The following is a 143,759-nucleotide window of genomic DNA, read 5'->3' as shown; positions in this document are numbered from 1 at the left end:
CACTGTACATAATCGTGGCCACCTGCACCAGAACCGCATTCCTTGCTTGGGAAGCTCGGTCCCATCTGTCTCTCCATGATTGCCCTGGCTTCTGCAAAGTGGAGCTGTGGAGTGTTACACAGTATCACTAAATCAAAGCAGGACTAATGACTACAGCAGAGCTGAAGCTACACAGAACCGAGGCTCAGAGTGTTCCTGCTCAGAAAGCAGAGCTGAAGTTAACCACAAGTTGACTACAGATGGTGTAAATCAGACGGGAAGGTTGCACTCATGCTAACTACAATCCACATGCATTATTATCCCATGAGTTTAACAACCTAATGATCAAGCAATACATTCTCGTCTTTAATGTTTTTCATGACATAAAAATGTATTTTTAAGAATAAAAATATTCATATTTCTCCAGTTCTTTCCAGCTGTGCCTTGTAGCTGGATGAACCACAAGTTCAATTTAAGAAATCTTCAACAATTTTTTTTCACAATAGCATCTTTTATTCCACCTTCTTTTTGTCTCCTCCTCTCTCTATCTCATTCTCTAATAAAAACCGCTATTAATAGAACACCCTGCTCTTTCTTTTAAACTGCAGGGAGCGTATAGCGTGCACTTAAAGGGAGGAAGAAGCTGAAGATACCAGGAGGCATTTGAAAATGTCCTCTACAATGCCTGTGGCTACAAAGACGCTAGCTACCCTAAAAATAACAACAATTGGGGCTTTGATAGATTCGTGGCATTTTGTATCAGCAATGATGCTCTTGGGCTAATTTTAGATAGTCAAATCATTTGCAGACCAAATACCTCACAGACATTGGGATGTGAAGGAAGGAAGGCTGGTGAAACATTTGAAAAACACCTCTCTATCTGTCTATGCATGCTGTAAAAACTGACACACAATAAACACACCAAACACAGTTTCAGTTGAATGATTATTGGCTTCATTATTGATATTACTTTTTCAGGGTTATGAGCATTTGGAAGTATATGTATTTCTTATTTTACATGTTTTCTTGTCCATAGATTGTCCTTGTTGTTGTAAAGTGCAGGTAATACTACTTTTGAATCCAAACATTACATACAATATGTAGTACATGTGTTCCTTCTCCATTCTTCCTTATCATTATTTACAATATTGTTCCACATTTCATTTCACAGAAAGAAAAATCATTATCCACTGTATCAGCATTGTCGGATGTTTTAGGCTTCTATACAGCAGAGCAGAGGTGAAGTGAATAGCTGTACAAGTTGTTTTAATGGATGCCACACTATCAGGCTCTGGGTGTAAAAGAGAAAGAAAAGACACTGATTCTTAAACACACACTTGCACACAGTTTGCATATTGATCATTTTGTGTCTTATATGGTTGAGTTATCTGGGGGCTTGCTGCAGAGGGCTGACATGGCAGTTCAAACAAACCCAAAACTCAGGCAGTTAATATTTATCCTTTAGCTAACAAGCCTAGGGTTTTCTTACAGTTTCTTTCAACAGCTTTTTAAACCATCGTGAAACTACTGGCAGATAAAACATTAAAGGAAATCTGAAATCAAACGTTCTATTTTCTTAAAAGTGGCCAGATAAAAATCAACCTCTGCATAGATCTCTCAACATATTCACTGTGGGACACTCTGCTCATGGAGTGGGATTTGCTGGTGGGTCCCTCTGTGGGTGAGAACTAATATTCTTAAAGTCAGCTCTATTTGTGCTTTAAGAAGAAACAGTAGTGGATGTTCAGTTGCCATGTTGTGGTCTCCAGTTCATGAGTTGCTACAGTGAGTTAGGCTAAAACACAGTAACACACCTATTACATTGCAGATAAATGTTAAGTTGCTAACATTTATCATACGTGCCAAACACAAAACAAATGAAGATGTAAAAATATGATGCATTTTCATGCATAGACAAATATTTTTGGTCAGACTGTGAGTTTTCCACAAATACAAAGATATGCGATTGCATAAATGCAGCTGTAGAACCAGACTATAATGCTGACATTCAGAGGTTCTTCTCTCCCTGTGACATGTGTACATTACTGCTAGCTGTGCATTAGCACATCCAAATTGGTACCCAGGAGAAAAAATCTTAACTGGATGGAAAAGCTTTATGAAAATAAGTAGTTAAACAATCATGCATATTTTCACAAAGAGTGGTCTACATATGTAGAATGGGTGTATTGCTAAGAAAAAGCTACTTATTATTATTCTACCTTGAGATAGTAGTAATTTAATATCTCAATTTACCTTAGATTAACCAGGAAATTACTTAAGTAAAAAAAAGTCTCTAAAAACCCACAGTTTGGACAGAGAGACGACTTAGGAAGTCTCATGTCGGGCAGTTGGACGATGCATTCTGAGCACAAACTGGCAGAGATGACACTGGAACATTTTGCCACCCTAGGTTGAGACTGTAGTATCAAAAAGGAAACCCTGGCATTCATAAAATTCATCAACACAATTCTTGCTACACACCTTCTCTTAAGCAACAACCTTTTGTAACTGCGTTGGACACCTGTGAGAAAAAGCAGAGGCAAGAGACACAGGGGCATAGTCAGACCATATGTAGGTCAGACGATGTCTGCTACACTGCTGCTAATTACCACCTTCCATATTAATGTTACTGCCTTTGACTGTTACCTTGGCAGTGTTGAGCAAACTGTGGAAAGTTTTAGCTGTATGCAATCCGAGAACTTAATTCACGTCTGATGACAACTTTTAAAGATATATTGAGCATCTGGCATCAGAGTTTTCTGAGGAGACAGTGGGACTTCACTGTTATTATATCAATCCAATATTCATAAAATGCTTAGGGTTAAAAAGTAAGCTTATTGTTTACAGCTGAAAGATCAACCTACTGGTAAACACCTACTTTATTGAGGGCAGTTTAAAAACAAAGCATTCTAAAATTCTGGTTAAGATACAGGTCATATGTCAATTTTCCTAAGAACTACTTTGACTAGAAATCTTGCTAAGACGCCTAGTGAGAGTGTATCTTTGGCACTCTGAAAGGAACAATTATTAATATTGTTAGAAATAGCCAAGATGAAAAAGCTCATGCTTATTTTCGAGGGCTTAAGATCTCTGATAAAAGCGTATGTATGCTGTATTATGTGATCTGTCTATAAAGATATATTGTTTTATATTTAAGAAATAAATATATCTATTGCAATATTTTATTTTAGTCTCTTCGATGCTTCTTGTTTTCGCTTACATGCATGCTAGAAATGTTTTAGTCATGCAACACTACGTGAAAAGCGTAAACCCAGACAAAAGGCAGTTAAAGCATTTTTCCAACACACATTTCCCTACAAGTTGCTATTTTGATAACAAGGACACAATTAGATGAATCTGTGAAACAGACACAATTGCAAGACTTTGATCACTGATTAACATCCAAAAGCAGGGTATGAGTTTACGTTTACCCAATCACAGCTCAGATTACAGCAACCTGGCAAAATGGCAATGACTTCTGGGTGGAATGTAAATATTGATACACATCTTTTTACGTGTAGAAAATTACCTTATTATTAATAAGTCAAACGTTCTCAAACTTACAGTTTTAGGTTAATAGCTATCTGCAGGCATCCTTTTAAAAGTGTGGATTTCTACAGAAGGCAGTGTACAGACAAATATACAGTGACCAGGTGAAGCAAGTGGCAGTTTGAAAACCAAGTGGAACTTCTCATTGAGATAAAAATGTCATGCAGTAATCTACTGACTATGTTTTCTTCCTACCTACCTATTGGATATCAGCTAAGTCACAGTTAAGCTACCTATCTATATGGATAAGCTCTGTAAAAGTGAAACAGTGAAATACTAAACAAGAAGAAACATTCAAGATGTCTCAAAGCTCTGCAGTAAGACAGGTTTGGGTGAATGGAGGTGGGAAAGCTTGCATTGCAATACATAGAGTACATGTAAGACCAAAGCAGTGAAAATTCAAGGCCATTGTCAGTCATTCATCAGATACTGATGTCTACTAGGGGAAAGGGTGTCAAACCATAAGCTAAGAGCTGATGGCTATCATACATCCTTCAAATAACATGGTGTACTTAACCGCCAGCATCGTTACAAGTCATCCACAGGCCATTTGGAGTGGGCTTGGTTAATGCTCACACATCCGTTTTTTCTAAATGTTAAAGCATATGACAGTTTTATTTCTTTTGCTCCAAGAAGCAGCATATGTAAAACACACCAGGCTCTTTAGGCAGCCCGTCGGAGCTGTGTGCCATGTGAAATGACAGATAAAGGGGCAGCAGTCAAAAGCGGGGAGTTTGCTTTTTTCAGTTTCTTTTCATTGTGTGCAACTGTTGGCTACAGTGGTGAGAAGGACAGTTTTAGGTTTTGTCAATTTTTGTAGCAGCTGATCACACAAAGACAACTCCATGCAGAAATTCAAATCTTAGAACTGCAGAAACTGTTTTAGGAGTTTTAAAGGGAACATTATGAAAAGTGAAGACTTGATTGGTGCAAAGGGAAGATATGACATTTGGAATATTTTCTGCTCAATTGTCATTGACATTCTGTTTTCTATTGCCTTGATTTTTCTATCACATGTGTTGTAGTAGGGTGCATTTCTGTCCCATCTGGCAGTACAGTTTTATTTTTCCCATTGTGACGGGGAGAAACATATGCAGATTACACATCTGTGAGCATCTTGGTGATGTTTACATAGTTTGTGTTGGCGAGTGTGCAGTTGGCTGTTTTAAGGTTCTCCTCCTGAAAGTCTTCATTGCTGTTGTTCACAGCCTCCTGAATCTCCATGTAGTCCGATTTGCTGATGGTGGAGCCACTTCGGCTCTTCTTTAGCTCCTCACCTGAATCCGCTTTGGGTACATTAACCTGCAGATACTGAGCCTGCTCTTCGCCTTCAGTCTCACGGTGATAAAAGTAGTTGAAGTTAGACACAATGACAGGCACTGGCAAGGCAATGGTCAGCACACCTGCAATGGCACAGAGGGAGCCCACTATCTTGCCTCCAATTGTAGTCGGGACCATGTCGCCATAGCCGACTGTTGTCATTGACACCACAGCCCACCAAAATGCATCAGGGATGCTCTCAAACTGTGACTCAGGCTCATCTGCTTCAGCAAAATAAACTGCACTGGAAAACAGGATTACTCCTATGAAGAGGAAGAAAATGAGGAGGCCGAGCTCTCTCATACTGGCTTTAAGGGTTTGACCTAAAATCTGAAGCCCCTTGGAGTGACGGGACAACTTGAAGATCCTGAAGACTCGTACCAAGCGGATAACCCTGAGAATGGCTAAAGACATGGCTTGCTGACCTGGCTGACCATCCTCTGCTCTATCTGCCAACTCGGTGCCAAGAGTGATAAAGTAAGGAATGATGGCAACAATATCAATAATGTTCATTATGTTACCAAAAAAGCCTGCTTTGCTTGGGCAGGCAAAGAAGCGCACTAAAAACTCAAAGGAGAACCATATAATGCAGAGAGTTTCTAGAACAAAGAAGGGGTCAGTGAAGTAGGTGGATGTGTAGCTGATTATTGTAGAATTGGTCTCAGGTGAAAAAACTTGAGCATGGGACTTATGCATGTCCTCCTCATCATTGCGGAATATTGGAAGAGTCTCCAAACAAAAACTGACAATAGATATCAGGATGACCATGACAGAAATTATGGCAATAATCCTAGCAGGACCTGAGCTTTCTGGGTACTCAAAGAGAAGCCACACCTGTCTTTGGAACTCGTTGTCAGGAAGAGGACGTTCCTCCTCCTTGATGAAACCTTCATCTTCTCTGAACATCTCAATGGCCTCCTCCCCAAGCTCATAAAAGCGAATCTCTTCTGAAAAAATATCAAGAGTGACATTGACCGGCCTTCTCAATCGGCCTCCTGATTGATAATAATACAATATAGCATCAAAGCTCGGTCTGTTTCTGTCAAAAAAATATTCGTTCCTTAGTGGGTCAAAGTAGCGCATCCTCTTTTTGGGATCCCCCAGCAAAGTTTCGGGGAACTGAGAGAGGGTTTTGAGTTGTGTCTCAAAGCGCAGCCCTGAGATGTTAATGACCACCCTCTCACAGCATTCATGGTCAGCCTCTGGGTCGTAGTCCAGGGGGTGCCCCGGGTGTGCAGCTGCCTCATCAGAGGGGTCGCCTGTGGCAACAGTCATTCTGCAGGGCGAGGTGGCCTGCACCTTTCAGGATGTCTGGGTCCTGCAGCCTGGAGAACTGCAGGTGGGGGCCAGGAGAGGGTGGGGACTCAACAGAGTGGAGACCTGAAGGCCACAGGATGTCACCTAGGATCTGACTGGCGGTAGGACAAACAGAGAAAAGTAGCAAGGTCAGAGAAACCTGAGAAGTGACTCAGCACTTAATAAATCCTTCTGCTTAGCTCAGAGAAATCAAAAACTTTCTTTCATCTTGAAGATCAAATAGAAAATAGAAAACATTTCAACACTATCACTAATTAACATTCAAAAAAGCAGCCCGCTTTGCATGTAAATAACATCAATGCAGATAAAACCACGGGCTAAAATAATAATAAAAAAACTTGCAAAGCTCCCAAATCAGGACACATTTGCTGCAACATTTATATCTGTTGAACTGAATTGCAATACATGTAACGGTAATGCAGCAGACACTAAATCCAGACTTCACCCTTCCTCAGACATCTTCCGTTTAAACATAAAAAATATGTTTAAATGTATTGTGCCATCAGAAAACAAAAAGAGATTAAAGGAAAAGATTTACAGCTGGTTATACAATCTGACTTTAGTTTTTGGTGGAGCATTTTTGTCTTGAAATGGTGCCTGTTACTGAAATATTCAAAAACATCTATAAATAATTTACCCACAAAAGGAAATTGGCTCTCAGAGAAAAAAAAATGCATCTCTATCTGCATTCCTACCTCTCTAAGTGAAGGCATGGTTTTGCAAAATAATATGCCATGCAACAAAAATTGCAGGTGTGGTAATCATGCCTTGAGAGGTGCAAATCCAAACATGAACTACAGTGCGATAAGATTCATACTCAGAATCGAGGAGACGGATGAAAGCCGCTTTATCTTGATCTCATACATACCTACAGACATCTTTTTCGTCTCTGGGTGAGGCTGGATGCTCCCGCTAGTGTCAGGGAGGTGGATATCTATAATCAGCTGCGGCAAACGGGTCTTCAGTCTCCAGTACAGGTGGGGGGGGGGACATGAATTTCCGATTCAGGACAGTCGATGATATTCACCTCATGTTGTCTGCAGCATCCTTGCCGTGTACACCGCGTACAGTATGCGCGGGTGTGTCCTCGGTTTCTCCTCCCCGACTCTTCTCCTCCGGGTAAGGAGCCGCGGGTGGCGATTGGCAAAAAAAAAAAAAGGGCGGAGGGAGACGTCCAAGGAGGTGTCGGTGCTTCCCTTATTAACCGAAGGTGCTGGGATCAGCAGAATTATTTTTCTTCCACTGCTTTCCTCCGCACCGGAGCGACTCTGTGACGAGCCGGTGACTGCGGAGGTAGCGTCTGTCTCTAGTAGACACCTAGAGATAACGTCCCCAGAAAATAGGTGGATGTGTGTTCTAAGTGATGATCTCCTTCTTCAAATGGGAAGCATCAGTAACAAGTCTTTTTTTTTTTTTTTTTTTTTCTTGCGTCATCCAGATAAATATGTTGTTTTCTTTTTGGGGCAGTTTTGCGCCACATATACCATCATTTCCATAAGATTCTCTGTAGCTGAAGCTCCAATTCTGGGTGAAAGGAGACGCTGCTGATAGCCTCCTTTTAGTCTACGTGGTGGGCAGAACGGCGTCTTCAGACACTGACTTGAAACGACATGCATGAAAGTCATAGTGGGTTTGAAGATTATGCAATTTCACTAAGCCAGCGCCCCATGCGCACACAGCAACACAGACACGCGCACACACGAAGCGACCCCTAACGTTTAAGCACATGTCAGCACGGTGGGAGGTGAAATTTTCATTAAGTGATGAAAACAGTTGTGGGTGAAATATCCCTATAGGCAGGCTGAGTTATTTACTGGTTACTGTATGAAGCTCCGTCCAACCTGCAGTCGGGCACTGCTCTGCATACCAAAATAGGTGCTGGTGATGGAGCAGGGAAGAGTCGCACTATAGCAACATCACCTTTTCTGCAGTAGACATAAGGCGCTTATGTTGGTCACTGAAACCTAAAAAAAAAGCATCATTTTAAACACTACTTTCTTGAACCAAGACTATTAACACAGATATGTTCTGATTGGAAGATAGACCCAAATGTAAATTTGAAACTTTTTATGCATGAAAGGGACCCTCCTTTTTTCGTGAGATAATAAAGTTATCTCACGTTTCCTTGTGTGACCTGAGGTAACAACTTCCAATTCTTTTTCACTATAACAGTGAATGTTGTAATCTTTCCCGGCAACAAACTCCATGAATAATGAATGGGAGGAGGGACAAAAATAGAGCAAATCCTCCATCAGTGCGTCTGGCTATATTCCAAAAGAAGAAACGAACTTAATAAACTGCGAATGCGTCCATTACAGTTGATGCTTGCATCTAGAATGTATACACACTGTCCTGAAATGACCACAGAGGTCAATGGGAATCCCTCAGAGAAGAAGAATGGGGGATAGGGGAGACAGCAGGATGATTTGTGCAATCCTTTCCAATGTTACACTTGGCAGACTTGAGACCATCCTGGGTGCCAACCTTGCCACAGTGTCCATCTGGTCTGCTGCTACCACAGAAGCAGATTCTTTTTAGTATCTCTTAATCACTTTTCTTGGTTCTTGATGACAGGACAATCATTATTTATGGGGCCTGTTACAAAGGGCTCTAACCCAGATTGTGCTGCACTAGGTGGCTGTCTGGAATTAAAATCAAATCCTTGCTGCATTCAAAATCTTTTAGATACTTAACCACACATAGATGTGAAAACATCTGGCAATGTAAGATAGACATGAAAACTACTTCTCTGTGATATATTTTTTCAATTAAAGAACTAGGTGAAAATGTTTTATGCAATGTTGCTTACAAGCAGAAAAGGTAAGAATTATGTGGAACAAAACAATAGTCTGAAATGGGTGTGCTGTACTATCTGCACAATTTAACCTGTTTATCAAAAATGTGGCTCTGATTATGATGTTCATGTCTTTGTATTTGAATATTTTAATACTAGAACAGATTATTCTAACAGAATGTTGGCACTATCTCTTTTTTAGTACCTGATTTGTATACCAGTTGGCAATGCTAAGTTCTTTATTTCAGACTTAAGATATATATATTTTTTTGGTTTTTAATAAGATGCAATCAAATATCTTTATTGAAGTTGTGGTTCATTATTTTGTGCTGCCTGAACGGATTTTACTGTGGCTATTAAACTTTCTCAACTGACATAATTCAGCAGGTCTTGGAGAAAGAGCAGATGTCCTGCAGTCTCAATTTAAGTACCAGCTTTCCCTGCTGTTCACTTTGCTTTTTAACATATTAGCTGTGAGATATTCCAAGAGAGAAGCAGTGGCTTCACCTTGTTTGTCAGTTGGTGCAATGGCAACTGTCTCAACCTTAATAATGTTACAGAAGCTAAAGAAATAATCATCAGTTTTAGAAAAAAAACTATTATATATGGTCAAGAGGTCCAAATTGTGGAAACTTATCATGACATTATTTGGAGTAGCAGCAAGCAGAGTTAAAGAAAAGATAAAAGGAGTTTAATACCGAGCAATCCTGAAAGAAACCCTGGAACTGGGGCAGAGATTTACCTTGTGTAAGGACAATGAACCTAAACATAGAATGAAACCATAGATAGAATGAAATGGTTTAGATCAAAATGTATTTGTGTTTAGAATAATTCACTAAAAAGTCCAGACTCAAATCTAACTGAGAATGTATTACAATACCTGAAAACAAATTTTCCATTGACTTAGATTGTATGGAAATCTCAGAATATTGCTAGAATAGTATTCTACAACTATGAGTAAAGCTGACCAGGAACATCTAGTGATTCCACAAATATCAGCAACTTTGTGTTGGCCTCACATCAAGTCTAAAAATATTGTTGTTACTGTTCATGAAAAAGATTGAAAGACCTAAAGCACCATATACAGTAGTAACTCTAATTTGGAACCATGTCTTGAGGTAACAAAAGAGAAATAAATTAATAGTGTTTTTTTACATGCTGCATTCATAATTCCTGGATGTCATGTGTTCTCATGAATGGAGAATGCCCTGTTTTTTTTGTTTGCTTTTTCTTCCCATTCAGTCCCTTGAGTGTTGTGGTCATTTTCTGGCATCGATGCCTCCCTCCTTCTTGATACTGCATTGCAGCAGCTACAGGTTTTCAACAATCACTCACCCTTATACGCACACATGCTACCCCCCAACAGTCACTCACACACACACACACACACGCAAACCAGGCGTAAAAGACTTCATAAGATCTTATAGTGCTTGATAATAGCTCACATAAAGCCTTGTGGTAACATCGATATGGTCTGTATGTTAAGTTAATAGAAAAAATATAATTCTTCCAAATATTGCTCCTCTCTCACTTGTGCATTAATTTTGATATGCAAATGTATAATAAAGAGTTATTATCACACTAAACCAAAGATTCTATGTAAAACACAGGCTACCTATACACTATACACATTTGCTTTTCTAAAAATGTCTGCTGTTTTTTTTTTTTCTACAAATGTCCTTGGGTCATTTACTAATCTTTCAACCTTGATGCTTTTCTGTTTCTTTCCAAAAACTACTGAGACTCTGTATATTTATCCCTCCAGGAGATGAGTCATTCCCAAAACACTTCTCAGGACACAGAAACTGAAGAAGTCCTGCAGATTAGAAATAGACTAGAAGAGTGGTTCCAATAATTAAGTTGCAAAAGGTGTACTGATAGGAAGCCCTGCACCTCATTTTGTCCTCTATTTGCTCTGGAGGTAACAGTACATTTCAGGATGAGCTGAGGAGAGTAGAGATCATAATGCAGAGAGAGAGAGAGAGGAAGGAGAAGACAAAAAGGGAGGGATAGGTCTGCTCGTCAGACTGAAGCCCAGCAGGACAAGGTTAGATCCTGGAAACGAGCCAGACGCCAGGAGAACCACAAGGACACTGGCCCACTGCAGTGTGCACCCAAGCTGGAGTCATAAACACCAACTGCTGCTCTGAGTTCCTCCTCTGAACTAGCTGTAGATGTTTCATACTTCATATGATAGATTATATAACCTGAGCTGAATTAAACCATAAAGACATATACAGAAATATATATTCTGGCTCCGTTCAGTTCAGAAAGCTATGCTGACGCTGAGGGGAAGGACTGTGAGTCAGTCTGTGAGTCAATGTCATTGTTACAGAGAGATTCTTATGCTGCATTGTATCATGGATCTATAGAAGTGAGGGAAATTCAAGTCAAGGTAAGAGCCTGATATAGAAACAATCTGCTACATTACACCAAAGGTCGTATTAGGAATAAGACACCTAAGAGGAACAATCAAATTGGGACTCTGATCGTTTTAGAAACAGAGCAGGAGAGCAGGAATCTGTAAGAAAATACTTTGTGTTTAATGAATTATACTCCTCACCCTTTAATATTTTTAGCCAAACCAAGCACTATGTTCTTTACATTTCTTGCTTTACTACATACAATACCTTCTCATAATTGCATTGTAAAAGTACTATGACCTTTTAAAGACGTATTCTCACACATACATGTTTCACCAAATGATTCAGAAAAGAATGCTGTGACAAAGCACAGAAATTGTTAGTTTAACTTCATTTACTGTGAATGAAATGATTATTTGATTATTTACTTCAGTTGTCTTTGTCAAATATTAAATAAGTGTCATGACTTGAAGCATAAACAAAATAAAAGACACACACATACACCTAACAGTTGACCTGACTTTTGGGATTTACTGTGTCATAAAACAATCCTCCAGTTTATGTTTGTCAGTGACTAAAGGAACCAGAAAATGTGCCTCAGCTAAATGAAACAGTCTAATATCAGCCTAAAGCTAACTGGATATCAGACTGGATATCCCATGAGTCAGACCGCTCTGACTCACAGGACACCTGGGGGTAAAGCAAGGACAGCACGTTTCTCAGAGTCATACTACCTGACAACTGAAACCCTAACACCCATCTGACTTTTCCCCTTATTTCATACCAATAACTCATCAAATTACGCTGTTCTAAGTCAGCCTTGTTGCTTCAATGAACAACTCTGTTGCTCATCCTCACTCAGTTGTAGTGGAGACAACAGTTTGGAACAGGTATGAGAGGAAGCTGGGCAGTGACATCACGGCCACTCCATGCTGCATTTCTGTTGCCACTGAGATATTTCAGGTGCAGCCTGATGGCACAGCAGTCTACATTACTATGTCTGCACAGCTAAACATAGATTGTCTTCAAATAAACTGTAAGATATGGATTGTTACACCTGGAGCACATTTGTAAACACACGTAACAGCTGGGTGCATGAAAGGTATTTTGAGCTGGACCCATAAGGGAGAGGAGAAACTTATGCATTCTCAGACCTGCTTCCTTACAGAGAGTCACTCCTGTGTCTGACTGAAAGACCTCAACAAAGAGGCATAATGCAGAAGAGTGAACTTTATGAAATCCCCCTGAGTGCCATTACATGCCCTGCAAAGAGCAGATGGATGCATGGCACCCAGAGAAATAAAGGCAATATATTTTATTTTCGGCAACACAGAGGTACAGTTTTAGGGCAAAAACTGTACTACTTGAAATATCATCGGGAGAAGAAGGGAAAGTGACCAGTGCTCTATTTAACTGCAACAGACACCGCCGCAGTCATTCATTTTCCCTTTAGTGATTTATAATTATCATCCCTCAGTAAAGTTCAGCAATGACAGGAGGCATCTCTCGTGGCAGACACACCCCATTCTGACTTTTTGGGCGTCATTAGAGACGGCATACTGCTGCGATGCAGGAATCTTTTCGTGGTCAATGTTAGCGTGAAGTGAAGCACACAAGGGGAGTGAGTTGTGAGGGGAAGCCTGGGGTCTTCACTACATCTTTCCAATGAACCCTGACTGAAAAAAAACCTAAATGTCCATCCTCACATCTGCCTGCAGCATCAGCAGCAACAAAAAGGACAAACTGTAGAGTTTGTGTGCTTTTCTTTACCAATGCGTTTTTCTGCACCATGCCAGTCTGTGTCTATACTTCCTTATACGTTGCTCTTTGTTTCACAGGAACCCACAGTAGTGTGCAATGAGGCATAGGAAGAAGTGGCTGTCTTACAGCTGTGTTGCACTAGAGCATGTAGGCTCAGGCACATACAAAAGCATGCAGACACAGTTGCATATGTTCCCACATTCTAAAACTGTAAGCTTTGTATCAAAAACACAAGTGGCCATAAAGCGTTTAATTTGACTTTCTTTATACTGCATTTAACTGGTGGAATTACACTTTTATTTGAACATCTGTAGTGACAAGTTAGTCTCATTACATAACTAAGGCAAGATGTATATTAAAACCAATCAGTGCTCATGTTAAAGCAATATGCTCCTTTTGTGTGCTTGTGTGTGTGTGTGAACACAAATATTTCTGGATTTATTGAAATGTTCCGATTTTCAGTCTTATTTTTCAAAAACCTAACTTTCAACCAGAATTTGAAATATTTGAATAAACTTGAATTTGACCATGTTCTTGAAAGAACATATACAGCTCTGGAAAAAATTAAGGGAACGCTTAAAAAGATCAGTTTCTCTGATTTTACTCTTTATAGGTATATGACTGAGTAAAAAGAACATTGTTCTTTCATTCTATGAACTACTGACAGCATGTTTCTGAAATTCCAAGCAAATATTTTATATTTATTTGCAGAAAATTAGAAATGGTCAAAATAACGGAAAAGATGCAGTACTTTCAGACCTCAAATAATGCAAAGAAAACAAGTTCATATTTATTGAGAAACAACAATACAAATGTTTTAACTCAGGATGAGTTCAGAAGTCAATATTTGGTGGTATAGCCATAAGGTTTTCAATGGGGTCCAGTGCAATGGTCTCTTATTGCATTACAGAGTTCTTTCTCTCTTTTTCTCTCTATCTCTCTCTCTCTCTACGAACTATATATATATATATACAGATTATATATTATTTATATATAAATAAATCACAAAATATTTAATATTTCTCTTATACAATTAACATTGTCTCAGTTTAGCTTGCTGTACTTACCTAATGAACATGATGAGCATCTTTGCACAAAATAAAATAACAGCTACCATAACAACTGAGAGCAAAACAGCATTAATCTAAAATGATAGGCCCATTATATCCCGGCATATTAAGCGTAATAAGTTTACTGCTAATGAAATTTTTGCTTCTCCACAAACCCCAACAGAGTAAGATGGTCAAACTTGCTGTCCCTCGCCAGCACTACTGTTGAGCAATGCAGAAGATGACTAACGACTATGGGCAGTTAGCTGACCCTTTTCCATTTCTGCTGTTAAAAATACATTGAAGAAGGAGTTGAACTCCAGAAAGGTAGACAGAAAGAACAATTCAGCAATTCAGCAGTTCTGATGTAGAGCATCTGCAGCTGTGGGACAAATGTAATGTGGTTTGGAGTAGGGAGATCCTTTCAGCTCTGCAAAAAACAAACAAAAACAATAGAAAAAAAGGAAAAATATATACTATCAAATCAGTGAAGTGTAAAAACTGCTTAATACAGTCATCATCATGTGCAATGATAGCACATGTTTAAAATATTGTAAAACTAACTACTCTCTCACAGTGCTCCATTTACCATGTTTTAGTCGAGTATCAAACCATCATTAAAACAAGCCAGATATTTATAGTTTGTTGTTTATTTGCCCAAGTACCTTTTTATCATTCTGGAGATGACATGAATTTTCAAACTTAATTTTTCAACCCTGGATTATGCAAAGTCACCTTCATTAGCACTTCTGGGCTTTCTCAAAGTAATGCAAAGTGTAAGTAATGAGTTTTTACCATGCACTCTGGCTCACACACTGTAATTCCCTTTTTCTCAAGGGAAAGAAAAATAATGGGTCAAACTAAAACCCTCAAGTAAGATTTTCGGTGCTTTCCAGGTCTACTTCAGTTATTGACACATGAATTGTTCCTGCATATAGCATGAGAAAAGAAAATCACCATGTAAACTGCTGACCTAACATTTTTTGTTTTCTTTTTGCTCTTAGTTGTGTGCATGTACTGTAAACATTTAATTGATAGATACCCCTCTTGTCTCAACTGTATGTAAATTACATCATGAACTGGATAAATTAGTAATACTTTAATATGATCTTATTATTAGAGATTTGGTTGCAATTTGTTGATTTTCTTGTAAAGTCCAGTTAAGACAGGTGCAGCTGCTTTCCAGTAAGGAAAACACAGTATTATTATCTCAATTAAAAATTAATTTGTCTATTAGTCACACTTCCCAACTTTCATAAATTCAAAATAGTATCTATAAGGAAAGCTAACCTGTATTGCCATCTCCGAATGGTGTTTTCTCTCTCCTAATATTAATACTTTCTTTGATCCACCAGAGGGCAGAAGTGAGCTATTATTCAGAACTGTAAATGCACAGAGCTTAAAATTAAGTATGACTAATCCTATGGTGTTACAAACAAGACTTACTCCAGTAAAAAAATAAATACAAAATTAAGAGGATCTGTCCTTACCAACAGATTAGGTTTTTGACGCCTTACACCTGATAATACACCTGATTTATTTCAGAAAGGCACATACAGTACATCTGAAATAAAAAAAATACACTAGTTCTCTCATTTTGGTAAAGACAAAATATTTGTTCCCCCTTTAAGCACTGAAACAAAAGATAAATCTGCAACAGAACATTCAACTGTAGCTCAAGCATCTATGAAATATAATCTTTCCATGCATACCACAAGCCATTATGACTCATGACAGAACATATAGAGAAATTGTTACTTTTCAGACGGCTTTAAGTTGTACTGTTTGCTTGTGTTCAGCTCTCAGTTTTAAAGCCTGTGCCTGTATGTCTTCTGATGTAGATGAAAAGGTGGGTGACGTCAAATCAAGTTGGCATGCCAACTCAGAGATCTGAGGAGCAGAAATGAAGAAAAAGAGGGTTGATCCTCTTTTCCTATTCCCATACATGCCATAGAATTATTTATCCTAAATATGAGCAATAAATGGATTAATAACAGACAGACCTTTAATCTTCTTAAAATATCCTTTTAACAGGGAACCATTTTGAACAAATTTATGTCTAATTTCCAAAGCAGAGATTTTACATCCTATACTTATTGCAAACAAGAAAAAAAGAGAAATTTGGCAAAAAAGTTAATGAAATTTGCACATTATTGGGTTAAGTAGTAGTGTGGTAATAATATTAACCATCATCATCATCATCATCATCATCATTACTGTTGTGAGATCAATGCAATGCAACTGGTATTGGAGTAAATATTATAAACTGTTTCCTAAACTTCTAAAGTAAAGCTTATCTCTAAGCATGACAGGAAGTTAATTAACTTTTGAGTTACAAAATTTAATTGCTGGTCCACTTCCACACTATTTACATTCTGGTCACAATTTCCCTCTTGTTTAAATGGTGCTTTTCTTCACTTATGGAAATATATTTATGATTCTTCTTTCATGAGACTAGAGCAATTGTATTTGGAAAAGCGTGACCACAGATAATGGACTGCTCTGCCATTATCTGGCCAGTTTTTTAAATTTATTTTTAATTTTTTTAAATGTCCCTAAACCAATAATATAAGCATGTAATTGCACATATCGCTATCCACATATTTTTTTCCTCAATGGTGCAATTAAGTAAAAACAAAATAATGTAAGTTTATTGATGATGAATTTCCCAAAAGAATTTAAAATACAAAAATAGATAAACAAGGAAAAGGACTCAAGAATGTACTTAAAATAGATCCCAGCTTTACACCTACTATGGCAAAAATGGGAAATTATTTGGGGAAACTCACATAATACCATAAATACATTAGACGGGGGTTGCCCAGGAAACCACCGTCGTCATGGAGACTGCATCACAAGGTGGAACTTGCTGAACGTTCTGCCTCCTTTCATCGACGCTGCATGTCATCACTGAGCACATGACCACAAACACATTAGTCTGTGCTTATTTATTTATTTATTTTAACCCAATCTTCTTTTACGCGCGATTTAAAGTGCTATTAACAGGCAGAACCACGATCTCTTAATTTCTGTTTTTATTCAATATAGATTATATAAGTATTTCTGAATGAAAATACAGCTTTTAATTCATGATAAGCATTTTCCCTCTCCACCTCTAAACAAGACGGCAGAGTCCAACACGTGGACAGCTTCTGATATTAGATATAACCTAAACAGACATTCGGCTACATATATTACCATAATATATTAACATTTCTGGACAACGGAACTGGTCTTTCCACGAAGCACAACACGCTGTTTGATTTATGGGCTGGCAGGAGTAAATGCTACACGTGTTTCCCAACACGGACAACACTGCAATTATAACACCAAGATATGTAGGCATCGTGTGGTGTTGTACACTAAAATATATCTGTTTTAACAATACACTTGTTACTTTGCCAGCGGCTTATAAAGAGATTGTACAGTCAGTTAGATCTCTTAGGCCCATTAAGGTTTGTTAAAACGGACATCTAGAGCGTTCAGCCACAGATATGGACTGACACATCACGACTGGCTATACATCGACTTTACAAGAATAGATCTAACATTTCTTTATGCTTCATAAATGATCCATTACGGGGGCCTTTTACACGTCTGTGAAGATCTTTTTTATGTTCACGCAGTTCTGATTGGTCTCTGTTGTAAAGTTGGGCTGCTTGAACGCACTGTTGAAGCCTTCTACAATAACCATGTACTCCGATTTGCTGAGGGAAGAGGAGCTGCACGACTTTCTCTGCTCGTCGGAGGGGAGGTGCTCGCAGCTGCCCTTGTTAAGGTACTGCTGGTGCTCCTCTCCGTCCGTCTCCCTGTGGTAAAAGTAGTTGAAATTCGATACAATCACTGGCACGGGTAAGGCAATAGTCAACACGCCCGCTATTGCGCAAAGCGACCCCACTATTTTGCCACCAATAGTGACCGGATGCATGTCCCCGTATCCGACTGTGGTCATTGTGACAACTGCCCACCAGAACGCGTCTGGAATGCTGGTGAAGCTCGACGTGGGGTCGTCTGCTTCTGCAAAGTAAACAGCGCTGGAGAAGAGGATGACTCCGATGAAGAGAAAAAAGATGAGCAAGCCCAGCTCCCTCATGCTGGCCTTGAGCGTCTGTCCCAAAATCTGGAGTCCCTTAGAGTGTCGCGAGAGCTTAAAAATGCGAAAGACTCTTACCAGTCTGATCACCCTCAGGATTGCGAGGGACATCGCCTGCTGACCGCCGTTTGTTTGGCTCTCGGCCATCTCTGTCCCCAGAGTGATAAAGTAAGGAATTATGGCGACAATGTCAATGATATTCATGATGTTTTTGGAGAAAGTGGTTTTGCTGGGGCAGGCGAAAAACCTGACCAGTAACTCAAAAGAGAACCATATAATACACAGTGTTTCTATGACAAAGAATGGGTCTGTGAAGGGGTTTGGCACATTTGGAGCAGTGCCATTCACTGTGGGTGCCACTGTGGATATGTCTTTTTCATCCCGAAATTCAGGCAGAGTTTCCATGCAAAAAATAACGATTGAAATTAGGATCACAAGCACTGAAACGATGGCTATTCCCCTTGCAGGTCCAGAGCTTTCAGGATACTCAAACAAAAGCCAAACCTGCTTTTGGAAATCGTTTTTGGGCAGTACGCGCTCCTCCTCCTTAATAAACCCTTCATCCTCACGGAATTTCTCCATGGCCTCCTCCCCAAGTTGGTAAAACCGAATCTCCTCTGAGAAAATATCAATGGGGACGTTAACAGGTCTTCGAATGCGCCCGCCTGACTGGTAGTAATACAAGATAGCATCAAAGCTGGGTCTGTTTCTATCGAAGAAGTACTCATTCCTGAGTGGGTCAAAGTAGCGCATCCTTTTCCTCGGGTCCCCGAGCAGCGTGTTTGGAAACTGGTTGAAAGTTTTGAGTTGCGTCTCGAAGCGTAAACCCGAGATGTTGATGACCACCCTCTCGCAACATCCCTGGCGGCTGCGCTCATATCGATCCACAGCCAGGTGAGGCGCCGAGAGCACGGCCGACTCCTCCAGCATGTTTTCCGCAGTCATGACGTCCCTCTGCACCTCTCCATAACCCCCCTTCTCAACCGCGATCCTGCCGTTGTGTTCGGCTGAAGAAGGCGACTGGAGAGCGCTGGGAGTATGCTCGTCCATACAGGTGGAGGGGGGGGGGGGGGGGGTTCCTGTTTGGAAAGGCAGAGTGCGCCGCGTCACTCCCAGCCAAAGCTCACAGCTTTGGAGAGCTGCTTACGCCACTTACATGCCTCCTAACCATCAACAGTCTCTGCGAATTCACAGGGTGAAGCGCAGCACTCCCTTCTGCTTTCCCCCTCTTTTCCAACACACCAACACCCGCCCACGGCGCGCATATGTCTGACATACGTCCACCACCCGCTCAATCGGAAATTAACTTGACACTTAATGCTGAGCAGTAACCCTTCTGTCTTATTCACACTGGGCTCATAAAAGTTCGTTTTTAAATAGCCCACATGGTGTCTTTGTCACTTTGCGTGGGAATGACAGGTTAAAACAAGCTGAGTTTTTTTTTGTTTGTTTTTGTTTTTGTTTTGATTGTTTTCTGTCAAAAACTCAAACGCCTGCTGTTTCATGACAAAGAAACATAGCAACACGAATGTATTGTCATGTGTTACAATAAAATCTAAAGTCTGTTTTGACAAACTGATGTCGTGTTTGTGTTTGAAAACCAAGGAAATGTGATCAGATTTTTTTTGTGATTCAAATGAAAACAAAGTTTCCACAAAGCCAAAGTGTTTGTCTTTCAGCATGTATAATACCCTCCCAGCATTTCTTTTGTTTCGCTTGTTGTTGAGGGGGTGTTGCTCTCCATGGTGCTGAAAACAAACCCACACCCGCCTGTAAATCAATTCGCGCTCCTCTAAGTGGAACTGTGGGCTCCGCGCATGCCTGTGTTGGTCTAAACGTGACACCCGCTATATTTCCAAAGCAAAGGCAAACAAGAAAATAAGTCACATCATTTCAACTCACAAAGAAAACAAAAGAGAAAAAACACTCAACAGTCATGTGTTCTGCTCCAAAGAAGCATAGATTGAAAATGAACGCTTCAATGAAAATGTATGATTTACAGAGACCACCATCATCAAGAGAGTTTCTCAGTAGTTTCATGTACTCAAGAATGCAGATTGCGCTGTATTGTGATTTGATTGTGACACATTTAATAACCTCTGCCTCTCTTCTCTCCTAATTTAACCATATCCAGTACTTGATGAACATACTAATAAATTTGCCTGTCTGTGGACTGTTAATATGAATACATGGCATGTAAAATCTTTGGCTTCCATCATAACAAAACATTGTGGCTCTAAATAATCCAAAACAATTTTATTCCAGTGTATAAAAGCAAGTGTCATCTTGACCTGAAAAATTAAAAGATCAATGCATAGAATTGCATAGAATGCTAACACGCCTGGGGCCTTTTTTTGTCAAATTTCTACAACAAACCTCAGTGTATTTTATCTAGATTTTATATGGAAGACGAACAAAATTAGGACAAATTCATGAAGTGCAAGGAACTTGATTCATGATTTTCAAAATTGTTCATAAATAAAAATATGAAAAACTGTGCTTCGATTAGGTATTCAGCTTTCAGTAAATGAAACCTATCACCTTCAGAATTTGCTCAACTGGTATACTAGACACCACCTGTTTGTAATTTAATCCCACTGAATAAGGAGAGAAGTAATGTAAGATGCATCCAGCACACCCGTGGTACTTCTTGAGAAGTATAAGAGCACAACTCAAGTGGGAAAATCCATTGACAAACAGTAATTCATAAGTGGCCTTTATAGAAGAGTGAAAAGAAGATATGCTACGATATGCTAGGGAAAGCCACAGTCATTAGTTTAGCTTTTTTTTTTTACTTTTGCCCTAAATCAAAAGTAATGCTCAAAGAGAATCTGTAAGAGGCTGCAAAATATGTGAAACTGGGATAAAAGTTTATCTTCCAGCAGGACAACTAGCTCAAACATAGAGCTACAACTTCAATGGAGATGTGTCAGTAAAAGCACATTAATTTTTTAATGCCCAAAGTCAAGATCTAAATCAAATTAAAGACTTGACTGTTGCTGTTTACAAATGCACTTCAATCAATTTGATTGATCATGAGCTAGGTCATCTGGGAAAAATATTTCCCAGATGCACAAAGCCAGTTGAGATTTTGCTTCTGTAAAAGCAGAAAACAGCTGGTTCTACAAAGTACTGACTCATGGGGTTATAATGTACGTCCATACATCAGGTTCCTTCCAATTCACAAGGTTGGGCTGCTTTGTTTTGACACACCACATAAAATACCACTAAAATATAATGATGTTTGTGGCTGTAATGTAACAAAAACATTCAGTGAATGCCAGTACTTTATGATAGTTTCACAACTTTCAACAACTTTGAACTTATCTGTGCAAATAGTGGAATATAATCAGAATAAAAGATATACAACACAAAGTTGTCGCAAATATTAAACGGAGTTATAGATGTAGAATAAATGTGGGATAATGAAAAGCATGAACCAATATATGACCAACTTGAAAGAGAAAAAAAAAACACGCAGCGATTGATGAAGGTCGTTATCACTGCATTTTCATTGCATTTAAGAACCATTGTTATCAGGAGCAGACGGTGCAAAAATAGACTTTTGCACCACTTTACACTGTAATAACTTTTCACCACTGTGTCTGTGTATTATCATGAAAGTGACAAACAGAACCGCCTTTTTCTGAGCCTGTTTTTAAATAGTGATTCCCCCTCCATCTCTCTTCATGATAAACTGTGTTTGCACTCCAGTTTTGTCTCTGTCTTGTCTCAGCATTGCGACCCAACAGTGAGGTGACCTTTCTGTGCTCAGTTAGGTCTTCTAGGTCTTTTGCTATTAGCCACGCAGACCTAAACTCTGCCTCTTCCCAATTCATCCTCACTAATGATACTGCGACATCTAAAGGGCATTTTGTACCACAGAATCTTGATGCAGTCCCCCCAAACAGTTGAATTAGGTAACAGAGTAAAGCTGGTATTTTTTTCCATTATCGTAAATACATTGACATATACTGTAGATAAGTATAGTGTAGATTAAAGTCATTGAATTTGTTTCCCAAGGATTTGGTGATGATTAATTTGATCCCTGTCAAGACAAATTCACTCACAGCTGAGTGATGATGGCAAATAAATCAAATTCAGTTATTTAGAAATAACACTTGCAGTGAGGGAATAGTGCCGCTACAAACAACCTCTGCGTGGTTGCAAATCAGTGTGCATGGAAAGTTTTGTCTGGGCTCTCATCACCATGGCAACAAAACATCAAGTGTTTTGTAAAAAGAAAAGGAGTTCAATTGAAGAAGTTATATAATATCCAGACCAACTCGTGCAGCAGTAAGAAGACTGGAAACAATTTTTCACGTTCCTGCTCAGACATGAACATGTTACACATCAAGAATAAAAAGATGATTTGTGAGTGTGTGTCTATGTGTATTTGTGTTTGCGTGTTTTGGCTCCAAGGTCTCTAATCAAAACCAGAAGAATTGGCTCGACAAGAAAGAGCAGATATTAAAGCGAAGACCTTGGACAAGGCAGACACTTTTATTTTATAACAACTCACATTTAAGTGTGTCTGGCTGTGCACTCTTTCTCTTTTATTCCCATGTTCTTTAGCTTTTTAAACACAATAGTTGAGGTAACGGAGTTTCAAACAACCTTACATCATATAAGAAGTGTGCTTTAACCTGTAGGAAGAATCCAATCTGAATGTCTGAAAAGATATTTGGAGAAAATTGTGTTTTGATTTCTCTGTAAGATGAACCTGAAAATGACAGGTCAAAGTAAGACAAGTAAGTAAGTAAGTAAGACAAAGAGAATAAACAAAAAAGGACAACATAAAAAAGATGTCATTGAACCTTCTGACCTTGTGGAAACATAGTTATGTCTAGTCTCACATGCATTTGTTAATTCTTAATAGCATTTCGATTACACCAGGTCATTTATTCTGTTTTCCCATCACTTTGCAGATTATCCAACAGTAGATAAAACAGGGCCAAATACTTGTCCAAACCTCTGGAGCCAAATGTTGCAAAAGATTGACTTTTTATCAGTCTGGGAATTTAAAGAAAGACCTATTAAATATGTGAAGCTGTAATTTTTACTACCATTACAAATGGCATTGTGTCTCTGGTCTGAAAGAGGGTGAGATCTTTTGAAAAAATAATTCCCTGCAAATGATCTGAACTGTAAGTTTCATTCTTCAGCCATGTGTCAAAGAAAAGGAGGACGGTTTCCATCTGCAGTGACAGAGTCCGGACTTCTTTTTAACTAATGAGCCACTGTTTTTTGCTTTGTTTTGTTTTTTTTTTCTTTTCTGACTTCTGGGTCTGGCTTGCAGGCAAATACTGGTGGATCAATAAAGCTGGATAGAGAAACCAGCACCTATCGATCAGCTGTGCATTGCTGTGTTTCCTGCCAATGCAGAATCATTACACTCTCACACTGTCCATTCTCTCCGCTGTCAGTGGTCAAAAGGAAAGCCAAGGTTATAAATAATGCAGCAACACTTCTCTGGAAGCCCAGATCCACCTTTTAAAAAGTGGGATTAAAGGAACGTTTTAAACTCTCATCTCTGCACCAGAAAGAAATTGTAATTTAAAGCATTTAAAAACTTTATGTTATAATCAGTTCTATGAAAAAAAGGAAATAAAAATGTTACATGATAGGTTATTTCTCCAACATTTTTTCTTTACCAAAATTACAACCATTGCATAAGATTTATTGTAAAAACGTTCTTTTACCCCTAGTTTCAGAGTGAATAAAAGAAATATGACATTTCATATGTATGCCTCAGAGAACAAGAAGGTATAAATTACTAGAAAAGTGGCAATAAATATATGATCAACCTTAAAAACTAAATCATATCAGAATAGTCCATTATTCTAGGCATTTTAAGTCACTGTTTAAATTGTTTAATTTCCACAAATCAATTTGTTTGAAGGGATCCATGCATTTTTCCCACAGGTGGTTATTACATACAGGGTGCAGGTGATAACTACAGTAAATCAATAAGAAGGTCATTCCAAATTCATCATAACTAAGCTTTACCACTGACTTTGTCATGTGTGTTGCATAATATTGGTATTTTTTATTGCTTTAAAAGATTTGGGCTGCTGAAAAAGAAATGCATCATTATAAATAAACAATGCAAAAATTGAGCATGCACCAAATCATCACTTACTTCAGCACTTATTCTCAGAACAAAATATAATTGCATCCATTTCTTAAAATATCACTTTTATGTTTTTCAATAAATCTACACCATATGGAGAAACATGGATCATAAATTACAGATAGAATCATTATCATTAGGTTCAGTGTTCTTAATACGTATAACTTTTGTGATGTAAGGGATATTTCAATTTTGTTGGGTTTTTGTATTTATTTTTTTATTATCCAGATATCAGGGTCAATCAGATTCTCCCAACATATTTTGTCCAAACCGCCTGGTTCTGTTTGAGAAAAATCCATCCTTCCATTTTCTGCATACCCTTGTCCATAACTGGGTTAGGAGGGGTGCTGGTGCCTATCTCCAGCTAACGTTCCTGGCGAGAGTTGGGGTCACCCTGGACAGGTCGCCAGTCTGTCGCAGGGCAACAGACTGCCGTGTATGGTGTTTTATTAGCACAGAGACAGACATAACAACCATACACATATACAACATACACACTACACCAAGGGAGAATTTACCTGACAGTCATGTTTTTGGACTGTAGGAAGAAGCCGGAGTACCCAGAGAGAACCCATGCATGCACAGGGAGAAAATGCAAACTCCGTGCAGAAAGACCCCGGGCCAGGAATCAAACCCAGGACCTTCTTGCTGCAAGGCAACAGTGCTACCAACTGTGCCACTGTGCAGCCCTTGTGAGGAAAATATTAAACATCATAAGTAGTTGTGCCATCCTTGTACACTACAACTATTCTCTACCCTGTGAAGAGTTGTTTTTGAGTTAGTGACACAGTAGCTTTTTAGTCTGTTTAAGGTCACAACAAGGTAATCGAATTTAAGTTAAATCACTTTTCCAATGAATAACCTAAGTATGATTGAGCTTATGGAAACAAATGGACAGCGAGACACTCTTTTTTAACGATTTTTAGACAAAGAGCTGAATTTATGACTCCAGCATTTTCAGACTGTCATCCAAGTCCAAAGATATGATGTTCATTTTTTAAAATGTACGGCAACTACGACCAGACACTATCCTTCCAAAGAGTTTCACTTTTGAAATATTTTTTTGAAATCACATTGCTTACAATCAAATTGTGTTTTTGTGAAATGTCAATATTTTGTGATACCTGGTTTATTAACTTATGCTGATTAAAGCAAGGATATTTCAAGTTGCTAAATGAACACTTAAGGAAGAGACATTTTATGTAAATTATCTGAAACATTTTAATTTGATGTCAGACTGGCTGAATTCGTTTTGGTGAAAGAACATGTTATAAAATAGTTCATTGTGATAAATGGTGGAAATGTTCCGTGCACTGAGGCTAAGATTTTACATCTGACATGCTGTTTGCTTTAGTAAGTTTGTCTTATCACCAAGGAAAGGCAAGAAGCTGCTGTGAAAGTGATGAATGAAACAAGTTTGACTTTTATAAAAGACAGTAAGGAAATATAACTCTGCTTTTCATCACCATTGAAATGTATTTCACACCAGGTATTTATGTCTGCGTCTTCATCCCATGCAAGTGAAATGTTTGTGCTGAATTTAAATCCCTTGCATGCCGAATAATAAGTAACTCTGATTAGCATGATGTGACCTTTAACATTGACTGTGTCAAATATGATTTTTTATCAAGATGCAACCCAATGTTTACACTGGATTCAGAGTTCTTAGTAAAAAAAACACACATGCCATCCAGACTGGGACAGAATGTCATACAAGTATAAAGAATTATTGCACTAGATGTGGCATGAGACATGATCAATGTGCTATTACTATACCATACAGCATCTTTGTAATGAAATGTGAAGATCATAAGCATGGAGGAGCCCATATGTTGGTGAATAGGTCCAGGGTTCTGGATTAGAGATCCCTGGAGAGAACACACTCCCTGGCCTTGGCATGACATGCTGGCTAATGCCTTTGCATTAGAGGTTTATTTTTCCCACAGCTATTCACAGATCACAGGTAAAGTGGCTCTCAAAAGTGTGCACAATATTGTTGTTAGTAAGATTTTTCTGAGCTACAAAAAAGGAGGCTTTGATAAATCAGTTGATTTTTTTCCATATATAATGTGACATGCAATCAAAGTAAATGCTTTGTTGAAACACAGTTGAAACCTGAGAAAATGTTTAGCTGTCTCATTAGGACTTGCTTTAGCTTGCAAGCCAATTACAAAAAATGTAAAAAGGTATCAGTCAGGAGAAGACCACAAAAAACAGAAATTTATGTACACCATGGCCCAATGAAGTTAATCATCTATAACTGGAAATAATTAAGAAAATGGGGAAAAAACTACAGATTTCCATAAAAATGATGAAAATGTGAGACTGAAACTGAAACTGGTATGAGAAGTCGACATCAACAATGAAAGAGCTGCAAGAATTTCTGCTAAGTTGGTTGTGAATGTGATCTACATGTGACAAGAATCTCCAGTGTTCTTGAAAGCCTTGAGAGAGACAGTTAACAGGCAAAGTGAAGAGAAAACTGCAGCCTTATAGAAAATTTTACCTCTGGCTTTTCTGTCCATACCTATCTCAAACTTCTTGTGTTAAGAACTAACAACTTAAAATATATATAAACAACTTAATAGGATCAAATACTTGCATGCAAATGGAAAATTATATAGATAACTGTCAGAACAATGCATTCCCCATAAGAACAAAGTATCACTTCACATTTGACAAAAATGTCAGCTGAGCTATGATAAAAACATTTTTACTTTTCATTAATTACCATTTTTATGACCTTTTACATAAAACATCTTGCTGACTTTATTTCTCCTGCAAATTATCAAGCTTGCACCTCCATGCAGATGCCAGTGTGAGAGACGTCTTTGAAGTGTGAGCCACAGTTTGCAAGGAGCAGATGGGCTGATGAATCTAACTCTTGACTGATCCTGTATGTGCATCAGGCTGCCAAATCACAGCAAGCGATGGCAGAAAGGCTCGTGTGGGAATGTGGCACGCAGCAGCAGAAGTCACCAGAATCGAGACAAGTGAGATATTGGTTGATATACCGAATCACAACAAAACAAAACCAGACATATGCTTTTTAAACTTTTGTCTAAGCTAAATATAAAAAGAAATTACATTTGTTAGAACAATGCAATCTCTGAGAGGCACAACGACTATTTCTGGAAACTCACATGTTTAGCTGTGAAGCAAATGCATAAGGATTTGCTTAGCTATGATTATTAATAATGACATTATTTTAATCTACACAATGCATCTCATTAAAGCGGATTTTGCATATTTCTCAAAGCTGATTCCATCAAACTTGATAACTCACAATACTAACAGCTACTTTGAAGAAGCCTCATAGCATCTTTGCTACTTTGTCATGAATCGGTGTGTTGAAGGGGTGGTGAGGCAGACGCAGCAGACCCAGGTAAGATGAATAACGAAATTTAATGAAGAAAAAGCTCAGTCCAAACAACTGGCAGCACGCACATGGACACATTGACAACGACAAGGACCCGACGAGGAACAAGGAACACAGGTGGAGTTAAATACACGGGAGGGTAATCACAGAATGAGACACACCTGGGAACAATCAAGGGGAAGACAGGACAACGAAGAGACTCAAGGACACAGAAAACTCTAAATTAACACACAGAAAACACAGAACACGACATACTTGCCACAGAAATCAAGTTTTTCTATTTTAATTATGTTAAATCTTTATTTTAACAATTGTTGCATTGGTAAAAAAAAACATTATGGAAGCTGAGAATCTGCCTAACTACAATTATTCATGCTGATGTGAATTTCCCAAGGTCCTGCTTTTACATTTTATGATAACAACAAAAAACTATGGACACTGTCACTGAATTTTTAGGACTCACTGAAAAATTTGCTGCATGATTCACTTCTGCCAAAAGCATTACTCAATTTATTGCTATACTATGTTGATGTTCAGTCTGTGCCCATGAAGTTTTACTCACCTCAGCTTGCTGAATGCTTAGAAGGGTTTCAACTGACTTTTATCCCATTTACATGTTCTTTACAACAATGTTGCATTCTGAACATATGTAAAAGGTATTTTTGACAAAAGCAGGAGCTTATAGGGTGAAATTATTTTATCATTCAATACTTCCAGTAACAATTTAACTACTTAGTCATGCATATGTTTCCTATATATTATGTGTTTCTTGATGTGAAATGCTTATCTTAGCATCACTGTACTGATTCAAGAACAGGAGAACACTTTTTAGCCGAAGTGCTCTGGAGGCTTTACAGTGATTGCAAAGAAACTTATCATTTTTAAGTCTAATTAATTAATCTAAATAATTAATCATATAAATTACAAAGGTTCTATGCATTTTTAGACAAATGGAACTTTGTGATCTAGACACAGAGCCATGCATAAATCTACAATATAAAAGTCATTATGGTCTTGAAAGATAATTAAGCATGGCATCTATATTATTAGATGTTATTTGAACATCTGCACCTTCAACATAACAATTGATACTAGAGGGAAAGATAAAACAGTGTAAGAGAGGAAAGCATGTCAATATACATTTATATTTGTAGAGATGTTTTCTTACTTCTTTTATAATTTTTAATTAATATGTTGTAGATTACAAAAATTTTACCTAGTTTTTAGAAACCATCTTTGTTAGAATTTGCTATGTTAATATCTTAACACTTGTACACCTTGCAGTACTTGACTATGCGCTGTACACAGCATATAGTCAAGTCTAACTAATTTCAATAAGCTGACAGATGGTGACATTGCTTTGATGGTATTTAGACACGCCTTGTAGTAACCATGGCAACTCCTGTAAAAAAAAAAAAAAAAGGAGGGGATTCCTACTCTTCTGTGATGCAATGGGAATTTAGTCACCCTGTACATTACTGAGAAACACTGAGATTAAATCTCACTGTTAGCAGCTCGACACATATGGATTAAGAATTCTTCAACATGTAATTTACATACAGGAACAATAAAGTAAGGCTTTTTAATGTGCAAAGGTAAGAAGATATGCAAAGCATGACTACTTTCTTAGTTTGAGCATTTGCTGTGGGAAATAACGGCACCCCTGTATGTTTTCTGGCATAAGTAGGTCACTCAGAAGCGATACAGAAAAGTAACAACAGATTTGTCACCATATCTAAGTTAAACACAAATAACCTCCCCTTCATTAATGTGGATGAACTGTCTGCTATAAATGTTTTCCAATCAAATACTCGTTCAGAGACCCCAGAAGACGAGACTCTTGTTATTTTCCTGCTGCTTGATTTACTGCCTCTGAATCAAGACATTGACAGAAACATCAATTATTCCAACCTGAGAGAGGGGTGGATACATTTTATTTCTCCCAGGGAAAAGGACATTTACTAACGGACATTTTATCACCTCCTGAGATTCACAGAAACTAACTGTTGCACAGATTGACAGCTGAATCCTAGAGTCATGGATCATACATCAATGTGCACTACTTCTGTGAACATTGTTTTTCTTCACTTTCATGTTTTACAACAAAATGTCAGTAAGAAAAGCACTTTCAAATGCCTTCTTACTGAAAGGTGCTATACAAATAAAATTTGATTGATTGACTGATTGATTGAAAACGGAAATGCAAACAACAGGAGTGCTAAATTAGAAAATCCAGCCCATTAGACAAATCTATCTATCCATCTACCTTTCCTCATTCTCTCCTAAGCATCAGTTAACATTTCATTCTATGGATTTTACAATCAATCAATTTCTACAAATATTCAAAAAATACTGCTTGAACATTTTATTGGATGGCTTGTCCAATGAATTGGTACCATATTCTCCACAAAACTTAGATACTGTATATCACTATAGTTCTATCAGTTTTCTCACTGTTGGATAAATTGTATTTTTAGTAATTATCAAATATTCGTTGTATCATGTAGCCTTGTAGTTACATTTAGATAATGTTAAATTATATGCTTTTACTCTTTTCCTTTTATTTTAAGTGATGTTTCTGTGTGTTAAATAAGTTTGATTCTTTCCTAAAGGCCTCCTTTGTGAGAGAGAGGTGTCAGCTATTCTTAGCATTTGTTACCCTGCAGGAATCTCTGGGAGATAGAGGTGTTAGTAGTTCCCAGCTGAGTTTTATAGTCCTGCAAAGAACTCTGCTTTGTTCTTCGTTGCTTTGAAGCTATACAACGTGTCCCATTCGACGCCGTGCCAGGAGCAAGAAGGATTTAGATTGTAGATAACATGCGTTTAGTTAGTGATTATCATTTAGCGCTGCAACTATGTGAATTGTTTTCCCCTCCACCATTTGAGTTGCAGCGCCCCGTGTGGCAGGGTTCCTAAAATCAATAAAACAGAGGAGTGGGAGATGTGTTTTTCAGAGCGGTTGGAGATTTGTAACTGAAAGCATATCTCTGTCTGCTCTCCTCGCGAGAAACAAAGAATCTAACTCTCTTGTCTTTCCTGTGTTTGTTTAAATTGTCTCTAATAGGTATTTAGACCTGACACTCACACCACAAAAATTCATTTTCATTGTGATTTTTAACTTCACTTTTAACTTTTGTCATATGCGATGACAACACAGTCATCCCGTATGAGTGGTGTGATAATTTGGGAACCTAACCATTTAATTATCTGGATATTATATCAACCAGTTAATCAAAGGAAAGACACAAGTACACAGGATAGAACATCCACTGTTCTCTGGTGAAATGGAGGAGTATTGGAGTGGCTCAGTGTTAGTTCGGTCTTTTGCTTGAAGAAAGCAATGTTCCTCTAACATCCATTACTGCTGACTTGGAAGAATATCAGAAATGTGAAGGGTGTACATTTCTTTTATTCATCATTAGTTAGAGCTCTTAGCTGCAATAAAAAGAAACATTGAAACAGGTTTAAGACACGTTAAACTTTTTCTTATCGGGAGATCGAAATTAAAGTAACATAACCATGAACATCCAAAGGGCAACATTACACCTGGGAGTCATTAAAAAACCTGAACTTACTTTTTTGTTTCCTGGAAATTTTTGGTTTGCCTCACAGAAAAGTGTTCTGGATTTAATTGCTTTTTTGTATGAGTTTTGTACTTTTTTTACTACCGTTCAGACACTCTGGCTTCCTTCCACCATTCAAAAACACAGATGTAACTCTAAATTGCCTTAAGGTATGTCAACCAGCAGCCCCCATTATACAGCATTAAACTGTTTCTGACCAGTTTTGCCACCAAAGATTCAGGGAGCAATTACTTTCTCACACTGTGTCTTGTTTCATAAATAAAACCATCACTCTGGTTGTTTAGTTATACAATGCATTGCTGGAATGGTTTGCATGCCAACTTTCAGACATACATGGATTTTATTTTAACATACATACTTGAATGTCTCCTCATACTAATGTTTTAACATATACATGCCTGCATGCACATTCACAAGCCTCCCCACACACACACAGGTGCACCCACGCATACATACATGCATGAAAACTCCTGCAACAAATCAAGGACAGCAGTGACAGCATTCTCACGTGGTTCTGTGTTTCAGGACCATTGCCTGGCATTGGTTTGCATTCACATATTTACCGATAACACTGTGACAGGCTAACTGGGGTAATGATTCAGGTCAGTAAAGATGACAGAGACTGGGCACAGCTGTGGGAAAATACCCAATGAAAAGCACATCCAGTGTCCACTCACAGACAGAAGCGATTATAAAACCGTGCCACAGTACAAGAAAATAAAAAAGTACATAATGTGTTCAGGATATTTAAGATATTATGTTATCTGCTTGACAACAGAGGTGTTTACAATGTTTTTCACAAGAAGAAAAATAAAACAGTTGTCCCATATCTAATATGTGTCATTACTAAAGTGCCTTTTATCTTATTTTCATCAATATACAGAGGCTGATATTCTCTGTGAATCCCACCATGTAATTTACTGTCCTAAAAATTAAAAAACATTACAATCATATCCAATCATCCAACACAGAGATAAGATTCCCCTTGATTTATTTTTAATGCTAATGGACAAGCAATTCATCTTTTCTGAGACCCAAACAAAAGCAAACAAAGCAGAAAGCTGTATGAGCGCAGACTTCAAAGCATGAGTCCTCATTAGACAAGTCACGCCTTTGAAGAGCGAGCTCTCCTTGGTGTAAAATAACAGATGGATTGGTGTGAAAGCTCTGTTTGTCTCCCACTGGGGTTCGTGCAATATGAACACATTAACAGAAAACTCTGTTTTTAGCTTTGAACGAGACATACATATACGTACATCTGGAGCTAGCGACGAGCAAAGCAGTGTAGTGAGCATTACGCTATTTCTGACCAGTAAAATCAATTCTACCAGTTGGCGCATTGCCATAAATCTTGTGAAAGTCCGTTTACTGGCTCTCTCAAAAGGGTTTGCCACACACAAACACACAAACAACAAAAACTAAATCTTCACTTCTTTTTGCTGCTTACATTGAAGCAGGCATTAGCACAGGTTAACAGGTGACTATTGGAAGAAGTTAGAAAAGCATTAGATGAAAACTCCTGTGAGGACTGCTTCTTATAAGGAAAGGTTCCTAGACTTATAGGTTGTTTATGGTTCATTTTCTGTCATATCGTTCAACATGGCAACCCTTTTGACAGAAAACTGTTGTTTCAAATAAATTAATTAATTTCTAGTAAATCTAATGCAATGTAAACAATCTTACAAAAGACAGGCCTATGTTTTAGAATTTAACCTATAAATCATTGTTTAAAGTTATCACAAATCATTAGAGTTTAGTTTTTCAGGTCTATTTGACTTTTTAAATTTAAAAAAATATTTTTATATATATTCAGAGGCAATCAGACGACATCTGAACCAGTGTGGAAAAAGTGACTGTTCTGGCTTATAATAGGGGTACCAGAACAGTATTTTCAAGTTGGATGAAACAGCTTCATAATGTAAGTGCTAAAGGTCAAATCCAGGTGTTTCTGTTCACTACATTATACTCTGTGTTAGTAAAACTTTTTCTGGATTATTAGTGTCATAGTTTAGGTAGATATTGCAAAATAATCTCACTCAGGCCCACAGCGCTGAGTGCAATTAAACACCTGTAGGAAAAGATTGATGGATGGATTTATTTTACAAAAATAACATGTCACAATATAACATAGGATGTCTTGTCAGTGAATGGTACAAATATAACAGGATGTGTCAGAGTGGGTGGGTGAGTTCATATCTGTAATAGTCTGCGTTATGAGATTGTGACAGAAAGAGAGCAGTGATGGACAGAGAAGTAACCCCTAAATCATCATAATAGATGTAAAACATAAAAAGGAAGCTGCCTTCTGTCTCACCTTAATCACCAAGTAAAGCAGTGCAGCCCTTTAAAAGAAAACAAACCCATCTGCTTATCTACATAGTGCAGGAGGGAACACGTCAAACATGACATAGAGGAAGCTTCCCACTGAGTCTTTATACTGCTCCTAAGCCACATGGTTCAATCTTCCTGAGACTCCATAATGATGCTCACTCTCCCGGGTAAAGAGAAATCTTACACTTAGAGAGTTTTAATGGTTCCTTTTGAACCCTAAAAATTGTCTTTTGGCAACTGGATACTGTACATTTAATTTTATGCTTAAATTCAATTTAGTGTTATAGCAAAGATAATAATTAAATTTCATTTAAAAAAATCTTGGATTAAATATCTATTTTATAAAAGTATTGTTAAATTTTTTTTAAAATTACAACCAAAAATAAGAATTTTTTTGAGACAAAACATCTAGAATGAACATTTATCTATCAGATGGATGTAGTGAACCAATCACTCAGACACATAAATGGATGGATACAAGTTTAACACTGACTATGTTTGTTATCTAGAGCAAACACTGAGTGTGTTTGCCTGTGTCAGGCAATAATAGATTCATTTACAGGAGAGAGACGAGTCTGTGGAGCACTCGGGTACAGATACAGTAATTCATGCACTGGGTGAAGACGGCTTAAAGTGACACATTTACACCAAAACATCCGCTCCGACTTTAAATGTGTCACGTTAGATTCTGCTCACATTTGTTCCCTCCGCACATCTCACTAAACAAACAAGTAGGAGATATTGGACACAGTTCATTCCACACCAGAGGGAGGTCTCAATCCTTCCTGTCGGTGCAATTGCCTTAGCTCAATGATTTATGAAAAGCAGAACAATCTGTGCACAGATGGGGCAGAGATATAAATATTCTGACCAGTCAGAAGGAAAACCTCTGCTCCTATCTGGCTAGGTGTTCTAAAATAGACAGATGAAGAGAACTGGGGTGTGAGAGGATAATTAATGTGCGGATAAACCTAAAAGCAAACTTGCAATTGTGTTTATTTTCTCAGTTTAAACCTTAAAGCTTATTCATCTTAACAAACTTCAATGCCTTAAAAGAAATTGTTTTTCTTGAGGTTAATCTTTATTTAGTTTTATTATTTATTAATGTACTGTGTTATTTTTGCTCTAAATGTGATTCAGTTGTATGTGTAGCAACACAGGAACAGCCGTCGATGTTTACTACCAACACCTGATCCAGAAAGCAAATTGCTTTGCTAACACGTCAGTGCATCTTTTTTTCTTCTTCAGAGGTTCCCCAGGAGGACTGAAGGCAATTTTCTGTGATGAAAATCCCTTCAGAAGAAAACTGTTCATTACATGGCTCCATTGATTTAGACACCAAACCTGAGTCTGCATAGATTACAAATCAGACCAAAAGACTTGATTTGATGATGTTATCAGAAAGCGATGGACACAATGCATGGCGACAAGGCTGTCTTTGATCTCTCCAGTCTTAATAAAACACAGAGAAGCGGCTTGTCAAGAGAAGCAGCATCAGAGGCTTTCTCGTTTTAATTTGCAAATAAGTCTGGGGAAAATGCATCAGCTGCAAATGAGTGTTTGGGTAAAATAAAACATAAATAATGTGCAGAATATTGAGAAGCATTCAAATAATAAAAAGCATGTTACAAAAAGGGTTTGTGGAAATATTCTCTGCTCTGACTTGATCCAAATTTATTGCAGGTTGCCCCCTTTGGACTACAGGAAATGGTTTTCAAGGCTGGTATTTGTGTGTCTCTAATCCAACATTATTATAGTCCTAGTTGCCCCCACTCAGCTTCACAGAGGCAACACAGCAGAAAACGGAAAAAATCGATCGAAGCTTGAGTCACAAGAGGTCACTGGGACCGTAAATGGTACAACAATAAAATTACAACCATTTCACTTTAAAATGTTGGTACCTATAGCTTCAACAGAAAATATATCATACCGCTGATGCAACAGCGCTCTAGCTCTAGCGCTCTCTGCAGCCTCCCTATCTATAGTCTAAAAACTATACAAGACTATCTATTACATGAGAATCAGTAGTCTGTAAAGCTTTTTCCAGTCATAACTGTGACAATGTGATGCAGACCTACACTTTTTTTCTTGTCACTATCATACTCCAGTATTCCAGTCTTAAACTGTCATGAAGATGAAGTCTCTGGAGCCTTCAGGGCTTTCACTCTGTCTGCTCTGCTGCTTCAGCTTCTGCTGCCATTTTGTCTGCCGCCTGCCTCACGATCTGATCTGGGCAATGTACTGAGATAGCTTAATTAACAAATAACTGTGAGTTTTCCTGTAGCCGACCTGTGCATCTGTTGTTGTTGTTGTGTTTGTACAGTGCAAAGATCCCTGGGAGAACTAATTTGCCCTTTCTTCTAATGAGCAGTTGGACAGGCGTACCTGCCCTGCTGCTGCTCCTCTGGGGATACAGGCATCAAAAAACAGGGTGTGATATGTTAGAAATATTCTTTCAATGGTACAAGAAGGAAGAAGATTTTGCACATTAATTAGAGTAAATTAGCATTCAAATGAAAACATTTCAACATGGACTTTTATGGCACAAAACATAGCTGTCAGTCATTTTAGTTATCACCAAATAAAACCTAAATGCTTTCTTTAATTTATAAAAGAGGGATTTTTTATTTTGCTTGCTTGTTGTTTTATTATGTTAGAAATCAGGTATTTTAATAAATACATGCTTTTGTAAATCTCTGTGCTTCAATACAAACAGAAACAGTGTCAGTGAGAATCCACCAGAGGGCAGCAGATGGATTTTTGCTCGATTTATATCACTGACACTGTGGACTCCCCAGTGCGGTATGTTTAACCATCTTGTTTCAATCAGCTGTAGCAAAGCTGGACTTAGACACCAGACTGATTGAAAATTATATTAAAAGCTTATAAATTGCGTTTCTTAACTCTTTGATGTGTAAAACCGCCCTCTTATCCCACATCCCCATGCACCGCCCCATCAACCCTCCAATCCTGAGATAGTATACTTGCAAAAAAAGTTGTTTTTTTTCTTGTTGAAGTAGCCTAAGAGTACAAGAGTATATTTTTTATAGAAAAAGATGTGTGTTTAAGGTAGCTGTAGAAGTCTTACAGCTTGCATAACATTCAGTTTTTCAGTATTGGACAGTAATTAGCATCTATTCTGTCTTGAAAATATTTGCAAGGACTTGATGCATGAAAATACTGATTTCACAATTATGCATCATTTTGCACATTGCTGTAAAGTGGAAGAAAAATGATAAAGGGTTTCAATTTTGATTTAAAACGTACATTTTAAAAGTGTGGCACTCATTTCTATTCAGCATAAGACGTGAAGATGTGTTCATTATTCATGAATACACTCTTCTTATGGTGAGATAGTGATGGTAGCACGGTGTTGTTGGAATGATTTTCTTTATTAGGAACAGTGAACCTAATCAGAGTTGATGAAGCTAAATGCAAGGCAATCCTGGAAGAAAACATTTTAGAGATTAAAAAATCTTGGAACTGTTGTTGAGATTCAGTTTCTTGCAGAATAAAAACCCCAAACATTAAGCTGGAGCTACGATGGAGTGGTATTTAATCAAAGCATGTCCAAATGCTACAATGGCACGGTCAAAATCTACACCAAAAGCAAACTGAGAATCTGTGACTTGATGCTCTGGCTGAACGAGAGCGATTCTGCAAACAAAAATCTGCAGATTGCAAAGAGGATTTACACAAAATATTGTCCAAATCTAAATGATCCTCACAATTTTGTTTATATTTTGGTGTATATATACATTTTTTAAATTAAATTGAATGCTTCATTTACCTTCCACTTCACAGTATCACTACTTTCTGTTAGACAATCACATTAAATCCACACACTGAAGTTTGTTGTTGTTGCTATGTGACAAAAAATTCCAATATTTACATAGTTTTGCAAATCACAGTACATGGAACATGTATGCATAATTAACTTGCCTAATTTGCTGCCACTGGGAAGCTACACATAAAACATACATAAAACATCTACTCTTCAAATTCTTGAGAGCATATTCAGGCTGCTCTGATGGAAATTATGTGATACATACTGGACACATCTGGTATCCAGACTGCTAAATATTTGGGATTCAACTTGCATGTTTAGTTTCCATGTCTTAAATAGGCCTAATTTTGCTTAGATTAATGTAATCAGGTTAGGAGACTGGGAAAACATTATAGGCATTGATTTGCTTCTTTGTGAAAAAATAAAGTAAATTAGATTGTAAAACTAGCATTAGTTGTACTCTACAAAAATCCTGCTAAATGTCTTATTTTCTTCTGTGTCCTTTGAAATCTGCTTAGAAATCTTTGTGTACAATAAAGCAATTGTTTGGATTCAGAGATTGCACAGAAAATACTACAATTTATTTTGACAAAGTCGATTGTGGAGTGTTTTCAGTGGTTTTTACTGCCGTTTCAATGATTCAGCGGGGAATCCTATGTATTTCTCTGGTTATAATTATGGGCCTCTCAGTGTGCAGTGTTAGTGAGGAGAAAAAGTGTTTGCTGAAAAATTGAGGTCATGGCAAGAGAGGGAGTCACTGCATGACTGAAAAAGACCACAAAAGCCACATCTGAGAAGAAAGTGTCAATATAGAAGTAAGGAGACAAATAAAATCCAGAACAGCAGAGCACAATTAAAGGCTCGTGATTATGCCTAACATGTCCTATAGTGCATTCATGATCACAGGAATGTCCTGCCGCAGATTACCAACAGGGTAATGACCACCGGGCAACTACGTGATATAAAATCAAACTTTGTTTCTAAAAACCATAAAATATTTAAAACCAAATGAGTCAAACTTATGCAAAAATAGAGATTCTAAAATCTAGAGATTACAAAATCTCTTCAGAGATTTTATTACTTCAGAGGAACCTCCACCTGTTCTTTGCTTAGCAAAGGAAAGGTTTGATCACAAACCAAGTTTCACAAGGTAGAGGGTCACATGATCCTTTCAGAGTGTGTGTGAACTTTTCTATGTGGTAGTTAGAGGGAAATAGGGGTGTGAGGATCATTAGTGTTTTGTAGCATTAGTATAATAGGCATCAACCATTCAATTTATGGGTAACACTTCTACAGGCTGAGGACAATGTATTCTGCCTCAACCTTATTGGATTTCAAGGGACGATACTTGAACCAGTTGTGGTATTTGTCTTTATTTTTTTTTCTGTTCCAATTACATAAAATCAGCTTTTACTGCTTTGGGTTCTAAGTTACAAGTCAATTGGGGAACATTGATGACACATTCAACCGTTAAAATTTAAAGACAAACATCTGTAAATGGGTGGAGAAATGTCACTGAACAAAGGCCACACTTAACCAAAAAGTGGAGAATTAAAGGGGAACATTCCAAGTGGATGACAGCCAAAAACCAATGGAAAAAAATTTTAGTGAGTGTCGCAGCAGTGCCTTTTGTTAAACAGTGCTTTCCACTTTCTGTGTGCCACCCTGTTGCACACAACTGCTGGACAGAGGCAATTAATCAACGCCATGAAACATAAGTGGAGGGCACTGAGCCAGCCCAGTAAAATAAGGCCTAATAAAGAACAGCAGGCTATATTACAAAGTCTTATTGTTGAAGAATGCAAATCTCTGTGATGTAAATCCTCAACCATCAGAAATTAGTATTATGATGTTTTTACAGTTTGTCAGTTTTTTGATCATTTTAATTTATAATATAAATCGAAAAAAAGGTTAACTTTTTTTTCAACAAAAAATCTAAAATCTTTCAATAACAGGAAGTGTTATTGAAAGATTTTAGATTTTAAAAATTATAGAGGATTAGACAGGCTGTCAGTTCAGATGTTTTATGTTAACAGAAACCTGGGATAATTGTTGCTGCTAGGCTGTACAAAGTCATCAAGATAAAATCACACAATGAACCTATAAAATTTGAGGAGAAAAACACATAGTTATTTTAATGAGGCAGATGACATTTATACATAATTATGTGGTATATTCTAGTTATTCTGTCATTGCAATAAAAATCACTTAAGAAGATTTTTTGGTGTTGAGATGGACTGATCAGTACATCTACTTCGCACAAACCAGACACACACACCCCCACATGCCCCCACATGCATGCGCATGAAACACACGCACATCCTTGTTCTTCTATACAAACTGAGGACTTTGTATTGACTTCCATTAATACTAGAAACTGTATTTATGTCAAACCTGGCCTTTCTGGGTTAGGCAGCAGAATGCCGTAGAACTTCAAAAAAAAGTGGGGGCTGGGAAAAGGTGCTTACTTTCCACAAATGACCTTCCTTTGTTTGTCTGTATTTTGAAAGTGGTCCTCTATATGTAGCATCCATCCAACCATCCATCCATCCATTTTCTTACACCCTTGTCCCTAGTGGGGTCGGGAGGTGCTGGTGCCTATCTCCAGCTGACGTTCCGGGCGAGAGGCGGGGTTCACCCTGGACAGGTCGCCAGTCTGTTGCAGGGCAACACAGAGACACACAGGACAACCATTCACACACACACCTAGGGAGAATTTAGAGAGACCAATTAACCTGACAGTCATGTTTCTGGACTGTGGGAAGAAGCCGGAGAACCCACGCATGCACAGAGAGAACATCAAACTCCATGCAGAAAGACCCGGGGCCGGGAATCGAACCCAGGACATTCTTGCTGCAAGGCAACAGTGCTACAAACTGTGCCACTGTGCAGCCCTATATGTAGCATACACCCACAAATATCGTATGTCTTTTTATCTTCACAGAGACTTTGCATGAACTTCTGTTCATTTTTCATTCATTTATATAGCCTAACCATGACCTTTACCCTAAATCTAACCTAAACTCAATTCATACCTTAGTCCTAAACCTAACCCCTGACCCAAAAGCAGTACTTCTCTTTATAAGGCCTGGGCTTTGCGCCACATAAGGAGCAGTCGGTCCTCATAACTTAGTATTTGTTGGAAAAATGGTCCTTACATTGTCTCAAATACAAGGCCACACAACACACACATACTAAACTCTCTATCAACAAACAATAGCAAGACAGAAAATATCCCTCGATCATCTTCTCACAGCTGTAAACACAGATGTGCTGAGAATCAAATCATGTAACAGAAACAGACAAAGCTGCAGAGGAAGTACATGACAAACACACACATATGAGGAATTGTGAAGCCTATAAAAAGATATGAAATCATAAATTTCTAAACAACAGGAAACTACTGAGATCTGCAGTTTACAAAACCACTGCTGGACATAATAAATCAGTAGTAAGACGTTAACAGTGTTAGGTTGTAAAATTTTTGGTATGGATTCAGTAACTATTAAGCTGCCAAAACCTTAAAGACTCGACCAGCTTGACATGAAATTAAATAGAGGAGGAATTTTTTAAATTCTTTTCCTTTGTGAGAAATTTAATCTGATGCAGAAATGGTTCCTTCTGTCACAGACAACATGGCCATTGTCCTCTGAGGTTAGCGAGCCTCTTCTGAAAGGCTATCTCCCTGGTGGCCCCAGGCTAATCTGGACCTAGGCTGAGTGGGGTCACAGACCACATGCTTAGACTAGCTCGGTTTGATTTCTTAGCAGAGATAGCTCTGGCCACCAGTTAACTCAGGTGCACAAACTCCCCATCTTTTTCTGTTAGGAACTCTGCGAATAGACTGTAAATAATCAGGTAATCATTTTTTCCCATGCATAACCGCTTTTTAAACATGATCCCTGCCGACTACAGAGAGTACAAGGAAACTGTCAACCAAGACAGCCAACGGCAACTGACAAAGATGACCTGTGCTACAATGTGCTCTGCTGTGCCTTAGTGGTAATCAAATGTGAATGTTTCACAGAATGAAGAATAAGCCCTCACTTCCTGCTCTCTTCCACGAAGTCAGCTGTCTTTTCAAAGACTGGGCCTAAGCTGATGTGGCTGATGAAGGCCAGATGTGGATTGCCAAAGTACACATATTTTCTTTTCTTTTGAAAGTTCAGAGTTACTGTGTAGCTTTTCAAAAGGACATTCTAATTTGCAGTTTGCCCAAAAATGCCATTAATGCCACTCAGATGCCTTCTAAGCAGAGTAATTTTTACAGAATAATTCATTCTGCAGTTGCTGGGGAAAAAAATCAGTTCAAGCAGTCTGAATTTTAATTTCAACCACAATCTTTGCACCGCTTTCTTCAAGTTTTCTAATTTAAACAGAAAATAACTGGTGGCAACTTGCCACAAGTTTGGGGCAATTCGCCCGCTAACTGGTTAATGTGTGGTTCGGTTCTACCCCAGGTAGTGTTCTTTTCCATTATATGGTCTATTCCTCCATATTGTGGGCAGACAGTGAGCACCCAGCAGTTCAACTTAACTCTCCAATGTTGTTTGCAGCAACACTCAGCAATGGAGAACCTCGAGGTTCTGGTTCTGATGGACTTGAATAAATCCAGACATTTCATTTTGTCTTACAGAAATCCATTGTTGGCCCAAGCATAATTATAAAGATCAGCAGATTATTTCGCTATGCACATAAATGTAATTACATTCAGGCACTTTATTTTTTAAAATGTGAAACCATTTGGATTTAGGTAATGCAATCAAAATGTAAACCAATAGCCACTCATGAACTTTATGTATTTATTTTTAATCTAGAGGCAAAATAAGATTCATATCACAAGGTAATTTGCAAAACTATAGCTCCAACAGAAGGCTAGCACCGTTTCCCTCTTCTATTGCTGTCCGTTCTTAAGAGTGACAAGCTGCTAGCAGCAAACAGCTAAATCACGGTCATTCCGGTTAGTACTACCCTGAAATAGGTACGAAAATCTGAGCACAGCCAGGCAGAGCTGCCCCAGATTTGCTAATAAAAAACAAATCTGGCCGGGGCAGACCAGGACCAAACCAGTTAGAGGCGGTGTAGTGGAAAAGTGCCTATAGTGTCGTGCCCACATTGGCACTTGACAAGAGGAAGTTGGAATCATACCTGCAACCTTCTGCTTCAGTTTAGGTCAGTCTTGTGATTCATCAATGACAAAGACATTGGGCAATAAATCCACTGATGAGCAAAAAGTGAAAAAAGGTCCATTTCACATTTCCCAGAAAAAATATGTTGCTTACCTTCAATTTTTTTGTGAAAAATATTGTGCCAACACAAGAGATGAAACCAGAACATTTGACTCATTTTGCATGTGATGGTTGTTCATGTGACAGAGTGCTATTTAACTTCATAGGAAATGTGATGACTTTCTGGAATTGATCGAACTGGCTGCCTTATGCTCAAGCAATCCTGGGTTATATTTGTCATGATGTGTATTGGTGTTGGGCCGAAACGCAGCAGGTCGAGATTTTGAGTTGAGTTTGAAGATTTTAGAAAGAAATTAAACAACAAAAAAATGATAACAAAAATCTATGGAGAACGCAGGGAGCCGGGGCAGAACAAAAACCAAACAAAAAGAATAAAAAATCACAGGAACCAGGAAAGCAACAGGCTTTAGCAGGAAGAACTAGTAAGGAAGAATGAGAGAGAGAGATGATTCAATACAAGAGGGTGAAGCTGGAACAGTAAACCTGGCTAATTGACTAACAGGTTACAGGCGTGAGGGGAGAAAGCGGACTGAGGAGGAGGGGGTGGGGGAGGGAGAGAGAGAGAGAGAGAATGGCACTGGGGTGATGTAGGTCCAGGAAAGACATTTTGAATGGATCTGGAGAAAACAGCTTGTAAATTTAAGTATCTTACAAACATAATATATGCCTCATCTTTCAACTGTACAAACTAAAAAGTCAAATTTAAAACTCTGCAAATGTAAACCTTTTCCCTTCAGTGCAGGGTCATGATATTTTCTATAAATCTCTACGTTTTTTCAATCTCAGAAAAAATTTGTATCTACTTTCAATCAATTGGTGCGAAATGAAGCATTTTATGCACAAACTGTCACTTTCTCCCTATTTTTCATCTTCCTGTAATTCACTTTGAAGGAATATTTGAATGTATCCCAAATCTTTGATAACAGAACCGTCTCCGCTGGCCAGTGACTAAAAAGGTTCTTGCAAATGAGCCTCACAGCCCATCAGTGAGAGATCAGCTTTTAATCCCAAAAACCCTAAAGCACCAAAGCAGCAAAATCCCCCCCACTGTCTAATTAGTTTCTAAGTGATGGTAAATCCTTCTGATTACTTACAATCCCTTATTGTTCCCATATTAATTTGGATAGCAACGCTAACCTAAAGCAGACAAAGAGTAGCTTTTCAACATCTGATCAGATGTTGAAAAACGTCAGCCCTGACGCAGTGAGCTTAAAATGATAATCAAAGCCAGGGTTTGATCCCGGGTGTAATCTGGTAAGCTGATCTTGTTTCCACATGTTGTTATTGGAATCCAGATGTGTAAAGCTGGTAGTTACTTAAATGCGAACACACTGAAACACTTATATAAAGAAAAAAAAATCTCAGCCATTATTCAATTATGAGTAAAATGGCGAAAAGCATAAAAATCAGATTTTCCAATGACCTTGACTTAAACCTAACCTAACAGGCAGGGATGAGAAAGGAAAGTCTCAGAGTTTCAAAGGAAGTCTCACATCCACACATGTACTTTTATTACACCTGGGTTAGTTTATGCTTCCTCACGTCCGGGCTCAGGTCTCTCCTTAAACGCTAGGACTGTTCACACACACTCACTTGCAGCTTCAAACACATTCACGCTGTAATCCTATCCTCTGCTGCAACATGTCGAGAATTACGTCAATTTAAAAGAAGCTAAGCAATTTTACATTATGGACCAAGTCAATCACCACAGATTGGAGAAAAAAAAAAGAATAAAGGATTTCTCAAAGTTTGTAAGGTGAATTGTTTCACTTTTTCATAATAGAAAGAAAATTTCTAAGTATCTAGAACACAGACATTTACCAGATATCAGTTGCTTCAGCACATTTGCCATGAAAGGCCCTTGGAAACATTAAAATATGTGAAAACAATTAAATAAAGATGAAGACATCCTGTGTCTCTGTTTAACATCTGCTTTTCCTTCAAGATAAAATCTAAATTAGAAACTGGTTAAAACAATACATGTAGGAAATTAGAGGAAGAGAGAAGAAATAAAATTCCAATAGTCATCCAAGAGATTAGAGTCCTTTAACTATGTTCCTTTGTGGTTCTTCATTTCCATATAAATGGGTTTCACAACTACAGGTTACAGATGATATATATTTATATATAATAAAGGAAAAGAATAGCCAGAAGAATTTGGACTGCTTCAAATCCTCCTCATAAAACATTGGTACCAGTGCTGATTTCAGTCCCAAAAATCTAAAATGAAAGGTTGGATAAAGGTTGCTTTAAACTGCCAGGTGGATGAACTGACTTTTTTTTTCTTCAAAAGAGAAATCAAAACCAATAGAATAATGAATATGTTAAGGCGCACAAAAAACGTCTCTGTGCATTTCAATCTTGATTATGTTACCTCTGATTTCTTCAACCTAAAAATGAGCAGTTAGTCGTCTGTGGATTTATGTTTCACACCGCAAGGCAGACGTGAATGGCATAAAACACCAGAACTGTCTCCAAAACTAAAACTGTTTTAAAGTGTTAAATTAAATTTGATTTATTTGTTATCTCACTTTTATAAACTATGTACAATGGTTTGGAGTCTGTTCCATCAGTTTGGGCAAAACGTATGCACCTCTTTCTAATCTGTTCTTTGAGTTTATAACATTCATTCACAAAGACTTGTCTAATGTTTAGAAATTGTCAACATGGACTTGCTAACAGATATCAGCTGGTTGCAGAGTCAACATTAATACTTTTGTTTGGGTTTAGAGTAGGTAAAAAACTTGACAAATCATTTTATTAAAATTAGCACTGGCAAATCACAAAGTTCACCTTCATTCAACAGCAAAAATGTGTGCACTACACTCGAACCTAATTTTACTCCAACCATTTCCTATTGTTAATTGTTATCATAGTTGGATACAGACACTGAAAACAAACTGTTGAAGATAAGTAAATAAGAAAGGTTTATTCTAACCTGTCCTTTGATTTTGTGAAAAAAAATGTGTATTCATACAAATTGTGCTTCTCAAATTTCTGCAAAAATAGGGTATTCACAAGAATGCATAAAGACCTACATGGAGCAACTGTATGTAAATATTTTTTTCTTATTTTTATATGTTTTACACTTTGTGACGAGGTTCTATTATGGTTTAGTCAAAAAAGAATGACTGTTCCAAGTTGGAGATCATTTTAGAAGATTTATTCGGTTCTCACAAAGGTGGCAGGTGCAGATCACACACAAAGGACATCCAGAGCAGGCTAGAAATCAAAAATCATTAGTACCTTTGCTTGCAATAGTTCATCACCTCCAGCGTGACTTCTCCTCAGTCTAACCACCGACTGCCTCCTGTGGAGCAGAGCCCTGCTTTTAAAGCCACAGGCTCCGCCCACAGACAATCCAAACTAGCAAAATACTAATCATCTCTAACTCAAATCAGAAGTTTGATTCTGATTTGAATCAAACTTCAAATCAGCCTAAAGTTTATACAGTATACAAAATAATAATAAAAAATAAATAAATAAATAAACTTGTAAACAAAATACAATATTCAATTTAATATACAACACCCAATGCGCTCTGCTGACGTCACCTCCTCATGTGACTCCCTCCCGGCACGTCACAATCCGGAAACACACTACTTGAAAACAAAAACCAGGAAAACGTCCAGTGCTAAAAAAAAAGGTTACAGTAAATGTTTAACCGGAGCAGGAACACCGCGTGTGCACCCACGATGAGCCGCCCCAGTCCAACCTGCAACAAAAGTAAATTAGTGATGATGTATGTGTTTGTCGGCGTGTGTACGCAGTTATGCGGGCATGCTAACACGGACTCTAACGCCCAGCTCGTGACGGCTCCTCCGTCACACCACCCCTCTCCTCTCCAAGGTTGGCAAAATTTGGCAACCTAGAAAGAAAGTCTGCCACTTTATTAAGTCTGCCACTCCTATGACAGATGGTAAATTTGTACGGTTGCAAGGACAAATACCACCTAGTCAGACGATGGTTACTGTCCTTCATGGTGTTGATCCAGGTCAGGGCACGATGGTCTGTCTCCAAATCAAAGTCTCTGCCCATCAAATAATATTTGAGACTTTCCAGAGCCCATTTAATGGCCAGGCCTTCTTTTTCTACTACAGAATACCTCACCTCACGAGGTAACAGCTTACGGCTCAGGTAGAGTATGGGTTGCTCCTCCCCAGGATCTCCTTGAGCCAGGACAGCTCCTAAGCCAACTGTGGATGCATCCACTTGAACCAGAAATTTCTTACTGAAATCAGGACTTCGGAGGACAGGAGATGAACATAGATGATCTTTCAAAGTGTTAAAAGAAGCTTCACACTCCTTAGTCCACACCACAGGATTCTTTTGGTCTTTAGCTGTCAAACTTGTGAGTGGAGAAGCAAGTGTGGCAAAATGAGGCACAAACCTTCGATACCAACCAGCTAGTCCCAGGAACGACCGCACTTCCTTCTTGGTTCGAGGACGAGGGCACTTTTGGATCGCTTCAACTTTGTCCATCTGTGGTCGCACCTCTCCTCTCCCCAGCTGGTAACCCAGGTATCTGGTCTCCTGTTGTGCCCAAACACACTTTGAAATGTTAAGTGTCAGTCCTGCACCTCCAATCTTTTCCAACACATTTGCTAGATGTGAGACATGCTCCTCCCAGCTATTGCTATAAATGATTACATCATCAAGATAAGCAGCGCTGTAGTCTTCACTTCCTCGCAAGACTTTGTCCATTAGCCGCTGGAAGGTGGCTGGAGCACCATGCAGGCCAAATGGCATTACAGTAAATTGGAAAAGACCAGAAGGGGTTCGAAATGCTGTGTACTGTCTACTTGAAGGCTCCAATGGAACCTGCCAGTACCCTTTACACAGGTCCAGAGTGGTAATGAACTTGGCTTTTCCAATCCTTTCCAGCAGCTCATCCACCCTGGGCATGGGGTAGGCATCAAACTCTGAAACTGCATTAAGCTTTCTGAAATCAATGCAAATCCGCAGTGAGCCATCTTTCTTACACACAATGACCACTGGACTGCACCATTCAGAGTTTGAAGGTTCAACAATTCCTGACGCTAGCATGGTCTCGACTTCTTCTCGCAGCCGTCCCACCAACTGCTGTGGAACTCTATATGGGCGTTGACGAATTGGCTGCTTCTCTTTCAGTCGAATTGCATGCTCAATCAAGGAGGTCCGGCCTGGATTAGGAGAAAAGAGAGGAGACAATTTCTGGAAGATCTGCTGAAGTTGTGAGGCTTGGTGTGAGGCCAAATGGCTGAGATTGGGGATTGACTGTTCAGCCATCACTTCAACACCAGGAACCTCTTCCACAGGCCTCAACAGGCATGATGTTTCTGGAGCTGGACATGATAGTTCTTTCCACTCCTTCAGCAAATTCACATGATAAGCCTGTTTAGCTTTCTTTTTGTCAGGATGATAGACTTCATAGGTGGTGGGTCCTAGCTGTCGGCTGATGGTATAGGGCCCTTGCCACTTTGCCAAAAGCTTGCTGGTGGATGAAGGCAGAAGAAGCAACACCTTCTGTCCAGGACTTAAAACCCTTTGCCGGGCCTGCTGGTCATACCACCTCTTTTGCTTCTGCTGAGCCTGCAGCAGGTTCTTTTCAGCTTCTTCCTGGTACTCAGCAAGCCGACCTCTCATCTGCAGCACATACTGGACCACACCTTTGGCATTGGATGAGGTCTCTGATGCATCCCAGCTTTTTCTCAGCAGCTCTAATGGTCCCTGAACATCCCACCCGTACAGGAGTTCAAAGGGGGAGAATCCAGTTGATGCTTGCGGCACCTCACGATAGGCGAAGAGAAGGAATGGTAACCAGCGGTCCCAATCTCTGCCAGTGTCATCCACAAACTTCTGCAGCATCCTCTTCAGTGTCTGGTTGAACCTTTCGACCAGTCCATCAGTTTGCGGATGGTAAGGCGTCGTCCTGATGGCTGAGATCCCAAGCTGTTTGTGAAAAAGTTTTAGGAGGTTAGAGGTGAAATTAGTTCCCTGGTCTGTCAAAATCTGATCTGGGATTCCAACTCTTGAAAACAGCTGGACCAGAACTCGTACTATTGCAGGAGCAGTAATGGTATGCAGTGGAAAAGCCTCTGGAAATCTGGTGGCATAGTCACATACTACCAGGATGTACTGATGACCACGCCCACTCTTCACTAGGGGTCCAACAATGTCCATTGCAACCTTACGAAAAGGAGTGGAGACGACTGGTAGTGGCTGGAGGAGCGCCCGATCTGATTTCTGAGCAGGACGAGTCTTCTGGCATGTGGGACAAGAAGCACACAATGCATTAATGTCATTGTACATTGACGGCCAAAAAAAACGTGAGCTGACACGCATAAATGTTTTGTGACGCCCCAAGTGCCCTGCCCATGGAATGGTGTGTGCCAAATGCATGACAAGTGCCCTACAGCAAGTTGGAACTACCAACCGCTGTTTTTCATTACAAGCATACAACACACCATCTTTTAACACAAAAGTTTCTCTTCCTCTCCACTTAGCATCAGTTTTTTCCTCCACTCGATCAAACAAAGGTTGTAAAGACACATCCTGTTTCTGTAAAGTAGCAATATTTTCAGGTATTTTCCAAATGTCATCTACCGTTAAATCTGTTAACACATTCCCACTCAGCATTAACTTTTTCTCAAATTTTTTCTGTTTTCTGGATTTTCTAGACCTCTTTGGAATTTCAAACAAACTCTCATCAAAGTCAGGTAAGGACTCAACTTGTTCTTTGGCCTGAGAACGAGTAATCACAGGTCCGGAAACATTGCTAACTTTACTCCCCTCGGTTCGTACCTCTTCCAAAAGATGAAACATCACAGGTAGATCAGTACCCAAAATTATATCAAAAGGTAGGTTTTCCACCACACCGACAGTTAGCAAATATGGTTGATCATCAATAATGACAGTCACTTCTGCTTTTGGATAAACATGACAATCTCCATGCACACACAAGATCTCAGTTTTTTTTTCATAGTTCATACATCCAACAGGTACAAGACTCTTTTTTATAAGTGATGTGGAACTACCACTGTCTATTAATGCAGTCACATGCTGTCCATTCACAGTCACAGTTTTATGAGTTCTAGTTTCAAGGTTTTTGACTCCAGCTTGATTTTCAACTCTAGGAGCATAGCAGGAACCAGTAAACTTAGTCTTCTTTATTGGGCACACAGAAGCCTTGTGGCCCAGCTGCTGGCAATAATAGCAAATCAATGTCTTACCATTAGATGGTGGATTCAGAGAACTGGTGATACCTTTAACCTCCTGTCTTGGGTCTCTGGGATACCGTTGATGTCCAGCTGGTTGAACAGGTCGCGGTCCAGGGTTGGAGAACCATACTGCTCCTCCTCGCCGTGCGTTCATGTACTGTAGAGCCAACTTTGCAGCCGTCAGACCATCCTCAGGTTCATGTTCCTTCACCCAGGTCCTTACATCAGAGGGCAGAATGCTCAGCAGTTGTTCCCGGATGATGAGCTCCCCGATGTCCTCCTTGGAATGCTGGTCCGGACGGATCCATCGTCGGTAGAGACCTCTAAGGCGGTGGTAGGTTTCAGTAGGACTTTCACCAACAGGTATACTTGTTGCTCTGAATTTCTGTCTGTATGTCTCAGGTGAGATGTCAAACTTTGTTAACAAAGCAGTTTTCAAGTCCGTGTAGCAGTGAGCACAGTCCTCATCCATGGCAGCGTAGGCCTCCAGCGCTTTCCCAGAAAGGAGTGGAATGAGACGGCACGCCCATTCACACTCTGGCCACCTCCATGTCTTGGCAATGCGCTCAAACCGCAGCAAATAGTTTTCAAGGTCTTCTCCTAATTGATATGGGGGAATTTTTGGATCAGTGGTATAACTTACTGACTGAGGTTGATGGCTTTGATCACCATCGTCATCATCGTCACTTTGCTCCGCACCAACTCCTAACTGAAGGTGAGAACGTGGTACTTGCTGTGGTTGCTGCAGGGACAGCCTAAGAGATCGCAGTTCCTTCAGCATCCCTTTCTCTCGCTTTTGCTGACCTGTCATAAAGTCCTTCATCAAAGTGAGAAACTCACTGCCAGATGCACTTGATCCACTGGGGCCAGGCTTCGGTTCACCTTCCTCATCTGATCCATCCGTCGTCGGCATGCTTTCCCATGCTGTGTCAGTCACCTGTTCTTCCATCTTTGATTGTGATCGAAGACCAGATCTTTGCTTCACCAAACGAGATCCTCTTCTCCGGCTTGCCATAATCCCACTTCTGACACCATGTGTGACGAGGTTCTATTATGGTTTAGTCAAAAAAGAATGACTGTTCCAAGTTGGAGATCATTTTAGAAGATTTATTCGGTTCTCACAAAGGTGGCAGGTGCAGATCACACACAAAGGACATCCAGAGCAGGCTAGAAATCAAAAATCATTAGTACCTTTGCTTGCAATAGTTCATCACCTCCAGCGTGACTTCTCCTCAGTCTAACCACCGACTGCCTCCTGTGGAGCAGAGCCCTGCTTTTAAAGCCACAGGCTCCGCCCACAGACAATCCAAACTAGCAAAATACTAATCATCTCTAACTCAAATCAGAAGTTTGATTCTGATTTGAATCAAACTTCAAATCAGCCTAAAGTTTATACAGTATACAAAATAATAATAAAAAATAAATAAATAAATAAACTTGTAAACAAAATACAATATTCAATTTAATATACAACACCCAATGCGCTCTGCTGACGTCACCTCCTCATGTGACTCCCTCCCGGCACGTCACAATCCGGAAACACACTACTTGAAAACAAAAACCAGGAAAACGTCCAGTGCTAAAAAAAAAAGGTTACAGTAAATGTTTAACCGGAGCAGGAACACCGCGTGTGCACCCACGATGAGCCGCCCCAGTCCAACCTGCAACAAAAGTAAATTAGTGATGATGTATGTGTTTGTCGGCGTGTGTACGCAGTTATGCGGGCATGCTAACACGGACTCTAACGCCCAGCTCGTGACGGCTCCTCCGTCACACACTTGGAGTATGAACAGCAGAGCTGGTATTTCAGTCCGAGTCATAATTTATGTGTTCTATTTCCCTGTGTTTGACTGTTTCCAGAGCTAAATCAAATTTTAATATAACATCTCATGTAACACTGATTTAATAGGAACTGTACTGTAAGATTATGCCTGTCAAAAATGGGAATTGATTTTAAGGAACTTGTTTAGTTATTACAGGATACAGAATACTAGTACAGTGTTGTAATTTGGTCCTGCCATCACAAGGTGGTGGAAATGCAAAAAGTTGTTTGCCATCTACCATGAAGCAGCTTCACAAGCCTGCTGGGACGAAGGAAAAAGGTGCTATAGTATACTCTCAACTCAGATTTTCCAAAAAGGAAGAATGCAAAATCAAAGAAGCACACCAAAAAACTGAGGATCATTGTAAACAAGTCAGTTAAATGTAGCATGTTGTGAGTTTATCTTAACAATCACTGTCCTGAGTCCAAGCTTTTACTTGAACCTTGGTCTACTGATCAGTAGTCAATAGTTAGCTAAAATATATAGGCATTATCATTAGTAGTTAACCTTTGGATGTAATAAATTTATGTTTATATCTTTATGTACCTTATGTTTATGGTACATTCAGATATGTACCATAATTTATAATTTCTACAAATGGCACTTCAAAGGCTACATGTTCAATACATTTTTGATATATATATCAAATATGACTGTAATACATTTTTAAGACTGCAACAAAGAAGTAGCAAAATACACATTAAAACTTTTTCAGTTGTAATATACTTTCAAACTGGCTTGACAGTACAAGGGAAATAAATCCTAAAGCAATAATTGTTACTTTTGGATCAATTATTTTTGCATTACTAGTCATTAATAAAGGACAAAATCTTCAATGGGATTCCCTGCGGAATATGATAAATGATTTTCTTAACTGCTTTGTGCTCAGTTTTTGATGAGTGTGTATTCAAATGTATCCCTCCACCCATATATATATATTCAAGTAACGTTTCAGACAGGGGGCACTAGGACCTGAGCTTGGTGCAGCCACAGAGATCTTGCAGCCTGTAAGAAGTTTCTCACTTTCTTTCTGAACAATTTTCAAACAAGTGCAAGGCTCAGATAGGAGTGTTTGGATTAAAACAGTTGTTCTGCTCTTGGAGTTCTGTGGAAGTGGACATACAAACTGGGATATATTTCAGGAAGCTTCAGGAATTCTACATCTATGGGAGAAGATACTTTAAAGGTAGGTGGATTAAACTTTCATTTACAATGCATGAATTTGCCTTTACACTGTGAAAATAAGCAACCAAAAAGCTCATTATTAAGTAAGCAAACCATTTTATGTTTTAAGTTTATATACACATAACATTTTGTTATAATTTTAGTTTTAATTCTTATTGTAAATTAATGAAAATCACCTGTCATCTCCCCTCATCCCCCAAGAAACCTACTAGGCTTCACTGCATCGTGTTACAATAGCAGCGATCAGACTTGCTCTCACTTCAAGGTAATGTCCGAATGCATTCCTGCAGATTGGTGTGTTTGAATGTCATCTGAGGTTGTAAACAAGTAGCTAGCTGTAGGGCACTTATCTGAAATAATATACACCCACAAACCTACTGCACATTTTTGCATAATTCAGCTATTGCAAAAGTCAGCTATTAGGCTCAAGATGACTTCATCTGGTACTCTTGGAAATTTTAACAGACCTTTAACTATACATATGGAAGCCTTTATTGTTGCTGAGAAAATCACTTAAAGTTCTGTATGCTTACCAGGGTGACATTGCCAAAAGTGTTTGGCTTACGGCAAATGGGTCAGCTTCATGAAAGAGGTAACTCAAATATGCATAACATGATTGCGAACTGGCATTAAAAGGAGAACGCTTAACAGAAAGAAAGGCTTCTCTGCACACAGACAATAGAAGCAGTAGTCGGTTTACAGCAACAAAGAGGGACAAATCAGAGGGGGGTGGGCTGCAGGTAGCAAGTTGCCCATAGAGCTGAGCTTGGCTGATATGCAAACATACAAATGCACAACTTGGATTTTGATATGCAGTTCCTTAGTTATGGTTAATAATCTTGGATTATATTTTCCAAATAGATTCAACAGATTAAAAACACTCTGATGCTTTGCTGTAAGGAGCAAAGTGTTTTTCCTTGCTTATAGCATCTGTGAAGTATCAGAGACTTTTTTTCACAATCTGACAAGAAATGTTGTGGTGAAACTTTTACTGGACAAGCTACAATACTGGATACCACATGGCTCCTTGTCTCAGATTTTTGTAAATTACTTTGTATTGTCGGGCTTTAAGTCGTGGAAAAGAATAACTGTGCAGACATCAAAGCTTAGTTCAGAAAACCACAAGATGCTCTTACAAAACTTCACTGGCAAATATTGGTAGGACGCCTGGAGAGTAACTTAATATCCGCAACGCTATCTCAAGTATGCTGAGTATGTGATATGTTTTGTTCTTAGCATGCATTTCAGTACATGTTTGATTTATGGACCATGCCTCACCTAAAGCCACATGTGTTTGCACATATAAATGTACCATTTGTCTCACAGTGAAGACTGAAAAGTGCAGTCACAGTAATTAAGCCTGAACCGCAAAGTCAAAAATGCTTACAAGGTGGTGGGACCTTGTTGATGGGTCTTGTCCTCATCTAGCATTCTGAGATGTTTGAGAAAACTTTACCGAGATACTCCAGAAACTTCCGTATTTTGCTCCATGTAGTACTTTGATAGAAAAAGAGAAATACCAATCCGTAAAATCTAATCATTCTAAATATTAGACATCAAGAAAACCTGAATAACTTGATCTCATTAATCTCATTGATCTCATTAATTATTTCTCCCTGTACTGCTGCACAACATAAAAATCTACATCCAGATTCCTTTTCTGAGAACCATCTGTAGTTCCTATCAGTGAAGTTTTACAAGAGTGAAAGAAAAGGCAAGTGCGATTAACATTCTTTTGACAGGTTGTACAAATGTCTAAAACAGAGTGAGAGTGCAACACTATTACAATTGCACCAGTGGTTTCTAACATTCAAAACACAGTATCTTAATATCACGTCCTGTTTGGGTTAGATCTTATCTGGCTGATCAATCCTACTGTGTCAACATTTTAGACACTGAATATGCGCTCCTCTATCTTTTGGAGTCCCACAAAGCTCAACTTTAGGGCTCTTCTTTTTTTTTTTTACTTTTACCTCTTCCCCTCGGCTCCATTAAAAGGAGCAATCTAATAAATCTGAACTAAAGTGCGTGGTGATTTGTATCTACAAGGCGAAGTCCAGCGAAGTTGTGGTATTTTCCACAAAATTACTTTCCTTTTATTTGCTGATGATTATCAGATTCAAAGCAAGCAAGTCCCATCAACAAAGTCCCACCACTTTAAAGCAGAAGGATAGCTTTTTAATGAAAGCCTTTTTGGACTCCTTGTATGATATTAAAGTTTGTTTAGTCCCAAATTTCCTGAATTTAAATGAAAAGAAAATAGAGGTTTGGACCATGTGGGCCCTGTGATTCCACCACTGTTGATTTGGGACCCCTGACAGCTTATTTTAAATCAACTGTCACCGATATGGGTTATAAGTTAGACATTGATCTTAAATTGGAAAGACAAATTGAACCAGTTGTAAGATCCTGCTTTTATCACCTATAATGGCTGGCAAAAGTTAAATTATTTCTGTTGGACAGAAAGGACTGAGGTAACTATGTTACCTCCAGTTGTTATAAAACTGCTGTGTACATCAAACATGACTTAAAAGAAATTTACCTTCCCAATTTAATGCTTTGAAATTAGGACTTTGTCTCTTTAAGAAGCTCCAGCTCTTTCCAACACATTACTTTCAGCACACCATCACAACATACTGTAGCTTCTACATTAGGCTGTTTACACCCATTCTTACCAACATTGGACTGAGAAGTAGTTTTCTAACAAGCTCAGAAGATGTGCAGCTCCATGAAGCATTTGCTGATTGCTGCTGCTGATAGTCTGGAGGAGTTGAGTGGAGGTCGGACAGAGGAGGGGTGATCTGTGATGCAGAAGCTTGGCTTGAAGACTGTAGCTCCATGGAGGAACTGCATGGAAAAGATGGCGCTCAGTGGGAGTTTAGGCACCCCCAAATGGTTGCCGTGGAAAATTAAAGGATTTCTTAAGCATGCATAAAAGATTGAGGGCAACACTCCATGCATATTTTTGACGGGGGGAAAAACATTATAACATAACATAAAGTTCAAAAGAGTGAATTTTACTTAAAACTGCCCCTTTAACTAGATGTATTGTGTTTAATCTTTGATTATGCCTATGCCTTATTTATATATATGATTGTTCTTTTTTGTATTTTTATTTTCTTAGGTGCAGCACTTTGTTTCAGCTATCGCTGTTTTAAAGTGCTAAATAAATCAAGTTGGTATTGTATGGTATTCAGATACTGGTTGTGCAGGCCATTGAAGCTTACTACTTAAGTTCAAAATGCAAGTTAAAAAGCTTACTTCAATGTTTGTTTATTTGTTCTGTGCTACACGGTGCATCATTAATCTACTTGCACCAAAACATTTTAACGAGAGCCCTCAAATATTTGGAACCAACATTTATGCAGTAGTGAACTGCTAAGGCCTGCACTACCCTACATTCCAAAGCTTCTTATGCATGATGTCTGGCATGAAAAGTTTGTAATTGTTCTGCAAGGCATTCTGACTTCTCTGGATTTCCACATCCTGAGTTCACAGTAGAGTGAGTTAGATCCAGAATCAGACAAATTTATTTTCATTTGTAATTTATGGTAAATAGAATAAAATCGGGATTGTATTCATTGGATTTTTGGTTGTGCAGTAATTATTTTAAAGTATAATAGAAAATCAGTTAAAACAATCTCAATGACTAATTCCTGTCCAAATAGATGCACCGTCCTGAATGAGTTTTGATATGTTTATTTTACAAAGGTAATTATTTGAAGATTAAATTAAAGAATTTGTTCAAAATCAATAACTGCTACCACTTATAAATACAGGAAAATAGGGAAATAGTAGAACTTAAAACAGGACAAACATCTGCTTAATAAAATTTTTTTTTACTGTTTTAAAATAAATATATTTTTTATTATTATTTAGCAGATATTATAGAAAATATTTATTAGATAACCCTCTTCTTCTAATGTCTCAGATGAACTGACAGTAATTACACACCATTACGGAGGACTCTGTCCCTCCTACCTTCACAGTCATCAAGCTTGATAATCCGTCTTTCATGTATAATCATAGCAGCATCTGATTTTCCACAAAAACATGTCTGATCATTACTTTCTGCCTCAGGCCCACTTCAAAGACCTGGCTGCCCACTTAAAAAACAAAAAGAACTAAAGGCTACTATTAAACCCTGCAGACAGTTATCCCCCCTAATGAGTCAGAGATACTCTCTACTTGCATTAGAAGGGCATTAATAGAGACCACCACATTTAGGAAAGGTGAATCTCCGAGCATTGAAACAGGCCTGTGCCTGAGCAGTATTGCCTCTTTCAAGCAAAGCACCTCTGGAGGCTGATGTATTTTAGCATTCTATGGTGAAAATTACTAGAAGACCACACACATTCACATTGTGTAAGTTTGTAAACTCTGACTCAGTCTTATCCTAAAAATCACCCAAGTTCAAATTCAACCATCCATGCGTAACTTCTGCTTGTTAAGATATGTTCACTATTTACATATTTGTGTACTTTGTTGCGTCTTTGCAGTTTAAGCAACAGGTTTTGGAACATTTTGTACTTTTTATTTAAAATAATTCAGTCCAAAAGTAAAATCACTGATTGACATTGAAAACGTACTGTAGTTTTTCGATTTCAATTATTTAACAGGCATTTTTCAGAGTTGTAAGTTTAAAAGTTTGTTGAGCTGTCGAGTCCAGACTAGTGAGGAAAGTTTCTTCTGGTGTGAAATTGTAAAACCATGAGCACCCCGAACCGATCGCATTCCCACACACGTAAACAAAAATACACACTGCCTCTTTTATGGTGTTACAGTGTTTAGTTTGCCTAACAGCAGAAGAGAAATTATTTAGAAAAAGAGAAAACCATAATATGGGGATTCAGACAGTTGTAGTGCTGAAATAAGAGCTTCAGTAAGACGTTAGATTTTAGGGAAAAGAAGTTAAAAAAAATAATTTCTCATGGAGTTTATAAGAAAAGACTGAAGCATTTTCAAAAGGCTGACATTAGTATTCAAGATGTTATGTACCGCATATTTTTATTCATTTACTGAAAACCATAAAAATGACTCAGTTAATATATTAGAAAAATAATATTAAAAGCACTCAAGCTTTCTATATTTTGATAATTTAAATAATTTTACTTGATTTTGAATCCTAGTTTTGATGTCTTCCTCTGTTCTAAGAAAAGAAAAGCATGTGCAGCAGGTTTAGGAGGATTCTGGCTTCTATTTCTCTCTCAGCTGCAGAAATAGTTGACTTTGCTGCTCCAACAGCAGTGCTGATTCCAGAAATCAGTCAAGGTCTAGTCTCATACTGCATTTATGAAATCCAAAAGGTTCCCCACTTTGGATATAAAGGGAATAGAAGTACTAAAGAAGCCTACCAAACATTCAAGGTGAACTTTAAAAATAGGTATTCTGACTAACAAACTGAAATATAAAAAAGTACATTTAATGCAACCAGATCTCAATAGGTTGATCAGTTGATGAAGTTTGTCAGGAAATCATGCCTCCTTGATTCTAAGGGTCACAATAACTTCAAATTCAACTCTAGCAGCCTGCTCTGGGGAGGAGGCATCACCAGAGGTCAACCAAACTTTCAGAAAAAAACTTAGTAGCTTCTTTGAAAAACTACTAAATACTCTTTAGGCTCCAAAATCACTGTGGCCAAGATAATTGTCTCCTGACCAGAAAAATACATAGTTGATAATAGCTTTTAATTTTGATTGTTTATTGTGTCAAAGATTAATTTTGAACTCTCATTTATTCAAATGAATGAATAGTTTCAAAGCTTTCTAAAATCTTAAAGAAGCTATCTATTGATAGGTATTCAGACAAAACCTTTTGAACCTCACATTTTAAAGGCCCCAAAACACCTGTGATGTTTGCTTTTGTAACCACTACTTAATTTAATTCGCAATAAATTCAGTAGGAAAGTTACTTTTGTTCTAGGGTCACACAGGAGGATGATAAGCATACAAGTTTTAACAACTCAAGTTTATTTTTCTTTCCCCACAAAAAAATAATAATCCAGGTAACACTAATTACCTTAATAAAATTAAGGTATAAAAATTAAATTGTCCACCCTTATATAAAAATATCAGATTAATATATAGAAAATTGAGGATAGTTTTTTTTTTTTTAAACAGTAGCTTTAAAGCTTATTTCAACAAAAGAAATTACATATTCCAGTTAGTCCTGCACATTGACTGAAAGTCAGTTCAGTCAATGTGCACATAAGTTGTCCGTTATGAAAATGTTCATGAACAAATAGCTTGTGAAATAAAAAAAAGATTTGGGGGCCCCCTTTTTGTTCAATAAGCTTATCTGTTGTCCACGCAAAACATCCAGCTCCAGCAGCACCAGTAGCACCAGTAGCTCCAGTCCCTCCGTCTTCAGTCCGAGTCACAAAGATGGCGGCGGAACCCTCCTGCTTCTGGAACCACTGGCTCGTTCAGGTATCGGTCGTCCAAAAAAAAAACAACCTGCATGCAGAGCGTTAACCGATCATGCAGGTATACGGAAATCATAGAAATCTTTCAATTACTTCTCAGTGAAAATCAAATTAGCATTTAAACGCTCAGTAATAAATAAATTACTTAATAAACATCACTTCATCATAAACAGTCTCATTTCACAGAGCTATGCTACTTACAGAGCGACACTTTATACTCCGGTTGGTTTTTTTTATCCTGTTCGAAAAACACTGAGCAACGTTAGCTCCAGCTAGGTAGCCATTCTGCGTAAGTAAGCAGCTGAAAATAAAACAACAGACTCACCGGAGAAATCTCAGAACAGAATGTACATTATCCAGTTCAAAATAAACAGATTTCTTTCATATCACAGCAGCACTTATGCGTAGTAACTTCTCTACTTCTGCTGAAATGTACTTAGTCTGCATAGTCTGCCATTTCTTTTTTCTTCTTCCCTCGTCTTTACTCTTCTTCTCGTACCGACACATGAGAAATGTGGGTCTAGTGCCCTCTACAGGACATTCTAAGAACTAACAAACAAACACATTAAACATACAGACAGATCAGCATAGTTTATGGGGGTTACACTTTGACACATAGAGAAAAGCTGGTAGAATCCATGGACGGCTAGCTTTGCTATTTATCCTGCAGCCTTATTCATGCTAATGTTTACTTTTCTAGTGATGTTGTATACTGCACACTATTTCTGCACCACATAAGTTTCCCCTCCTAGTTTATGTCCTTCACGTAATTTACCCAGAAATAAGATCTTCCTAATCCATCAAATCTGTCCCTTTTTTTTGCCTTGTGTAAGCACATTTGGAATTATTGACTTTAATAAACAAACTGTGAAAGCCTGGCTTGCCACGACATTTGACAATGCTTGCAATAGGTCAGAGCTAAACAAAGAAGAAGAGACAAGAACGACCTGCATAAACAGTTATAGTCGAGCCTGATGACACATCCCCCTAAAACAGCTGCTCACTGAACTGCACAACAGTGGACTATGTTCAGTTTTTAACCACTTTCTTTTGAAGTATGTAAATAAATAAATAAATCTAAGTAGTGTAGGCTGTGGTACTTAAGTTTGAAAAAAGGTTTTAAAAAATGTTGAACTTGAAAGTCTCTTTGTGTAGCGTTGTAATTTCTAAAACAATGAATACCTGGCGCACCAAAAACAAAAAATGTTTAAAATTTCAAAGTACATTGAGACAAGCTCAAAGTATCAGCCACTTCCAGCTGAGATTTCAGTGCACATAACTTGTCTGACAAAGTGTACTAACTGGATTATTCTAAGACTGTGTGTTTAGCTGTAAAAACACACAACTAAAAATGAAATGCTGAGTTACTCTGTGAAGATTTACATGAAAAGAAACACCAGGAGCTCACATACTGAAGCCGAACTGAAGTAGAAAGCTTAGCTGTGTTTTCACCATCGCAAAGCTACATTAATCATCTGAAAAGTGTAAAAACATTGCAAATTTTGCCGACAATCTATTCTGCTTTGGCACAAAGGAGTGGGAATAATCACACAGACAAAAAATAAATAAATCCAGGAACGCAAACTGCTAACATTATAGCATATAACTACACTTCCAAGATAAAATCTCCAGAAATATAGCTGCAGATATATTTTATGTGAACCTGTAAAAAATCATTGGACAACATCCCTTTTTTGATGTTTAGGAAAATAAGAAAAATGAAAGCGAAAACTGGGTGGCCTCTTTGGCAGGGATTTTAAATATGGGAGGATACCCAAGTAAAGTCTGGAAACCCATAAAACTAACAATCAACACAATCAACAGTTTTAGACAAATAGCAGCACTGGAAAAAAGTGGAAAAATACTTTGATAGAAACATACTGAACTCATTGTTTTCTTTAAAAGTCTTCAATGGGAAAAATGTGTCTTGCAATCTGTTTTAAGGATCTGATTTTTGTTATGACAGACTTGACATTGGCCAAGTGAGGACACAAGAGGATGTCAAAGTCTGGCCAATCCATCTCTTTAAGGAGCAGAGAAATAAAAGCAACATCTGATGTGTAAATATACCGTTTTTATTTTCTCCAAAAAGCACACTGACTGGTTATCTTGGCTAAAGCAACAAAGTAGGATCCACTGTCTTTGCTATCTGTAGAAAAAACTGAGACATCTTCAGTTCCCACAGACTGTTTTTCATATGAGATAAAGTTAATTGACAAAGAAACTTTATAATGACGCAGTTCATCCCAGAAAACCAACATCTGCCAAAGTCTGAGCATAAAACAAATGTCCATTTTTGAACATGAGCCACCAGATGATGAGATAGAACATTTCTTTACCCTGACTCACTTCTGTTAGAATATGTTTAACTATTTTGAAGCGTTTGAATGGAGACTGTGCATTGTTGTTGTTTGGCTGGATTGTGTTTAGTGACTGTAGTCATCTGTGCTTTTTTCAATGTAGTGAAAGACAACAACATCATGAGTAATGCCATTTTCCATTCCATTCTCACAAGGATTACTTCTGTTGTTGTCACCGATTACATTACACATATTTAATTCAGAAAACTCTGAAATGTTAAGGCAGTTATTGATGCCTTTTTTGTCATCATTTCAGCTCGTCTTTGATATGAAAGTTTTTCTGCACGTGTTTGCAGACGTTAGCTCTACTAGATCATCTCAGATATAAAAAAAGACTTGTGTTTTGTGTCAAAAGCTATTGTGCAAACCATTTAGGTTGTAAATACTACATGGTGATATGGTTATTTCATAAGAATGTGTCTTAACACATGGACATGTTCAATAAACTATTACTATCCAAATGGCCAAATCAGAGTTTAAAGTATCTATTGCGACACAAAAAGTGCTGGAAGGAAAAGTTAGCGCTACGCTTCAGTGAGTGTTGATTTTGCTGATGATGTCTGATGTATTCTGTAGCAAGGCTCAATTTTGTCTCAGTTTGGACCAGAAGACGACTTTGGATTTTTGTGTCCAAGAGACTTTCACACATCTGCCTTAAATCACAGCTGACTGCCAGCAGAGGCTGTGTTACTCAAGCCAAGTTTGTGTTTGAAATGGTTTCCTGCATTGCTTCTTGATAATAGTATAGTAGAACATTGCCATTCCTCGATGCAACAGGACAGCAGTTAGGATAAAATGGAAATTACAAGCTTGGATTGCAAGCTATTATCTTTACTTACATGTTTTCTTTGACAAGTTGCCCCAAAGAAAAATATGACATTTGCCTTCCCTATAAACTGTAGACAAGCCACAACAGGTTTGCAGATGTAGAAAGCCTCACTATGTGACCAACATGAGGAAAACATTTTAAACAGTTCACCAAAAAAAGTTGTCCAATGCTTAAATAATTCCATTTTGCTATATCTAAGTGAAGGTTTGTTATTAAAATGTAACAAATGGTTTAGCCTGGATTCATCCAAAGCAAAAAAGGCAGCAGTCTGTTGTGATGAATATTTTAAGTGCACATACTGCCTTACAATTTTTGTACCCATTGATCTTTTCTGCATTTTGTACTGTTGCAACCACAAACGTCATATTTTGTATGTAGTTAAGCAATAGTGAGTATTGCGTAATTGTAAAGTGAATGAAAAATGTAATTAAATTAAAAAGATGACCGGGCTTTCAATTTGATTTTCACAAGAAAAAATCTTTTTCAAAATGTGGCTTGCATTTTTTATTTAGCCACCCAGAATGTTGTTCTGCCCACCATGTGAAAAAAGAAATAGTATCTCACAGCTTTAAACGTACTAATACATTCAGTAGCTATATACATAAATAAACAGGTTGAACAAAGACAGCATCAATGAGAAAAACAACCAAGAAGCCGAAGGGAGCTCCAGAGGAGATCTACAGCTTTGTTGAGAAAATCCTTTGACAAAATAACTAGGAGTAGTGAACTTCAGAAATGTGGCCTTTATGTGACAGACACATGAAGGAAGCTATTGTTGAAAGAAAGCCATAAGAAGTTCAGCTGCTGCTTATACCAAAGCCTGGATGGTTTCCAAAGCAAACATGTAGAAGAATGCGCTCTGGACAGGTGAGACTAAAATAAACTTTAACTTCATGCAATTCTAGAAGAAAACTTGTCAAGGACTGATAAAAATTTGAGAGTGGGCTGGGAGTTCATCTTCCAACAGTACAAACAATTTAAAGTGAGATGTGCAATGAAATGGTTTGGATCCAAACATATTGAAGTGTTAAAATGGTCAAGTCAAAATGTCAAACTCAAATCTAATACAACCCAGAAAATATCTAAATTAAATTTCATATGTCTTTTCTCTCTAGTATGACTGAGTTTGAGCTGTTTTGTAAGGAAGAATGGGCAAACATTCCTACATCTAGATATGCACAGCTGGTAGAGACACGCTCAAAATACTGTAAATGCAGAAAGTAAAGAAGAACTCATTGAGGCTCAAATTATGGACTACATTTTTTTAGCATGTCCAATAAAATCCAAATTAAATATGTAGTGCCTGTAATGAAACAAAATGGGTATGTTTCAGGGATGTGAAGACTTTTTCAAGACAATTTATGGTGATGATAGACACACCTTTTAAATTATTTTCCAACCAAACTTAATAGGTTCTATCTGTATTTAGTCTTTGGCCTGGCATCAATTGCTGTTTGTGTGTTAGTGAGTCAGTGTGGTGGGTTCTTTGTCAAAAAGACTCCAAATTAAATACACTGTAGGCAACATGACACGAAATCTGAAAGTAAGAACAACCATTTCTCCACTGGGAGCATCAGTGGAGGCCAAACTATTCTTCCATCATCATATCTGGAAAATCATTGAGACTTCCTGTTCTTTTACATTAATTACATCCAGACTCATCATATGTTCAACTGTGCCTTTGACTTTTTTAATGTGGCTTGAACCTGTACGGTTAGACACTGAAGCATTTGCCTCTGGATGGAATTCACTGTCCAGTCAACACATCAACAAAATTATGCCCTGTTTACTTTAGTCTGTCAACACAAGCGATGTTTAGATCCTGCCACTGCTGCATCTTCCTGTCCATGAATGTGCATCCATAGAAACAACAAAGTAAAGATGCAGAAACTGTTAATTAGGAATTCCATCCTTCAATTATGACGTGAATGTTTCAAAAAGAGGACATACAATACAGGGAACATAATATTTAACTTTAGAGACAGTCCTCTATTGTTTTTTAGAATGTATTTTTGGCAAGTAGGAATATAGTAACAGGGATCCAGTTTTGTTCCAAAATAACATTTAAAATTGTGTATATTTGTTATGAAACAAGCAAACCTCAGTGAAATGGCTTCTGCTGTTTAGACTGCACCCTAAACAAAAAGCAACAGAGGAAAACTGTCATTTTAGCCAATGTTTAAAAAGAAAACAGAAACAGGCTAAGCTTATTTTGGAATGTTTTACTCCTTGCTATTTGAATTTTTTAAATGACTCCATATGGTCAAACGCCATCATTTACATTTTGTCCATGTAGGTCAATTATATGCCTTTACAAAACACTTCAAAAATAGCACATATCAATATTTATTTAAAAAATGTTGAATGTTTGTGTCTGTCTTTTTCATTAAAGCAGAACAACTTATATATATGAATTAAAGTAAGGCAGATGTGTGTTGATTGTGAAAAAATCTGAAAACATCAGTAAGAATATCATTGTACATTATCACTGTTCTTATAAATCGGACCATAATTATTAACAATATATCCCAATGTCTTGACAAAGGGCTGGACTGGAAATGAGACAGTAAAGTTGCACATGAGGGACAGTGAGAGGCCGATCTTCTATACGTTTTGTGGAGAGGACAATTTATTCTGCCGTCATATGTCGGAGTAGCAGCCTTAGCATTATGCACAGCTGAAGAAGCTGAAAAGGTTGATTATGTTCTGGAGGCTGCTCTGGAGCTGTTTGCACAACAAAAGGGAGACTTCATAAAATTAAGGACATAACGGACAACTCTGAATATACTCTTCATGAGACTGTAACAGAAAAACAGATTGTCTTTAGTCAGGAGGTTCTTCATCACCACTGGAATACAGACTGCAACAGAAAATCATTCCTACAACCACAGCCAGCAGCATGTACAATGACTCTATGACTGGATAGTTTGAGTTACAAAAGCACATTCTAAACATCCATTTTCTATACTTATTCCTATTCAGGGTAATGGGTAAGCTGGAGCTTTTCTTAGCAGCAGTTTCCTATTCATGCATTGAGGTGAGGAAACAGAAGTGCCCAGAGGAAATGCATGAATGCACAGAGTGAGAACGCCAACTTAACCTTAGACCCAGCTGAGAAGTGAACTCAGGACTTTTATTCAGTGAGTTAACAGTGCCTTAATCCAAGAGTGGCTTTTACAAATCCAATTACTGCAAGGAAAGTATTAGCTGGACATTTCCATACAATGAAGTTATATTAATTTTAACAAATTTTCATGCACAACACATAAGGCACAGTCAATTTTATTCATTTTACTATTTCACCATTGCTTGTTTCAGATTTGATGCCCAACAGCATCCTTCATGGCTTGATGACTGTGAGAGACAAATGAGGACTCAAGCAGCTACAGTTCAATTTAGTGTATTTTAGCTCTTAATCTCCCTGAGCTTCATCATATTATCTTTCACCAGAGTTCTCAAAGGAAAAGTCAGGCTGACTAAAACAGCTTCAACGTTTTCAAAACTCAACAGTGTCAGTAAATCAGCTCAATTCTGGTTGCTTCTACTGTAGTAATGCCATTAACCTTAATAAACATGAATTTACTGTCCATTTGTGTATTGATATTAAGCTTAGTTCAATTTCAATGAACCTGAAACTGAAATTTTAACTTCTTAGTCATGAGTTTTGGACTGTGGAGGAAACTGGAGTACCCTGAAAGAGCCTACACATGGCTTGAAATAAATAAAAAAAATAATGCTTCATTTGACTACTTTCCATCATCAGGAACAATATGTGCTTGAAAGCATCCAAATTCAGTAGATGCATTAAGTTAAGACAAAGGGAGCTTCATTCATCCCGGTTATCAGTTGTAGACCACAGTAATGTAATGACCTGCATGTCATTTAAAGCTGGATAGATAAAGTCACATGCACCTTCCTTCCCTTTTGAATAGCAGCCAGCCGTGGTGGATCATGTTACTACAGCCAGTCTGTGACTATTACCCCATGAATGAATTGAGATGAATTGTTCCTGGACTTGATTGTATGCCAAACCAGGCTGTTTGTCAATCAACTCGGCCAAGGCTCATTAAACCAACTCCATTAGAGCTAATGTACAGTAGGTTAGTGGTTATGGGTTGCTTGTCCATTCAGGAGTAACAGACCACATAACTGATGGGCATGTTTATTTAGTTTATTTGCACTGTAAAGTGAATACAAAGCAGTTATTATCCAAGAACCAAGAAAATATGAGAAACATAAAACCATAAAATCCAACTACTTCTATGTAGTGTAATCTTCACATGAATTGAAATTAAAAGCAAACAAATGTGACCGGTGGACTTCTGCGTTGTGTGTTTATAGGACAAACCATAAAAACACCGAGTCTGGGTTTGGAGGCGGACTCCGTTTATTCAGCCTGTGAATCGGGAGATATTAGCATTAGCACGTAGCATGTGCTCCAGTTCTCCAACCCGATCTATACAAAATCATAATGTTAGCATGCATCAAATCTTATAAATGCATAATAGCAACTCGAATGAAAATATTAACCTAACATTAATACAGAAGAAAAAAAATAAACATTTGGACAATATAAATGAAAGGATTACAATAGATTATAAAACTTGCCTCTTCCCAGTGGAACGATTAACAAAAGGGAAGAGGAAATGAACAACTTAACATTTATAATGGTGCTGGAGGACCCTGAACAAAAGAAGAAGAAAGTAGGGCGGAGCTGGAGGACCAAACCCCTCATAGCAGACACAGAGGAACACAAAGACAGACAAGTATAAGAGGGCAAATAAATTAAAGAAAACATTTTGTGAAAATATACAACAATATAGACCCAGTTACACAAACACCACCAACTTGGTCCCTAAACCAGCAGGTAAAGACAAAGTAAGTAGAACAATCAGTTAGTTTTATCATTAATTAACTTGCAAAATAACATTTAATTTAAGAATTGTGCTAATCAGACTAAATAGCATAAAGAAGTTGTTTTTATTTAATATTTTAGCATTTTTCCATTTACAAAAACAACTGATACCGCTGTGTCTCTTAACAAAGCGGAAATGCTTTTGTTTCGTTTCAGATCTATCCCCTCACCATCATGGTTTAAAGATATAAACCATGGATTACTGTTTATCTGGGTTTGCTGGTTTGTGTAGCTATTCAATTGTCATAATCAGAGTGTCAAACACTTCTTTGACTTTGCAAGAGCTCAGCTTGTGTAATCTGTCTTGCAGAATACACAAACACTGCACTTGAGTTAAGTTTTTATTTTTGGCTTGTTTCTTTGTTTTTCTTTCCTTAACTCACTCTGTTTGCTGTTGTGTTTCTTGTAGCTGACAGCAGTTGTCTCAACATCAAGGCCTGATATTCGTTTTAAATTTACCTTAATGTTATGGGGTCAGGTCTGTTACCTATTTCTTGTACGCATTAATTAAATGTATGCACATCTTAACCTAAACATCTCAAGGGCCACTTAAAAAGCTTCACTATGTTTCAGGCGAACAGAGCTGTCTGAAAACATATCTCAGGCAAGTACATCATGACATACATTGCTGCTGAGGGAATTAGCAGAACAGTGATTTTACCCTTATATTTATGGCATTTGTTAATACAGCCACTGAACATTTGTAGTCAAACATAAAAAGACTAAAAAGGAATGAACCAAAGTTGCATTTTAATGTTCACCCATTTAAATCTTATCACATCCAGAGACCACCTTTGTTTAATTATAAAACACTTCCTGCGCTGATGTGGATTCTGTACAGGAGCACACCACAGTCATTTAGAGTAACAATCCATTCACTTCTGTTTACATGTGGCTCACATTCCTTTCATTTAGCAAGTGTACCACTTGATTCATAAGCCATTCCCAGAAGCAATGATTTGAAAAAAACAGCTACTTCTTCAGACAGTTTTTATGAATTGTGTCATAGATGTTATCATCTCTTGGGATGAGCTTTTGCTGATTTATGGTGGATAGTTCAAAACAACAACACTGGCATGTATCTTTCCTTTTAATGTGATTGGAAAATAGTGCTGTATTTATCACCTCACTGCACATATTGCTCTGTAGTATGCTCACATTTTTCTTTTTATTGATTATCAGCAATATATTGAAAAATATATTGCACATTTTTAACTTCATAATTTTAAATGAACCAACTCAGTTGCACATTCCTTTGGACTAGAAGTCACTATTTATTGTATAACTGTAAGATATTTATTTTTGAAATTTGGCCCTTACTGTAAAGTATTTTCATTCTTCATTTTGGTTTTCAGTATTTTAGGTTCTATCTTTCTGTGAATCTACTTGTAATTACCTGGCTGTTGGCTACTGTTGCTGTATTTTATTTTATTCTATTTAATGTCACTTCACAATATAAGCACTTAACTCACTTTAGCAAGCTAGATGTTTGAAATTAAAAGTGTAAGAGACAACATAACTCACTTTCTGAAAAATCTGAGTAATTATTGGACCATTTAGGGAGCTCAGAGCATTGAAATTTAATTCCCATAGAATCAGTTAATCCTTGAGATTAAAAGAAATAGATAAATATGGTTTGGCAATGGTGCATCTAAACACTGTTAGTACCACATTATTGATCACAGTACACATGCACATTTCAGAATGGGGCTTCATCAACAGCAACACATGTATTTCAAACAGGCCAGGATTATATTTTCCATGTAATCATCTCAGTTTTTTCACAGGCATTTTCAGGCACCTCACTATTCAGTTCAATTATGATTCAGAAAGCTATGATGTAATAAATCTATTTTTGGCAGAACATGGTGTCTTGGCCTGTACCATAAGATCTGAAATAAAAAGCTTTTAAAGTTTTGGACATTCAGAACTAACAGACCCAAAGTCACAAGTAAATAATGAGTTCAAGATCTCTCCATTCATCTGTAACTAACAGTAAATCTTTCTGAAAGATCTGACTGTACTCTGCTGCATTCTTTTACAGCATATTTATATTTGCACCGTCGTGACTCAGTTGCTATTACCATTTCTAGTACACAACAAAGTAACTGCCCCACACCAGTGAAATTAGGGTGAAACAGAATTTCATGGTAATGGTGTTCCATATGGTACATGTTACAGCTGTCCTACACTCTCCTAGTGACCCAATGACGTTAGTTTGGTTCCACTGAACAAAGATGGATCTTTGTCTCAGTGAAATATCTTTGAGATGAGAATTTATATCCAGAAAATGCTACATGGCCCAAAAGCCATCAACCACTGACAGATGGAAATCCTTAGCAGTAAAAGACGTTTTAAAGACAGAATTTGCTTGGTCTTTTTCAAGTTCCGAGGAAATTTTGAAATATGTGTCTGCCGGATGTTGGCAGGTATATAAGCTGCTTTTCTTCTACCTGGAAGTGGAACATTAACATAGTTCTTCATACTTGTTGTGTTTTAAATTAGCATAGCTTACTTTTACATAATCTGAATGTTGTGGCCCTTGTATAATTCAACTTTCTTTCAATATGGCATTACTTTGGCCTGTTTTTAGAATAAACTCTCCATTTGGCACACCAATTTGTTTTTCCAACTTTTAATTTCTTAAAGGTAGATTATCAATTAACATTCAGATAATGGGATTTTGACATTGTTAATCAATTCAGAATGGTTCCTGTCTGCAACTTGATGTATCAAATATATTCTATCCCTCATCCCCAGGAATTTTCTTTTTACCACATGTCTATTTGCAATCTAAATATAACACATGGTGTATTATGATTATGTATTTCTTATTTCTAATGATGTATGAAAAAATGTATCATGACACTATTAATAAGGAAATTAAATCTAAAGCAAAACTTATGTAAAACTCTTCAGATGTAAGAGAACTTCACAAGACATCCATCCCCCTTTGAATCATCAGTTGTGTGTATTTAAACACACAAGCTGAACACAAATTTCTCTTAACTCTTAACTCCCAAAGCTTTAAAATGTTAATGTTTTATATATGTCATTGAGAAAACATGAGTTTTGAAGTCCAGACAAACTTTCAAAACTCATATTTCTAGCAATACCAACACAAATTTAAGGTTAACAGTGAACTAAGCAACATGCTTTTGATCTACAAAGTCTGCGTCATGCAGGTCAGCTTCATTATTTCGGTATGTTCAGCATGTGATGAGCTGGTGAGGGGAACAAATCATATGAACTTCCTCTTCCCGTATTGGTCTTGCAAAGAATGTGTTTACAGTGGGTTTTATGAGGCGACTGAGGCACTTTCTCCACTTGTCTCTCAACAGGACTGAAGAGCTGAGACATAGGAGGGCAGAGGTGTGCTGCATGGGGGCTAAAGCCAGGCCTTATGGCAGGAGGCGCCCAGATCTCGCTGAGCTATAATTACATCCTGTAGGAGCCTCTGAGGTGAAACAGTTCACACGGAGACACTGAAAGGTAAGGCATGGAAAGTTGCCAATATGTTTGTGCACAGATATGATTCTATAAATAGCATGTTTTGCTATTTATATCATTTTAAGCTTAATATGTAGGATTTTTGCAATTTGACATTTTTAACTGTATGCTACATTCTGACTGTATTTCATCAAATGATGAAAGTTGTATAATTTCATGAAATTATAGAAATATGCATTTTAACTCTGAACTAAGTGTGAAAACTATTATTCTTATGCTGTTTAGGAAATGCGTTCATCATTAATAACAAAAGATAATTTACTTCACATTGTCAGGCTGGTTTTGTAAAAGCATATTTTTCCTAAAAAATGAGCTAATCTGAAACAGTTATTAACAAACAGAGTCTTCTGCTTTGCTCTTAAGGCTGAACTTCTTATACTATTTAAATTTAAGAGCATGTGGAGTTTGGACCAGGCATGTTTTCTTTGTGCCTACAGGGATTTTCTCAGAGTGCTCTGTCTTCCTCTGGGCCTCCAAAGAGTTGCAGGTTAATAAGTGATTATAAATCTTAACCATATGAATGAGTTTACATGGTTGTTCGTGTTTGTCTTGGTTGTTTAAAGAGCTGGCAGCATGTCCAGGGTGCTACCCCTGTTAGTGACCCACACAGTGTCCCACTCTATCTGGAATAGAGTACAGTATAAGTAATAAAGCATAGAGCAGACAGTTATGAAAATGAATACATGAATGAATTGAATAATGTTTCAATTAGAAACATTCAAAGCAGAATTTTTGAATTATTTAACGTTAAGCAATTGCTCAAGGTGCCTTGCGATCAAATACTTCACCACAGTTAATAAAATCATTGCCATGTATGTGCTTGAAAAATTTATAGTTTGAAGTGAAATTAAATTACACAAAGGGATTCATCAGGTATGTGCTTCCTTTACCATTAAATATCCATTTTGTCAGTGCCAGATACGTTGTTCGTGCAGCTTAGTCTTTGCTCCAACATGTGGATAGCTTTTTTAAGAATCTAAAAAGGCATAATTTTTTGTTTCTAAAGATATGTCTGACTTCAAATGTACTTGCTGCTCACAACGATGTTTTTGTCAGGAGGTGCTGAAATGGCTGATGTTATGTTTACTGTTTATTTTGATGGGAATTGTTGACATTTTAGCTCTTAACGTATTTTTGTTTGTCAATTAATTACATATTTATTACTTTTAGTTTTCATCAAAACTGTGGCAAGTATTTGGATGACAAACTGGTTACTTTTAATTGGGGAGATTATGAACCATTTTTAAACTACTACAAATACATTGGCTACTTGTTCACCAAGTACTTCAGACAGTTTTTACTTTTATACTTTATTTGAAACTTTGGCATTGGGTTCTAATTACTGCAGGACAGGTAAAATCCTCCCTAAAAAGCTGGAGTTTCAGAAAGCTGTGATCTTATACACCTTATTAGTTTTCAATATTCAGCCAAATATGAAGAAGTGTAAAAATATACAGTACATGTGAAAGATAATATAAAGATTTTTCTGTCTACGTTATTTATTGAAGAGTTGCTTAGAATATTCATGCCATGGGTTCCTTCAGAAAAATAGTTGTCAGAAAATTGCAAAATGCTTGACAAGCAAATTTGTCTGATAATTCTGGGGGGTTTTTTCAAACTCAGCCACTTTTTCAATTGACATAAAGAATGTAGCAATATATGCTATTAAATAGCCTTAATATTTACAAATTTAACCCGTCGTCAATAGACGTTCATTGCATTGGGGGGATGCTGCTTATCTCCAGCAGTCATTAGGACACAGAAGACAGACAACCATGCACACACACACACACGTATGCACACGCCCACAAACACGCACACACGTACATGTTATTTTGTTTGTATTTCCTTTTAATTCCTGTAAAGCACTTTGTATTGCCTTGAACCCACAATGTTTTGCTGTAAGGCATTAATGCTACCACCTATGCCAGTGTGGAGCCCTACGGTTTTCAAATCAATTTAAATTGCAATACTTTTTTTAGAGAAATACAACTTTAGCATTGTTAAACGTAATTATGGTAATTATACAAAAGTGAATGCAATGTAATGTAGTTATTTTCTCATGTCAAACTACTGTAGCCCAGAGAGGGCAGAACACAGATCTGAGATCCAGTGAGAGACTGTATAGTTACAGTTAAATAGTTCTCACAAGCGGTTGCTAGCATATCATAGCTCACATTATGTACTATTCTACAGGCTATGAATTTTCCTGTTGTGACAACAGTTTTTATCCACAAGCCTTCAACCTGACACTTGAGGCAAATGCAGCATATAATAGGCAGGTTAGCTGACAAAGCCTGGCTGCAGCAGAGGAGTCACAGGTTTTAACAAGCCTACAATGTCTGCTGAACAGCTTTAAATACAGCACACTACTTGTCAATTTATTCAAAACAGAAAGTACAGACGTTCTGTTTTGAAGTGAGTCAAGACATGTTGACGAAAAAGCAGACTGTATCACAACAATTAGTGAAACTGTAATGTGATACCTACTGAATTTTTATTAATCATTAAGTCTTTTATTGTAAGATATGTATATAAAAATAATGAAGAAATTATTTTCTTCATAAATATTATGTTTTATAGTTAACACATTGGTTTTATTATACCTTCCACTGCTTTCTCAGACCACAGAGCCACTGGAACCAAATCATAGCTTTTGTTGCTTGTAGATCTTAGCCAAATAAAAGCTCCACATCTGTTTAACTTTAGTTTATAAAACCTACTTGGGGATTTTGCTGCCTTGTTCAAAGCGATAACAACACACAAAAGTGGGAAAATTGTGATAAAATAAATTGGTTAATGATCATGACTGGGTTAATGGTTCATCCACAAAGCACTTCTTGCTCCCTGAGACGATGCTTCACATAAAATTACAGCTTGCAACATAAAATAATTCTCCTCATGCTACCGGAAAAACAAACAATGTATTCCCTTTTAAACCGTGTGAAATGGACCTAGATTAGAAATGTTTGTCCACTTTGTTGTACAGACATACTTGATGACGATAATTTGATGTCCATTAGGGCAACGTCAGCAATACGTTTCCTATGCTTGTCTTGAACTATTTCTACTGTTTTCCTAGCATTTTCCAACTAATTAAAACCACTGCCAAGAAGAAATATTATTTTATCTATAATGTATGATCACACATGTCAAAGCTACATCCACATTCATAGCAGGCTGCTTAGGCAGAATGCGGTCAAAAGCATTAAACTGCTCGTTGATATTTCAGTATAAAGAAATATTTGATGTATTTCTTTATATAAATCTTATTAAGCCAACTGTCCACAAGATACAAAAGAGAAATTGATTGATCAGGTCATGATTCCCTTCTCTCAATACCTTTGAGTGCATTATAAGTGCTGTAGATGATGACTGCTGTAAGAAACTGACAAGTGTTAAACTGATGCTTGTCAAATTCTCTCAAACTGGTTATGAATCCTTCCCAACCTTCTTTACTAGGTCTCATCTTACCAGAGCGCTTAGTTTACCATGTGTGTTTTAACCCTTGCATAGTTTATTCTGCCTGTTTGGAGTTTTGCCAACATTTTCCATTTCAGATGATGGGTTGAACTTCATGCCTGATATATCTGCTGTGTTTCTTTGTCCTCATAACACAGTTTTTTTCACTCATATTCTGAAAGAAATCTCTGAGGCCTTCACAGCTGTATTTATTCTGAGAATAAACTGCACACATGTGAACCCCGTGTGACTGCCGAAGACAGCTGGCTGCAGCAGATACAGAAATGCACCCTGAGATGACCTTTTGTGACGTCAGCAAATCCATCTTCCTGGTCCCATGTATCACAATTTTTCTTGCCTTGAATTCTTTTATATTTATTTTACACGAAACTGAGACATTAATTGAATATAATTGTCAGTACATTTGATTTGTCTGGTTGTAATTTTTGAAGCTGACCTTTGAAAAATACGAGATCTGACAAAGCTACCATTGATTGTCTTGAAAAATAATATACATTTTGATGTTTTCTCCTTTATTAGTCAGACTCTTAAAGTGATCAAAGCATAGAATAAAACAGCTATCTTCTACCTTGAAAATTAAATGATATTAAAATAGTCGGTTGTGTTGTACATAGTTTACACCAAAAGATTTCAACCTCAAAGATTATATTAGCTCTGCCAGGGGCTTTAAATGGTTGCTTTTGCTCTCTCCGGATTATATTATCACTATTATTGTTAAAATTAAATAATCCATTGCCTCTTGGCATTAGGGAGGACATTTTTTTCTCTACTTTAGAGTTGAACTACTATCAGTGTATTTCGTCATGAGGTTTTGCCTTGAATGCATGCACAGTAAAGTTATTAAAATATTGGATGTGTCAAATTTAAAAACTAGCTTGTCTTATAATAAGGCTCTTTTTAAGTTTTGGATCTCAAATAATTTACAGATCCCTTTTTAACCAAACTCCTTCCATTTCAACAAAATCTTACATGTTTGGTTCATTACTGAGCAGATACAAATAAAAAAGAGCACAAAGAAATTATCCTTAAAATGTTATTTTGAACAAAATTTCTATAGTGGCTTTCAAGTGCATTAAATTTGAAACTGTTGACCCATGTGGTTAAATAGTTTGGACTCCTCTGCTTAAGATCGTCTGAAACCTGTTAATCTGGAAATCCCAGAACCAGATCTAAACAAGAAGGAGCAAAACATAGTTTCTCTGTTACTTACACATAAAGGTCAAGTTTTATTGTAATAGGTCATTGTATTTATATATTACCTTATTAAACCACCACTTTGATCGGTGCTTTTTTTATGTGGTGCTTAAACTTTATTATCATTGTTTTGAAGTATGTCATCTTTTTAATTATCTTCATCTGTGTTGCTTTTGCTTTTCTGTGAAGCAGATTGAGTCACCTTTTGTATAAATGGTGCTATTCAGATGGACTTGTCTTGCCTAAGACCAAGCAGTAGATAAACTGGTGAACACACAAAGGTTTTAAATCCATTAGAGTTGGCAAAAAACAAGCACAAAACACAGTTAAAGGGTGACAACTGTTTATGACTACTGATGTTTCTGTAAAGTACCTACAAACAACTAAAACAACAGTGTTTTTCACAACAACATACAGGAAGCTGTTTCTTCTTTTATTTGGGTGTTTTTTGATTGTGTTGTAACAGTTGTTTTCGCTCTTCTCATTGGTTATCTTAGATCGTGTGCCCATGAGGTCATCCATGCTGGTCCTGTTTCTCATCTTCAGTGCCCAGGCTGTGGCCCCCATCATAGGGGTCTTGTGCAGCGTCACAACAGCACAACAGGACCACCCCACCTCCATCCCCACTGTGGACCCCAAGCTCTTCAATAAGCGCCGGCACCTCTCACCCAGGGTGCTTTTCAGCTCACAGCCCCCCGATGCGGAGCCAGCAGGGGGACAGGGTGTCAGCAGGAGGACTCGAAGGCAGCCTCAGCACCGGGGGGTGTACTCGGTGTGTGAGAGTGTTAGTGTCTGGGTGGGCAACAAAACCAAAGCCACAGACATCTCAGGCAAAGAGGTGACAGTGCTCCCATATGTGAACATAAACAATGTTAAGAAGAAACAGTATTTCTTTGAGACGACGTGTCACAGCCCTCCATCTGGAGGCTCAAGATGTTTAGGAATTGACGCGAGGCACTGGAACTCCCACTGCACCAACTCGCACACTTTCGTCCGAGCGCTCACTTCATCCGAGAACCAGGTGGCTTGGAGGCTCATTCGGATCAACGTGGCGTGTGTGTGCGTGCTCAGCCGCAAATCGTGGCAGCATTGAAGACTCACCCATAGACTGGCACACAGAACACAATATAGACAGACACAATAAAATGCAGACCGGTGTGTTTCTGCATATAACTTATCACCAAGGACTTCTCACCCTCTGCACAAAGTAAATTATTCTTGTATGTGTCAAAATATCAGGACTGCATGTATACACACCAGACCTGGGTCAAAGAGTATCTGCAAGTTTTAGCCATTGAAGTATTAACATGATTGTGAAGGTGTTTTAATCATCTGTTGTTTTTATAAAAGAGGCAGTTTGGTAAGGTATGTGTGTTCTTTTGCAACTATTAAAGCAATAGACTTTATAGTTGGAAATTAGAAATGTTCTCCTAGTAAAAATCATTACCTGTACTGTTTAAAAGAGCTTGAAGAAAACTTGGTCAATCTGCTACATTTAGGAGAATTTATTGGCAATAAGATGTATTGTATAAATTGATTCCAGCCATTTAAGGTCACATTAAAATTAGAGTTATATTATTGTGTGATGGAATTAGTCAGTAAAGTAGAGTCGTGTGAAAGAAATTAGTTTCCTCATTACAGATTCCTTATGTTTCTATCTTTTGTTACACTTACATGTTTAGGACCATCAATCTGGTCCTATGTGAAAATAATATTTCTTCTTATTAAATTATCAATCCCTGGGATTAACAACTTTTTAAATTCAACTTTTCTCATTCCACCAAGGCTTAATTACTCACTAACCTGCTCAGTAAAGAAATCACTTAAACAGAACCCGTCAGAGGACAGATTGAAAGATTTCCAAAGTCATTTTTGATTTAAAGAAAATTAAAAACAGATGTTCTTGATGATGCCCAAAATTTGGGAGGATTTTTTTTTTTTGAACTGAAGAGACAAAAGTGAAACTTTTCAGGAAGTATGCATCCGTTTACATTTTGGCGCAAAACTAATACAGCATTTCCACAAAGAAACATGGTGGAGGGAGTGTGATGGTCTAGAACATCCTTGTTTCTTCAATAACTTGTTCACTAACAAACTGATGGCACCATGAATTCATCTTTTTACCAGAAAGTCGGCCGTCTGTTGGGACGATAAGCTGAAGTGTCTGCCACTCAATAGCTGTAAAAACAAAACAAAGATTTAGGAGTTGGATCATTTGTTTGATAGTTTTCTACATTTAAATGTGACATAAAAGCACAAACAGAAGAAAAGATAAAGATTTTTTCACATCACCCCATTTATGCAAGTCATACTGGCTCTTTACCTTGCTTATTTTGTAAATCCAGAATAGTATGACAGTCTACAAATGGTGGAATAATCAATTGTATTTGTCTTATTCATTTTCCATCAACTTTAAAGATATTTTGATGGTCATGAAAATTGAAGAAAATTTTTTTGGCCTTAAGATAAGAAAACAATATTGGAATCCAACCAGTCTTAAACTAAGCAGTGATGGAGGGTTATAGCATTCAAAGACAATTGACCACAACCCACAAGACAGAACAATTTTATGTCTTTCATAGTGCATGTTTTTTTTTCTCTACTGAAGGAGCTGAATAATTGTCACGTTTGGAAAGAGAAGTGAACAGTATTCAGTTGGTTGCAGTCTAGCACTTTACCACAAGATATCAACAAGCCAAAGTAAATATAATGCAGTTTGAAAATTATATATATGTAGAATCTCTTGCTAGTTTAAACTATACTTTAAGAGTTTTTTATTCTCCCAATTCCAAAATATCACTTATATAAAAACAGCCTTAGTTTAACAGAAACTTTAGTCTTTCTTATTGAAACGGAGTATTTACTGCTCATAAAGGAATTATGAGGTACTATTAAATGCACAGATTATCCAGTAGCATTTTCACTGAATTCAGCTTTCTCCTTACATTTTGTATGATGTAGAGCCTAATCAAACCACAAAACTACAATAAAATTAGCCCCAAACCTGCAGACAGCACGTTTGCCCTGGTTCAACGTGCAATTTAAGGGGCTATTTTTATGACCACGAACAACATTTTATATTGGAAAAAGAATTATGATGTACTAAATTCTAGATTTGGACAAGGAAGCGGGCTTGTGGACCAAACCACAGCTGCACTGTAAGCCACAGCTTCTGAAAACACAGCATTTCAGTTTACAAGTCTATTTGACTGTAGCTTTTACAAAGCAGAGGCTAAAATCTGTGTTGTTAATAGCAGCTGAGTCAGTCACAGTAAAAGGCCCATAAAAGTTTTGGCACAGCAACACAGTCAAATTTCTTGTAATCATTTTTGTCTCACTGTTCGCCGTCTTAAAGAAAACCCGTCTAGCTGAGAAAGACTAATAAAACCATTCAGCGGATACAATTTAACCCAGGTCTGATATAAGCAATATGTTCATTTTTTTTAAATAATAAATAATTATGTTTATGTTGTTATTTATTAAACATATACAAACATAAACTGTATGTTTCATGAAGTGGTTCCTGCAACTATGAAGAAACATCACAAAAGACTATATGAGATTTGCAGCTTTCAGTGGAAAAAAAAAACAAAACAGACAAATCTATATGTTTTTGACAGATCATGAACTTTATTTATTGCTTTGGCTGGTCTTTATGTTGATTCTTCTCACCATCATTCTACAATTGATATGAAACAACAGCTTTAAGAAATATCCATTAAAAAAGTAAGACGGCAAATGATCCATGAGGCCTACTCACTGATTATGTCATGGCTTAGCATATTCTTTGTTTTGGCAGGGACAATTTGTTTTTATCAGCACACAAAAAATTGGACTGCTGCCATTCACTCTGTATTAGTAGGGATATTTTGGGGTTCCCCAGCCCAGTTTTGTATCACAACTTGTGTTCCTGAGCTGGTCTTATGAAACTCCAGATAGGGAAACTGAAACTGAAATGAAATGATGAAGCTGGAAAGGAAGTGTTTCACAATAAGACATTTCATTTTTAATTGTTTCAACCTCTCAGATATAAATGCAGTTTTTCAACCAGAGATCTTGAATCTTGAGGCCTACTATACTGCACCCAAATCAGATGTAACACTTCCCTCTAGTGGACAAAGGCTAGAACGAAACCTTGTCAGAACCTAACCTTGCTGAACATGTGGAAAATCGTTCTAGTGTCTACACAATAAACAGTTTGAAATTAAAGTCTGGTGGTAAAATGAAAAATACAGGAGTGGCCATAATCAAGATGTTATATTTACTGAAACAATTCGAGAGGAAATATAATAAAATTTGAGTTGATTGGATTTATTCCTGGGTTCTACATTTATCCCACAAAAACTGGTTATATTAAGTCCATTTTAATTTAATTATTAAAATAAAGCTAGGTGTTAAAGGGGGGATATTATGTAAAATTGACATTTTTGAGCTTTATAGCATGTTAAAATTTTGTCCTCTGTTTATGCCTGTTTGAGAATATTAATTTCTCAAACATGCATTCCTCAATGCATGTTTGAGAAAACCTTAAATCTTTCATTATAGCTGTGAGTCCTTTGTGTATGTTTCTAAAATGTCTCTGGGAACCAAAAACATTTGCCCATCTTTCTTTTCAAAATAGCTACAAAATAATTAGATTGGATGGAGAGTATCCATAAGCTTACATTTTTATTTTAGTTCAGGCAGTTGATATAGATACACTTTTTAATTGAAAACTGTGGTGAAATTGTAACTAAGATCAGAGTCTTTCTGAAAACATTCAAATTAAAATCCTGCCTAAAATGGAACGCAAAAACTACAAACTACATCTCTTATTAAGTACCTGTTTAGATTTCAGTTTAATTACAATGTGAATAGGATGACAAATATCCATTCACTTAGGAAAGTTTTACAGAAGTGATTTACAAATCCCTTTTCTATAGCAAATCTAGTATAGATTCTCTACTGTTTTGTTTCATTAAAGAAGTCAATTTACTTGATCAATGAAGAGATAAAAAAGAAAATTACAATGATTTGTGGATTTTTAATAAAAGTAAAAAGTAAAATGTATTTTTTATGGTATGTGGCAATTTCAATTGGCCAGTTTCAGTAACTGTGGTGAGGAGTTTGGATACCTCTGATCTAAGCTGTTGTATTGTAGCTCTGGCTGTGTGTTTATGATAACTCAGACCATTATGCTGCCACCACTATGTGTCCTTGTGGGGCTAGGGTTAGGATTAGCAGCTGTCATTCATGTATGTTTAACCGCAATTGATGGATAAAGTTGGCATTTCTGACTTTGTCCACTAGATGGTGACAAAGAAATTTTTAAATCTGCTCTTTTCATAATTTCATCTAATAGAAGGTCTTTCTAATGTATAATGCACTCTGACACATACAAAAGATTCAGCTAATGATGGATTTGTAATTGATGCTACTCCTGGTGATAGGTCACAGGTTGCCTTTTGACACCTTGACAGTAAATCACCAATTATTTCTGAGAACTGAATTACACATGACGCTGATGCAATCTCAAGAGCAGTAATTATTTTACCATGATCATATCTCTGATGCTTGATGCCTCTTGGATCACGATGGTGACTCACAGTTGCACCATATAGCGATCAGATTACACCACAGTGTCCAATTTGCATGTGATGCACAGTAAAGACGGTTGAGGAGGATGGAGAGACGGTGACGGCGTAGGGATAATGGGATTTTCACTCCATTAAACCCACAGGACATAATATCAGCGTGGGTATATTTTCTCAGAGATAATTACATGACAGAATCGGATGGTCAGATTTTACGTTGACAATGAAGCAGTTGAATAATTTTACACATTGAAATCGATAGTCAGCAGTGTCAAACAAAATCTATCTATCTATCTATCTATCTATCTATCTATCTATCTATCTATCTATCTATCTATCTATCTATCTATCTATCTATCTATCTATCTATCTATCTATCTATCTATCTATCTATCTAAATAAATAAATAAATAAAATGAGTAGGCAGTGATCTGATGTGTCCCGTGATTCACCCAAACTGGTCCTCAGACAGTGGGGTCGCTGTTTCCCTCCCACAGCATGGCAGAAAACAAAGGCGGCACAAACATGAGAAGCTTGGATGTCAGAGTGGGTGAACCCCAGCTGACCCCCTTCGGCCTGCACAGATGACAAAGGGCGCTGGTAATGTGCCATATCGGCCTTTAATGCATGGAAATGGTTTGTATTCAGACATAAATTGTTCACAGATCTTTCTTCTTTTTTTCTTTTCTTTTTTTTGCAACTGTAAGCACATATCTAAAAAATATAAATATGTATATTTTTTTAGATTATGTTTACATTGTGTAAAGATTAAACATAAATAAATAAAATTAAACAAGATTTTTCAAATTAGTCCCTTGGGGAAGGTCATTAGCAACAGAAAACTGTTTTTTGATTGAAATTACTGTAAATAATATTTGCTAAACTTAGACATAAACAACAGGAAATGAAGCAAACATTCCTGAGAACCAGCTAATTGAAATGAGTTTAAAGCCAATAAAAATGAATTTTTACCATCTTGTGAAAAAGAAAAAGCAATAAAAAATGTCTGGACAATGAAAACTGCAACTGACAGTCTTGAATAAAGATTCCTCCAGGGAATCTAGGATGCAGTGTCATCGATGGTGTTGAGTCAAAAGGGACACACAGGTTTTTTGATCTAAAGTGAACCAGTCATGCAATAGTCCTTAAGTGCATGAAACAATGTGCTATTCCTGAAAACAAAACTGTAAATGAGGGCAACACAGCACAGCAATGTGACCTCACAACATAAGGATTCAGGGAGAATGTAATTTCTTCCTGATTCCACTTAGTCGTACAATGCAAGTGCAAGTTTTTCTCAAGGTATAACAGAATCAAACTTTTTCCCAATCATGACACTACATACCATCTGTACATCATTGACAGGAAATGCAAGTTTCTTTTGCAGTTTCTGCAGGAAAATCACTATAAGCAGAATTTAAATGAACTGAACTGAATATTTCATTTGAAGATCATGAATGTATTCAAAGTTTTAGAGTAAGCAGAGCTGTCTGTATGTAGACTTAGTGTAAGAGTAGACTTGGTGTCTGTTTTAGTCTGTGTGTAAAATGTACACAAGACAAGACTATATTTTCATAATAAACAATGATATCAATGACTCTTGTAGGACAGTGTAGTCCTGCCTTTGCTTTATTTCAGATTATACAAGTACAGTGCCTCACATTTTGTCACATTACAAACCAAAACTTAAATGTATTTTATTTTTGGTTTTATAGGATTGTCCTAATCAAAGTACTGCATAGTTGTGAAGTGGAAGGAATGTGATATATAAACTGAAGTGTTTTTACAATTAAACTAGTAAACACGTCTGACCTGTCAAACAAAAAGTTGTGGACAAGTTGAAAGTAGGGTTCTGTTATAAAACAACATCTAAAACCTCAGAAAGATCTATTCAGTGCATCATCCAAATATGAAAACAGTATGGAAAACTGGAAACTTATAAAGAGATGAACATCCAAGCTATTTCAATTAAATTTCATTCAACAGAGTTTGTTAAACCCAAAGGGAAATTAAATGATGTTTCAACTTAAACTAGCCAAGTTTCTTCAAAGAGTCATTCAAAATGAGGATGACAGTGGGCAGGAACTTTTTCTGCATAAGTTTGCATTGTCATCCTTCTTTATCAGCTGGTTGAGTCACCGATGCAGCTTGAAAGTCTCAAGAAAGTGGAAGATGGAATAAGGTGCTCTGAGAACAAAACTGAAAATTTGTCCCAAAATAGAAAAATGCTCTGCATTGTGAAAAATGAACACTGCACATCACACTAAACCCACTGTACCATCCTTACTATGAAAATTAATTAATTTATTTCAAACATGATAGAAGTATAAAGTCACACACATAAACAAGGAATGCAAAAGACACATATTTTTATACCACAGTGATCTTAACATGCTCAAAAAGGAGTAGCAATTTATGAACTCCTACCCCATAAACTTATACCATATTTTCAGTCGGACCCTCATTATTGAGTCAAAAAAATAAAAAATCGACTTTGGTTAATTAATTTTCCATTTTATCTGGGTTTACATATGTCTAAATATATACATTCAGCCATACCCACACACACTCATATGCGTTAGCCTCAATTTACATACATATTAGTGCTATCGCTCACTCATATTTCTATATCTTGTGAAAATTACCTCCTTATATTTCCTTTTAAATTGTATTAAATTTTGACTTTGGTTTAACTCCTCATTTAACTTGTTTCCTAATTTTACACCATGAATTGAAATTCAAATACTACCATCTTTACAGTGAAGCTGGTCACAGTTAATAGGAAGGCTGATTGCGCAAAACAAGGCAATACTGGATGTCTACCAGTTACCAGTTAGATGTCTACCAGTTATTTTCTTCCAGTCTGACTGTGGTCCAATTTTACCAAGACAAGACTGTTAGAAATGTACTCTAAATCACCTGTAGCTGCAAGTACAAAAAAGGTGGTTCTATCCATGCATGCCACAGTGACCAGATTTTTATTCATAAAAATGTCCTTTTTTAACAAAAAACACAACAGTCTCCATTTCACAATTACGCAGCACATTGTTTCCTAAGAGTTTAGGAAAAAGAGACAATTTTTGTTGCACATGAACAGCAAAGAGTCTCTCAAGTCAACAATAACAACTGTTGTTACAAGAGTACAAATAAAAACTAGATTGATCAAAAATAGAATAAAAATAACAGATGCCACGTCTGTTACGCCCCCCGATTCACACAGATTGTTATATAATTCGTGGATTTAGTCATAGCTGCAAACCAATTTTCCTTGCAAATGAGGCCGGTTGAAAAAAATTCATTACAGCAGAATTTCTCATTGACCAGGTCACTAAAGCCAACGTCAAAAACTGATGTAACCCATGTGGAGGAACCGTTTGGCCCCCTCCTCCAGAGCGCTCCCATCACCATTGGGCGGTAGCAGCTTCCCAGGCAGCCTGAGCAGCTTGTGCGCATGTTTTCATATAGACTAACGGGGCAGGTTTTCATCATCATTGCATGGGGCTGATGTTCAGTGGTAGGACGCGACGGTTCGCAAAATAAAACCAAAACAAGACAAAGGCTTCTGATCGGACAAATCGACAAAATCAGGCGACATCATGAGCAAAGTGCAAGGCGGGATGAAATGCGTGAAATATCTGCTCTTCGCCTTCAACTTCATCTTCTGGGTGAGCCCGCGATGAAAATGAATTTGCGTGGAGACCTTGCTGTTCATATGTAACACTCGGATGTGTGGGCATATTCTGATGTTTTGTGATTAGCATACAATCGCAAAGGCAGAAGATTTCCGTCGTTTTTAAGCGACATAATCATCTTTTCCGATGGCAAGAAACTGTTGGCGCCTTTGTGATCCACTTCGTCTCGCAGTGGTGTTTACATGTTCAATATTTATGACACGCCATATGCGTACCATTTGTTTATACTGTGTTTTAATGGGAGCCTACTTTAAGAGTTTTAAAGAGAATATATTTCTGCAGATCGTTATTAAGCACCTGTTCAGTACACATCCTCTCTGCGTCTGCACTACCTCCCTACTTCAACCCATCTTAATACACATATTTCATTTTATTAATTTAACAGCGCTGAAGTAATATAGCAGCCTTGTTATAAATGATATATAAAGTGTGTTTAAATATTAATTTAGGAAAGACAATCTCTGTTATATTCAGAATGATTTATCTTGCATGTAAAGTACCCTGTCTACTCCACAGCACATGCTGTTCATTAGAGCTGCACTATGCTGCTATGTTTCCAACACATATCCCTTCTGATTTGGCATTGTGTTGTGACTTTCCTATTCCAATGCTGGGTTCAGTACACAGCATTTTTTTAGGAGGCATATTCATTTTGCAGAAGATGCTGCATCCGTTTGTTTTAGTTTGATGAGCTGCTTAGAGAAAGTTTAGATGGACCTTTGGCTACATGGTGCTTGCTTTTCATGCACTGTCTCATCATCTCACATAAATTAGCTGCTACAGCCTAGCCTATATGAAGAAGAAGAAGTCAAGCCTCAGTTAACTTGGAAAGATGGCCTGATTTCACAAGCCACACCCAGGCGTAAATACTAATCTGCAGAATCAATATGCCCGTTAAATAGCACCATTCTGACAACATAAAGTAGGATAAAATATCTCACAAAGAAACAAATTATGCTCCAGTAATAACAAAAACAAAACTTCTAGAAAAGACAAGTAAAAAAAGTGACATATATTGGTTTTTAAAGAGATACAAAGCAGTCTCTAATGCTTCTGGATTGCAGTGAACCACAGTAAGAGCCACTGTCTACAAATTGATGAAACAACAGTGGTGAATGTTCCAAGATGTGGATGGCTAACCAAAATTACTCTAAGACCGCATTGATAACTCTTTCATTAGTCCACAAAGGAACCAGACCTAACAGGGCAGAAAATGCATTTCCTGGAAAATCCCAAGGGAGAATTACTGCTCTGTAAAAAGAACACAAAAGCCTGTCCCAAAATGATTATGAAGGTAGTCAAAGTCTGGACATACAGTAAGTCCAATACATGTAAATGTGCATCAAAATTCCTCCACAGACTCATAACTTGCTGCTGCCAAGTGTGGTTATTAGGTTTAGGAGACAGTTACGTACAGTGTTTCACTTATGACCTTGTTTCTTTTTCTGTTTGCTCAAATTATCATTGGCAGATATTACAGTGAAATTAGTTAGATCATCTAACATTTAAGAGTGACAAGAAAGCAAAACGTATATTTTTTTTACAGTACTGAATATTTTTAGATTGTTTTAAATAAATTGCAAAGAATGAAAGAAATGTTGCATGTGAAGGCTTGTTAAAGAGAATTTAGATTTGTTTTAATGTTTTTCTCTTCTGTTCTTCAATTTCTTGTATAACAACTTCGGTTTTTGCTGGCATCAGTTACATATTCATTTGATTGCACCCCTGGTTTAAACTCACATAATCTTCTATTAGTTGTAAATTCAGAACCAGAGCTATTTTTCATTTCTTGCTCATTCAGAAAGGAAAATCAATACAGATACAAAGGCAAATGTCATTTTGGTTGTCAGCTGTGAGTACTGGTGTTTTACTGTTAAATAATACACTATATATGAGTTTAAGAGGCAGCATTGATTCTGTGCTCTGTAAGATGATCTCTTGTCTCACCCCAAAACTGACAGCAGCCTCTTTGTTTTTGCCATTTTGAGACAGAAAGGAGAGCTCTTGTGGCTAGAGCCAAAAGAGGCGTACAGTGCGCTGTCATTTTGGGGTGCACAGCCAACATGCAGCCAATGCCAACGTGAGTTACATCACCAAGGCGCTGTGAGGCTGGCACAACCAGTGGCTGAAGTGCACCCTGGGAGATGGCCCCCTGATGTTCTTGTTCTAAAAGTCCATGTAGACAAGTGAGATACTGCAGCAAGAATCTTCTTTTATTGATAATACCCATTAGGCAATGAGGTAACACTTTATTAGGCTTCAAAGGATTAGGAAAAAAGACAAGAAGGCGCTATTTATTGATCACACATTTTGGTTGTCTTCTTAGGATGTTAGGGTTTTGGTTCATGTGGGGTTTGAGAAAAAAAAAATTTTTCTCAGGGTTTGTTTCAAGTCTGGCCACACCCAAAACAGGAGCGACAATTCGCAGCAAACATACTTGAACTTTTTCTTTTCAGTTTCTTTTATCAGAGCCAGAGTTGCTGAAGAGGTGAACCATTAACATTCTTGGCACGTGCCTGTTTTGAATAAACAGAAAGAAAACAGGCAGTGAGCATCAGAAATCATCTCACTGGTGAGACAAGAACAACAGCGCCACCTACTGAAGAACGTTAACTAACAAGATGGTATAGTCAAAAAGAAGCAAACCATAGATTAATTTTAGGGGTTTGATCAGTCATTGATCTGGTAATTAATTTTTTTATTTCAGTTTAACATTCTGTGTCCATAACTACACCCCATAAATACTCCATGTCAATATCTAATAAGCAAAGATGAAACCAATATGGAAAAAAACTTAATAAAGAACAAAACATACCCAAAATTATTAGGAGCATTCAAAATACTTACCTCTTTTAACAATTATGTAAAGGGTTAGTACTTTGTTTTCTTGATTGTAAAGGAAAGAATAAGGACAATAAGGCTCAAAGTGTCACTATCAACTGTTAGAAATAAGAAAAATAATTTTCAGAAATCTTTATTATTTATTGTATTTTTGGTTTATTAAATTATTACTTTGGAAATGTGATCGTTTTGCAGTTGTCGGGCTTGTTGGTGCTGGCTGTGGGACTGTGGCTGAGGTTTGACCCAAACACAGTGAAGCTCCTGACAGGCGATGGCGCTCCTGACACCTTCTTCATCGGTACGTTGCAGTTTTTTGGTCTCCCTCGCTCACCTTACACAATTAAAACATTTTTCAACTTCAGTGCATTAAGAGTATATAATTTACATTTGAAGAAGGCAGCATGCTACATATAGATCTCGTCAATCCGTGTTTCCATTTAGGCCAATACCAAATTTAAAACAGCACATAGCTGTAAACTTGATCATAAAGTATTTCTATTTCTAACTTTAACATATTTAAACCTGAAATATAAGCTTACATCATTAGCTACATGACATCAGTAGGCCTCATATGAACGAGCTAATTATATCACATGGTAATGCGAAGTGTCTAAGTGTAAACCATGCAGGTTCCTCCTTTGTTTTTGTCTTCCAGAGAAGCAAACCTATGTCAGGATGCATGAGCAAATCCAATGTGTTAATAATTACAGTGAATGAAAATCCAACATTTAATTTCTTAGCAGGTCAGAATATTATATCAGACCAATAAAAGAAACGGATGTAATAATAAAACGTGGGCTTAAATGAAAGTGTAATTAATAGCAGCTTAAAGGGTGCTATGATTTTCAAATACTTTTCAATCTGATGAAACCTAAAGGGAATGGATATTCCAATTTATTGAATATAGATGTTTTCATCACTGCAATTTCATCATCAGTTGAAAGCATTAGTAAAAAATTGATGTTGCATTTAGATGGAAGATGGGTGCGGTTATTCATGTGGTCCATTAACCACTTACCACATACGTATGTCGCTTCCTGTTAGATTGAATCTACTGTAAAGTTGCTCTCATGTGAAAGAATACTGCTGGCTTCTGTGTGGTGGTTACTCAACATATTTGCATACATTTTTAGTTTAGAACATGTACGTTTTACCTTAAAGAATACTATGGCTTGTGGAAAATGAATGTTCTTAAATTACTGTGAAGATTTCCTTTTTAAGTTTTTTTATGCCATTTATTTAACAGTAGCTGTACAGGAAGGAGGGCAGAGAGCGAAGTGGAAGACATGCAGCAAATGGCCCAGGGCCGAGAATCGAAACCAAGAACAACTGCGTTGAGGACTGTAGCTTGTGTAAATAGACCACCTGCTCTACCACTGAGCCATGTGGCGCCCCCGGAGCTTTTCTTGTTATCCTAAAATAAACCGAAAGGAACACCTCAAAGTTAGCTATATTCTCAGATCCAGAAGGATCTGCAGGAGAAAATAGCAGCAAAATCTGTGAATTTTGGAAACTGCAAAATTGCTGAGTGAAAATGTTTATAAGTTATAAACTGATGTGTCTTGCATTGCCTAACAGATTTGGATTGTTAGAATGAATGAATAAATGAACTGCTCATGGAGATCTTTGGAAATGATAGAAATGCAGCCCTGTTTCGGGCTGCATTTCTATGTGATAACATAGAAATGTGATAACATTAACTTGGTGACACTTTGTAGTCAGGTGGCTTTTTGAATACTGAATGAGGTTTTTTTTTTTTTTTTTGCGTAACTCCCACTAAACACACAGCAGATTATTAAGACGTACAGTAGCGAAGACAAGCAGCCTCAGTGCTCAGTCCTCAATACAACAGGCTCTCTATTTCTTGTTCTGTGTAGGAGCACACGCTTTGAAAGAAGCCTGTTCTTGTTGCTCCCGTTTAGAGCATGACCTAAAATGGTGACTTCACTTCATCAACTCCCTGCTGTCCTGTCATGGAACCAGTTCTTCCCTCAGGAGGAGCAGGTTGGGTGTGTCAGTTGGAAACTCTCCGATTGTCTTTTTTTTTTTTTTAACCGTCATATCTTGGTTCACAGAATTTTAAAAATGTTGCGCACTGGAAATTGGAAATTTATGCAAAGTCAGGGTGAGATATCGTTACAATTTGGTTACATGCAAATATCCAAACACCTGTCAGTTAAATATATTTTTACTCTTATTTTTTTAATCTATTTTTATCAGTGTTTACTGCGGCTTCACTAAATTTCTTTAAAGAAAAAAACAAAACAAAACAAAAACCTGTTTGCTAAATTTACCATCATGTTTCACCGGCGGCAACAAAAAAACTTCGTTTCAGTGTACAGTAACTTTTGCTGAGTTACTCCTAACTGATGGCCTGATGGGTTGCTCATTAGGTCTGTCCCAAGAAACACCTTATGATGGATAAAACAAAGAGATCTTCCAAGAACTTTCTAATCTTATTGTTTTAAAATACACATGAAATTGGTTGCTATACTAACAGCGAACTTTGCATAGAAGATTCTGCACGCCAGAACATTCAAAATAACACCTGAACAACATTTATAGTAAGGATGAAAAAATCTGATTCATCGTGATAAATCGATTATTGAAATAATCAGCTAATTTAGTAATCAATAAATTAATAACTACAGTTAATAATAAGGCCGTGTGGTATAAGAACAAAACACTCAGAGCAGTAATTAAGCCAAAACTGTATAAAAACATATATATCTTGCATTTAAGACTAAAAACAAACCTTTATCTGAAAGTGGCATAGTTTTAGCTTCACCTGTTTTGGATTCTGTAAAACAATCTATTAAGGACCTTTTGCAATCCAATTATTAATTGGGTAATCTAAAATATAATCAATAGATTAGCCCTACACTGTAAGTCATGTAGATGTTAAAACTATGTTTTTAGCTGTAGATGCATCTTTTATTAGAACTGATACAATAGAGGAATGTTATAATATTAGCATATCATGTCAGTAGACTCATTAGAAATAAATTTATTGAAAATAATAGGTATTTCTGGTGCCATTTTGAGGTTTACATAAATATAACAACATTAGGAAGTTTAATTATACTTTTTCTATATTGTTTCCTGTACATGGGAATCAGAAACCTTGTTAGTATGGTTGATAATATAGAAAAATATCCCTGTTTAGATTCATGGAGGAACAACTTGATGAACAGTTCTGTCAGCAAGCCAATACTGCTCTGTGGAACCCTTCCTCTTGGAGGAATAATATTAATAACAGCTCATGTTCCACCTACATATGATGATTTAAAGCTTTAAAAATCTGAAGTAGCCTCAGTGAATGAGTAGGTGCATAATTATCGGAGGCAGCTCAGCATCTCCAATGAGTTAGTGTGTGCAGCATAAATCTGATTTACTCTTCTCGTTTTATGAAATTAGATCCAGGCTGAATGACACCTGGAGCAATTTGGGCATCTGTTTATTTGCAACATGGTTCCAAGGATCAGTCACAACAAAATAAATGCCATCGTAAAGTTCCCGGAAACAATAGTAAGGCATCACTAGGAACAATTCACCTCAGGCACGGAGAGCAAACACAGTGCTACCTTAATAAGACAAAAGAACAGCATTCCCTGTGGATGATTCACTTGCCTTACTGTCACCTCTGCACTTTCCAGTGTGTATAGAACCATCGCGTGTGTATATAAGATAGGGACAGAGTTTAACTAAGAGATGCAGATGAGAATGCAGATGTTTACACTTACTAATGCCTGTTTCTGTCTCATACCTGCTTTAAAAACCACCAGGGCTGCTTGGTCTGTGTCTGCAAGATGTCACTGGATTCACTAACAGGACGTTCTATAAAAGAACAAGTGTTAAAATGACTGACTGATGGAAAATGTGTAGACACCTTTTATATACAGTGGAAGATTTTTTGGCCCATCATATTTTCCATTGCAGATATGTTGGGCCAGAAAATTTGCTTTGAATCCGATCATACCACGCTTCAGCTCCCTCCAGGTCAGCAATCTACTTGCTCGCATTTCCCTGCGCTTTTGTTCGACAACAGGAAAACAACAGCTTGCATTGGGCCCATGTGGGTTAATTATATTGCTGCAGTGATTAGGCTCTAACCACGGACCTCGGGGAGCAGCCTGGTGTATAGTTGCAGCGTAGAGGAGGACTCAGTAGTGAAGGCTGGGAGCAGGGGAGCAGACAGAGGAGATGACGTCAACCAGACTGGAGACGAGCAGAGACGGTCGTGGTTACCAGCATTTGAGCCATCCAAAATTTGATTTGCAGCTTTACGAGACGGATGGTGTCTGTTCCACTGCTTCAGTTTCCAAGAACATGAAAGAACAAAGCCTACAAGTGAAAACAGCACCAAAATAACACAGTGGAAACTCGCTCAGATCAGTTTTGCTTTTAATTTAACATTGATTTCATCAAGGACATGGAAGATCTTATGGCTATATGTGGAGGGGCCAAAACCAGATCCTTTTAGTGGAACTGTCTCAACATCTTCTCATCTCAAAAAATCAGTTTACTTTAGATTTTAGATACATTATTTACAATCTAAAGGCAGTTTGTCAAAACCATTTACAAACACCCATATCTTAAAAATAATCTCTTTGAAGGGAGCAATCAAGTTGACAGCTAGCACTTATCTCCATAGAAAGCTGTGAAACTCGGTGTAGGAGAAGCCTGATAATCCAACTGTGAGGGTGGGAGGCGGCTCTGAAGTTTTGATTTGGTAAAGACTTTTCCACCTACATGTTTCTGCTGTTACCCAAACACAACAAACAGTCTTTTTATAAACCTTCACAAAGACATGAAGGCACGTTGGATCATGCTGCCACCATCAGGTGAAGCTGTGAACTGCAGGAAAATGAAAATTCTTCCCTCAAATGTTTAGATTTTCTGAGAAAAATTAACAAACACTGAATAATCATGATCAACCCTTCTCTGTCTTTCTGCAGCTGTTTACATCCTTCTTGGTGCAGGAGGCCTGATGATGGTCGTCGGGTTCTTCGGTTGTTTTGGTGCCATACGGGAGTCTCAGTGTCTTCTTGCATCTGTGAGTTCAAGTGCTTAAAACTAAACTTGTGTTGCTGTAATGCAAAACTTTATCTTATTTTTTCTCACTCAAAATCTAGAACTCGTAATTCTTCACTTTAAATTTCTATGGAGATTAATATAAATTTCTAGTTTCTTGTTTTATATATAAGCTATTACAGGGTTTCTATTACTTATTGAAAATGTTTTGAAATTATTTTTCATTTTAAAAGAAGCTGCTGTTTAACTAATTTAACAACTTTACTTATGATTCGTTTAAAAAACACTCACATTGTCTATATTTAAATCATAGGTTGTACTGTAAATGATCACTGTGATCATTTACAGTGATCATTTACTGAAAAATAATGTGAAAAATAAATACATAAATAACAAAGTATTTGCAACAATAAGCCTTCTTTCCCACTTTTGCAGTTCTTTGCCTGTCTTCTGATAATCTTTGGAGCAGAGATCACTGCTGGTGTGTTTGGATTCTTGAACAAAGAACAGGTGAAATAATTGATTATTGTTTAAGGAACAAATTACGTTATCTCAGCTTGTCAAAACACCAGGAGTTAATCAGTACTCTTTTGTTCTTTTATAATAGATTGCTGAGGAAATCCAGAAGTTTTATAGCGACTCCATTGCTGATAATAACATTAATGGCACTGCCGTAGCACTAATTTATCACAAAACTGTGAGTACAGCGTAGCTTTTGTCTCATTGTATCCTTAGACCTTGAATCACTGTCATAACCATATTTATTTACCTTTTGCATGAACAGCTGAATTGCTGTGGAGCTACCAATTTCGAGAAAAATCCAGAATTATGCCCAGACCAAACAGAGGACACGGTAAGATAATTGTAACACTTCTTAGTCACATGGTGGCAGTATAGCACTGATTCTGATTGACCACTTCAGATTCATCCATCAATCCATCCAATTTCTTACACCCTTGTCACTAGTGGGGTCGGGAGGGGTGCTGGTGCCTATCTCCAGCGAGACATTTCGGGCGAGAGGCGGGGTTCACTCTGGACAGGTCGCCAGTCCATCGCAGCACTTCAGATTCTTATTTGTTAAACCTTTCCTTTCTTTGAGTCTTTAGGACTGTCATACTGCAATATTAAACTTCTTCGATGAAAAGCTGCTCATCATTGGATATATAGGGATTGGCATCGCTGGAGTAATGGTGAGAATTTGGAAAACTTTCACCTTAAACTCTGATCTTTTACAATGTCTGAATATCTGTCTAAAGGTTCTGGCTTGTGATTTTCATACAATAATGAATTAGGAGTTTCATCTTGTTACCTGTTTATGTCTGTTTTCAGATTATTGGAATGATCTTCAGCATGGTCCTGTGTTGTGCGATCAGGAACAGCAGAGAAGTTATATAGTTGGGGTTATGACTCCCTCACACACACACACACACCCCCACGCACACACACACACACACATACTCACACAACAACAACTGGACCCCCACACATGCGTACAACCCTTTATAATCATTGTATCCGTATGGGTAGAGCAGCACCATGGTTGCATGTCTGACATTCCTTTTAGATTAGACTGGAGAGGTGGGGAGGTTAACTGCCCAAACTGCATTCAACACGACACGCTGGATCATTTCAAAGCTTCTCCCCGTGACTTTACCAGCCCAGGAACACTGATTTATTACTGTTATTTTCCATTCTTAATGCTTTGCTTTTTAGCATGACGTTGTGACACTCCCTGCTATTAACATGTTTTTGTTAGATGGTGCTCTGCAGAGTTTGTCATACTGAACTGTAGCTACAACACAATACATAAGGCCTTCTATGACACAAGAATGTTTATGATGGAGGAGTATTGCTGTAAATATGAACTATTTTACACATTTGCAGTCAACACTATTTATCAGGTCCATCTATTTGCAAAGTTTCTCATCAAACTTTGTGTGATTAAGAGTTTTGAGGACTAGCCTACCTTTGCAGAGTGAGTTTCCATTGTGTGCCTATTTGAACCTTTTAAGTTATAGTCTAACCTGCAACTACAGGATAACGTGTGCAATTTTACGTATATTTAACATGTACATAACTGTGCTTGTTCTCTGCCTCCACTTTCAAGTATTTCTACTGTACAGCACGAATGAAAACTCAAATTGTTAGGGAGGTCTGATGAAGAACTGCCCCTTTTGTAAATCTACAAATTTTTCTGAGGTCAGTAATGTGTTGCGCTGGGCTCTTCTTGAGCACATTTAAACTGTAACAGTAAACTAGTTTGCATTTTGTGGGAATTTCTGTGGATGTAAATTTTGTTTGTGTGCCAATAAGATGTGAAATAGAAAATAATACAGTCTGTTGTTCTGTTAATGATAATTAAACATACTGGGTGCTCATATTGAGTCGTTTTGTTGTTGATCTGCATTCAAAAGCTTGTTCAGTTCAGCCAAAACAGAACGAGTCAGTCTGACTGCAAGATAATAGCTACAATCACAACAGTTAAATCATTTAGCAATTGAAAACGTGACAAACCTATTTAATCTTGCCATCACGTGGAGACTTGGGTGGCTTACTAGTTACAATAGTGCCAAGTCTCCAGAACAACCATTAGACACAATATACTGTACATGCCAACAGATTGTTAAAGGTTTTGCAACACCAATAAAAATGCATTGGGTCTAATATATGCTGATGGTGCTCTAACTGGAATGGTATGTTCCAATCAGATAAGATTAAAATTTTGCTTTTCAACAAACACTCCAGTTAGGCTTGGTGTAAAACAAAGGATTTTATTTTCCAATGTCCTTGTTAAAATTAATTTCATCGTGAATACTGCCAATTCCAGTACATTTTAAATATACAATGAAAATTTTGAGGTCTTTCATTGCAATATTTACCTAACTCAATATAGTTTACCAGAAAAATTCAACTTTCTGCCACGAACTTCTTCTTGGTGAAAACTTCTTGGGCAGGCTGAAGAGACCCAAAACGGCCAGACAAAAAGTATCGTTACTGTTTATACTCCAACCTTATGTCTTCTGGAAGAATAAGCGTTGAAAAGGGGGTTCTACAAAGTATAATAAGCAGTGGTGCCAATAACTTATTCACCAGCAATGAAGGATCAATCCAACTTAACAAATGTACACAAAAGGTGAGATTTTTTAATTCAAGAAAAAAAACACACTAGGGGTGCTGTAAGGACACTTTTACACTAAAGAAAAATATTTGCATTAAAAAAAAAGAAAAAAGAACAGTACACCATGCAACCAAAGTGAATGAAAAGAACATTTTAATGGATATGTGTAAAAAAAGCTATCATAGTGACAGTATGTAACAGTCATCTCTCACAGTATTAATGTTCAATTCAAGTCAATAATGCTGCCTCCAAGAACCCAATTAATAAAATTCTACTCCATTACAACATAATCCAGTGATATTTACAATAATATAGGTCTGTAAATGTAGAGGTCTGAAGGGCAATTATGAACACAAACTTAATATGTATAATAATATCAAGTTTCGTAAAGGACATGCAAACAATAACAGAATTTTGTATGAGGACGCTTTTTAAGGTTTGGTAACCTTCATGGTCCCACACCAGTAGGAAGGCTCAAGATCAATCCGATAAAACAACTAAATATTAAAATAGCAGAATACATAACACATTTACAGAATTAAAGCATAAACTGAGCCCCATATATTTAGCCATCACAAATCTTATTTCTAAGTGGAAGGCTTTGTATGATTAGACATAAACAGAAACTGTGGGGAAAATGTATATAAAATAATAAAGATAACCTGTAAATAATAATAATAACTTTTTTACAAAATTGAAAAATTAAACACAAAACGAGGTCTGAGTGAGTTCCTCTCCCTCATAGAGGGAATACGGACATGAATGTTTTGGGACTAGGACAGATGAACACAGTAATTCTGAGTCCACCATCTTAAAAAGGTCAACAGATTCAAGTGTAAACAATGGGCTCAGTTGGTTTCAAAGTCACAAAAGTATGCGACACAGCTGTCAAACTATAAAGATGATTTAAAAAAAATAAGCTTCTGAGTCAGAAGCTTTTTTTTTTTTTTTTTTTTTTTGCTGTAAACTGATTGTAGCTGCCAGTAGTTACGCCAGACCCAGTGTGTAGATAGCCTGCTGATGCAGCTCAGAAAGATGGGAAACTTGGAGAATAGTTGTCCAGGATATATTCACCAACACCAACAAAATACATGACCTGTGCAATTCCAAACAGAGGTGCAATGACCAAAGCACGACAGCCTGCCCCCTTCAGGAAGGCGGACGGCCCCTCCTTCCTCATAATTTTACTGTCAAGACAAAAGGATGGGTATAATTAGAGCCAAGTATGACGAGGTAAGTATGCATCAGGTGATGGTGTAGAAAGAATGTGCCATCTTACCTCACACAATCCATAACTCCATTGTAGCTCTCCTCACTTGCTCCTTTGTTGAGGGACTGCAGTCTGGTCTTCACCACTGCAAAGAGAGAATATCCTTTAAAACTTGTTGCTACTGGTACTTGATGACAAACAGATGAAACGAAACCTACCATCACAAGGGTTGACTGCAACCGCAGCAGTAGATCCTGCAACACACCCTGACAAGAAGGCCCAGTAGAAGGGAGATGACTCTGCGGGGTTGGGTTTGCCCAGTCGGTTCAGGTTTGCAAACAATGGGAAGTAAACAATAGAAAAAGGTACATCCCTGAAAGAAATAGAACAAAATCTTCATTAGTAAATGTTAAACGTTTGATTTTTTTCTTTTATATGGAGTGGGGGGAAAAAAGCTGTTTTTGAATAAAAATGAGCTTCACCTCATCAGTGTTGCCCCCAGGCCCTTGTACAGGCCCTGGATGCCCTGTTTTTGCAGGAGTTCCTTCGCAATCTGCGTTGCAGACACGGCTCTTGGTGCAGACATCACAGGGCCGGAGTTGTACGAGCGGCTCAGCACCGTGTTTGTCACCGCCAGCTTTGTGGGAGAAATCATCACTGGTTTCTGTTGTTGGGCCGCTTGAACAAAAAAAAACAAAAAAAAAAAACATTAAAAACATTACAAATTCAAAAATTAGGTTATAGGATGAAGTACCTTCTCCGTTACTTAGTGGTTTTCTTACCAATTCTGCCCGCATCCTGTAGCTGGATTTTGAGCATTTCCATGGGGGTAGTAACAATAACTTGGCACATGCCTGCACCACACCCTGCTAGCATTTCTTTGAGTACTGTTAAGCCTTTTCTGTTAACAGAAAACAATGAGTCAGACATAAGTCATGACACATTAAATTTCTAACAGATACTAGACAAGTTCACTCACCCGTCCTTGGAAAGGTGATGGCGGAAGAGGTCATTAGCTGCCAGCTTGATGGCCTTCTCAGGGGTAACCAAAGTCAAGTTTACTGCTGCCCCTAAGGAACAAACAAATTCACAATTAGCATTGATGTCACAATCTAGTTTCCAATAACAGAGAAAGAACATTGCCTGACAATATTTTTTATAACCTCATAAAATAGAACTCAACTTAAAGCTGATTCAATAACTGGCAAAGCACATTATCTCATGAAACATTACACTTAAGCACTGTTTTAAAGGCAATGACAAGAAGGCAGAAAAGGAATGGTAAAAGACAAATAAAACAAACTTAAAGTCTAAAATTCAGACAAGTTTTTCCTTTTTAAAATGAGTCAAATAAAGTATGTAAACATGTTAACTGCAACACAGAAAATGAATCAAACGTTGTTAGTGACAAGACAGGCTGACTTGAACACTATACACATATTTCAGACTTTGGACAAACTTGCAAAGTTATCTGTTGTATAATGTTGTATTAAAACATAAAAAAAAACAAAAAAACTTTAGTTCAGACCAGATTAATTTGCAAGATCAAACAAAGAATGTAATGTTATAGTCAAGGAAAGAACAAGCAATGACAGGTTGACAAGACAGTGAAGAGACAACCAAGTAGTTAATGACAAGAAGTCAAATTACAGAATAGATGGCAAAACATAAAACTTGAGCCTATAGTTTTAAGTAGAGCAATATTGTAAGAACCATTAATATTTGCCTCCAGCGTGGCTGCGCCTTATCGGCTAGCCTTCAATATCCCAGGGGGACCCAAGTCTGTAATATGGAAAAACACAGATGCAAACAACAGCATTCCTCACAAGAGCAAACGCCTAGCCTAATGTTCTCCTATTTTTTAATGCAGATTTAAACACATTTTTTTTAAAAAGAAAAAAAACCCACAGTGTGTGGTACCGTGTTTAACAGCATCAATAAATTGGAATTGGTTTTGACATTTACTTTGATTTTATTTCAAAAACCAAGAATAGAATTACTGCACAACAGCTAGACACGGAGCTTACCATTTTCCTAAAATTAATCCTATAAAAATGGAACTTCCACATGTGCTAACCTAAAGCGTCTTAATAATCAGGTGTATAATCTTACCTCTGTACATTCCAAAGTATCCCTCTGATCGAATAGTTTTGACAAGGCAGTCCATCCTTCATTAAACAAAAACAAAGAAACATTAACTTTAAACTTGCATTAACTTTAAACATTACATAAACTTGCTGCACAAGGGAACAGAAGATTCTAGAATATTCGTTTGGGCTCTAAAATTCCACCCAAATGAGCTAAACGACTTCCTGAAAGAAAAAAAAAACTGTGTCAACAATGTGAAGCTGTCACAATCCATCAGGTCAGGACACGGTGACTGGTATTCCATTAATGCGTCATTGTGGAATTAGAAAGGATAGCACCAGATTAAACACAGAGACCACACATCAGTGTTGTGTAGATTGTAGCTATAAATACTTACATGCTCTTGTAGACTTGCTGCCCACTTCTTTGGTTCTGTAACCTGGTCTTAGCCAAGTCAACGGGGAAGACGCATGTAACCCCAACAATGCCGGCAATACCGCCATTAATGAGCTTGGCAGGGAGGCTGAAAGGTAACACAGAAAACTGTTTTACTAAAGCGCAATGAACACATTACTTATTTAAAATAGTCCAAATAAAAAAAATATTACAAAGCAAAACTCTAAGATTACTTTTTATAGATAATTATGTTGAGGTTAATATTATGAGGAGCAGGAAAACAGTGAATGAGACTTACCTGATCTGCTGCTGAGACATGCTGACTTTTATATGTCACCAGTGACGATAGAAGATGCAAAAATGGAGAAATGTAGAATCAAGTGTTTGCCGTTAAGCTGGTAAATAGTGTCCTGGAGAGATAAAAGCAAAAAGTCAACAGAATCCTGAGTAGCCACAGACTTTTAAACACTGAACTTATCCCACCCACCCAGAGCTGCGGGTTTAAACTTATCTATATGCCTCAGAGTCACATGGTTGTGATGTACCGACTCACCGCAACGTGGGCGTGTTCTATTTACATCCCGGAACGCCTTAAAAGGGCATTCCAGCCTTCCATAGAAATTTTACAGAAATTTACTGGCTAAAAGTTAGATAACTCGAGATCTAAAACACGTTTCTTCGTAAGGAAAGTGTCTTTATAAAGCACCTATCTAAATTAGAAGGACAAGTTTACTTAATAATTTCAATAACTGAATTCCTTCTCCGGCATTAGATTATAATAAAAGTTTGACAGCAAATAATTTTCTTACTTCAGAGCAACTGAAAACGTGTCATGGTCGCAAACAATACTAACCAATACTAAGACCTTACGGCGTTTGCTGCTTGGTATAAAGAACAGCAATATACTTTACTCTGGCAAGTAACGTAAAGCATCCATTCAAACCATCACAGTCCGCCAAACTAAAGAAGACAGCTAAGAACTCAAATTCGATTATTTAAAATCAATTCTTGATTCGCTAAAACGTAAATATAGCAAGGTACTTACCAAGTAATTGTCGTATGCAGATTTTAGAAAAGTTTTAAGCCGTTAAAGTGTATTTCGCTTTCAACCACTTTTCACCTCCGCTTTACAGCAATGAATAGACCGACTGGAACTTTCCACTGGTCTTATTATGGCAAGGACTGTTACGGCATACGCCTTAATGACAACCAATCAAAGTTCAGATATCGTTCCTCGTTTCGTCCTTATTGGCCGATCGATCCGTCAGTTAAAATGTTGAGCCAATCAGAGCCCGGAAAGTGGAACAAGCGAGTGACTGACTGGAACGAGGCAGATGGCTGGGGTTACATGTAAAAAAGAATCTATTGTTTAAAAAGCTCAAAATTTAATTTACAATTAAAATGCAGGAATAGAAAAGCTTGGGGCTAGACTCTCAAAATATATTTTTCATTCTTAACATACTTCTAGTCTTGGGTCACGGCGAAGATTAACTGGGTCCTACTAAATATGTCATGGCTAAAGAGCCCTGAGGCGTGGGTGTTGATGGATCCACAAAGGGGAACTAGATCTTTCTGTTCTCTATTCTATGCTACTCCGGATCAGCTTATATTTTTTAGAAATGTACTTATTTTAAGCAAAACATGTTTGTTTAAAGAACTCACATTTTAAATTTGTGTAGTTATGCAAAATAAAGCTTATGGAAGCGCCACTTTGTTTTCAGATCAATGTATTAATTTATTAATTTTTTTAAGGATTGTCTCCATGCTAATAAAGTTGTCATTCCTTCAAGAATAGTAATAGTAGTATCATAGGCTTATTTTAACAAGACTATATACTCTTGCCCTGCTTCCTTTTCACTATTCAACTTTCAGTGTAAATGAGAACGATAGATATCTTGATTTAATGCATAAGGGGTATTTGTATATATCTTTAAAAAAAAACTTGGTGCTTTGGATAGCATTACTTTTATTTGAAAATTCCAGTACTGATTTTTTTAAATATAATGTACTAATCTATGTCCTTCCCTTCTTTTGCACTCTGCCAGAATGATTAAAAAACTATATTTCTTCATAGGTGCTGAAATGTAACTTAAGTTTTGAGGATGTGCTTGCAGGTTTAGAATTTTACAGAAAATCTTCTTTATACTCAGTATATAAATAAATACTGCTAGAACACTGATAATATCTCCTCTTTAAAATAATATGAATACCATGTATCTTGAGACTTGTGATTGGCAATGTGGTAAATTCTAGAAAAGTTTCTGTTTTAGGTTACTGGAAACAGTTTGGAATATTACAAGCTGAATGCTAAACACAGGAGGATTTTTCTGGAAAGGTTTGAAAAATATTCTGAGAAATTACCAGGAACCGGTTCTATGTATATAACCCAAGGCTAAAAGCTTGTGTAACACAGAGTGGTGCACACTATTTGCAAGTCAAGCAAGTACTTTTTGCAGAGCTGGCATCAACTTCAATCAGTTATTAGCATTAATAGACAACCAGTTGACACGTATGGGGGAAAAAAATCAAATTAAGGCTTTAGTAGATTAAAGCCTTGATAAATTAAAAACATATTGGGGCAGGCAGTGCAGTAATACTTTAATCTTTGCTAAAGTTTTGGCCTTTTTGACAAGCATGCAATTACACAGATTTGTTTCTACCGATTAAATAAAATTGCATGTTGAAATTTTTGGTTCTCACAAATTTAAAAAGTATCTAATGTAGCTCAGCAGCCAAATGTCAGAGTCTTTATCTATTACAGCAACTTAACATATTTTAAATAGGAGCTGACTGACTAAAGGAAGTATAATCTGTTACTTTTTCGCTTACATGTGTCAGGTGTTACTCACTAAGCAAATACCAAGAGCACATTTCTCAGGATCAAAAATATATATTCCTAATGTAATACTAATCTTGTGGCACACTGTAAGCTGTCAGGAGTTGTTTCAACATGTCACTGCTTTGCACGGTCAAAAGTGTATGATGTTTGACTGAAAAAGTGATCGGCATGTTCACCACATAGCTGTGCAGTGCTGAGGCAAGCAAATTCCTTTGGAATCTCTGTTTCATCCTTTAGGTTACTAGGGTTTATAAAACACAACTACAGCCAGCCAGTCTAAGCCACAGTGACCTATCACATGTTAGGTTTAAGAGTCATATCCGAACAACTTTGTAAATCCTATGAGCCAGTTTTATTTTGAGTGCTTCCTTTGTACTCCAGTGTTTCACCAGAAGTAGATTCAGGAAGAGAGAGATGATCTAGCTCAACTTGTTGGAACTTGAAAAAGAACAGATATTTGTAATTGTAGGTCTTTATAGGTCTTTGTATCGTGTAAAGCACTTTGAGCTGCCCTGTTACTGAAATGTACTATGCAAATAAACTTGACTTGATTTTATATTCTTGTGGGATTTTGTAAACAAACACACTTGGTCGTGAGTACAAACAAAGAAACAAATAAACAAACCCAATGTTAACTGGAGCAGTAGTGATTCAGGAAAAGAAAGTGAGAAGAGCAATCTATGAAGAAGTATTCAGTATATTATGAAATATTGTAGGATGAACAAAATCTATCCTTTCTTTTACTTTTCTGTTTTGCTTGCTTTGTAAAACCCTTTGGCTAATGCTTGGGTTTGCAAAGTGCCATAATTTAAGTGAAGGTGAGCTGGCAGCTGAGATCTGTTTTACATTCCACTTTTAGATACTGTAGGAATCTCCACTAATACCTGCTGTCTGAGAAGGACACACAAATTTTGGGTGCTAACCTCAGATATTATTCATTCACCCAGCACATTCTGTTTTGAAATAACCTTTTATTTTTACTAACTTTATGCCTGTGACTGGAAGTAATATTAACATGTTGGAGGAGCCCAGGCAGAGTCACAACTTGAATATGAGCTAAACAATGTGACAATCCACAAAGACAAAACATCAAAATACCAATACAAACATCCAAAGTACCGCCAGCAATGATGAGAAGGGTTTGATTACTTTGATGATGGTAAATATTTTTTTCAGGTACAGATAATTTTATACCCAGATAAATAATTTTCCACCTGCAATTCTTTTAATAAAATATGAGTGGCCAACGGAATAAAACTGAAACTGATCAATTGTTAGCTTTTCCTCTGGGATATCCTGATGTTAAAAATCAAAATGGCCATACCTATTTTCATTTCTTCTTTTTTCCTCCATTGTATATGACTTTTTGAGAGAACCCATTCTAAAATCTACATGAGTCAGACTAGTAACTTCACAAATATTCTCTCTCCTGTGTCACAAGACTTAAATGTAGTGCTTATTTAAAGTCAAACAGAGGATCAGGTTTTCAGGGTGTGTCATTGTAAACACTTTGTAGAGCAGTTTTTAGCCCATATTTTCTTATAAACTGGATTTAATTTCTGGTTCTAATATACATCTTTAACAAAGTTAATGTAGACTTTCAATTTTGGCTCTTGGAAATTCTTTTTAACAAAGCAGGAACACTCTGGAAATCTAACTTGGGGCCCTTTAGTTAAATGCTTTTGTTATTTTATATTTAAGTAAATTTGTGAGAATCTCTGAGATTTAGAACCAACAAAAAGCATTAAAATATCCTCATGTTTTAGGAAAATATATTTAAAAGCTTCATATAATCAGTGATTATGAAAGACCAATGTCACATCACCCCAGAGGATGACTCTATGAAACATTGTCTCACTCAAAGTTCTGAGCTATTTATACTCTCCAGCTGTCTCTGAAACTCCCTTTGTGGACATTCTACCAGCATAAACCCCATTTAGGGTGAGATATAGACACTGCTAACAAACAGACATATTCAATGTGCTGTTTAGAATAGCCTGTAAACAGTGTGCCAAGTCTTTCAGATTTTATATCTGCCTGTTTAATCCCATTCAAAAGAAGAGTTGTGTCAACAATCACATACTTCTCTGAATGACTTCACAGGTGTCGTGGAAAAAAACAGAGGCCTGACTGTAAATATAGAATCAGGAGGTGACCTGCTGATGCAAACAGCCTTGGGTTTGTTATATAGTGAACACACAGCTACGGTAAGAAACAGAATGTGATTAACTCAAGGACATCTGATTCAGAGAGCCATTTAGATGATGAAGTTTTAATTGGTTTGTATTCAGAGAATCTATTTAACAGTAAATAATAAAAGTCTGGAAGACAGTATGGAAACGATGCTAAGAAAAATATGTGGAATTCACTGTAAACTGAGACGTCAAACTATAACTTTATTAGTCAACAATCAGATTAAATAGAATGAAACAGTGCAAACTGTCAATGGTCTATTATAAGATAAGAAGTAAAAACCTTTATTTTCTTACATAAACAGAAGAATTAAAATGGGATCATGTAGTTGCTTTGACCAGGATAAGGATAAACGCGCCTGACTGGTTTAGCACAGTTAGCATCGTAGCTGTTGAGTCTGAGTGTGCATTCATCCCTGTCAGTTCTGCAGGCACCACAGTGGCAGCTGATAGCTACTGGGTAGGTATATGCAGGGTTGGAGTCGATAGCACAGCCAGGCAGAATGGCTGTGCGATATTCCACCTTATCATAGGTGCAGCTTCTCTGAACAACAAAGCGTGAGCGGAAAATATCCCTCATGTTGCTGTCCTGTATGATACACAAACACATGGGAAACAACTGATGAATGAACCTGTGAAAAACCCATTTAACTGGGACACAAACATACAAAGAGTTTGTATCTATATTTGAGTTTCCAAATAATATACTAGAAGTAATAGCTAATCTTACCAAATTTATGAGTAAACTAGAAAACTGGCCAACAAAAGTTTTGTCAGAATGATTAATCAAAAACTACACAACTACTATGCATGAGACTGTAACTAATAGACTTAGGTCATAGCAGAAGTAATTAATCCATTTTTATTTTTCTCAACACAGTCAGGAAATGCATTTTCTCTTTGCATTTTTGACTCATTTTGATCAAAAATTTATTTTTAAACTTATACAGAATTAATTGAAATCTGAGAATTCTGAGTAAATTACCTCATCTTGGGGTTTACATTATATGACATCTATGCGACAAACTGTTACTTTTTCACAAGGTAAAATTACAAGCATTTTCTCTGTTACTACAAAGAAATACATACCCTTGTGAAACAAACTCCCATGCAGATAGTAGTGTTGATCGCCACACAATAGTCACATTCTGGCTTTTCCACGAACAATGTGAACTCTGTGGGAAGACACATGGGAACAACTGGATAAATCAGCAGAAAAAGAACCCAGCAGCTGAACACTGATGTCTCCATTTTCAGCCAGGTGGTTTACCCTTAACCAGGTTTGTTCCTGCAAAGTAATGAAAGACAAGCAAAGCAAAAAACATAGGATTACATCAAATGACTTTTCTTTTCTTTGTTCAAAAGAATCAAGTTTAAGAGATGCAGTCACTTACAGATCTAGTAATGTTCTGAGTCTGAACATTCTAGATGAACTGTATAGATATATATACAAACATAATCTAATCCATGTTAATCCAAGCTATTATCGTCTATCTGTGACGAAAGAGGTGCACTGAACTTTTAGCCCATTTTGTAGATGACATGAACATATTGATGTTCTTAATGAATAACATAATGAAAACAACAATGTAATTCTGTCCGAAAGCAGTCTCTAATCCAGTGTCCACTAGATGTCACAAAGTGCCACAAATCTTGTGCTAGAAACAATGTGTAAGCTATGAGGGGTTACATAAGTCAAAGTGCGGGTTTAATCACTTTATTCAAAACAAATCAGCCATTTTTGGATTAAAAATTAACAGAAGTTAAGATGCAATAATGTCTTTGTGTGCATTATTGTGTGTCTGAATTATGTTTTTGGTTGGTGTGAGTTAAAAACAGATGTCAGCAAATATACTGCTCAAAAAAATAAAGGGAACACTCAAATAACACATCCTAGATCTGAATGAAATAAATATTCTCATTGAATACTTTGTTCTGTACAAAGTTCCATTTGCACAAAAGCAGGTGACATTGATTGTCAATCAGTGTTGCTTCCTAAGTGGACAGTTTGATTTCACAGAAGTTTGATTTACTTGGAGTTATATTGTGTTGTTTAAGTGTTCCCTTTATTTTTTTGAGCAGTGTATGTAAGCTGGTAAAAACAAATTGGCAGAGCACACACTTTTCATTCAGGTTTATCTAATCTGCTTTCATAGTGGGCATTGGCAGTGAAGCCATTGGTCGCAAAAAAACTACTGATAAATAAAAACGAGAAAAAAACACCCAACAAAATGTTTATATTGGAACTTCTTATCTGTAATTTTGAGTAATGATTGGCCAGACTAGTCAAAGTGTCTTGGAAACATTAAGTGATTTTAAAGCAAAATGCAGCAGTTTTGAACGCACTGATGTTTCGGTGCTTATCTACTGTTAGTTTTTAATTCACTTGGATTCATATAGACAAACAAACACACAGTAAATGTGTTTCATGTAAAATGGACATGTTGACAAGGTTATACTCATTCCTCTCTGATATCACAATTGTTTACAATTGTCAACATCTCATAATATTTATCTTTGCACACTATTAGACTTATCCTTTATCAGTGACAAAGAATAATGCATGTCCGAGTGTGAATCAGCGTTAGTGTAACAGGGTAACTCATTGCTTTTCTACATAAATCTTATGTAATATATAAATCTATATAAATCTTATGAAAACATTATTAGCACCTGTCATTATTATTAAACACTTAAATTATTGTTGCTTGTTCTACAGCAGACGTACTAAAATATAAAATCTTATGGTAGCAAAAACTTATTTGACACATACTTAAAAAGACAAAAGCTTAAATCTTTATAAACAATATAACAAAAATTATATATTTTTGTTCTAAGCTGAATATTCATTTTACAAATTAGTAATTATTTTTGAAATAACATGCTGGAAAGGTAATGAAAGATGACAACACTAAGTAAAGTAATAGTATCACAAGTGACAATATGATATAGAGGAAGGAGTGAAGACCAAACCCTGAAGACTCAACTTTCCCTCCCCCTTGAATTTTTTATTTAACCAAAAGGTACTGTGTAACCAGGAGACACAAACAGCCCTACCATCAATGTGTCACCGCATCACTTTATTTTACACAGAAAATAGATTTACTGTCAGCAAAGAACCTTTTAATTGTCACCAGTGCGCAACCGGAGACAACAGATCGTTTTCTTTTATAATCTCTGAAATTATACCAGGCTTCACTGCCTTGTGTCCTTGATGGATCATTAACCTAAGTGAACTAATCTTTATTGTCTGCTGGATGCATTAGAGCTGACCAGACTACTTCCAGTTGCAAGAGAGGTAGTGGAACTATCAATGAACTACTGATCACTGAAGTGACAAAGTTAAGGTAAGGTAGAACTGAAGTCTTTAAGTGGTTGGAAGCATCAACACTTTGTGAAGGTTTGAGGAGATATTTTTAAGAGTACAGGCAAGTTAAAATGAATTTGACAATTTATTCAATAAAAAAGAAGCTTCTTTTCTATCTTCAATGTAGTTTTTTATAATGCTGTAATGTTTTAGATGTACCTTCAGCAGGATTGTATTTTCCAAATATAATTTTTCTTTACTGTGATTTTAGGTTCAAAGAAACTTCCACTTCTTTCGTAAATCAACAATGGTTGGAACAGGTGGCCCAGTGGCCACTTTCTCTCCTTGGGATTATGTGGTGTTTGCTGGAACGATTGTGGGAGCAGCCAGCATCGGCCTTTTCCAAGCCATCCGGGGCCGGAAGGAGACCAGCAGTGCAGAGTTTTTGTTAGGTGGACGACAAATGACAGCTGTGCCAGTCGCCATGTCCCTGACAGCCAGTTTCATGTCTGGCATCACAGTAATTGGCACACCTGCAGAGGCATACCGGTTTGGTATTGCCTTCTGGATCTTTGGTTTTTCTTATGCCATCATGTCTGTCATCACTGCTGAATTATTTGTACCGCTTTTCTACCGACTTGGGATCACCAGTGCCTATGAGGTAGGAACATGCTATACATTCTAAACTATTGCATACTAGGAGAAAGCATCTGACTATTTTCTTTGTTAAACCATCTAACAATAAACTGTGACTTAATGGCTAAAAAGGTTCTGTAGGAAGGTTCTGTGTTAGTAACAGCCTTCCAAAAAACATAATGTCTTCAAAACATCTTTGGTTGAATCAGAACAAGCCCAAGATAGCACACTTTGAGTGGGACAAAATACCTTTTTTTTTTTTTTTTTTTAAGATTAGCAAAAAAAGAAGATAAACAGAACATTAAAGCTAGGACTTGCATTGTGTTTCTGTGTTTGATATGATGTAAAGCACTTTGAAATGCCTTGCTGCTGAAATGTGCTATACAAATAAAATTTGATTTGATTTTGACTTCAAGAAACTGAAACAAGTCTAGAAACGACTTGACAAATGCCTCATCCTTGTATCAGCTGATTTATTTACTTTTGTCAAGATCCTTACAGTAATGAACTCATAGTTTATAAAATTTTTTTGTAGCTGCAAGAACAGAACCAGGAAAAAATGCTGAAGTTATGGGAATATAGATGGATTGGTACAAGCTCTTTGACATTTTACGAGTAAGACATCCCAGCGTGAAAGTGCTGTCTAGATGCTTAAATAATTTGTGACTCACCTTTTACTGGGTAAAAAAGTCAGGTAAAACATATAAATTCAATGCTAATATGAGATCTGAAAAACGGAAGAAAAAAATCTTAAGATCATATAAAATGAAATACAAATTCTGGAAATTTACTGAAAACGGGGACAAAATTGTATGTTGTTTTTCAAATTCTCTATATGCCTGGAATGATGGCATAGTCATTTGAATGATGTTCATCCGTGGATTTTTATTTTTTTTTTTTAGTACCTGGAACGGCGCTTCAATCGGATAATCCGGATGATCGGAACATCCATGTACATTGTGCAGACGGTAACCCATGCATTCTTAATTAAAATAGGATAATCAGTTGGAACAATCATAAATATTAAGATTACGGATGCAATATAAAATTCTAAAAGATAAAAAAAAATTTTATGATGCACATGTAAAACAACAAACAACATCTGTTCTTTTCTCATTTTGACTTCATCATTACTGATTCTAGATACCTGTGCCATGACGATATAAATATGACCACATTTGTGTTTGGAACTAATTCATTAATGGTCCTGCTTTTCAGGCTCTCTACACGGGCTTAGTTATTTATGCTCCAGCTCTTGCACTAAACCAAAGTAAGTCTTAACACACAAAAGTTTGGTCTGATCTTCTCATACAGATACAGCTGTTATAAATCCAAAATAAAAGATAGCAGAAAGTTACATAATGTATATTTATTTATAATGGAGAATTTTCCAAATTGCATAGTTACCGGGCTGGATCTCTGGGGAGTGCTGGTGGCAACGGGGGTAGTGTGCATCATCTATTGTACTCTGGTTCGTATTGTCTTATTATGTCAAAAAGAAGTATCTATTCCACATTATTTAATTCATGTTTGAAATAAATTAAATGGAGAATTAAATATTTAACTTAAAGTTTGCCATTCTGTTCTACTGAGTTCTTCCAAAAAATACTGCATTTGAGCTCTGGGGTTCTCAAATCATATTGGAGCTTGTAATACAACTAATATTCAGTATTCAGTTCATAGTATGAATGTTTATTGAACCATAACCTTGATCAAGTCCTGAACATTCAAGAATGACCTAAGTTAGCATCAAAGTTGCCCTGCCTCATCATATGAATTCTGTCACAGGGTGGCCTCAAAGCAGTTATCTGGACAGACGTACTGCAGATGGTGATCATGCTGGCAGGATTTGTAGCTGTAATAGCAAGAGGAGCCGTAGTACAAGGAGGTCTAGCGAAAATCTGGGAAGATGCTGCAGCAGGAGGCCGACTGGTAGCTTTTGAGTATGTTAATAACAATCATTTTAAATACTTTTTGACATCAAAAGAGCCTCTTTTTCCAAAACAGAGTATTCAAGATATTCAAGAAAACTTGAATAGACTTGAATAGAATGTCAGTTCATTTTGCAAAATATAAAAAAGAAAGCTGAGAGCAAAAAAAAAAAAAACTGTGCCGTGTTTGGACATATTCTAAGCTCTCTCTCTCTCATTTTTTTCACAGCTTTGACCCAGATCCTCTCAAGCGGCACACTTTTTGGACTATAGTGATTGGTGGTAGCATAATGTGGGTGTCTATCTACTCAATTAACCAGTCCCAGGTGCAGCGCTATATCTCCTGCAAAACCTTGGGACAAGCCAAGTTGTGAGTATCACTCAAATAAAATGCAAATAATCCTCTGGCAGTGAGCAAAAATTCAAGCACTAACAGGTCATGTTTCCCTCAGGTCTCTGTATATCAACATGATTGGTTTATGGGCGACAGTGAGTCTTGCTATGTTCTCTGGTCTTACAATGTACTCCATTTACAAGAACTGTGACCCACTTTCAAATGGGGATATAGGTACTTCTGACCAGGTGACTATAATATTTTTACGTTGCTTATCTTCCCATGCACAATATGCTTTTAATTGGGTAACGAAGCACAGGTTGACAATAGTATTGGCTTATATTTGTGAACCAGTTGCTGCCATACCTTGTGATGGATATTCTGGCAGTCTATCCTGGAATTCCAGGCCTGTTCGTGGCTGCAGCTTACAGCGGTACCCTCAGGTAAGGCTTGAGACAAAGAAGGAATAAAAGTGAAATTACTTCCAGAAATTATGTGGTGATAAGAAAATGTTTCCTCCTGATAAGAGGTAAATTTAAACTATAAAACACTCAAGACACGACTTTGCCTAACCAATGTATGAGTGTGTGCTAAGACATTAAACATAGGAACTTGCTTGGCATCTTATACTAATCTTTGCAGCCATTTACATTTATCCATTTCTGATTTGTTAAGTTTCTGAAACTTTACCTTTACACTTCTTTCAGCACGGTGTCCTCAAGTATTAATGCTCTTGTTGCTGTCACTGTGGAAGATTTCATATATCCATTCTACAAAGATTTCACACAAAAACAAGTTACCTGGATGAACATGGGCCTGAGTGAGTTCTACCTACCTACCTGCCTGCCTGCCTACTTACTAATCTATCTAGATGGACAGACAGCAACCACAAAGTACATTAGCTGTTGACTCCTTACAGTTAAGACCAATGAAAAGCCACAAATGACATTATCTATAATCTTAGTTGTTGTTTTCATTGGTAGATAACAACAGTCTGAACTTCCAGTACACTGTATGTTTACAAATTACTCACAATTGGTCTTACAGTTAAGACCAATGAAAAGCCACAAATGACATTATCTATAGTCTTAGTTGTTGTTTTCATTGGTAGATAACAACAGTCTGAACTTCCAGTACACTGTATGTTTACAACTGTGTGCTGCTTTAACAACTGTGGGTAGAGTAGTCACAGCACTGACTTTCCACAAGCTGAATTGCGCCAGGCTGGATAACTTGCAGCAGACAGGTTAACATGAAGTGTTTCTCTTTACTGATTTACTGAGAAATGCTTAAGCAGGTAATCTGGTTCTCAGAAATTCTTTTGAAACCCAGATGAAGGGCTGAGCTCTCCTTGTGAGAGAAATTTGATATACCTTACTTGACTTAATATAAAAATGTATTAGGTAGGCCTGACTGCACAGGAGAACACATAAACTTTTAAATTTACTAGGCTGCATGGCCCAGTTCTTGTTCATAAGTACTTCCTAATCAAAATATCTAAATAAAAAAAAACGTATTAGAATAGAAATGTCCTTTCTGCGCAACCGTAGCAAAGGGACGATAAAACTGTTGCTGATTTTTATCTTTGCCTATGTTTGACTGCTTTGTTTTTTTATTATTATTATTTTATTTTGCCAACACCCAGGCGTGTTTTTTGGATTCCTGTGTATTGGAATGGCTGGAGTTGCTTCAGCAATGGGAAGTGTTCTACAGGTAAAATTGTGTTAGAATAAAGCAATATTGTTACTGTTAATTATAGTTCTACAGCACCATCAAGTGGTACTTCTTAAGCACTACAAGTTAACATTTTGTCTATTTTCAGGCAGCTCTGTCCATATTTGGCATGATCAGTGGACCTCTTCTTGGCCTCTATCTATTAGGCATGCTTTTCCGCACAGCAAACTCAACAGTGAGTATTTCATTGTCCTGGGATGTTTTCTTGCACAACTGAACCTTAAGAAAACAGAAAATATGCAGTAGCAAAACAAGAATGTGACACCCTGAGGTGGAAGTTGACTGAGGTCATATTTACCTTTCAGGGAGGACTGGGAGGATTGATCACTGGTCTGGCGTTAACTTTGTGGGTGGGAATTGGAGCTCAGCTTTACCCTCCAACAGCTGACAAGACACTTCCCCTTTCACTCACCACTGTTGGCTGCAATAAAACAGTGGACCTAAACAGCACAACAGCATCTCCATGGACCAGCCCAGCAACTCTGACTCCACAACCAGAGTTAGTATTTTTTTTTTTACAAAACAGAAACCTGCTTGTAAAACAATTTTGTTTTTTTCTTCTTTCTTTTTGCAACAATGTTTTTTTCTTTTGGAAATTAAAGTCAGACAGAAAATTATTCAGGCTTTAAAAACTAATTTGAAATATGTAATTCATCACTAAAAAATAAGCTTCAAGACATGTAATAACAGCAACAATACTTTTTCTATTTTGTTTAAGCTTCATTCTTCTTGTACAGGTGTAACATTATGACCCTGATTGGTTATGCTCAATAGATTGCAATGCATGAGTCTACTCCGAAATCTTATCAGTAGTGTGAGCTAAGGTAGCTTAGCTGTTTAATCAGACAAAATGTGCCAGCAGTGAATCAGTGAGCCTTGACCAGATCCCTCCTGTTCTTTTCTTGTTTCAATTTGAAAAGATACTGACCATATGGCCTTTGATAAACTTGCTTAAATCCTTATGCTTGTACGTGTTTACTGCTTTGCAATTGTCACTTGACTATGAGTGTAACACACTCTAATTGAGGAAAACATACATAAACTTGTGGCAAAACTTTAAATTAATTTAATTTACCTTCTATTTCTAGACGTACATGTTACTCTCAGATATTTTAAGTGGTATTATGGCTTTCAGTTGGATTTAGTAGGAGTGAAATTCTTACTTATCAGCAGTTGTTTTAAGTACATTTTGCTGGAAGGCAAAATACTAAATCGATTTATTTTTAGTTTCAGGCCTCCTATAGCAGACTCCTGGTATTCTCTGTCCTATGTCTACTTTTCTCTTTTTGGCATGCTGACCACAATGGTGTCTGGCCTGCTCTTGAGCATAGTCACTGGTAAGGGTTTATTTCTAAAGGCTCTACTTTAAACAAACTAAAATTTCAAGTATATGTTTAATTTAAATGGTTGATCAAAAGTAAAACAACAATTTGATTATGTCTGTTTTATAGGCGGATGCAAGCAAAAGAAGCTGAACTCTGATCTCTTTGTGAGGAGGAGTGACTTGATATGCTTCAGTGGTTGCAACAATTCAGAGGTAATATGCTGACCTCGTCATGTTGTTAGCTAATTAGTAACAGTTTACCAAGTGTGATCTTTTAATGTTCCTAATCTGACACTATTGTTAACTTCCTGCAGGTATCTGATGAAATGGAAAAAGCTCCAGCAGACCTTCATATGGGAGTTGACAACAAAGCATTTATGGCGATGGATGTAATGAAAGAGTCTGAACATGCCACAAAATTATAATACTATTATCTTTACTCACTTTATTAAACACATCTAAAATAATTTATGGATTTTTTGTAAAAAAGAAAAAAGAAAAAAAAAGACTTAACAATGTTGTCTGTTATTGATCATATTGAAAACTTGCTATGTTTTATCCACTATTTACACTCAAGAGTAAAAAGATCAAAATCAAAAACCATTATGTTCCTCATTGGGTACTTAAATAGAAAGGCATTCAAACAGCGCCTGGCTATCATATCTTTGTTTGCGTTGATTAAGATGCCTTCTGTTTTATGTTTTAGTGGTGTTGTTGCATTATTGCTATGTAACCTTTGCCATTGTTTTGTTTTTATAGATGATTTTTAAAAACATATTTACCTGGCATTTATTCTGCTTTTTACTCTGAAACAGAAATACACTTGTTGTGTTTTTAAAATATGTTGAAAGGCGTAATAGTTTTGAACATACCTTGACTTCTGCTTATTTTTCTATGAAAACTGTGCACTCTTTATGAAAAATCTGAAAAATATTTCTACTTATTAATAAATATTTTCTACTATTCAAATTTACCATGACTTCAAATGTTCACATAACATTCAGATAAACTCACTTTAGAGAACAATATACCACATGGTTGAAGTAAGAATAAAAGATGAAAGAAACTATGAGGAAATTTTTACAATGCAGTTGATGATTAGATAGCAATGTCTGTGTTTATTAATGGTAATAAAACATATTTTAGCTGAAGTGTAGAGTTTGAGCTTTGGACTGGCTGTAACCACCCCTTCATCTCCTTGGGAACAAACAAAAGAGGAAGTTTACAAAGAACTGCCCTGCCCACTTTTACCTGTTCCATAGCCAGATAATCTTTTAGCTGTTCCAGGAAGAGAGCTAAGAGTCCGTAAAAGCAGACTTCAAACCAAGAAATTGAATAAGATTACAATTTTCACTCCTTTCGATAAAATAAGGTGAGCTATCACTTTAATTCTGTAACAAAAAAAATCATTAAATAAGTATGGTGTAGTCTTAGTTATTACTGTAAATGAGTATAAAAGAATATGTTAAGTAATCACAAAATCTAAAGCATTTGTGCATAGCTATGCTCAGTCTTCTTAAATATGTTTCCTTCTGGACATATTATCTAAAATTTAAAAATATAAAGAACCTGCTTACAAAAGCACATTTTTTTTTACTGCTGTCTACAGTAAAAAAGGTTTGTCTACCTTTTTTACTGCTGGGATTTAAAAATGTTTAATCTTAAGGCAGAACTAAAACATTGCAAAAAGGATTAATTTTATCTGACAAGCATTTCCATGTTTTGCTTTCCAAAACAGGATTTAAGCTCTATGGAAACTATCGTGGCACCCCTGGTTTATTTCCTCCTGGTACTTTCTTTTAAAATGGCACACACGGACAACCAGAATGTAACCTTCACAACTCCTCCAAACCTTGGCTTAAACCTGACAGAATTCACTGTAGCATCAACTTCATTTAACTCTACTGTAACTCCAACTACTCTCTTAACCTCAACCAAGGACACAGCCGAATATACCAGCACAAATCATGGCAATAATACCTTCTCTACTACAGTGGCTGCAACTGAAAACACAAGTCAACATCAAACCTCTCAGTCAGCTACATTGACTTCGCCAACAGGCAATGGATCACTAAACACCACTACACCAACCGCACAATCACCTGCGCTTACAATAACCACACAAACCATCCAGACTACAACACATTTGAATACTACATCTGATACAACACTAGGTTCAACTGTAAACTCATCTCACAGCATGACTACATCTACAGTTTCAGCAAATGCTACAGAAGGTAAGTATCTGTGTCCATGTTCAATGACTTAACGTATTTTTTTTCCACTGGTTATGTCAATGATTTTAACGCCTTACCTTTCTGTACTGTTAGGTTTGAGACTTAACATATCAGAGAGAAATATGACAATAATCTTCAGCGGCATGCTTGGGCTCTTTGCTTTGACAATAGTTATGATCATGTTTCACAAATGCAAACATAAATTCCAGTACTTGCATCAACGTCTTGACACCACAGATGGCACAGGTAAAGACTGATACTTTATCATGTAGTAAATCCAATCAATTTCAGTCACCATTACCTGATAAAAGCAACTGTTCAATTTTCAACAGATGGATTTGTGCTTGATGATGACACCCTTGTTATTTCTGGAGGACTTTATGATGCCCATCCAATCTACGACAATGTGCCACCCACTCCTGCAGAACCGTCACAATTTCGCCTTGATTTCCTTCACTAAAGAGAGACCTCTATGCTAAATCACAGTGGTAACCCACTAATATGGACATGGACAGAATCCCATTTCTCCTCCATGAATCAGTGTTATTTCAGGACTAAAAATAACCAGTGGAATTAAATTATTTACCAACAGGAAATAATACTGGAAGTAATAATGAATAACAATGACTGATGTAACTATAATGAATTAAATAATTTTATTAGTTTGTGGAAATGACCAAACAAATATATTCACATAACAACACCTTTACCAAATTAACAATAAAGATTTATGTAGAACGAACTAAGGGAATTGCTAACAGTTTTAAGCATAACGTTTTTCCAAACAACAGTATTATGGAAAAAAAAAAATTTTTCACAAGAACTTTAAAGCAAAGAGGGTGACATTGTAGTCAACATCTAAAGTGTTTTTCACAAAATTAGCTCTAAAATCATATAAATGAGCAAATATTAAGACTAAACCTGTTCAAAAAGTTTTCAATTTGAATAAGATATTTTTTCAATTACAGCAATGTCACCACATTAACACTACAAATTTTCATAAAGCTAAGTTCATTCCAAACATACATAAAAGTAGCTTATTTTTAGCTAAAAAGAGCATGACTTTGTAGTCATATACAGTGAACTTCCAAAGAAAACCTACAACCTCAAGAACTATAAATTCCAAGCATGTATAAGTGAACAATATTAAGACTAGACCCTTTAGATATTAGAATAACTTATTTCATCAGAACCATCAACATATGAAGGAATAACACAATACCTGTCTAAAATGTTCTATTTATCTGTTCTCTATTGAGATAACTTATGCAAATATTTTATCACTAGTCTTCTTCTTTTTCTTGTCGCAGTTGGTCACTGCAGTCCAACCAGCATCTCTCATTCTTTTTATTGCAGCCAGCTTCAAGTTACTTCCAGGTGATTTAAGAGCAATGGGGCTCTGAATCTGGCAACAAACAAAACAATTATAAAACAGACAACAAAATTATGAAATGGCTCAATTCTTTTCTCTCGTCACCTCAACCTTGTCAGGTTGTATGGTATCATAATGTGACACATTATTATGTTAATATTTACCTTTTTGAAAATGTTACGTTTGTGCTGCAGAACAGAATCACTTGGTGCCGGTTCATATGTACAGGTCTACCAGAAAAAATAACAAGAATCAATTATCTTTGGAATGTTTCAGAAATTGTAGAATAAATTTTGATAAACAAATAAGGCTTATACAAATTCCAACAAGCAGCACTCACAAACAAATCAATTTGATCAGAGCTGTCAGACTTTGAGTCAAGTTCAAAAGTGTTCTTTCCCCACTGTCCTGCATTTTCATTAGAAGGGGGTGTTCTTATTCTGTATGACTGTAAAAGAATTCACAGAGTAAATGTCAGGAAAAAGGCATGCTTGTTTTTGTTCCTTATGGAAAATGTCAAAAAGATAGAGTGTATTACTTTCATCTTTGATATTCCACCAATCCTATTTTTATTACTTCCTGAAGTCTCAGTATCTTCTTTGAAAACAGTCTACAAAGCAAAGTCAGAGGAAATATGATATATTGAACATTTTTCAGAAAACTGTTTACTGTCTTGATCAAATGATTATGAATTTTCATTAAAATCAGATAACTAAGTAAATAAAAAGCACTGAAATGTTGCCTACCTTTGTCTTTGCTGTTGTTCCATTTGGTGTCCTGGGTGTTTTGGAGGCTGATACCTTAACATTGAAAATTCAACACACATCTTTATACAAATATAACAATAATTTCTGAAAGTACACATGATAACATCAGTATCATTGCCGTTATCTGAAGTTGCTAAATTGAGGTAAAACAATTTTAAAAACTTGGGAACTGAAAAATGTCTATTATTATGTCTCCATTAGTCAAGAATCGCAAATAGTTAATAATTGAATTTCCTACCTAACTTAACAACTAAGACCAGCTAAAAACTGAAAATAAAATTATACTTAAATAAATTGTGTTGGAAATTAAAACGTACAGCTTTCCTAAGAACTGCAGGACTCTTGTTGGAGGGGGTTTTCTTGATCTTGCTAAGGTCAAAAATGTATCTCTTTATTGAGCCTTCCACTGGAGTTTGAAGATCTATCTCTTTCTCAGAATCAAGTGTAATTGACTAAAAAGACAAAGATTATTTATTGGGTAAGTACAAATAATAACAAATCTGCTTACCTGTGCCACACTAGGTGCTGAGATTACCTGCTTGTTGTTTGCTTGTGACAATTGCATGACCTTTGCAGTAGAAGTTTCTTTCTTCAAATCAGTTACTTCTTTTTGTAGAAGTGCCTTAAAATGACACATATTACATGTGTATACTTCATTATATACATTTAAAATCTTTCAGTTTTTCAAACTTTAGTTTTCAAGGTCAGAAAGATATTTTATTTAATTAGGGGTCTACCTTTTCTGTGTCTTTTGTCTTCAACTGTTTCTTTAGTTGGATATTTTCTATTTTCTGTTTTGACAAGTCCAACTCCTTATGTAAGATTTAAAAAGAAAATATTTTTCATTAGTAAGAAATTATAATTCCTTAGATTATTTTTTAAAAATCATACCAGTGATTCTGCACGAGCAACTGCCTCTGTCTCTTTCTTCTTGTTCTTATGAAGCTCCATGTCCTTCTCTTCAACCATGCGGTCATACTGGCTCTAGCAATGACAAATCCAACAACAAATACAGCAACAACAAAATAGACTATTTTAAACTACAAAAGCAACTTAATTATACCATACCTTGTGTTTTTCCATCAGTGCTACCATATCTGCAATCTTATGCTGGCACTTGAGCTCGGCATCTTCTTTGTTCTTAACAGCTTCTGCTGTTGTTAATTTGAGCTTTTGTACCTGTAACATAAATTTTGATCTTAATTTTGATATTGTCAGAATAATGTCAGAAAAGAACAATACAATAATCCTGTGACTGACCTCATTTTCAAGCTCTGCTGTTAAAACTGATTTTGATTCAAGATCCTTAAACATTTTCTGATAATCTTCCTCTTTCATTGTCTTGTAGTCCTTGGACTCCCTTTGAAGCTTGTCAATCTAAAACAAAAACAAACCAAAAAAAAACATCCATCCATCCATCTTCTTCCGCTTTATCTGGGGTTGGGCCGCGGGGGTAGCAGCTTCAGAAGGGAGGCCCAGATTTCCCTCTCCCCAGCCACTTGTTCCAGCTCCTCCGGGGGAATCCCAAGGTGTTCCCAGGCCAGCCGAGAGACATAGTCCCTCCAGCATGTCCTGGGTCTTCCCCAGGGCCTCCTCCCGGTGGGACGTGCCCGGAACACCTCACCAGGGAAGCGTCCAGGAGGCATCCTGACCAGATGACAGCCACCTCAACTAGCTTCTCTCGATGTGAAGAAGCAGCGGCTCTACTCTGAGTGACTCCCAGATGACTGAGCTTCTCACCCTATCTCTAAAGGAGAGCCCAGACACCCTACGGAGAAAACCCATTTCGGCCGCTTGTATCCGCGATCTCATTCTTTGTCCCCAGAGATTGGAGAGCCCAACCCAAAGTCCCCAGGCTCAGCTTCCTCAATGGAAGGCATGTTGGTGGGATTGAGGAGGTATTCGAAGTATTCTGCCCACCGGCCCACAACGTCCCGAGTTGAGATCAGCAACACACCATCAAACTATAAATAGTGTTGGTGCTGTACTGCTTCCCCTTCCTGAGATGCCGGATGGTGGACCAGAATCACCTCGAAGCCGTGCAGAAGTCTTTCTCCATGGCCTCTCCAAACTCCTCCCAAGCCCGAGTTTTTGCCTCAGCAACCACCCGAGCTGCATGCCGCTTCGCCCACCGGTACCCATCAGCTGCTTCTGGAGTCCCACAGGGACTGCCACCTCCCCCAGAACATGTTCAAAGTTCTGCCGGAGACGGAAGTTAAAGCTCCGTCTCACAGGGGATTAAACCAGACGTTCCCAGAAGACACTAACAACACGTTTGGGCCTGCCAGGTCTGATTGGCTTCCTCCCCCACCACCGGAGCCAACTCACCACCAGGTGGTGGTCAGTGGACAGCTCCGCACCTCTCTTCACCCGAGTGTCCAAGACATATGGCCGCAGATCCGATGACAAAGTTGATCATCAAACTGTGGCCTAGGGTGTCCTGGTGCCAAGTGCACATATGGACACCCTTATACCTGAACATGGTCTTCGTTATGGACAATCTGTGATGAGCACAGAAGTCCAACAACAGAACACCACTCAAGTTCAGATCGGGGGGGGGGGCGTTCCTCCCAACCACGCCCCTCAAGGTCTCACTGTCATTGCCCACGTGAGCGTTGAAGTCCCCCAGCAGAACAAGGGAGTAACCAGGAAGGGCACTCTCCAGTACCCCCTCTAAGGACTCCAAGAAGGGTGGGTAATCTGAACTGTTGTTCGGCCACTAAGCACAAACAACAGTCAGGACCCGTCCCCCCACCTGTAGGCGGAGGGAGTGCTACCTTCTTGTTCACTGAGGTAAACCCCAACATACAGGCGCCAAGATGGGGAGCAACAAGTATGCCCACCCCTGCCCGACGCCTCTCACCATGGGCAACTCCAGAGTGGAAGTATGTCCAGCCCCTCTCAAGGAGACTGGTTCCAGAACCAGAGCCATGCGTCGAGGTGAGACCGACTATTTCTAGCCAGAACCTCTCAACCTCACACACTAGCTCCGGCTCCTTCCCCACCAGAGAGGTGACATTCCACGTCCCGAGAGCCAGCTTCTGGAACCAAGGATCGGACCGCCAGGACCCCCTCCCTCGGCCGCCACCCATCACACACTGCACCCGACCCCTTTGGCCCCTCTCATAGGTGGTGGGCCCATGGGAGGGGGTACCCATGTCTCCTCTTCAGGCTGAGCCCGGCTGGGCTCCGTGGGTAAAAGCCCGGCCACCAGGCGCTTGCCATTGTGCCCCCCTTCCAGGCCTAGCTCTAGAATGGGACCCCGGTGACCCAAATCTGGGCGAGGGAACACCAAATCCAATGAAAAAGCAATTTTTTTTAATTTTTTTTTTTACAAATTGAGGGTGCATTAATTAGTTAAATAAACAATAACACAAATGTTTATTGTTGCTGATGACTAAGTTTTATAGTAACAAAAGCTCAAATCTACCTACCGTCTTTTCTAGTTGAGTAGATTTAGCAGTTTCTTTTGCAATTTGTTTCTTAAGAATTTTATTCTGAAAGTTAACAATGAAGACAAACGTGATAAAAGTGCCTCTTGAATTGGGTATAATGCTAAGTGCCTAGAGTATCAAGGTTGTTACATACTTCGTTCTTGAACTTTTCCTGCACTTTAAATTTCTTTTCAAATGTCTTCCTGAGATTCTGAAGCTAAAAAGGAAAGGACTTATTAGTATTACAGAATGAAAAAATGTTTTCAGAATTTGTATTTTCTTTATCACATTTGCTTCCACAGCTTTTATCTGTTTCTCCTTTACTGCAATCTCTTCTTGCAGATGTTCCCACTGTTCAAAACACAACAAAACCAAATTCACAATCACCATACTGAGAAGACATTTCTACTCATTAATGCTTTAGACCAAACACTCACAATTTCCTCAGCATTCTTTTGCATAGTATACGTGTCTTGGCATGTCCCACTGACTCTCTTTTTGATCGTGCTTATTTCATCCCTATTTAAACAAAATATAACAGTCACTTCAAGGCAACAAACTTATGGAGTTGTTTAGACCCTCTACTGGAAACTAACCTTAAACACTTGTTTTCTTCTTCCAGTTTTTGAGCTTTTCTTTTGAGGTTTACTATGTTCTCCTCACTTACCTGGATAAAGAATTTTCAGACTGTGTAAATCATTCAGTGATGGAAGTGACATATGGAAATCAGAACTACTTTCGGCAACATCACCTGTTTATATATGACAAAATGTCTTGATATGTATTACCTTCATGTTTTCCTTAGACTCTTTTACTCTGGAAAGTCCATCTTCAAACTCTTGTTGAATGGCCATGTTTTCAGACTGCAGCTTATCAAAACTAGACAGCAGCGCCTCATATTTCACTCTTCAAGATGTGATTAAATTAACAAATTACATGACGATATGAGCAAAAGTACAAAAGCAGATATAATAATGTAACTGCAGAGCTGAACCCACTCATGTTGCAAGATGTCTTCCTTTAGCTGCTCCATCTGAAAGGTGCATTCTTTATTTTTTTTTATCTCAAGAGACAACTGCCCTTCAAGTTCCTTCACTTTGATCTGTGTACAAGATAACAATATTATAAAAACATAAAAATATTTTTCATGTTAAAATTTCACAACTTTTCAGGTTCAACCTGAAAGACAAACGTGAAAAGGGAGCAGAGAACAGATGAAGAAAATGAGAAAGGAAGGACATAAAATATGCATAAAGACCACAAAAAAGAGAAAAAGGACACAAGGAAAGGCTCAAGGAAAACCACAAGAAAGTAAGGTTTGAGTTAACGATGCAAGAAGGAATGTTTGATAGGAAAAGTCAAAAGAAAGAAATTTAAGAAGGAAGTGTTTTTACAAACCTCTTTAAGATGACTATTTTCATTTAATGCCACCTCTTTTTCATTCTGTCAGCAGAAAGAAAAATGGCATGTCACATGTTTTATGAATGCATGTTAGAATAGTTATTACAAATATCCCTTTTAAGGAAAAAATATTTTTATTGTATTACCGTTAACATCTGAATTTCCTCTGTTTTCCTTGATAGCTCAGAAATAAGTTCATTCACTCTGGCTTCCAAAGTATCAATCTTGAACTTCAAGCTCTCAGTGGATTTTAATTCTATCCCCTACACAAAACAAACTACATTTGAATCCAGCGTCTTAGATTTACCAAATAATTTTTTTTTCTTTTTTTACAACTTACAAGTTCCTTTTCAAGGGCTTTGATCAGATATTCTTTCTTTGTTACTTCTTCCATCGTCTCTCCTGTTGAGTAAATCATTTGTCTCAAAAAACATCAAATAAATTAAACCAAATATGTTGCATAAATATGCATACTCTTAAACTAATGATCCCAACATAAATCACCAATAAAGCTTACCTAAAAGTTTTTCGTTCCTTTCAAGCTCACTGCTCTTTTTCATTAGTTTATCCTCCAGATCTTTGACCCTTGAGAAAGTGTTAAACATTTAATGACACAAGTTATTATTTATATCATATTTTCAACATGCTGTTAATTTTATAGATTTTAGTCAACCTTTGTATCTCCAGAGCCTGGGAATTTTTTAAATCCTTGATTGTTGTTTCAATCTTCTCCAGTTTTTCTGCTTGTTCAGTTTTTACTCTGTTGAGTTCCTGTATGTTCAGGTCTTTGTCTTGGATGATCTCTTTATACTCATTTTCACTTTTTTCCAGGACTGCAGCAGTGTTTTCCTCCTTTTTCTATTTATTATTTTGCATTATTATTGTTTCAATCACAGCATACATAATTCAAGAGCAAAGTTTTTCTATCAGTGACAAATACAAACCTTAAATTCTTCACAGGATTGTTCAGCACTTTTCAGGTTTTGAAGAAGAGATTCCTTTTCAGTTTTCAAGCTTTGGAGAAGTTCAAATTGTTGCTCTGTTAAGGTAGAAAACATGCTGTTTGAAATAGTCTATTAGTGTATGTGCATTACAGTCCAGCCCAGAAAGGCAGCCTGCAATAATGCAATTACAATAAAGAGTTTGGCTATTTGATTTCACACTTCAGATATTGGGTAATGCTGCTATCAAATTTAGGAAATAAGGCAAACACATGACCCCCAGTTAAATCCCGTATTTATTTTTATTTTTTGTCTAAATTGTGTATATGTGTATATTACGAAACAAAATGTTACACTTGTTTCTCTATATTATGATAATAAAACAATACACCCATAGACATAGTCATGATCTTACTTGTTGAGTCTTGGAGTCGTTTGCAGTATTTCTGAGTTTCATTAAGGTTTAGCAGGGCTTTCTGGAGCTCATTTTCCTTGTTCTCAAGTTTTTTCTGAACCATTTCATTCTGAAGAAAACCATTCAAATCTTTAACTCATTTGATTCAAAGACTAATTTCCTATTTTCCAAAATCACATCAAGCAATTGAAATAAACAATTTTTTTTAACAGACCTCTTTATCTTTCATTATATATTCCTGATGATATTTCTCTTTCAGATCTTCAAACTGCAACAAGTCTTTTTTCACTATAAAGAAGGGACAATAATCAATTGTTTTAAACTGGAAATAACGTCATAATTGTTCATTTAGTATTACTATATAAAATGTATTTCATGGTACTGTAGATAAACTGCTCTTTTACCTTTCTGCATCTCTTGTTGGTCGGCTTCTACTCGAATACGAAGGGATTCAAATGCTGAAAGTAGTTTCTACGATTAAACAGAATGAAAGAAATGATTTTTGGGTTCAGACAGGAAAAGTCATCTAAATATGTTGCATCACCAGCTCCAATACATAGTAATAATCTACCTTAATGCTCCCACTATTTTCCATGAAGAGGTGATGTGTTTCTTCCCTTTCAGATTCAACTACAAAAAAGCAGTAATGTTTCAGTATTTTGTAAAGTTTTAATATCAAAGCAAACAGAGAATTTCTAAAAGTTGAATTGAATGTGTAAGATTTTTTTTTTGCTTACATAAATGCATTTTCTCAGAAGATCTTTGAAAAGTTTCCTTAAGTATATTGCACAAGTTCCTTGTTGTATTGTTCCTGTATGTGTAGCAAAGTATTTTAGTGTTAAAAACACAGGCTCAGAAATGACCAACTTTGTATTTATTAATCAAACTTTCCTGTTTGATCAATAAATCAAACACAATTTGTATTTGACATGAAACAGTTAATAGAAGTAGGCTACAACCAACTATGAGGGTCTTTGCGATATAAAAAATTACTTCAAGATCTTCTTAGAATTCTTTTTTTTTTACCTTTAATCTGAAAACATTTTTATTATTCAACTAAAAAACAAATATGGTGCATAAATGTGCACACTCCTAAATTAATATTTTGTTTCATCACCCCTAGATTTAGTCCCAGTGATAGGTATTTTTAGTACCACACATGCCATCACTGATAAAGAATTAATCTTAGATCCCGGATTACTTGTAAAAACTGGTTGAGTGACAACATTCTTTTGTATTTTCCATATTATTTAAACTACGGAGTACGGTTAATAAGACAAGATAATTTCATTCCAAAGAAAATATTTTGAACTGATTAAAATGTACTTAAAAGCTTTGAAGGACTATATTCAGACAAAACAAAACTTGAAGTTTTGCCCAGACTTCCAAGTTACGTTTGGCACAAAACAGGGGATCATCAACAAATTCCTATCAGGTACAAACAAAGAAAAAAGAAACACAATCCCAAGCCTTCAGAGCTTAATTGTCTTACTAAACTACACTAATGAGAGACACTAGATTTTATACAATATTTTTTATTATCATTTTTAAAGATAACATATTTTATTCAATAAATACCAGGTAATTTCACCAAAGGATGTTAAATCAATGCCTAATCATGTCACTGTGCTGGACAGGTCAAACACACCTGATTGGTTTCTAGTAACAGCTCTTTGCAATAATATTTTGCATTAATTTATTTTTCACTTTCCTTTCACAGGTCCTTGTGAGATTTACCATAAACATCCACTTTCTGATAAAAGTGTAAGTTGTAAATTAAATAATAAAATCTTTTAATGTCTTAGGTTACTTTTTTACACTGGGTAAGAAAATAAACATAATCAACTACAAAATTCTGGAAGAAGAAAAACAAAAACAAAAGAAACATTAGGAGGAAAAGAGAAGGACTAATCAATCAATACTCAAATGTTTTACTATGCTCACTATCCATTTCTGCCCCATTTGGCTATCTATAGGAAGAGTTTATTGGAATTAAATAAAAAGGTGTGCACACCAAAGGTATTGGTGAGCACACATATACATCCACATTGTTGCAGCTTGTATAAATTTATATTATAAATATTTTAAAATCACTTAATATAACCTATTTTTACATCACAAAAATCTGCCATCTAAAGATGTGTGTGTGGAATTCTGGAAGAAAATCAGACATACTTGCTTCTTAGGTCCTCATTTTCAGAGATTTGTTCCTCTAGCTTTATGCTCAAACTTTCATTGCTAAACTGTAAAGATAAAACACTTAATGTTAACCAACTCTAAGACAAAACAAATACTAATGGAAACCAAAAACAAACAAATGTTCTATTTCAGAAAAGGTAGAAGCAATCGACACAAAGGACTTAAGAACAGCTGTCTCTAAGACACACACCTGCAGATCCTGAATGGCTTTTCGTTGGGTTTCAATCGTTCTTTTGTTATCCTGCAGTCTTCTCTCTTTCTCTGCAGTGTCATTTTCAACTTTGACCTTCCAGGACTGTATTTTCTCTACTTCATCAAAGAGATTGGAATAAAGCTCACCAGAGCTGGAATTATCCTGGGGAATATTCACAACGGCAGGAAGTGAATTGACACTTAGAAATAAACAATTCAGAAGTGAAGTCCATGCTGAGTTTATGTATTAATACTGAGCATTTATGTACAATAAAAATAAACATGTAAGCAGCACTCATACATTCTATCAATCATATTGCAATCTATTTTGCACTAAGGATTTTACTAGTATTTTCTTTTCACTTGAAACCTACAATACAATGACTTGTGATGGCAGTAATATTATGGACAAAAATACTCTTTCTCTGAAGATTTGTGCATTATAGTCTTATATAGAGTACTTAGTCTTTGCTTCTCAATGTGAACAAAAGCTTTTCTGTGTATTTTATCAGTGTTGAAGTTTTATCTGGTTATTTTGCAATTAATTTCCAACCAAATATTTCCAGAAAATTTACCCGTTTTAATGAAGAGGCTACCTGCTGCTCTGAATTTAGAAGATGGTTCCCTACTGTTCCTTGAGGTCGGACAGCATTTATATGGCCGTGGCTTACTCTGGGAGGCACCAAAAGTTTGAACCTAAAACCTCGATCTTTGTCCATCCTGAACTGAGAGAAACAGCACCAAATAAGACAAAATACGACAACAACGTTTATATATATATATATATATATATGTATATATATATATATTCTTATATAAAAAATATATGTATAAAATTTGAAAATATATACACTTTTGGAAGACAGAGACGACCGAAATACTGCATTAGTTCAGATGTTAGCTTGAATTCGGTTTTTAGGATCGTTACGGATTTCACTTGATATTATTAAGTGTTTGCTAATGGAGGTTAGAGTGGATATATTTCTCACTAAGAAATAGCCAAAATAGCCACCAGAGCAGGTCGTTGTTTCTAAACAGATGTCATGAGAGTTTATAACTGTATAACATTTACAGTTTCCCTTACCTGCTCCAAAGCTAGCCTCTAACGGTTTTCTAACCGCCAGTTCTGCAAGCGCGTGACAGACTTCTGCGTCACGGACGTTAATGGCGCTGGGGAAAGCTGGTAGGAGGCATCCATTATCGGACAACGTCGTATGTTTTGATAAATTACTTAAGCATAGGGTAACAAAAGAATCAAATATATCCTGGCATTGGCTGGCAATAACTGTGGCAGGATATATTTGATCTTATTTCATATTCTACAAGTCTAAAGTAAAATTTCAACAAGTTACATAAGTCTTACACTAATATTTAACGCTACTTGACGTTTTTAATATTTTATCATATTCCAAATACAGATTGTGATTTATTTTATTGTATTTTGTGTAATGAATGCATAATTCTGAAGCAATTTTAAGCAAGAATTCTAATTGTCCTTAAGTGTGAGTCCGCATGTACAGGCTTGTATTATATTCTGTGTGACTTTGTGTTGCCCTGTGATGGAGTGGTGAAATTTCCAGGGTGTACCTTGCCTCTTACTAAATGAATACTGGATATTGGCACCAGCTCCCCCACAACCCTAAGGACTACTACATAAAGAATGACTAGATAGGCATAATAATCTTCTCTCATATGCTCTTTGTATTTGAGGAAATGTGACTTAATGCATCTTTAATGAGCAGATGTATTGTGGGTTATGAAACACAATGAATGAAGTGAACAGTTTTGATAAATTGCTTTTTATTTGTTTCTAATGTAACTTCCATATATACAGAAAATACAACAAACTGCAGCTGGTGCCACATATTCCAATTCTGTTAGCAAACAAAGCAGTGCTTCAAGATTGTATTAACTTCCAAAAAATCCTAATTGACTGAACAATTATATTACAAACAACATCTTTACAAGATAAATCAAATGCTGAATGAATAGGAATGAACAACGTTTGAGGGGTGGAAAAATGACTTGCTAATCTACAAAAATAGATTGTGTGGTACACTCCAAAAAGAAGAAGAAAACACTTCTTTAAAAATATAATGCTTTGCTGTGATCCTGGTACATATTAAAATACAACAAGCATATATAGTTATGCAAAGAGAAAAACATTAATAAAAGCCCCTGACTAAACATAATTGTCATATTATATATCTTGTAGGACAAGCAAACAGTGAATAATGCATACGAGGTATTTTATGTTGACAGTTTAATACAGCTTAAAGGGTTCTAATAAATGGTCTGTGATATCACCGGCAATGTTCGAAAACAGCATATAATGAAACAGAGGCATGTTGATGTGAAGTTATTCACAGAAAAATAACTTCGAACAACATTAGATTGCGTTATAAAATGCAAGCAGGCAAGTAATAGAGCACTAAACAGTGTCCTCACTGCTCCTAACCTCTCCAACCTCTTTGGCAGAGTTATCCCTGCTGGCATTTGGTTGTCTAACTCCCATCCTGGCCTTTCTCTCCTCTTCTTTTTTCTCCTTGTCCAGCAGTCGATAGTTAATTCCCATGCCTACAAACAGGAAGACACTGGAGATGATGAGAACAATCCCACAGCCTTGGTACGTGTACTTGTAATCATGGTAGACGTCTTTGAACTTTCCTGTGAAGACAAAATAAGTCATAATTTATTATTTTGTCTGAGGCTTTCTATTTGAGAAATTGTATAAAAATGAAAAGTATATATTTTTTTGTGAAATCTGTACTCACCAAGTAACGGGGGCCCTAACAAAACCGGCGCACACTCCATAATAGTGACCAGCCCAACAGCACTTGAAAAGCGCTGGGCCCCAACCAAGTCCATCAAGGTCTCAAACAGCACTGAGCTCAGCCAGCCGAAGGCAAATCCAAAAAAGATGGCATAAATTACAAAGCCTTTGTAGTCTACTGATAATGGAGCAAGAACATGACACACGCCATTATACAAGACAGAAATCGCAAAGAAGTACTGTATCCTGGGCCGAATCCACTTAGTGTTGGCTACAATGCCCATTGAGGGCCGTGCAACCATGTCAACAAAAGCCAACACAGAGAGAAGAAACGCTGCCTTCTCTTTAGGGATTTCTTTACTCTTTGCATAATTGGAAAGAAACACCAGTGGAGCAAATAAACCAAACAACATGACAACATTGCCCATAATGTAGAGTAAAAATCCCCGGTGTTTAAATAAAGTGAGGTCCAGGAAGCTGTTAATGGTCTGCAATATACTCTTCCTTTCAGTGGTCTTTTCTGCAAGTTTGGGTTTTTGTCCTATTGGTCGCATGAGGGAGCCAGCCACACAGCAATTAAGAAGAAGCCCGCCCAGGATTAGAAAACTTCCTCTCCAACCGAACTGATCATAGAGCCAGGTGTTAAGAGGAGCCAGCGTAGAGAGAAAGACAGGGCTACCAGCCATGGCAATCCCGTTAGCTACAGGCCGTCTCTTGAAGAAGTATTTTCCAATCATAGTGAGGGCTGGGTTGAGGTTAAAGGACAATCCCAAACCTAAAAAAAATTATCAAAAGAAAAAGTCAAGTATGTGAACACTTGATTTCCACTTGACCAAATATAAAAATAGTAAAAGATAAAAACCACAAACCTCCCATTACACCCACGCAAAAATATAGCGCCTCAACGGAGTTGCAGAAAGAAGCAGCAACAAATCCAGTTCCAGACAGGAATCCTCCAACCATCATGACAGGACGACTCCCATATTTGTTCACCAGGATGCTGCTGATAGGGCCTGGGAATATTATTTTAAAAACACAAAACTAGTTACAGAGTCACAGGATTTTGAAACTCAGACCATATGTACATTTTACATTCATCCAAAAGGGGGCTCTAGTGCTACATCAGTGGCTTAGCAAATTGTAACCGTCTCCTCAATCATTTGTGTCAGTGCTGCACTGCAGTAAATGTGTTTTCATGTCATTCGTAATGTGATCCGTCAGAAAAACTGCAAACATTGTATTGAAAAAATGTGCTTGATTCTTAATACAAAATGACACTGTATTCTTTTTTTAACTGACTTGGATTTATTTTAAAATAGTAAACTCTTCAGACAAGTTGGCGGTATTAAAGTGTGTGTTCTGGAAATGTGTGTATGAGAATATCAGTGATCACTGATCTGCAAAAGGATGATAAAAGAATTTTTTTTTTTTTTTTTTTGCCCTTTTGGCATTTTTGGCACCTGTCACCCTTATTACTGAAAGACTGGCTGAATAGGAAATGTGTGGATCATCTCATCAAAATGCATACTGAATTCAAGGGAAAAATGTATGACTTTTCTATGACTTGCAGACAAATGACTAAAATGCATGCAGAGTTCAGAAAGCAAAACACCATCTCCATCTAGCACATATAACAATGAGCCTAAATGAGTATGAGGATCCACATGGAAGACACTTCTGCCTCCCTGCCAAATCCCTGCAGTCCCCAATGAAGCTAAATGGAAACTGACAGTTTTTGTTTAGAGGTTGTCCAAACTCATTTGCCAACATGGCGCAAGACAAAGGGTTTTTAAATTGTAATGCAGGCCATCTCCACGCAAACAATGAGTTCCTTCCTTCCACTTTACAGAGAGGGTTGCTTAGGGTATAAAGGTCAGATACAAACCATGGTAGAATATTATGAACGTGATGTATCAAAATTAAAGGAGTACAGAGATACGCAACACTACACCATTATTGAACTACTCCTGTTGATGTGCTGAGATTATCCAGATGAATATACAGAACTGTAAAACATTCCCTTGTCTTATTTTGAGTTATAATACAATGCAGAGCTTAACTGTACATGTGAATATTTGCATGAATTGTTTTTCTTACATCTAATCATTCTCTTCTGACAGGCTAGCGACCTGTCTAGGATATCATTAACATCTCACCTATCGACCCCTGGAAATAGGCACCAGCTCCCTCCAGACTTGCAAAGATTAAGGGGATATGGACTAACACTTGATTATGTACACATTTGAGTAAAATCAAATGAGGCTGTTACCACACCCAATCAAGGCTAAGGAGGAAGGATGTGCAGTATGAAAAGAAGGGATATGCAATAATGCCGATATTCTTGAATTCTAGGGATATGAGAGAAGCTAATAATCTACCAAGAAAAAGTGGGCTACTCTGAGTTCAGGGGTGACACTCTGCCTTAAACAGAGGGGTTCTAGTGTCTTGATCAAGACTGATTGAAGGATGGAGCTTAGGTCTCATCTGCAGCAATGAGGACAATACCCTAGTCTGTTCTACCTTCAGCTTGATCATAAGATATGACATAGAACTGAAACAACAAGATTTGTATCAAAGCAGCTGACTGAAAAGTCATATTCTGTCAATGGGGAACATTCCTATCCTGTATAATACAGTTTCTATTGAGGAACAGATGCTTCATAAGTGGGAAAAGGTGATCTTTCAGAACAAGTTGGTATTGATTTGTATTGCGAATGTTCCCTCTGGGGATGAGTGGACCCAAAGCATCCTAGTACTGTAGGAGTAAAAGGGTAAGGTTCCTCCTGTTGTCATTTGTCTAGGGATCTATGGCACAGCAGGTTACAGCAGGTCACATGTAAAGACATGTGAAGAGTTCATTTCACCTAACCACGCAAAAGCTTGAGTCTATTTATTTGTAAGGGTAAACGTCTTGAATACACCCCTGTAAAGGATTAAGGTTAATCAAACAATCTCACATTATAACTCAGTAACTTACGAAGATTATGTTGTGTTGTAATGATTCCTTACACTGAAAGAGGCATTTCAGTTGTTTCTAGTATATAATAAACATGTGACATGATTAATTTTGCTTCCTAAATTAGGTACAATATCAATAGAACAGTTGGGAACCATCACAAAGCAAGTTCTTCCAACTTTCAGATACTCAAACGCTCCTTTCTTTTCAGGAAGAAGATGGGTTCTTTGAAAGTGTTTGAGTCCAAAATTTGTGTAAACCAGAGGACACAGACAAAAGATCTTATGAAGATTGTCACTGAAGTTGGTAAGAGACTTTCATTATCCACAAGCAAACAACTGAAGTAAAAACATGGGCTGAAAAGCCACTCAGAGAGGAAGCAGCCATTATCCTAAACACAATATAAATTAACTAATTTGAAAATGCTCTTAGGAAGAGAGACCTCCATTTTTGGAAGTATGCCGTCTGGCATGATGAAACAAAATTTGACGTGTTTGGCCAAAATGTCTAATGTTGCGTGTGAAGAAGTAGAGAAAAGAGAAAAGCATCTCCATGATGTATGACTGTGGCAGCATCACTTTGTGTGAATGTTTTGCTGCAGAGGGACTGGTGCTCTTCCCAAAATAGATGACATCATGAGGAAAAAACATTATGTTCAAACATTGATGAAACATCTCAAGACATCAGCCAAGAAGCTACAGCTTAGATTTAAAACAATCTTTAAAATCTTCAAGGGCTCTAATAGTAAAGTCAAATAAGTTACAAAGCATCTGAAGGACAACAACATCAGTATTTTGAAATGATAATATAAATTTGTGGGCAAAGATGGAAAAGTGTGTTGGAGTAAGACAGTCTACAAACCTGGTGTAGCTACACCACTTCTGCAGTCTATAGCGGTCCATTGTGGATAAACAAAATGTTTCCCCCAAGTCTAACAGATCGAAAGGCAATTCTACCAAATACAAATGGAGCAAATACAAACTTTGAGTTTGAAGAAAGAAAAAAATACATTGTGCTGGAATTTATTACATAGTGATAACTCTGATAATCTTAAAAGACCTGAAATATGAAAGGTTCGGTCAGATTTATGTCTAATTGTGAGAAAGAAAGTTTATGTGTCTTTATGCAGTATTTTTAAATATGTGGTTTAATTTGTGAATGGAATCCAACATTATGCAGAAACTATTGTTGATGTGACTTTATGTGTTCCGTTTCTCTAAAATATCAGTTTATTGTTGTCCATTTTACAGGGTACACAACAATTTTTACATATTTGTTAAAACATGACAGTATAATAAGAGGCAAACAGTCTCTGAAAAACTCAAGCTCCTCTGCCTCTCTGTCAGAAACATTAAATGAGAGCCAGGAGGAGGGGCTTAGCACTTTCAACCAACCTAATGTACACAAATTGTTCCTCTCTGCTGCACTACATACAGGAGTGTGATTGACAGCATGAAGACACTCCTCCTGGCTCTGATTGGTTGTATCTGCACAGGGGCGGTATACTTCTGAACATGGCAATAGGATCATGGGAAGTAGGCAAAGGAGCTTGACTTTTTTCACATATTATTTGTCTCATGTTATACTGACAAAACTTAGTGATAGTTTTAAGAAATATGTAGAAAATATATATTTTATATAAATATATTTACATATTTTATCAAATAAAATGATGATATATATATATATATATATATATATATATATACAGTATATGTACTGTATATACTCCACTCTGAGCACATGAAAAGAGTCTTATCACCATCCAACTATCCAGAAGTTTGTGACATCATCCACCATCTCATTCATCCCACCATCAGTACAACAACACAGTCAAACGTCCTGGTGGTCTTCCACTCTCAAAGCACAAGGGAAAAGAACCCATGATTACACAAAGGAAAGTCTATTCGTCTGCTTCTGAGACAGATAGTGTTGCAAAAGCACTTCAATAGCAGAGCTACAGTATTGTTCTGTTTCTCTCCCAGAATGGCATACTTATTAATCTGGTCTGCTGTATGAGTGTGAGAATTGGGCGCCTCTTTGTCACTGTATGAGAAACTTTTGTTAAAGGCTATATTTCACTAAAAAAGTTAAAAAATAAAAAAGATTGATTTTTAACTAAACACAGCAGGAATAAATCTTTCACACTCATGCTAAGAGCTAGGAATTGATTCAGTCAAGCTTCCTGATGTGCTAAATGTCAAGTGTTATCAACAGCGTGTGATGTGGGGTGCAGCTCACCTCCACCGTATGTGACCGCTAACATGATGGAGGAGATCCAAGACACCTGGCTGCTGCTCACATTGAATATCACTTCGATTTCCTTGAAGAAGACAGTGATGGACTTGGCAGTTGCATAGGAGAAGCCAATAGAGATAAAGGCCCCAATCACCACCATCCAACCCCAGCCACCCTCAGGTGGTGTGTAGCCCTGAGGCCCTCCGATGGCAACTGGCATTTTTCCTTAATTACAGAAAACTGCCCCGGGGGAGAGAAAAGAGATAAACAAACAAAATGATTTCATGAGTTGACTTTAAAAATTAGTTTTTTAGTATACTTTCTTGAAACAGAGGGTGTTTGGGCTTGTTAAAAATAATAAATCAGAAAACTTGAATTTACATTAGTTCATCTATGAATTAATCAAAATGAGAAACTGGGTGCATTTTCATGCAATAGTTTCATTGTTTCAGTAATTCTGAGTGAAACCAAACTGTAAGACGTTACATTGGCATCTTTGCTGTATTTGAAGCAAAATAAAATTGTGGTCTAGTTCTAACACTATCAGATATTAAAATCCTATATAACATTGAAAGCCTAGTGGCATTAATTAATGCAACTTGCAACATAAAAAACACAATTTTAGAGTAATATGAAAGTTATTTAGATCAGAAAATAGCAAGAGATTTCTCTAATGAAAGTGACAGTGTCTAATAAATGCTATACTACTTAGAATTGATATAAACATTTTCAGTTTAAGATTTAAACTGCAAAAATCAGCTAAAAGTTGGGTCTCCTGACTACCCTTTCACTTCTTTGAGGATGTATTCACTTTTGTACAAACTCATGGCAACGTGACATCTGTCTACTGCAGGAAAGGAGTAGGAACTTACAATAACTTCACATTTAAGAAATCTTGACAATTTCCTCAACCCAGAAAAGGCTTTTCTCATTGTAGAACTACAGTGAGCTGTTGCCGTGTCAACTTCCTTTTTGTATTGCAAAGGTGCTTTCTTGTTGGACTGAAGGAAATCACTACACAGCTAATAATGTTATATTTTATCCTGACCAGGTGCTTTCAGCAGCACTGTTTTGCTGGTGGTTCCTGTGTTAAACAAATCTAAACACAATTTTTGTCCAATTAATTACACCTCTGGGTCAATAAAAGAGTTTAAGATTAAGGATACAGTTCTTGGTCTTTGCTTTGAATTGCTCTCTCTACATGAGTTCACTGAACTCCCAGCCGCTGATCTCCACACAGTTTCATTTTAGAGGTGATGAATAAGAGTCAAACAGCTTACAGTATTGTTTCCACATGGGGGGGAGCTATGCAGACAGTGCATTGATCAGCCCATGAAAACAGGTTGATTTTACACTGCTCCATAGCTCAGGGCTAAGCTCTAAAGTGGGTGATAATATAGCGATTTTCAGGCAAGTAGGACTTGATTTGGTTGACGAATTGGTTTAGTGCTCTGAAAAGTTATTGGGTAAGCCAGTCTTGTGCAGCAAGTAGTGAATATTTAATGTAGAAAATAACTTTTGTTATTGAGCTGGGATTTTAGCTGCAGCTGTGCGGGTGTAATTGCACCTCCTGTGTTGTTCTACAGATACATTAGTGGAAAAAATAAATAAATAAATAAATAAAAATCATCGTATCTGTCTTAGTCATTCATTATGGGGAGAATCTTGAAATCTTGTAGGATACACTTGGGTAAATGTTTTGAAATTTGCATATATATTGCTTGAAGCCAACATTATTTAACATTAAGTAGTTGTGTTTGTTTTGAAACTGTGAATATCACTTGATTTGTGCTCCTTTTTGTTTTCTTTCTATAGAAAAGGAACAATGTCAACAGGAGCTTTAAGGTGAGAAAAATAATGTATTTTCTTTCTGATTTTATGCATATTATGTTGTTTTTAGTTTTAAGATCAGTTATTTGTATTCTGATCTTGGTGGAGTAGTTTAATACATTTCTCTTGCAAAAAAGGATATCAGTGATGCAAAAATGGATCACTTATTTGTGAACATACTTAAAGACTTTTTATTCTTCATTCTAAATAAATGCAATGTAATGTATAAATGGATTGTTAATTTTTTTTTATGAAATAGAAGATTTTTATGCACTGCAATGTTACAATGGTTTTTAAATAAATAGCTATAAAGAGGTAAGCTTTTATCAATAATTCCCTGAACCTTTGGGGAAAGGATCTTATTTTACTGTACTAACACTCAGTGGTAATTGAAGGCTTGAGTTTATTCTCTTACATAGTTTCTTAGTTGATAAATCATGACTTAAAACTATTTCTGCTTTACCTATAAAAGCCTCTGCATACATTTCCCAAAAATACTAGTTTTTTTAATATAGTGGCATCTCATTAATAATGTCATCAATCAGATTTTGGTGGAAATGACACGCCACAAACAAAGCAAAGGTACTCCCACTCTGTATTCTCACCTTTGATGAATATAGGATGTAGATGGTCTGGATTCTCCACTGTCTACTTTCTTTGAAACCTGGAGAATCACAAAGAATGAAAGGGTCAAATGTTTCCATCCTGAGAAGGCTTAAACCAAAATGTTTGTGGTTGGCTCTAATATTAAAATGTCTACACAGACAATGATTTGTGTCTTCTTTACTAAAGATCAGCCACCCAGCTTAAAAATCAGGCATCAAAGTGTCAAATAATTCAGTAAGAACTGTAGAGTTAAGTTAGTTAAGCCAGGTAGAAGAATGAAATAACACAAACAGAGGCATGAAGCTCATGTCTTGCTTTAAAGGTCTAAATAAAGCAGGGACAGTGGAAGACCGGGGAGTGCTACATGACAACAAACAGACCAGAGGAAAGCCAGGTAAGGTGAGTGATATGAAAAAAAGTGGTGTTTTCTTATTGATAACTTAAACTTGTATCTCCAAATCATACATGTCTTATCTCCTAAATAATTAGCAAATGCTTAATGTATTGGAAAAATTGGTTTAAATGTTCCTAAACAAAATAAACAGAACAAAGAGACATTTGACAAATCAGCTTCAATAACATTGAAAATCAATATCCATAAGTTTATTATTTTAATAAAATTATTTAATAGTAGAACAGCTGCTTGATTCTTGCCACCTCCTTAGGATTCTGATATTAAGCATTCAAAATCATGATCCAGATTCTTAAAGATGAGGAAAGGACATAAAATGGACTGTTTTTATCATGTGGATTGCATAACAATCAAAACATTCATATACTTATTAACGGAAAGCAAAAGATTCTCCATAAATGTCCAGCTGAAAATCAAGTATTTAACCAAGTGATTAAGTTCAGCGTGTGTTTGTTAAACAACGAAGGTGCAAAGTGTCTGTGTGGAACATCTTACCTTGGCAGAAGCTGTAGAAAAAGGATAGATTCTCTGAAGAATAACTCTTAAAGGCACTTTAAAAAGTAGGCATAACTGAATATGACTGAGCAGATTTCGATATGGACGGAAAAAAGAAAAATTAAGATTCTCTACATATGTTTGACAGATTCGCCAGAAGGAATCTGTGGGTCTGTATCTACAATGACAGACCAAAAATTGCCAAAGGCACCTCACCGTCAACTTCTATCTATTTCTAGTGAGTGAAATGAAAAGTTAAAAACTGAATTCTGTCAGTGACTAGATCAAACACTGAGTTGATCTGGACATTATAGTGCTAAATGAGGGGGTCAGTGGTTCTTATTGGCCGTGAGAAACTTAGCGTCATGCCCCTTTACAAAGCTTTCTCCACCCCTCTGTCATGTGCCTAGCTCAAAGACAAGGTCAGAGTAATCCACCACAATAATACTATAAGTGAGGTATGTGAAAGAAAACAAGTTTGCTTTAGAGAAGATTAAACTCCTTCTAAGATCCAGACTTTTCTTTTTTCAAACCTATCAATTATATGCAAACGAGCATTAAAATTTGCAGCTAAAATAAATGACCACCTACATTGTTTACTTCAAGCACCCAAAGAAAGACTATTGAACACTTGAGGGGTCAGTTCTGGTTGAACTTTCCTGCCTGGCTCCCTTTGGAACTATTAATAATTCCATATCAGGGCTTGGGAAAGGAAAAATCATGAGTGGAGGCAAATAGTACAACAGCATGTACTTACAAACAGCTGTTGAACCACTTACATTCCTGAAACAGTCTTTCTCTTTACTATATTGTTTTATGTGATTCATTTTGTCCACAAAACACACTCCCATTTATGGTACAATTGATGTTTTCCAACAAAACCTCCATTATATAATATCTAAGACTGCAGAAAGTCACAAATGACCCCGCTGTAATCGGTCACTTGCTCGCTTGTTGGTAAAAACCCCAAAACAGTTTGGTTTTTCAGAGCCAGAAAGTGTGCTTAGAGGCACTTTATTACATCACTGAAGAGCTGTTTCTAGCACATGTTTGAACATTTTATTTTGTATTCTGAATTTATATAAAGGATCTACAGAGCAGAAACACAGGGTTCTTTTTACAACCCTGTGTTGTAAAAAGGGTGAGGAATTTTGGTCTATTTTTCTTTTCAGAATTGTTTTTAAATAAGTAACACTAGACGGTTTTTGAGCCTGAATGGCCTGTTCAGGGTCATGCCCCAGCATCTCAATCAGATTACAGAACAGATTTTGATTAGACTGCTCAAAAACCTTAATTTTTTCTCTTATTTTAAGAAATTTAATAGTCAGCTTGCTGGTATGGTTTGGTTGTTTGTCCTGCTGCATAACCCAGTGAAGCTTGAGCTTAAGGTCACAACTGATAGTTGGACATTCTCCGTCAGCATTGTCTGGTAAAAAGCTGTATTCAACAATAGCGAGTCATACAAGTCTGAAAGCAGTCCCAAGGCATCACTACCAAGTTTGACTGTCGGTGGTGATGTGTTTTCAAAAATGCTAAAATCTAAATGTGAAATTAGCCTTTTTGTTCATCTTGTTCAGCAGGGTTTTTGGGCATTTAAACTTTGTCAGGAATACCATTTTTTCTGTCTCTTTCTTTTTCGAATCATTTACTGTGGCATGTAAAGCCAGCAATGCTTCAGATGTCTTTCTGGAAACTTCTGTGACCTTTCTTCTTTTGTGACCTTGCAGATTTCTTGTCACTGTGCTCTAAAAGTAATTTTGGTCGGCACTACTGTATGAGTTTAATGTTTTCGCCAATTGGTGGATAATGGCCCGTACAACTGCTCAAGTTCAAATTCAAGAATTCAGTGTCTAGAAGCCTTCGGAATGACTATGTCACCCTTTTCAAATTGGGATGTAGCCGGGTGGTAAAGTTTGGTTGAATGAGTGTACTGTTTCAAAGTGTTGGTTTTCTTTTATATTACAGTAGCAACGCTACTGTAATATAATATTATCTGTACTTTGCCATAATTGGACCTGCTGCTACTTCTTTGGTATGGTTGAGTGCCTTTAGTTAATTTAGTTGTATATATTGTTATTATTATTATTGTGTGTTTGCTTATTTATACTGTATATATTTGACCTTTTGCAATTTCGTTGAATTCTGTTCAATGACAATAAATGCTATCTATCTATCTATTTACTGAACTATTTTGGTTCAGTTATGTAATTTTATTTGTTCTTTATATTTAAATATGTGCAGGTAGTTGGTCTCGGGTACTGCACATTTTGACCACCAGAGAGCAGTGTTTCAAGGTGATTGATGTTTCCCAAGACGGGGCAGGAAATGCATCTTGTTGTCTTCCTGTGTTGCTATGCTACATGTTGAGCGTGGATGTGAACTCTACGTGTTTTATCTGCAGGAGATAGATTTGGCAGAAAATCGGCAAATATATACATCACTTGTTGAAATATGTCGGTACATTCTCATTTATGTGATAAGCAGTCAGTATTTTTAATGAGATGGTGTGTTTCTGAAATGGATGGTTCAGGCAACCTGTATGTGCAGTGCAGGGCGGCCATTTGCTGCATGTGACAATAAGCTGTCTGATCATGTGCTCCAGTTTTAAGAGTGAACTGAGACTGTAAGTGTTGATAAAATAAGTCATATCACAATCACATGTGCTCTAAATCAGTGTGGTGTAATGCAGCTCTCTGTATTTTGTTTGTGCAGCCAGAGGCCACTGCCGTATTTCTTTTCTTGTCTTTTATATATTGTATTTTCTTTTTTGTGCATTCTCTCCATTATTTTAGAGATTGCCACATTTCAGCAGTAGTTACCTAATATTTGGTACGCATACTGTATGTTCTGATTTCTGAACAAAAGTAAGAAACAAGACAGCTTTGTTTAATCTGTCTCAACTGGAAATAAAATATACTGCACATTAAGAACCCCAGTTATTGTGTCCTGTGAGGCTAAGTAATTCCCGGACTACAGGTAGATAGCACTAACTTTGTTTCTCATCTGTACCTCCTCTTCTGTTGATCTGTTAGTCTGCTTCATGTTTTCAGACAGCTTCTATTAAGTATTTTATTGACTCTTCACTTCTGGGAGTAATCAGTGCTGGTTGTAATCTGGGAAGCAGATTTAAAGAGTGTGCTTATTCAAAGTTAATGTACGTATTAACAAAGATATGCTACTTCTTCAATATAAAGCCAGATTGGTCTGAATCTGGCCTTATCATGTTAAGAAAGCAATTGTGTGAAAATTCTGTTTTGGTATTTTCCCTGGGTGTCTTTGTCTGATACTAACATTTGCTTGATAATCTAACATCGAAAAAAAAAAAAGCAAAAATAGAAGAAATCTATCCATGTCATAATGGAAATTAATCTTTCTAATTTGCCTTCACATCAGTGCAACTTCAAAAGTTTTTAATTGGTATCTCTATTTTATTATTGTTTTTTGTTTGTTTTGTTTTACATGAACTGTAACTGTTTTTCAGCTAATTTCCCCTTCTGGATTCTACTTGATTCTACAAATGCACTTTCTGAGTGATAATTGGTGCAATATCTCTGTCATGTCCTGTGTCAAAGTAGTAGCACTTTCTGTCATCCACCTGTTCAGCAGGGAAACAGAATCTGCCTGTTTTATCAGAGGAGTCACTCAAGGGAACCCACTCTCATCTGACTCAGGCACAATGACATCATCCTCCTCTTAGCACATCCCAGGATATCTGGTCGTCTGTGTCTACGTGTCAGGCAACCCGTCGTTGCTTGGGGAGTTTAGCCCTCCAATCCTATTGTACATACTGTACAGTAAAGGACCGGAGAATTATTTCAAACTTTAATAGGGAGATGGTTAATCTGGGCCTTATGTTTGACTATAATTAGTCCCACTGATGACTAACGGACGTGCAACTCCAAGAGAACTCATCAAGTGTTTTATGTCAGTTGGAATTACCAATATTTTTCTATTTGCCAAATGTCACAATAATGAGAGAAAGAATTTCCCAAATTTATTTGTTCATGTTTTCAAAATCAGAAATGCAAACACATGTTATCAGTGTTTCACTGCATTTGAACTGTAAGACTTTGGTCAAATGTTTCGAGTTTCCTTCCACAAGCTTTTCTCAAGAGTTTGCTTCTGACTCATTCCTCCTGACAGAACTGGTGTAACTGAATAAGGTATAAGCTGTGCATGTGGAAGCTTTTGATTTCAACTGCAATTATTTACATATAAACTGTAGCAGCAACTTTTCTTCATAATAGGCATATAAAGCAGAATAAGGCATATTCGCAAAAAATTATTTTTCACTCATTAGTATTTTTAAAGTATAACATACTTCTTCCCAGCTTTTCAGAAATGCTCTGTGGTTTAGAGCTCCAGCTTTCAGAACCACTACTATAAAAGACCTTATTCATTGTCAAAGGGATTAAAATTGATTAGTTCAGCCGTGTGAAATCCAGCTCCTATACAGTGAAATAAGCTGCAGTAAGACTGCTATATGTTCTCAATCAGGGCTGCCTTAGTCAACATACACCATATTTCTGTGTTAATTACGGTGACAGCTTTTCTAACCAGCAGCCATGTTTTCAGTAATATTTTTACATCATAACTGCTACAGTTTAGCCTTTTTTATATGTATGCTGCATAAAAATGTCCTAAATATGTTCCAGAGAAAAGACGGAGGGGATTCTGCAGGATTCATTCCACACTTCTGGTGTACACTTTTCACCTGGGCTGCAGGATTGGTATCTCTTGATAAGGCCTTGAAAAAATGCTCAGAACTGGCAACAAATTTTCCAGAGTGCTTCCTATGAGTGAGCAAGCATGCAATCAGGAGTTTCACACAGGACTGCCTCCTGGATAAATGCTTCAACACCAACACCAACACCACACACACACACACACACACATCTCAACCGTATTTCATAAACAGCAACTCTGGAAAAAACTCAGACCCAAGTCCATTAATTTATCTAAGTTGTTGCTAGGATTTCTCTTAATGATAGAACAGGGAAGACAACATATATACAGACGCTAGGTCAGTTCACCACTTTACCAATTTATACCTTTCTCCACCTATTATGCACCGAGAGTCAAGCCCACTTCTCTCTCGTCTCACCTCATTTAAAGAGCTCATAAACAAAAATTATATTCGTATAGAAAGCAAAATGCTGCATTTGAGTAATAACTGGAACATAGAATCTGAGGGTCAGAAGAAATGCAGTTTAATTAGCATAAGACAAAATCTAAAACTGCAAATCATCAAACTTTTGTAGTTGTTTTTAAATCTTATCACAATCATTGGAACAAATCTAGCAAATCAAATTAAAGAAAGGTGCAAATTAAAGAAACTCAAAATAAACTGTTCAGGGCAGAAGTTCAGTGATGATTATATTTTTTTGTTCTTTGTTTTCAGGTACAAGATCTTGGAAATTTACAGTCACTGAGTTGACCATTAATCCTTCTGCATGTCAGTGTTGTGTTCTCTGAATCAAATGTTACATCATCTGGGTGACGGGTAAAACTTAGTCCTGCAAATGACAGTAAACCCAAGCACATAATAAAATAGTCATGGTGGTTAAACCATGATTATTCTTGCAGTTTTATTGCGAATGACCAAACTTCAATAAACTGACACAAACTTGAA

At 37.1% G+C, this 143,759-nt stretch overlaps 9 protein-coding genes and 1 long non-coding RNA gene across 17 annotated transcripts; 4 read left to right on the top strand and 6 right to left on the bottom strand.

The window, feature by feature from the left end:
• Positions 1-910: 910 nt before the first annotated feature.
• LOC114136148 (potassium voltage-gated channel subfamily A member 2) lies at positions 911-7,750 on the bottom strand. 2 transcript variants are annotated; one of them, XM_028003964.1, is made up of 2 exons: positions 7,034-7,750; positions 911-6,260 (listed from the first exon to the last, which is right to left on the bottom strand). In XM_028003964.1, exon 2 carries the CDS (start codon positions 6,121-6,123, stop codon positions 4,627-4,629), a length of 1,497 nt encoding a protein of 498 aa, XP_027859765.1. In that variant the 5' UTR covers positions 6,124-6,260; positions 7,034-7,750; the 3' UTR covers positions 911-4,626. The 2 variants fall into 2 exon arrangements, with proteins under 2 accessions (XP_027859765.1, XP_027859766.1); XM_028003965.1 differs by having other exon boundaries at positions 911-6,256.
• A 9,402-nt stretch (positions 7,751-17,152) lies between these two features.
• LOC114134924 (potassium voltage-gated channel subfamily A member 3-like) lies at positions 17,153-19,737 on the bottom strand. The gene has a single exon (XM_028001793.1). It carries the CDS (start codon positions 19,273-19,275, stop codon positions 17,722-17,724), a length of 1,554 nt encoding a protein of 517 aa, XP_027857594.1. The 5' UTR covers positions 19,276-19,737; the 3' UTR covers positions 17,153-17,721.
• Positions 19,738-52,694: 32,957 nt separating this feature from the next.
• ngfb (nerve growth factor b (beta polypeptide)) lies at positions 52,695-79,110 on the top strand. The gene is made up of 3 exons (XM_028004221.1): positions 52,695-52,896; positions 70,765-70,915; positions 76,108-79,110. Exon 3 carries the CDS (start codon positions 76,119-76,121, stop codon positions 76,701-76,703), a length of 585 nt encoding a protein of 194 aa, XP_027860022.1. The 5' UTR covers positions 52,695-52,896; positions 70,765-70,915; positions 76,108-76,118; the 3' UTR covers positions 76,704-79,110.
• Positions 79,111-84,581: 5,471 nt separating this feature from the next.
• On the top strand, positions 84,582-95,130 carry tspan2a (tetraspanin 2a). Its single transcript, XM_028002562.1, has 8 exons — positions 84,582-84,848; positions 87,912-88,014; positions 92,675-92,772; positions 93,186-93,260; positions 93,358-93,447; positions 93,535-93,603; positions 93,857-93,940; positions 94,080-95,130. The coding sequence occupies exons 1-8, from the start codon at positions 84,780-84,782 to the stop codon at positions 94,143-94,145; spliced, it is 654 nt and encodes a 217-aa protein (XP_027858363.1). The 5' UTR covers positions 84,582-84,779; the 3' UTR covers positions 94,146-95,130.
• Positions 95,131-95,999: 869 nt separating this feature from the next.
• slc25a55a (solute carrier family 25 member 55a) lies at positions 96,000-100,764 on the bottom strand. Of its 2 annotated transcripts, XM_028002560.1 has the most exons (10): positions 100,608-100,764; positions 99,861-99,972; positions 99,564-99,689; positions 99,191-99,246; positions 98,058-98,148; positions 97,861-97,979; positions 97,561-97,756; positions 97,297-97,451; positions 97,148-97,223; positions 96,000-97,055 (listed from the first exon to the last, which is right to left on the bottom strand). In XM_028002560.1, the coding sequence occupies exons 2-10, from the start codon at positions 99,878-99,880 to the stop codon at positions 96,896-96,898; spliced, it is 999 nt and encodes a 332-aa protein (XP_027858361.1). In that variant the 5' UTR covers positions 99,881-99,972; positions 100,608-100,764; the 3' UTR covers positions 96,000-96,895. The 2 variants fall into 2 exon arrangements, with proteins under 2 accessions (XP_027858361.1, XP_027858362.1); XM_028002561.1 differs by lacking the exons at positions 99,861-99,972; positions 100,608-100,764 and having other exon boundaries at positions 98,058-98,860; positions 99,564-99,644.
• Positions 100,765-104,777: 4,013 nt separating this feature from the next.
• On the bottom strand, positions 104,778-106,440 carry tshba (thyroid stimulating hormone subunit beta a). Of its 2 annotated transcripts, XM_028003283.1 has the most exons (3): positions 105,988-106,440; positions 105,683-105,881; positions 104,778-105,182 (listed from the first exon to the last, which is right to left on the bottom strand). In XM_028003283.1, the coding sequence occupies exons 2-3, from the start codon at positions 105,842-105,844 to the stop codon at positions 104,904-104,906; spliced, it is 441 nt and encodes a 146-aa protein (XP_027859084.1). In that variant the 5' UTR covers positions 105,845-105,881; positions 105,988-106,440; the 3' UTR covers positions 104,778-104,903. The 2 variants fall into 2 exon arrangements, with proteins under 2 accessions (XP_027859084.1, XP_027859083.1); XM_028003282.1 differs by having other exon boundaries at positions 105,683-106,440.
• Positions 106,441-106,683: 243 nt separating this feature from the next.
• On the top strand, positions 106,684-114,957 carry slc5a8l (solute carrier family 5 member 8, like). Of its 2 annotated transcripts, none has more exons than XM_028003280.1 (16): positions 106,684-107,940; positions 108,172-108,561; positions 109,439-109,504; positions 109,755-109,806; positions 109,940-110,007; positions 110,325-110,479; positions 110,697-110,837; positions 110,920-111,049; positions 111,156-111,244; positions 111,509-111,621; positions 112,447-112,514; positions 112,624-112,710; positions 112,841-113,034; positions 113,763-113,872; positions 113,987-114,072; positions 114,174-114,957. In XM_028003280.1, the coding sequence occupies exons 2-16, from the start codon at positions 108,208-108,210 to the stop codon at positions 114,282-114,284; spliced, it is 1,824 nt and encodes a 607-aa protein (XP_027859081.1). In that variant the 5' UTR covers positions 106,684-107,940; positions 108,172-108,207; the 3' UTR covers positions 114,285-114,957. The 2 variants fall into 2 exon arrangements, with proteins under 2 accessions (XP_027859081.1, XP_027859080.1); XM_028003279.1 differs by having other exon boundaries at positions 106,684-108,021.
• A 280-nt stretch (positions 114,958-115,237) lies between these two features.
• Positions 115,238-116,922, top strand: LOC114135740 (uncharacterized). Its single transcript, XR_003593644.1, has 3 exons — positions 115,238-116,096; positions 116,190-116,342; positions 116,429-116,922. It is a non-coding gene; the product is annotated as an uncharacterized LOC114135740 (long non-coding RNA).
• Positions 116,907-128,156, bottom strand: sycp1 (synaptonemal complex protein 1). Of its 4 annotated transcripts, none has more exons than XM_028003275.1 (33): positions 127,902-128,152; positions 127,393-127,542; positions 126,816-126,980; positions 126,602-126,669; positions 125,164-125,237; positions 124,998-125,056; positions 124,831-124,897; positions 124,641-124,714; positions 124,427-124,535; positions 124,015-124,109; positions 123,744-123,928; positions 123,588-123,655; positions 123,411-123,472; positions 123,217-123,333; positions 123,068-123,112; positions 122,668-122,771; positions 122,458-122,575; positions 122,266-122,336; positions 122,107-122,188; positions 121,958-122,020; positions 121,824-121,886; positions 121,670-121,732; positions 119,496-119,612; positions 119,304-119,414; positions 119,127-119,219; positions 118,973-119,047; positions 118,771-118,857; positions 118,553-118,687; positions 118,215-118,268; positions 118,007-118,078; positions 117,809-117,916; positions 117,633-117,698; positions 116,907-117,501 (listed from the first exon to the last, which is right to left on the bottom strand). In XM_028003275.1, exons 2-33 carry the CDS (start codon positions 127,534-127,536, stop codon positions 117,361-117,363), a joined length of 2,955 nt encoding a protein of 984 aa, XP_027859076.1. In that variant the 5' UTR covers positions 127,537-127,542; positions 127,902-128,152; the 3' UTR covers positions 116,907-117,360. The 4 variants fall into 4 exon arrangements, with proteins under 4 accessions (XP_027859076.1, XP_027859077.1, XP_027859078.1 ...); XM_028003276.1 differs by having other exon boundaries at positions 127,393-127,537; XM_028003277.1 differs by lacking the exon at positions 118,553-118,687 and having other exon boundaries at positions 118,744-118,857; positions 127,902-128,156.
• Positions 128,157-128,866: 710 nt separating this feature from the next.
• On the bottom strand, positions 128,867-140,091 carry slc16a1a (solute carrier family 16 member 1a). Its single transcript, XM_028003281.1, has 6 exons — positions 138,128-140,091; positions 137,220-137,278; positions 134,788-135,024; positions 130,460-130,603; positions 129,592-130,365; positions 128,867-129,484 (listed from the first exon to the last, which is right to left on the bottom strand). The coding sequence occupies exons 3-6, from the start codon at positions 135,002-135,004 to the stop codon at positions 129,249-129,251; spliced, it is 1,371 nt and encodes a 456-aa protein (XP_027859082.1). The 5' UTR covers positions 135,005-135,024; positions 137,220-137,278; positions 138,128-140,091; the 3' UTR covers positions 128,867-129,248.
• Between the last annotated feature and the right edge of the window lie 3,668 nt (positions 140,092-143,759).

Source organism: Xiphophorus couchianus, chromosome 20 (assembly GCF_001444195.1).
Source record: "Xiphophorus couchianus chromosome 20, X_couchianus-1.0, whole genome shotgun sequence".
Taxonomy (NCBI): Eukaryota; Metazoa; Chordata; class Actinopteri; order Cyprinodontiformes; family Poeciliidae; genus Xiphophorus; species Xiphophorus couchianus.
This window is presented reverse-complemented; position numbering and strand designations above follow the sequence as displayed.

Excerpts from the sequence above, each read along its gene's own strand:
- slc25a55a (XM_028002560.1), bottom strand. The coding sequence starts at position 99,880 with ATGTCTCAGCAGCAGATCAG. Across the intron at positions 99,247-99,563 it reads CAGCAAGTCTACAAGAGCAT|GATGGACTGCCTTGTCAAAA; the intron begins GTAAGTATTTAT and ends TGTTTAATGAAG. Across the intron at positions 97,056-97,147 it reads GGAGTTATGGATTGTGTGAG|TAAAATTATGAGGAAGGAGG; the intron begins GTAAGATGGCAC and ends TTGTCTTGACAG.
- LOC114136148 (XM_028003964.1), bottom strand. The coding sequence starts at position 6,123 with ATGACTGTTGCCACAGGCGACCCCTCTGATGAGGCAGCTGCACACCCG.
- tspan2a (XM_028002562.1), top strand. The coding sequence starts at position 84,780 with ATGAGCAAAGTGCAAGGCGGGATGAAATGCGTGAAATATCTGCTCTTC. Across the intron at positions 84,849-87,911 it reads CCTTCAACTTCATCTTCTGG|TTGTCGGGCTTGTTGGTGCT; the intron begins GTGAGCCCGCGA and ends ATCGTTTTGCAG. Across the intron at positions 93,604-93,856 it reads CAGACCAAACAGAGGACACG|GACTGTCATACTGCAATATT; the intron begins GTAAGATAATTG and ends TTGAGTCTTTAG.
- slc16a1a (XM_028003281.1), bottom strand. The coding sequence starts at position 135,004 with ATGCCAGTTGCCATCGGAGGGCCTCAGGGCTACACACCACCTGAGGGT. Across the intron at positions 130,366-130,459 it reads TTGCGTGGGTGTAATGGGAG|GTTTGGGATTGTCCTTTAAC; the intron begins GTTTGTGGTTTT and ends AATTTTTTTTAG. Across the intron at positions 129,485-129,591 it reads GTTAGGGCCCCCGTTACTTG|GAAAGTTCAAAGACGTCTAC; the intron begins GTGAGTACAGAT and ends TTGTCTTCACAG.
- ngfb (XM_028004221.1), top strand. The coding sequence starts at position 76,119 with ATGAGGTCATCCATGCTGGTCCTGTTTCTCATCTTCAGTGCCCAGGCT.
- tshba (XM_028003282.1), bottom strand. The coding sequence starts at position 105,844 with ATGGAGACATCAGTGTTCAGCTGCTGGGTTCTTTTTCTGCTGATTTAT. Across the intron at positions 105,183-105,682 it reads TGGGAGTTTGTTTCACAAGG|GACAGCAACATGAGGGATAT; the intron begins GTATGTATTTCT and ends TGTATCATACAG.
- sycp1 (XM_028003275.1), bottom strand. The coding sequence starts at position 127,536 with ATGGACAAAGATCGAGGTTTTAGGTTCAAACTTTTGGTGCCTCCCAGA. Across the intron at positions 124,110-124,426 it reads ACGACTCCAAGACTCAACAA|AGCAACAATTTGAACTTCTC; the intron begins GTAAGATCATGA and ends CTACCTTAACAG. Across the intron at positions 123,113-123,216 it reads AGGAAATTCAGATGTTAACG|AATGAAAAAGAGGTGGCATT; the intron begins GTAATACAATAA and ends TTCTGCTGACAG.
- slc5a8l (XM_028003280.1), top strand. The coding sequence starts at position 108,208 with ATGGTTGGAACAGGTGGCCCAGTGGCCACTTTCTCTCCTTGGGATTAT. Across the intron at positions 111,245-111,508 it reads GCTTACAGCGGTACCCTCAG|CACGGTGTCCTCAAGTATTA; the intron begins GTAAGGCTTGAG and ends CACTTCTTTCAG. Across the intron at positions 111,622-112,446 it reads CTGGATGAACATGGGCCTGA|GCGTGTTTTTTGGATTCCTG; the intron begins GTGAGTTCTACC and ends GCCAACACCCAG.
- LOC114134924 (XM_028001793.1), bottom strand. The coding sequence starts at position 19,275 with ATGGACGAGCATACTCCCAGCGCTCTCCAGTCGCCTTCTTCAGCCGAA.